The sequence below is a fragment of the Hemicordylus capensis genome, chromosome 1, assembly GCF_027244095.1.
Source record: "Hemicordylus capensis ecotype Gifberg chromosome 1, rHemCap1.1.pri, whole genome shotgun sequence".
Lineage (NCBI taxonomy): Eukaryota > Metazoa > Chordata > Lepidosauria > Squamata > Cordylidae > Hemicordylus > Hemicordylus capensis.
Window position 1 is genome coordinate 225,713,936 of NC_069657.1, and position 144,179 is coordinate 225,858,114.

The following is a 144,179-nucleotide window of genomic DNA, read 5'->3' on the forward strand; positions in this document are numbered from 1 at the left end:
ACAGGCCTCCTTTAGACTACAACTCCCATAATCCCCAGCCACAGTGGCCAATAGCCAGGGATTATGGGCATTGTAGGCCAACATCTGCAGGAGGGCCGAAGTTGAGCAGGCCTGCTCTCAGTGAATACTGCAATGCACTCTATGTAGAACTGCTTTTGAATGTAGTTTGGAAACCCCAATTATTGCAAAATTCAGCAACCAGCTTGGTCTCCTTGGTAACTTGGAGAGACCATTTAACCTCTGATTTAAAAGCCAGTGCTGGCAATTACCTATAAAGCCCTAAATGGCTTAGGCCCAGGGTACTGAAGAGAATGCATTCTTCTGCATGAGTCCTATTGCTTATTGAGGTCATCTGGGGAAATCTGCCTACAGTTGCCACTGGCTCATCTGGTGGTAACTTGGGGTTGGCCTTCTCTACAGCTGCCCTGGGCTTTGGAACACACTTCCTGCTGGAGTCAGAAGTTAAATGTCTCTAGCTACTTTTAGGAAGGCTCTGAAAACACACCTTCTCAACCAGGCTTTTAGCTGAGATTTTATTGTTTTAATTGTTTTGTTTTGCTGTTATTGTTCTTTTTGCTGTAAACCACCATGCGGTTTTAAAATGATGGTATAGAAATGTAATAGTAAATAAATACATATATATTCTAAATTTATCAGATGTGTAATAACTGTAATTATAGTTGTAATTTTCATATGTATATAAATTGGCAGCCCTTTAAGGCTACATTTCGGTTACCAACAAGTCAAAACATTGAGACAACAGGCAGGATCCCAACTAAGTAAGTTATGACTAAACACCATTGAAATAAATGAGACATGACTACCTTAAGTTCTACAGAATCTCCTGCTTTTCCTTCTCTGTGCTCATGATGCCCCTTCGCTAGATATTCTGCAATTTGTTTGCTTGTGTTGTTCCTGGTCCCAAAAGACTTGATCATTCCTTCTCAGGACTTTGTCACGTCACTGGCTGCCCACAATCAAGTGAGAACTTATCCCGAACCCTGGGACCTCGAGATGAATGATGTGTTGTTTCCCAAGCAGGAGCATAGCTAGGGGCTCTGTTCACCCCTCTTCCTGGTGGCCCCTCAGAGGGAGATAGTGAGGGAGATAATGAAGAAAATAGGGAGGGGGGAACTGAGGGGCTGTCAGGAACCCATCTGCTCAGTTATAGTTACACCCCTGTTCCCAAGTTGGACTCTACCAAAAATTCTGGTTCATTAGCTTTAAGATGGCAATAAAAGGCCACTTATTCTAAAGGGTGGTCTGGAGCTTCCTGGCGAGTGATGTGTATAGCTCATGTGTATGGGAAACACCTATATCGGGCAGCAGCACTATAGGAAGAAGCTGAAAGGCATCATCTCATACTGTGCAGGAGATGGCAATGGTACCGTAAACCCCTCCTGTATTTTACTAAAGACAATCACAAGGCTCTCTGGTCGCCAGGAGTCGACACCTATTCGATGGCACACTTTACCTGTACACACACATACCCCTCTCACCCCACTGCTAGTACTTTGTGAAAGTATTTGTCCTTTCCTTGTCTTTCTTGAGCAATTCTGCTGCAGCCCTGCCACCGGCTGAGCTGAATTGCACTGCGAAAAGTTACCTTCAAGGCATAACAGCAGAATCCTGGGGAGGCCGAACTCTCGAGTTCCGCTGCATGGGCCCACTTCAGAGACGGCGGGGGCGTTATTTAGATGGCGGGGGCGCGCGGCAGAGGAGGACAGGATTACGCGCCCACTCCCCGAGCGCCGTTCCCAATCCCCAGCTTCAAGGCGGCCGGCTGAAGCTGCTGCTAATTGGCCAAAGGAAAGCCTCGGGTGATGATGAAGATCCCTCGGATCTTGGTTTGTTTAACTTCTCTACAGGGGAAAAAGCAGAGGAGCAGCATCGGTATCTGGGCGGCGGACTCCCCTCTGCCTCTGCCGCCGCCGCCTCCTACCTCCGCTCCCGCTGCAGGCGTTTGACGCAGCGTGTCTTTTTTCGCCCTCCTGACGGCCCAGATTGCTCAAAATCGCTCCCGACTGAGTGGCAGGGCAGGCAAGAGAGACGCAGCGAGAGAGGAGCCCTTCCTTCCTTCGCCGCCTCGAGAAGCTCAAACGCCGGGGGAAGACTGGAAAGGTCCGATTCTGGCAGATCGCTGGCGCCGAGCCGCTTCCAGGCTCTCGGTCTTTGCTCCTGGGTGTCCTCCGTGGCGGCGGGGCGTCTCGCCTTCCTTTGCCCGGAGCCCTCAACAAGCAAAGTGGTGGCCGTGCCGGTTCTGATTTGACCCACGCGCGCAGTGCAGGGCGCGCCAATGGCAAACCGGATGCCTCCCGTCCTGGGATTCCTTGCCGTGAGTGGCTGCTTCCTGGCTATGGCACAGGTAGGGAGCGCCCAACCTCGCCTGCTTTTCCTCAGCACGGGCAGTGGCTAGCACGCTTGCCTGTCTGGAAGGGGGAAAGGACTCCGAAGAGAAGAAAACGCGCGATCTTAAGAGTTTCTAGCCATGCTTTCCAAAGGCAGCTGCTGCGCTGCGGTGTTTGCTATGTCTCGAAACAAAAAGTTTTCCAGACTCGGGCAATCACTCCCCTTTAAAATGCCTAAGATCTGGCCTTCTACAATCCAGAGGTGACATGGGCGGGGTGTGTGTGTGAATTCTATTGAGACAGGGGAAAAAACCCTACCATTCTTCTTAATCGCCTTTGACGGGGACTTTGAATTTCTTGATAGCTGTATCAAGCTGGTTAATAAAAGTTTCTGGATTGAGACATCGTCAGGGGCCTTCATAAAATGCCTTAATGAAACGCTAGGGGGTGCTCGCAACCACATGAATTAAATGGCATGTGTTTTAATTTCAGGATGGATGGCCATTGGGAATCCATCAGTTTCAACCAATTAGCTACTTTTTGTAAATTGAATGTGATCAGTAAATGCATCTAATCTGCGTGACGTCATGCGCGGGGGGGGGGCATGGCTCAGGCTCCAGAAGAGCCCCAAGTGAACTTCCCCCCGCCTACGCCTGGGCTCTGGAGAGCTCCGAGCGAGCTCTACCCTCTCCTTTTCAGGCAGCATTTGCTGCCTGATAGCATGTATTTCTCTTTCTTTCCCTCCAGCAAGGGAGAGAAAGGGAAATTGCTGTCAGGCAGCAAGCGCTGCCTGAAAAAGGCATGGGAGAACTCGCTTGGGGCTCTCCAGAGCCCAGGCGTGGGCGGGGGGAGTTCTCTCAGGGATCTTCCGGAGCCCGAGTCATGCTCCCCTGCGGGCCTTGGCGGGTCTTTTCATTTCAGAGAGGAGAGCTGGTCTTGTGGTAGCATCTATGACTTGTCCCCATAGCTAAGCAGGATCCACCCTGGTTGCATATGGATGGGAGACCTGATGTGTAAGATATTGCCCTCAGGGGATGGAGCTGCTCTGGGAAGAGCAGAAGGTTCCAAGTTCCCTTCCTGGCTTCTCCAAGATAGGGCTGAGAGATTCCTGCCTGCAACCTTGGAGAAGCCGCTGCCAGTCTGTGAAAACAATACTGAGCTAGATGGACCAATGGTCTGACTCAGTATATAGCAGCTTCCTATGTTCCTCTTGGCAGCCCAGGTTCTTTCAACCCATTCACACAGTGGTGGCTCTGCCCCTGTCTCCAGTCTAAGGATACCAGTTGCAGGAGAGCAACAGCAGGAAAGACGGCATGCCTCTTGCCTATGGGCTCCTGTTTTGAAACAGGATGCTGGACTAGATAGGCCATGGTCTGATCCAGCAAGGTTGCTCTTATGTTCTTATGGGCATTTTTTGCACCGCAGGATTTACCTCGAGTTTACTGCAAGGCTTTACTGCAAATTCAAAGTTGCCCCCCCAAACCAACACAAAAACTGGATTTTTAACCCCGCTATAAATTGGGATACACTCTAACGTGCAATGAAAACCTCCAATCATATGTGAAATGCTCCCTGATAGCTCTCATTCTGGAGGAATTGTGAGCTAATAGCTCTGTCTGAAAAATGTCTTAGGGTTAAGGGGAGATCCAGATCCCCTCTATTCCGTAGCATTTGTAGCTTGTCACACATTAGCCTTATGTTCTGGCTGCTGTTGTCAACTCTTCCTGTCTTCCGATTCAAGGCTGATTTAAGTGTAAAAGGGAAACTCCCACACCCCTTCATTCCATCAGAAGAGTTGCTTGTCTTCCTTTCTGTTGGAATGGTGGAAGCTTTTATGTGGTACACGTTGCATCCTGCGCTTTGACCATTAAACATTTCTTTTCAAATTTATTTATTTATTTAAAATATTCATTTATATAAAAGGTCTCATTTTCACACTTTTCTAGCAATTGGGTTATCTTCCATGAGGTGTGTGCCAAATTTCAATTTTCCATCTATTGTGAAAGTGTCCTGATAATATTGATATAAACTAATAAGTACAGCTTGAATCTTGCAAGTATGAACATGTTCTTGAGTAATAACAGAATTTGCCCAGCCGCTTCCATACCAATCTGAGGCTTCTTTGGAATTATCACAACCCATCGTTCTGACCCACGTGTGGTTTGGCTTGCACAGGGTAACTGGTTTCTGACTACTGTTTTGAGGGCAGCTTCTTGTCTGAAGTTTCAAGGCAGAGAGGTAAAATGTCAGCATCGAACTCCTTTAGTACAGTAGTTGGAATGTGCTGAACGACTCAACTTTTTTAATGTTATAGAAATACCATAACAATGTTGATAGCTCTGTGTGTGTGTGTGTGTGTGTGCGCGCGCGCAGAGGCGTAACGATAGGGGGGGCAGGGGGGCACGTGCCCCCGGCACCATCTTTGCAGGTCATGTGGGGGGCGACGCCATGACCCCCGCCAATCCCAAAATATATATATATATATATATTTTAAAAAATTTAAAATAAAAATTTCTCCGGCTCAGCAGCAGCAGTCAAGGGAGCGCGTCGGCGCCCCCTCCCACACGAGCGGTCCCTTCCGCACGGTGCCTGCGCCCCCCCCATTGCTACTGGCCTGGCTTGGCGGTGGGCGCCGCGGCGGGCGCCTAGTTTAATGCTCACTGTCGACGGAACTTATCGGCAGGCCAGAAAGAGGCCCTCTAGTGGCTTTCGGGGGGGGGGGGAGCGCGCTCTTTGCCCGAGGTGGATTATTCCTTTTCCTGCAGCTGCACTTATCGGTGTGTTTCCGGCTCTTTGGATGAGAAGCGCTGCGTGGTGTTGCTGAGAGGAGAAGAGTCCCAAGGGCCTGACAGGCGAGGCTAGAGATGAAGCAGAGGCGGATGCTGTAGCAGAGCCCAGCCTGCGAAGGTGGGGGAGGGAGGGGGGCTTCATGCTCGGAGACGGACTTGCTGACCTGCTGCTTGGCCAGCCTCCCGCCCCGAACCCCCTGCTGTGGCTGTGAAGATGGGTGGCCCCGCTCCTTCGCATAAGTAGTTGTCGGTGGCGCTGCATTGTCTGCCCGCCCGCCTGCCGTCCCCCTTCCCGGGCTGCAGGTGAGGCTGCTCCATTGTGCAGCTGGAGCACCTGAACCTGCTGCTGTTTGTCTCCCACGCCCTCCCCTGGCCGCCACCCTTTGGGCTGTTGCGTTGTTGGGCACATTACGAATGCTCCAGTGCACTTTGCGGCCGCTGCTGCCGCCTGCTTCCTTGGGTTTTATGGGGGACGCAGCCCCTCACCTCCCTCAGCCTGGCCCGCTGCGGCTGCAGATGCCTTGATTGTGTGCCTCGCCTGCGTTGCGTGCTATTATCTAAGCAGGGGTTTTCGGCGCGACGGGGAAGTCGCACCGAGCTGAGCAGAGCAAGATCCATAACCTGGTGTGTGTGTGTGGGGGGGCGCGCGGATTATGTATATATACATCCTAGTCTCCCTTTTATGCCCAGAGGGCTGTGGAAAAAGTGTCGGGCCCGAGCCTTAGGAGCACTACCTGCCTTCGCTTCAATCCCACCCTCACATTTTCCAGCCTCAATATGGCTTTCCATTGAGGAGCTGCAGTATGACTGAAGTGGGCAAAGGGGGTGGGGGAGACAGAAGCTCGGAGCGGGTGGCAGTAGGGTGAGGACCCAGCGCGTTAGGGAGCTTTGGGTGTGTGTGTACTCCTGTAGTGTGTGTGTACAGCTATTGGTGAATGCCAGGCAGAGCAGGACGTAGAAGAGAGTTTTAAAACTGATTAGGCACTCTCTAGGTTCTTCCTTCTTGGCTCTGCACTGCAATAACTGCTCCCAGAAGTCTCGAGGCACTCTTTTGCGCCTCCCCCTTGCCGTTCTCATTGGCGGGTAAATGGAGTGACCCAGGGGCTTGGGTTTCCAGCGGCAGAAAAGGCTCGAAATTGCTATTGGTGTGGAATGTTGCAGCCAGGTTGCTATAGGTGACTAACCTTCCCCAGTTTGGCTTTCTGAAATGGCTCCATTGAGCTCCCTCCTTCTCTCTAACTCGCTCTCTCTTTCCCAAGTCTCCTCCACTTCCCTCCTTCTCATTCTCTCGCTCTCTCTTTCCCGTCTCCTCCACTTCCCTCCTTCTCTCTGTCTCACTCTCTTGCTCTCTCTTTCCCAAGTCTCCTCCACTTCCCCCTCTCACTCTCTCACTCTCTCTTTCCCGTCTCCTCCATTTCCCTCCTTCTCTCTATCTTGCGCCCTGCACGCTCACTCTCTTTCCCAAGCCTCCTCCTCCATTCCCCTCTTTGAAATGTTAAGTCTTCAACTATAATTAAAGAGCACGAGCATAGATTTATTGTGGTACTGTGAATCTGAATGCACCATTTTCAGGATAAACTCATGATGAACTGTTGATCTAGCTTCCTATGTAAGAGACAGAGGTGCCATCATCATATAAGTCTGTTTTCCTACTGGAAAATGACCAAAATACAGTTCTACGTTGCTTAGAATTGAAATTCCATTTCTCCATGGAATTTCAGCTGTGACCAGATAAAAACTGCCAACAAATGTGATAAGGAAAGTCTAATATGCTTATTAATCATGTTTATAGCTCCTCATTTTCTGATATATTAGTTCAAATTCCCTTTTGGGGAAAAAATCACTGGTAGGCTAGGTACATTGAATAGAGTTTCTATTGTTGTTCCCAGTTTGCATTAATTAAAAACTGACTGACTGTGATGAGTTTTCAATAAATCAAATAACAGATATTTGGGAAACTGTACAATGATGGCAAGTTTTGCAAAACAGAATGCTTGAAATAGCTCTTTACTTTCTACCCCATATAGAGATTTATTTGTCAAATTCTCAAAGGATGTATTTGCATTTGCTCACCCTATTGATACCCTTGTTCTTGTATGTGCTGGACCTCCCATTCTGACTCAGTCACCTTTTTTATTGGTACTAATTCCCACATGTTTGCCATACTAGGAGAGCTTTGTAAAGGCCTGGAAAGGACTCCAAATCTTAATGAGATGCCTATTTATAGTTTGTGCTTGGCAGCCTACAGAAAGAGGGAGGCTTCCAAAGAATGGTTAGAAGTTTATTTATTTATTTATTTATTTATTTATACATTTATATCCCGCTCTTTCTCCAAGGAGCCCAGAGCAGTGTACTACATATTTGAGTTTCTTCTCACAACAACCCTGTGAAGTTGAAGTGATTGGAGTTGTAAAGAGACTTTGAAAAAAGCAGTTCACCTTGCAGAGGCTGATTGAATGTGTTGCTGAAATGTTCTTTCATTACCAGTCCAAGTTGGTGGATCCTCTAAAGAACAGCAGCTTCCTTGATTCTCTGCTTGTGACTAGTGAATTCATTAGTTCTCCTTAGCCAAATAATCATCAGGTGAACTTTAGAGTGAAGAACGAGTCAGCTCATTCTGAAATTACACTTCAGCGTAGGGCACTCATAGCTAATTTGTATTCAGTGGCCTCGGTGAGTCCTAAGCAACAGATAAGTGATGACACTCCAACACTGAATCAAAATCTTTCTTAATTTTCACAACTCCCTGGCCCCTTCACAATGGAAGTTGCATCTCAGAAACAGAATGGCACTTAGCAGAAAGGGCCAAGGTAATCTCTACTCATGATTGGGCAGTTGTGATATATTTTCCCTTCTAGAATGTCTTAAGCAGCTGATTTCTTCTTAATGCTAATTTTAACTCTGTAGAAGATGAGTGGAGATTGTTTAAGACTACAATCCTATGCATACACTTGTATTTTTTGTATTTTTGTATTTTTGTATCTTTGAGCTAATATTATGGTAAAAGACAAGTTTTCAGAAAGATGCATGTCAGATATTTGGACGGGGGGGGCGTGGGCGTAGGGGGGCGCAATTTCAGTGCTTGCCCTAGGCGCCATTTTCCCTAGTTACGCCTCTGTGTGTGTGTAGGGAGGTGGAGGCATCTTTCAGTGTACCCATATATATACAGTTTGAATTCTGCAAACAGATAAATGTTTCTGGTTGTCACTGAAAATATCCTGTCCGCCCCCCTTGAAGAGAACGGAAGGGATTCTTGAAGGGAACTGAAGAAGTAAGGAAAACTGATGTTTTGGAAGGAGAACCAAACACACTCTTCCATCAGGCTTTTAGTTGAAAATGCTGCTTCATGTTGGCTGTTTTAATATTCTGTTAGTTTTAAACTGTAATTTAAAAAGAAGATGTAAATGTCTCTGAACCTTTCAGAAAACCTGTATATAAAGGAGGAAGTCTCAGACCCCTTTGCCATTTCTGACTTACATTCCTGGCTACCAATGCAAATCCATCCTATTTCAGTGTGACCCTTGATTCAAATCTGTCCCATTCCGTGCATGGAAAAGTCCAGTTTTATTTGCTGATGTTGAAAATGGCTAGTAATTTGAGGTGGCTTTCCAGAACTGGCCCAGACTCTCTACCCCACAACACCTGAGGTGGTTCAGTAGCTGCCACCCCAGCCTTTCATAACCACTTCCCAATCAGCATGCACAGTGGATGCACTGCCCCATCAGCATCCATTCTTCCCCTCCAACCCCAGCTCTTTTCCATCTTCCCGGTGGTATGCCACTAAGCACACTGCTTTTCTTCCCCACCCCTCCCAGCAGGGCTTCTTGCTCCCTTTAGCTCCTGTGTGCTATGGTTCTTGCCCCCCCCCCATCCCAGCCCACCCTGGCTGGGTTCCCTCCCTCTTACCTTACTTGTGGCACATTAATGATGATGGCACCACTGCTGCTCTCCAGTATTCTCTCTAATTTTTTTTCATCTGTGTGCGGAATAACTTTTGTTCTGGGCGGCAGTGTCAAAGCATTGTGTGCGCATGTATATTCAGAGTGGGGCCTTCCTGATTCAGTCGGAGCGGGATCTAAAATTAACTGAGCAGACTTCAAAGAACTTGTGTGCGCATGCACGTGCACATGCTTTAGAGGGAAGACTGCTGCTCTCCCCCTTCCCCTCTGCTTCACAAACTTCACAAGCCAGAGGGGATGACAGCTGAAGGAAGCAGGGAGGAGAGGGAACAGCCCTCTACTCTAATCTCCTACTCTTCACTTTTACGCTACTCTAAACCACAGTTCTTCAATCTTTCTTCCCCTCTGGCTTTTGAAAATGCCAGAGGCAGGAGCGGGGAGCTGCATAGCTGCCGCTAGGTATGGTCTGAGGGAGGTAGTCCATCAATGGAGGCAACCAGAAGCAGCAGGCCGGTAGAGGTCGCCAGCCGGCGATCTCCCCCGCTGAGAGGGCTGCTTCACCAAACCTCGTTAGCAGACTGACCAGCTGGCCGTGTGGTGTTCATTTCTCATGTTGGTAAAGCCCATGAAAAGCCAGCATTGTCTACAAGATTAAGTTGCAGTCTTCAGTTGCAAATAGGTGGTTTAAGTTGCATAAGGAACCTGTGTGCAGCCTCTCCTTCCCTGTGCTTGGTGCACCAGTGTCATGCCATGTATTGCCCTGCCCAGTAGGGATGTGAGGTCGAGCGAGTTCACCATCAAACCGGGCCTGTTGGATGGCACGTCCTCGAACCAAGTAATGCCCCAACTTCAAGCCAAACTCCCCAGGCCGGCTCAGGGGTTCTAAATGTATGTGTGTGTGTGTGTGTGTGTGTGTGTGTGTGTGTGTGTGTGTGTGTGTGTATATACATACACGACTGGGTCATGACCCTCAGTGTGACCCAGGCACGCAAATGGCCAGTGCGCATGCATGGGAGCCTTCAAAATGGCCACCGCAAGCAGGCAGAGGGCCAAAAAGGCCTGTAAACAGGTCAACCGGCCCAAAGAAGACCAGTGGGGGAGGCTGGTGGGGGGAGAGGAATCTTTGATGACCTCCCTCATCAGCCACATGGCAGCACCCCCAGAGGCCACCAGACCCAGCCAGTTTATTCATATTCTCTCTTTCTCTTACACACACACACACACACATACACACACACACTTAGAACTTCTTCAAGCTGGGTCCGAACTGATTTGGCCTCAAGCCGAACTGGGGCCCGGCTTGATATGTATGGAACCAAGCTGGGCCTGGTTCAGTTTGAGTCCAGTTCGATTTGAACTGGGCTTCCCGATTCTGTGCACACACCCCCTACTGCATAGCCTTCTAAGAGGGGGCCTCTCCATGCTTCCTATTTAGGCATCCAACAGATTGCTCCTCCTTCCAAGCTGTTGGCTAATCGCAGTAGAAGTAGGAGCAAAGCCACTTGAAGGGGGCCAAAGTGAGCTACTGAGTGTGCAAAGATGAGGTTGGAAGGCATGTTCATTTAGACGGAATTGGCTTGCAGGGATGCGACTTGCTTGGCATAATAGTAGTGTCTTGCACATGGAGGCCAACTGATGGTGGAGGGGAGGCTGCACTGGTTTCTTAGGCCCCTCTGTATATTGCTCCACTCACTCAGGGTGAAGAATTGCAACAAGAAAGGGAGAGATTCTCTTCTGCTTTCTAAAGTGTTTATTTTGTTTATTCTTTGTTTGTTAGCTTGAAAGCTGCACTGGGCATATTTTATTGAAGGAAAGCATATATAGATAATTAAAACAAACAATATTCACAAGTTGCACATTCCAGGATAAAATATATTCTTAGTACAATGTGTGTAAACACCCACATGGTACATGTGGAACATTACTTAATGTGGATCTTAAGTACGTACCCTCCTTAAATTCTTTTAACACTCTCACTTATCCATAACTGGAGTGGTTAAAGGCTTATGAATGGGTGGTTCTTCCACGTGCTTTTAATAGATGTTTAAGGATAAAGCAGCAGCTCTAATCCTGGTTACATACTGAATATGAAACCAAGGCAGTTATTCTAAATTAGTCATTGCAGAATACAAGGGTGATCTTGTGTATGCATCAGTGCTAGCTCAAGCTTTTAAAAACCATTCAGTTGACTTTTTTTGTCTTGAGGATTTTTTATTAGCAGATGCATCTCTCTTGCAGCAATTGTGGTGAAATTAATAGGTTGGTTCATGCATGTAAATAAAAATATTCAGTCTTTTTGCCCCCTATTCAGATTGCTTTATGATATGTGCTTAAACATGAGAATTTCATTGCAATGTGAGTCAGTATTGGGCCCCTTTCTCTCCTCCATCTAATCGGATAGCTTCAGGTATTTCAGATGTGCATCAGCAGTCTTCGCTTCGCATTGATTTTGCCAGCAGAAGGGGCAGAGGAGGTCTTTGCTGGCCTGGGGAGATCAGTTGAGTTAACTGTGTTTTCAGAGAGCAGCTCAGGACTGGGTAAGCAATAGGTCAGGAAGTTCAGCTGCACAGGGTCTTCCCAGTGCTGCGTGAAACCTGGCTCCATTAGGTATCTTTTTAAAAGCAGCATTCTAAAAGTAATTGCTCACATTAGAGGCCCCAGCAGAGATTGCAGTCAATACAGCCATGACCTGTAAATATAATTAAGCAAACAACACTCTGAACCCATAAACAATGGCACGCCAGATTCATCCCTTCCAAAGCCACCTGCTGATTCACACTTGTAGCTATATTGCATCGCACAATATCATTTATTTATTTAACATATTTCTGTACCACCCAAAACCTGCGTCTCTGGGCAGTTTACATTAAACACAATTAAAATCATTTAAACCCCAATATTAAAAGTATTAACTATACATTTAATTAAAAGCCTGGGTGAATAAATGTGTCTTCAGTGCCTTTTTAGAAAGTTGCCAGAGATAGGGAAGCTCTTATTTCAACAGGGAGCGCATTCCAGAGTCCAGGGGCAGCAACAGAGAAGGCCTGTCCCTGGGTAGCTGTCAGACGAGTTGGTGGCAGCCGCAGACGAACCTCTCCCAGTGATCTTTAATGGGCAATGGGGCTCACGGTGAAGATGACGTTCTCTTAAATACCTGGGGCCTAAGCTGTTTAGGGCTTTATAGCTAACTAGTGGTTTTGTAGCCCGTTGGTTAACGGGCGCTAGTGGAGCTCTGCGCTCCAGACTTTCGCCGCCATTCCCTCTCCCGCCACCCCCCGGCGCCCGGGGCTCCGGCCGGGCCCGCCACTCACCGCCGCCCGCGGCTCCGGCTGGGCCCGCCACCCATCGCGGCTCTGGCCTGGGCCACCGCTGCCCGGGCCCACCGCCGCATTGTTTTGTCTGCCGCCTCGTCCGGCGGCCAGAAGCGGCCGCCCCGAAGAAGCCGGGTAAGCGGCGGCACGGCCAGGCCTCGGCCATGGCTCTGCTGCCTCCTTGGCCGCGCCGCCTCCTCTGGCCTAGGCGGCGGCTTTGCCGCCGCCTCGGCCAGTGTCCCCCGCCGCCGCTTACCCAGCTTCTTCGGGGCGGCCGCTTCTGGCCGCCCAAGATGGCCGCCGGGTGCTGGCGGTCCTGCCTCCCTGGCTCCTTCTGGCCATGCGCTTCGCGCATGCCCAGAAGAGGCCAGGGAGGCACGGACACACGCTTGGTGTCCGTCCACGGACGGACACCAAGCCTTTTATTAGAGAGGATAACCAGCACCTTGTATTTTGCCCAGAAATGTATCAGCCAGTGTAGCTTTTCAACACAGGAGTAACGTGGCCTCTCCTAGATGTCCCAGAGACCAACCTGGCTGCCGCATTCTGGACCAACTGCAGTTTCCAGACCACATACAAAGGTCATCTGATTTTGACATTCAGTAAGGTCATTTGGCCAACGAAGGAGTTGCTGGGAGGAAGGCAGGCACGCTCTCACCTTCCCTCCAGATGATCTGCTGCAGTCTTTGGGCCGTTCAGCTCGAACACAGCCCAGCCTCCAGATATTGTCAGTGCATGGTGCATTGGAGGATTTCTTCTTGCCTGGCTCTGTGTCTGCTTGAGCTGCCTGCATGCCCTCTTACCTCTGTAAAAGCCCAGGGGGAAATCCCAGACTACCTGGCAGGGCAGTGCCGGGACTGGCCTCAGTTTGGGCGCTTCACACGAGCAGCCCCACTAGGGCTGTGCAAGCCTTGGTAGGTCTGCTTGTGTGAACAGCCTTAGTATCTCACAGCTGAACATGTGAACTGCCTCTATGGAGAATGGCTGTCTTAGAGGTCTTGTTAAAACTCTGTTGGTGGTGCTTGATCTTTGATGCCTGACACAACCAGGTCATCACTTGATGCTGCAGTAACTGAGAGTGGCTTTGGCTGTTATGAGAAAGAAGGAAAGGACAGCTAATAGAAGTGCCTTTCACTGACTGTCACCTGCTTTTCTGTAATGTTTGAAGTAGAAGCTGTAATGTAGAGGAAGTGCATCTTCCCTCACTCTGCTCAGATGTGCATGCTCTCCTGTGACCCTGCATTTGAAAAGGAGGAAGGAGATGTGTGTACTCACTTGGGACTTTCATGGCAAGCAATGGAACAAGAAGATACAACTCACTTGTACTCCCTTCACCCGCCCCACTAGTTTTGAAAAAGTTTCTGTAAGTGATGAACACGCATGCCCTTTGTGGTACTGTATAGTTGCCAGGAAACTGTGTGCGCGCGCCTGTTTGCACAAAATAGCAAAAGTAGTCACTCAGGTACATTGTAAAGCATCTTTATCCTGTCTTTTTGCCACAGTTGCTTTTTTGGGTCTCAGGTGGCTTAACAAGAACAAAACACATACAGAAACAACCAAAACCACAACAATATCAAAAGACAACCCCAGAACTAAGAACCCCCAAACCCCATAGCAACAATCCAAAGAGAAAAGACAGACCTCCAGAAATGCCCCTTCTGTTTCCAAGGCATTTCCTGTTGCCTGGATTGATCACCTGAAAAGAAACGACACTAATAATTGATCACTACCCGTTTCCTTCAGAGGGATGAGTCTTCCATCTCCTTTTGATAAGATGTTAACAAAGTACTCTTCTTTCCTGTAATGATTTATTATGATAAAAATGGGACAGGCAGGTTTCTCTGTTCATTATCGAAGAAGCATGCTTTCACTGAGCAATAAGGAATCCCTCAACTTATATAAGCAACATCCCCTTTTGTTGAGAGGTAATAAACCTTCAGGACTACAGTTTAGTTATGATCAAAGGACAGAAGTGGGAATCACATTTGTCCTTGCCATGAGCTTTTTCTTGCACTTTCCTTCTCTTGTTGACAGCCCATCCCACGCAAAGATAATTGGAATGCACTTGGCTTCTTCAAAAGCTCATTTGGGTTAAATTGATATCTCCTCATGGGTCATTTGAAGCAAGCCAGTTCCAAGAAGCAATTGGATAATCCACATGCTAATCTCTGCTTCTCACAGGAACTTCTTGCCTCTCCTAGGCAAAACACTGCCCCTTCTCTGCAGTCTGGGGTTTATAATATTCACCAAGCTAAACAGGGTTATTGAAAAGATCATGGTGGTAATGTGTGTGAAGTGCCTCAGTATTCAATATGCTGAAGGTTGTATGTGTTGGAAATTCTCTGTGGTGAGAGACTCCCTTTCTCATTATAGCAGAGTGCACAGAGGCACAACACAGCGGTAGTTTAGTTAGGCATGCGTGTATGCTGAGAGTAAAGTAACTTGGAGCCAATTCATAGTTTCAAGTCAATATAAAAGGCATTTATTAAGGAACTCCATTCTAGATAGGAAAGTGAGGAGTTAGGATCTCTAATCTATCTAGCTGGATGCAGATGGATTCTGCATCTTCTCTGCACATATGGTGCAGGGAGAGAGGCTTGCCATGTTGCAAGGTAGAAGGGCAGGTAGGGAAGAGAGGAGAGGAAGGAAGTTAGTCCCTGAGATTAGCAATCTACATATCAAAGGGATAGTATCAGAGCAGTGGAGAAGGGATGACCAATGTCTTAAACCTCTAGCCCTCTGACTCACTAGTCTGTCCTCCACTGTCTGAGACGAGACAGTGCAAAGTCCTTTAACTTCCAACACCCCCTCTCGATGTCTCGTAACTCAGTTCACAAGATTCATTTTCTCTCTCAGCTTTTCGAAGCAGGGTCTTGGTAGTGGCTTAGTGAGTATGTCTGCAAGCATTTCATTTGTTGGGCAGTAGATCAGCTTGATTAGTCCATCCTCCTGCAGACTTCTCACTACATGGTACTTCACATCAATATGTTTGGTACGCCCCTTTACATCTTCTTGTTTGGAGAGTTGAATGCAGCTTTGGTTGTCTTCATACACTGGAATGGGCTGTGGTACATCTGTACCTATGTCCTTCAGTAGTTGACACAGCCATCGTATCTCGTGACAGCCCTGTGCAGCTGATACATATTCTGCTTCAGTGGTTGATGATGCCACTATGTCTTGCTTTGTGCTTGACCAGCTTATGGCTCCATCTCCATAGAAAATTATGTGACCGCTTGTGGATTTCCTTTCTGTTCGGTCTCCACCCCAGTCTGCATCTACGTATGCTTCTAGTTTTGGTTGACTGTTAGCTGGCAGCTTGAGCTTAAAGTGTGCAGTACCCTTTAGGTACCTAACAAGTCTCTTAATTGCATTCCAGTCCTTGACTGTTGGTGATGCAGTCTTTCTGCAAAGTAAGCCAACTGCTGTACTACTATCTGGCCTAGTGAGTGTACTAATGTATAAAAGCTTACCCAATGCTTCACGATATCTGTGGTTGTCAGATAGTGGCTCAGTTTGATCTTCTTGCGTTGTGTATTTCACTTCCATTGGAGTTGGTGTAGGATTCTCATTTTCCAGTCTGAGCAGGTTTATCAAGTCTTTAATTTTCTGTTCTTGGTTGATGAGGAAACTTCCATCTTTCTCTCTTTGTACTTGAATGCCCAAGTAGTGTGCAATGTTGCCAAGTTGCTTGACTTCCACATCTCTGTTCAGATGATTCATTATTTCCTTGCTGTCATCTGGATTTTCATAGGCAAGAATCAAATCATCAACGTACGCCAAAATGTAGGTCCACTTGCCATCTATGCACCTCGTGTATAGACAGGGATCCACGTTGCTTCTTTTGAAGTTTGCTTGAAGCAGCATATCATTTAGTTTTATGTTCCATGCACTGGCAGCCTGTTTTAAACCATAAATGCTCTTTTGCAGTTTGCATACATAGTCCTCTTTGCCTTTCTCTAAGAAACCTGGTTGTTGTTGCATGTAAATATCCTCTTCTAGTTCACCATGCAAGAATGCAGTTTTCACATCTAGGTGTTCAACATGCATTCCTTTGCTAGCAGCAATACTTAAGAGTCCTTACTGTGGTATGTTTAACCACTGGTGCAAAGGTTTCATCATAATCTTCTCCATATTTCTGTGAATATCCTTTTGCTACTAATCTGGCTTTGTAGCGCTGAATCTCACCATCAGCATCATGTTTGAGTTTGAAAACCCATTTGCAGCCTATAACTTTCCTTCCTTGAGGTAACTTAGTAAGAGTCCAGGTTTTGTTTTTCTGTAGAGCCTCAAGCTCTTCAGTTGCAGCTTGTTTCCACTTCTGGACTTCTGGTAGCTGGGATATTTCCTCCCATGATGAAGGTTTTGGTTGTTCTGCTGTTCTTGTGAGGTAGGACAGTCTCGGAGCTGGAACACCTCTGTTTGAGCGCATTGATCGCCTCACCTCACCCTCTGTGGTCTCTTCCATTATCTCAGGTGTGCCTGGTGGATCGCTGGGGGTCTCTGTGTCGAGTGTGGTTGGATCTGGATCTGCTGTCTCCTCCTCCTCAATTCGTCTGAGATCAGGAAGCATAATCCAGTCATCAGGGTGTTTGGTCTGGTTGCTTGCTTCGGTGTAGGCCCCCTCTGAAGGTGTAGCTCTTTCATTCTCATAAAAATACACCGCTCTGCTTATGGTTATCTTGTTGGTGTCAGGATCCAGAGTTCTGTAGCCTTTGGATTGTGCTGAGTAGCCTACAAAAATCCCTTTTGTGGCCCTAGCCCCTAACTTAGACCTTTTTTCCTTTGGGATGTATGAGTAAGCCATGCTTCCAAAGACACGCAGATGCGTTATGGACAGCTTATGACCATGCCAAAGTTAATATGGTGTTGTTCCTATAGGCTTTGTGTGTATTCTGTTTTGTATGTATGCAGCAGTCATGATGCCTTCTCCCCAGAATTCCTGTGGGAGGTGTGCATCAGCAAGCATGCATCTTACCATGTCCAGTAGACTTCTGGTTTCTGACACTTCATTCTGTGATGCGTTGGAAGCTACTGTGGTTTGATGCACGATTCCATGTTCTCTCAGGAACTGCTGTGTGGCGCTGGACATATATTCTCCTCCATTGTCTGTGCACAGGATCTTTGGCTTCCAGCCAAATTTGTTGCTTGCCATGGCCACATATTCCTGGAGTTTCTCGAGCTTCTGTGATTTCTCCTTTAGTAGAAATACACACGTGTATCGTGATAAGTCATCTGTTATTGTTAGAAAATATTTTTGATTACCTACAGGTGAAACTCGGAAAATTAGAATATCGTGCAAAAGTCCATTAATTTCAGTAATGCAAATTAAAAGGTGAAACTGATATATGAGACAGACGCATTACATGCAAAGTGAGATAAGTCAAGCCTTAATTTGTTATAATTGTGATGATCATGGCGTACAGCTCATGAAAACCCCAAATCCACAATCCTAGAAAATTAGAATATTACATGGAACCAAGAAGACAAGGATTGTAGAATAGAACAATATCGGACCTCTGAAAAGTATACAGTGTACTGTGCTTGATTGGCCAGCAAACTCGCCTGACCTGACCCCATAGAGAATCTATGGGGCATTGCCAAGAGAAGGATGAGAGACATGAGACCAAACAATGCAGAAGATCTGAAGGCCGCTAATGAAGCATCCTGGTCTTCCATAACACCTCATCAGTGCCACAGGCTGATAGCATCCATGCCACGCCGCATTGAGGCAGTAATTGCTGCAAAAGGGGCCCAAACCAAGTACTGAATACATATGCATGCTTATACTTTTCAGAGGTGCGATATTGTTCTATTCTACAATCCTTGTCTTCTTGGTTCCATGTAATATTCTAATTTTCTGGGATTGTGGATTTGGGGTTTTCATGAGCTGTACACCATGATCACCACAATTATAACAAATTAAGGCTTGACTTATCTTGCTTTGCATGTAATGCGTCTGTCTCATATATCAGTTTCACCTTTTAATTTGCATTACTGAAATTAATGGACTTTTGCACGATATTCTAATTTTCCGAGTTTCACCTGTATGGTTGCTGGTAGTGGTCCAGATATATCGCTGTGGATCAGCTCTAGGGGTCTTCCGGTCTTCCTTTCACTCTGCTTAGGAAATGGCTTGTTAACTGCTTTGGACTCAAGACAACAAACACAGTTAGTTACAATGTCACATGGTACAAAATCAATGCCATTAGCTAATCCCTTTTCCTTCATGTTCTGGATTGACTCATAGCTCCTGTGTCCTAGGCGTCTATGCCACAGTTGCAAGCAGTTTTCATGCAGGCATGACTTAGCAAGGTTCACTTCATTGGGCTGGTATGCCTCAGGTTTAGACTGGGCTGGTCTTTCTCTGTCTGTAGATTGCTCCTCCACACGATAAAGACCTTTGGATTTAGAGCCTACGAGGCAAACCTCTCCATTCTGGGTAACAACACATTGTCCATTTTTAATATACAGTTCACAGCCTTGTTTCTCTAGAGCCCCTGGTGGCGCAGTGGTAAAACTGCCACCCTGTAACCAGAAGGTTACAAGTCCGATCCTGACCAGGGGCTCAAGGTTGACTCAGCCTTCCATCCTTCCAGGGTCGGTAAAATGAGTACCCAGAATGTTGGGAGCAATATGCTAAATCATTGTAAACCGCTTAGAGAGCTCCGGCTATAAAGCGGTATATAAATGTAAATGCTATTGCTAGCTTGGATATTGAAATCAAGGAGCTTGAGAAGTCAAGGATATACAAAACATCTTTAAGAAAAAATGGTTTAACAGATCCATCCAGCAATTTGCAATACAAAATTCCTTTGCCTTTCTTCTTGGCTTTAATTGTAGTATTATTGCCCAAATAAACAGTCTCTTCAGGAATATCAAACAGTTCAGTATAGAAACCCAGATTATTTGAAATATGAACAGAAGAACCAGAATAAAAAATGAACTTTTCATCGCTTTGCATCAAGTTAACATTAAAATTCCTGTTTGAATATCTTTCTGTATGCTTAAAATCCTGATTCAGATTCTCCTTAGTAAAATCGGTCCTTCTTGTCTGATTCTTGGGATAGTTCACCATGATAAAAATAGTCATCTTTGGTGGGCTCTGCAGGGTCTCCATATGTCCAGGAATCCCCCCCATGTACCCAGGAATGTCCTCAAAAGGACCCAATACCCCCCAAACCCACAGGAAAGTCAATTTAAAAAAAAAAGAAATTAACCACAATATGGCTCCTCCTAGGCTCCTGCAGACAAAATGGTTCCAGTCCTCTAGGAACTATGGTTAAAACCACGTGGGTTTTAACTTTTTCGTATCCATAGATACTGGAAACAGGTGTTTATTATACACCCCATGGATACATGGAACTGTGAATAGCAATTCCACTGTATCTCATTTAATCAAACTTGAATTATAACCTTTCATTGATTCCTACACATTGATCCCAATCATAACCCATAATAACTGACATTAAAATCATTAAAATAATGATGCATAAAAATGATATCTTTTCATCAAATATTTTCATAAAGTTTATGAATTCATAAGAATTCAGTCCTATGATAATTTTTTTTAAAAAGTCCAAATGAATATTTCTTCCAAGGTTCCCAGTTGGTGTGATCAAGGTTGATGTCCTTAAAAAAACTCCATGGATATTTTCTTAAAGATCTGCAAGTTGATGCAAGCTGTTCCAGAAAGAGGCTTAGTAGTTCTTCACAACATGCCAGATACAGTTCAGCTATTACTCAGGCTTCTTCAGTGGCATTAATCCAAAAATTATTTACCTTAACCCTCCATACAGTCTGTATGACTTCAGTGTAGCTTATACAGTCTGTATAATGAATATAAATATAGAGAAAGTCAACCAGAAGAGTATCTTAAAAATATATCTCAAGTATAATACTATTGAATACTCTATAGAAACACAAATTACTACACCCCTTGAAATTTGTAATCATTAAGCCCTTCAACAGCTCACCCCATGGTAACTATCATCAATAAAGATAAAAACTCAATGTATGGATCTCAAATATTACTTATATACTTTCCTCTTTTACTTAGAATCCCATGCCTCACAGATATATTCCCAATGGGGCATTCTTACTCACTGTGTATAAGCAATGATCTGATGCTATAGCTCAAAATAAAAGCATCCTTCCCTCTTACCATTTTATCCCTTCTGACTCCCAACATTTAAGTACTGTTGTATCAGGGCAGTTTCCATTCGAGTAATTGCAACAGCTTTAAATTGTAAACTATAATTCCATTAGACATACTAATTCTGAAATTACTTACCCTAAGGCTTAAAAACCTTAGGGTAAGGTTTTTCACTTTCCAATTATTATATTTACATATTTCACTTTCCAGCTATTATATTTATGTGTATCACCATCTTAACACTTCAATAGGGACCAAGTGTATAATTCATAATCCAGTTGTACAAATCACATGCCCCATAATCCAATGAATCAGTATACAATTCTATCTTTGTCCAATAATCGAAACAATGGCCAGAAAAATAAATCAACCTCCAACAAACCAGTTCACCTCCTCATTCAACCCAAAAGGTGTCCATATTTTGAATGTGTGCTGTGGATCCAAAAAATGTTCCTGGCATGCTAATAAATTGTAGATCCTCCACTTTATGGTTCAAGTCAACAAAATGTTTAACCATTTTATTACAATGTTTATGTTCAATAATCCTTGTTTTTATATTCCTGGTTGTCATCCCCACATACAACAGTGCACACAGGCACCAAATGACATAAATCACTCCCTTCATATTACAATTGAAGAAGTCCCCTTGAGATATTCCTGGCGATTCAGAGGATTCCTAATTTTTTATCACAGTTGTGGCAAAGTGTATAATTGCCACAAGGAAAAACCCCTTTTAGGGTTTTTGAATCTTAAATAGGTTTTAATCAATCCATTAAAGAAAACAAATGGCATTTTCCTGTATTCTGTCAACTCTTACTGTGAGCTTTTGAATGCAATATGAAGTTTATCATTCAGGATTTGTGAAATACAAAGTATGGTCCAGCTGGAACCACATGAATACATTGTGATGTGCTCCCCATGTCCCTGGGAGGTGAGAAGTCTCAAGGATAATGCTACTTGGTGTTTGGCTTCATCTGAATGAGAGATCACTGGAGTCTTTTTTTAAAAAACCCTATATTACTAGCAGACCCAGCGCATAGCATCTGCGCCACTAGTTTGTCACCGCACTTTCCTTCCTCTGCTGGTGCCTGCCTCCTCTCACCTTTCCCTCCCACCCGCAGCGCTTTCCTTCCCCGCCGGGTGCCCAACCAGGCTCCTCTCGGCAGCACGGCTCCTGTTCTCGCCTTTCCCTCCCTGCCTGCCAGCCCAGCAGCACTTTCCTTCCCCGCCAGGCGCTGCGTGGCTCTGCCGCTCACCCAGATGGGCTCCTCTTGGCAGCGCAGCTCCACCACCCGCCTCCTCTCAACTTTCCATCCTCACCCGCCAGCAGTGTTTTCCTTTCCCCCTCACTTTCTCCCCCCTCCTCCCGGTGGCCAGGCCAGGGCCCTCCTCCTCCTCAGCCCAATGGCCGCTTCGCCCTTCGGCCGTCCGCTTCCTCCTAACCCTCGCCACCTGCCCTAACCCCCTCACCATGGACCCCGCAACCTTCTGGGCCAGTTTGCTTGTCCCCCTGCCTCTCCGCAAGAGTTCCTTGTGAAAGTTCAGCGGCTCTCATGAGTTTTCCCTGACGCATTCCCCTTCATCCACGCATGGACCGTCTTAGTGAAATAAATATATAGAAGATAGATATAGAGAGCCAGCGTGGTGTAGTGGTTAGAGTGCTGGACTAGGATAGGGGAGACCCGAGTTCAACTCCCCATTCAGCCATGATACTAGCTGGGTGACTCTGGGCCAGTCACTTCTCTCTCAGCCTAACCTACTTCACAGGGTTGTTGTGAAAGAGAAACTTAAGTATGTAGTACACCGCTCTGGGCTCCTTGGAGGAAGAGCGAGATATAAATGTAATAATAATAATAATAATAATAATAATAATAATATAGAAGATTCAATTTTCCCCGTGTTATAACAAAGTCATCACAACAAAGAGTGTGGGGGGTATGAGACAAAACCAGAAACAGAAAAGAAGGGAAGGGGGAGAATGATATATTGATTTGAAAGAAACAGAGGAAATTATGCAAATAACTCTAAATAATCCTTCCAAATCCTGGTATGGGAGTCTTCTTTCAACATATGACAATAAGTTGTCATTTCAGAAGTAGCCAGATTAGAGAGGTCTTCTATCCACTGAGGAACTGAGGGGCTGAAATGGTCTTTCCATCACTGTACAATAATACAATCTATCTATGTGGTCGCTAAGAGTCAACACCAACTTGACGGCACTTAATCAATCAATCACAGCAATACACCTGACGAGAAGCAGTGCACATGGGAGAGCCATGATCTGCTATCCCAGGAGAAGTTCCAGGCAAATAACTAAGAAGGATTCTTGTCACAAAATTGAAAATTGGAATTCAAACTAGGTTGTTGCAGTCAATCATATTTTGCCAAATGATGTGATTGCACATCTTGCCAAATGATGTGATAAATGTACAGGTTCCAATAGGTACAGAAGATCAGTTTCTGTTGGATGAGCCTCAGTTTAAAATCTAGTGTAGGGGAATTTATGTTTGCTAGAGCATTGTTCCACTGGGCTGGAAGGATCTGGGTTTCCAACCTTTCATTCCACCTAGCATGTAGGAATGATAACTCATACTTATGTGACATGTACCAGCAGTATATGTTGGGTTTAGGCAGGTCAGCAGTGCAAATAATATGTTCTAAAACTGTAGGTACCTCAAAAGGACTTAGAGCAGGGTGCCCAAATCTGGGAGTTATAAGTATGTTTCAGTTGCAGGTATTGTCATTGAGCTGTCTGGAGCAGATCATACTGTATGCACAATAGGGATTTGTATGAAACAGATTTTGTGTTTTGTTTCGAGTTCAACACAAAATACAGATGTTTCATTTAATGTTTCATTAAAACAACTGGTCCAATCAGTTGTTTCGGCCATAGGGAACAATGGAAAAACCCGAAACACTCAATTGTTTCCTATGGGTAGCTCCTAGGGACACCAAAGTGGGTTGGGTGGTAGGGCATGATGGGTGCTCCCTTGCCAGCCAGCCCACAAAACAAATGGGCAAGCGGTTGATTTTTAACAATTTTTAAACCATTTCTCAAAACCCCATAAGAATCCTATGGGGGTTTTGGGGGAGAAGTTTAAAATTTGTTAAAATCACCCACTTACCCATTTCTTTTATGGGTTGGCTGGTAGGTAGCACCCTTTATGTCCTACCACAAACCTACTTTGGTGTCCTTAAAAGCTACCCATGGGGAACAATGGGGTGTTTTGAGTTTCCCCATTGTTCCCTGTGGCTGGAACAAGCTGCACTTATAGAGTGCACATGCAGGTTTTGCCACAGCACCACCCTTACTTAGCAGCAAGCATAGCTGTAAGCTCAACTAGAGCAATTTCAGCCACATTTTGACGGAGTACACTTTGCAATGCAGATTGCAGAACAGACCAGAGCAGTGAGTGAAGCACAAGTTAGTCTCACAACCAGACATGGAACTCATCACAGCAGTCACCAAAAATATTACACAGAGAGAGCTGCCACTGTCCATTTCTCGCCACAACACTATCTCACAAACAGACCAAACCACAACTCAAGGAAGACAGGCACTCAAATTCTGCCCTTGTCAATCCAAGATCCTATTGCTTATCTCGTAGGAAGGAATTTAAGAACCACTGAGACATTCAGTCTGTATTAGCAACTGAAGATAATGTATTTTACACTGAAACTGTTTTGCTTTTAACTTGTAACATCTGGTGAATGATATTTTCTTTTTTGTGCAAATAAAGAAGTCTTGGTAGAGAACTGTTTGGAACTTAATATGAGCATAGCATCACCATCTTATCAACTTGTTCATTAATGTGGATAGCCTGCTTGGAATCCTGAATATAAGGAATAAAGTTAGGTGACCGAGTTTGTTCTGTTATGCTAAGAGTTTGCTTGCACGCTCACCATGCTCCCAATACCTTTGTTTAGTGCAGGTTAGGGCCCATTCTGCCTTGGTGTCATAATATTTGTTCAATTCAAATTTAGCATGCATGATATTATGATAGATTGATGGAGATGGATTAGAAGCATAGTGAGTTAGAAGTTTCTTCACAACTCTATTTCCCACCAAGATCTATTTTAGTACCTTTTCTTATTGGATGCAAAGTATATAATACATCCCCGAATGAAAGCCTTATAAGTATTCCATGCAATGGCTTCTGTAGGAGAGGAAACTATATTCAGTTGAAAACATTCCTTCAGTACCATTTCCACTTGAGTTTTAAAACTTGGGTTTTAAGAGAAGTGTTGGGTCATCTCAAAAGTGCCATCTCAAAGGTCTGAGATAGGATGGGTCTAATTATTTTATTTATTTAACAAATTTCTATACCTATATAGAAATTTCTATATAGGTATACTTGTATAGAAAAATTTCTATACCTATATAGAAAAATTTATATATAACTTGGAGATTTAAAGATACTGGAGAATGGTCTGAAATGGTCATAGCATCAATATTGCTAGAGATGACAGAAGGGACTAATGAAGTTGAAATTAAAAAAATAGTCCAGTCTAAAATGCCTCCCACCCACCAAATGCCCAGAAAAAGTCCAAAACAGTCCCCAAAATCATGGATTTGTCCCCCCCTTATTTTTTGCTGAAATGAGCCACAAAATGGCTCCCCATGGCCAAAATGGTGGCTGGAAGGGACCTCCTCAGTCACTTCCAGCCCTCTAGGAACCATGGATATGTGGGTTTTAATGCTTTCGTATCCGCGGATATTGAAATTTGGTGTCAATTAGACTCCCGTGAATACGCAAAACTGCAGATATAGAATTCGCGTATAATGAGGTTCTCCTGTATTATACAAAGAGAGGTCTAACAGAGTTTCTCAGCCTTCAGTAGAAGTTTGGCGGGAAGAATCCAGAGTAAGCAGAAAACTTTCTGCCTCTGCAGCATTGTTGAAGGAATGAAAATGGCCTTCATGGAGTGCACAGAAAATAGCAAGGAATTGAATGAAGAACTGAATATTATGGGCTCTGGCTGACGGGTCTGTGAAAAGGATTTATGATGCTAAGTCACATTCTTGGAATAGTCTGGGAAAACCATGACATGTATGTATCTATTTGTTTATTTCGGCCAGCATAAATACAAAAAAGAAACAACAACAACATCAAAATACATAAAACATTAATACCTTCAAATACTGAATACATGACTAATTTCATTCAAATGAAACTGGTTAATCTGAAATGCACAGCCCGGCATCTCGTGCCTCAATCACTCTAAACTGAATCTTGCTTGCTATGAAAAAAGTTTTTGCTACCCTCCTGTAAACGTACTCTGACTTAGCAGTAAGCAGAAAAAGGACCTTGTCCCCATCAGAAGGGCAATTAGAATTGTAATGAATTAATAGAGGGGAGAGAAGCTTTCCCCTTAATTCAGTATAAAATCTACATTTCAGCATCAGATGTTCCATAGTCTCCACTTCACCGTTCTGGCAGGGGCATAATCTTTGATCATAGGGCACCTTCCCGAAGCGTCCTTCCAATACCGCCGTATGAAGGGCATTAAGTCTAGCTCTTGACAGAGCCCTGCGATGATCTCCGTTGGAGATCCTAAGTAAATATTCAGCAGGGGAATAACTATTGATTTGATCTCCTAGGAATAGGCCAGAGCCTATTTGGGCAACATCCCCCTGATTCGTCATATCCCAAATACGTTGAGTTATGGCCATTTTGGCCTTGCTGTGTTCTAATCAGGGGCAGGGAAAAACCAAAGGACGCTAACATTACATTAATATCATTTTTCCAGCGGGTCATAAAGCCATCTTCCAATATCAAAGGAGCAATGCCCGTAGGGTAAAAAATCAGATTAAGCCAATAAGAGAAAACCATTTTCCAGAGTCTTGCTTCTACAGGTGGCCATCCGATCTTGAGTCTAATAGCAGCATTTGAAACTGAGCACGGTAGTCTAAGAAGAGACCTAATAAACTTAGATTGAACTGTCTCTAACTTCGGATAATTAGTTTTGTTCCCTAGCATGCCTCCCACTAGGAGCAAGGCAAGAGCTTTGGCCTTGAAAAGTTCTAAAGGTACTTGCAACGAATGGGCTTGTTTCTTTATGTGCAAGGAGCAAATTGCTGAGGCGGCTTTCTGGGCGTTGGCAATAACATAATCCCTATGTGCTGTAGTGCTTCTATTGGACTGTAACACAACTCCAAGATATTTAAATTGTCTGGTCTGCTCTAAAGTATGCCCATTAAGTATCCACGTAAGCGTCCTAGGTCTAGCCAGAAAGACCATGATTTTGGTTTTATCATAATTCAAAGACAATTCGTGGTCATTGCAAAAATTGGCCAGCTCTTTCAAAATTTGCTTAAGTCCAACCCTTGTCCTAGAAATCAATGCATCAGCAGCAGCGTACAATAGCACATTAATATGTTTTTGAGCTAATTTGGGTGGGTGAAAGTCCAATTTCCTCATACGTTCCACGAGGGGGTTAATATAAAAATTAAATAATGCCGGGGCCAAAATACACCCTTGCCTTACACCAGTCCTGGTTGGAATTGGATTAGTCGCCTGGCCTTTCCTGTTTAGCCTGACTTTGAGGGTGGTGTTCTCATGTCATTTAACCATCAGCAGGAGAAGTCTCCTGTTGATATTTGTTTGGGCGAGCCTCTCCCATAATTTGCTCCTAGAAATCTGATCAAATGCTTGTTTGAAGTCAATAAAAGCAGTATAGAGTGCCCCTGGGGATTTCCCTGCGTATTTTTCAGTGAGATGTTGAAGGACAATTATCGAGTCCGTGGTGGATCTACCTGCCCTGAACCCACTTTGCTTGTCAGCCAGGGTTTGATTGACATCAAGCCATTCTGTGAAGTGCCCCAGTAGGTGCTTGGCATACAGCTTTCCAATGACACTCAGTAAGCTAATAGGATGAAAATTAGCTGGTTGATCTTTGGGACCCTTCTTATAAATAGGAATAACAATGGCAAGTCCCCAATTGTCAGGGATCTGAGCTGTTCGATCGACAAAAGAAAAAAGGGCTGCCAGGACTGGTATCCACCAATCACTGTTTTCCTTTAAACACTCTATGGTGATATAATCTGAACCTGGGGCTGTCCCAGATTTAGACTGGTTCAAGAGGGAGGCTATTTCGGCTTCTGAAACAGGCGGCCAGTGAGGAACGCTCTCTAAGTCGCCTGTTACTTCATAGGAATTTCCACAAGCTGCATATAGCTTAGTAAAATGTTGTTCCCAAACCCGTGCAGGGATTTGGGAATCCACTCTAGGGATATCCTTGCCCAGATATCTGGCAATTAAATGCCAGAACAGTGAATGATTCTTTAATTGGGCAGCTGAAATCAGTCGTGCCCAATCTGCTGCATCTGCTTCAACTTTTTTCCGCTTAATTAATCTTTTATATTCCCTCTTAAGTTGTATAAGAACGCCACTTATAAGCTGATTGGGAGTCGTCCGATATTTATTATATTCTAAATACAGCTTATTTTTTAAATTTTGGCATTCTTCATCAAACCAAGGTTTATGAATAGAGGGATGTGTGTCCAAATTGGCCTTAGGAGGATAACAAAGATTATTGCTCAGAATACCGATTATCTGGTAAAAGGCACTTTTTACATCAGTTCCCTTCAAAATTTGTTCCTTCAAGTTCAATAAAGTATCAGTATTTAAAAATTCTGTGACCCGCTCCCTCACTACTGGGGACCACCTCACTCTGGCAGGGAGTACCTCTAGGGACTCATCATTAAACTCAGTGAAGGAATATCTTTGGATCTCTGTCTGAGCCCTCAAAGTTAATTCAAGGGGTAAATGATCGCTATCTGGTCTAGATGCGACTATGAAAGTTTCAATCAAACTTATCAGTTCAACGCTGAGCCACAGATAATCAATAGTTGAAGCCCCCGCAGCTGACCAGAAAGTATACTCCGCCGGATAATCACCCCTAATCGTGCCATTTATGATATAGAAATTTTGGGTGTACATTGTCTGTAGCATTTTCAAACCGGCATAGGAGGACACCCCATCCTTAAAGGAACGTTTCATAAATCCTTCAGGAGGATCTATTATAGCAGGGTAGAGATGGAATTTGATATATAAGCTGTTATCATCATGTTCAATCCGGGCATTAAAATCTCCAGCAACTATTAATGGAACGCCTGGAAATTGCCTGCGAAGATCCTCTAGCAGGAGGTCTAAGTCCTCCCATGTTTGATTTATTATTTCTTTTTGGCATGCGGGGGGGGGGGATATACACATTTACCAAAATAAAACTTAAGGATTCAACCTGTATGTTAACAACCAGAGCCAGGTTGCTCTTCGTTAACAACTTTCTGGCTTGGATCGCCAGAGACAGTGAAACAAGGACCCCCAGGCCGCCTGAGGGCCTGCCCCTCAAGTCCCCCCCCCCCCCCCGAGCTGAGTGAGATTCCCTCCAAGATGCTTCAAGTGCATAAACCTGGAAGCCCTCCAGAGTAAATTCCTCAGTCATCCAGGTTTCCTGGCATAGTAATATATCAAAGTTATTTACATAATTGATGATTTAAGGATCTGACAATTTAGATTACAATCCTGCAACATTCCAAATTACAATTCGCAAGGCATTGGTTGCTGGAGCATTGAGTCAATTTCCAGTACTGGATGAGCTGCCAAAGAATCCTGTACAGAAGTAACACTGAGAGCAGAACCCAGACCTTTAACTAGGGTAGCATCTAAGGATGCTGCTTCAGAGAGGGTAAATTGCTGATGAACGGTGCCCAGTGCTGTACTTTCCAAAGATTCTATAGTTTGTTGAATATTTATGGATGGATAGGTAGCCCCTGGAACTGTGCTTCTTGAAGGGCTAGCCTTTACAATTAAGCCCGACGGATGGATATTCTTAGTTTCCTACTCTGTCTTAGATGATTCTGAGGGTGTGATGACTAATTCCTGAGTAAAGACGCAACCGTTCAAGTTAGTCTCCACTGGAGTTTGAGAGGTCTCTAAAAGATGGTTCACAGAGTTATCGGTATTTGGTTCAAGAAAAGAGAAAAAGGCAGCAAAGTGGGAATCAGATGCCAAACCTGCCCATTTAACGGATGGCGGGCAATTAGTAATCAATGGAACAGCTACAGCTGGAGTGTTATTCATATCATGGCCAACAGGGGCGACCTCACTGAATGTCTGAATGCTATCTAAAATGATAAGGTCCTTATCCCCTGCTTTCCTGGGATGGGGGCCCTTAACTTTAAGTTGTTGTACTCTGTCACCTCTCTTCAGGTGACAGAGTACAACAACTTAAAGTTAAGGACCCCCATTGTAGCCAAGTTATCTGCTAAAGCCACGAGTTTGCAAGCCATAAGTAGTGGATCATCAGTCTGAGATAAATGACCTTCTATCTCTGCTTTATTATTTTGGGCCGAGGGTAGAATTGACAGAGGTGGTGTCAATGGCGCCTGGTCTTCTTGCTTGGGAGAGCTGCACTCTCCCACTTGGGAGGAAGATGATGAAATAAATCTTCCTGATCTTCTTTGGAGCTTTGTCTGATGAGTGGACAGGGCGCCAAAAGCCACTTGCTGATATCTTTGCGCAGCAGGGCCTTGAAAACAGTGCAGTCTAGAATTCTGGCTCTCACAGAGTGGATTAATTATCTCATTAACAAACCATCTTTGTGGCACAATATCAAACTTGGCCAAATATGCTTTTCTTCTAATCAACCGCAAAGGGACTGTAGAGGACGCAAAAGTGAATAATATTCTACTATATGTGCTAAAGGGCTGGAGATGTTCGTATTTCAAGAGCTCCTTGCGATGAATCTGAGAATCAGTTAATTGTTGTAAGGATTGCAATATCTTAGCTTTGTAAGTCCACTTATCAAAATTACATGGTAACTGGCCAATCATAAGACAAACACAATTCGGACCAAGTCTATATCTGACTTTCTTAGGCAAGCAATGAGTTAAAGGAGGAGGTGTCTTGAGTATTCTAGGCTCTCCATTTTTACTAACTGCCTTAGATCTATAGCCATCATTAGGCAGCCTCCGTTGCAACAAATCCCTTGAGATAACATCCATTCTAGATTCTAAACGTGAAGCCATCAAAATTATATAATGCAGTGTGGCTGCAGTAAGAGAGCAAAAGCGTGAAAGAAGAAAGTTCTGGTCAGGTAATTGTCCCTTAGTTTGTGTTTCAGGGAGAGTTTCCTCAAGCAAATGTATTACCTCTTCTTGCTGTTCCTCCTGCAATTCCTCCTGGTCAGGCAGTAAATCAAAACGATTATAAAGAGGTAGCGTTGGTGTGTCCTTGGAAGGGATTAAGAAGGCATCCAGTTTCTGTTGTTTAGAGGAGCATTCCACAGACTGCTCTGGAGGAGAGGAAGGAGAGTGAGCTGCTCGCGTTCTTTTCTTCTTAGTCATTATAACTTAAAGTCAGCAAAACTTTTACAGGGAGGGAGGCAAGTTACAATCTATCTTCCAGCCCAGAGATAAAATGCCAATAAAAAAGAAACAGAAGGTAAAAAAGTTCAAGATAGAGGAAGCCGGCGGAGCTTAATGAAAACACATCCACGCCAGTAGTAAGCTTCACCGGAAGCTGATATTGCATAGAGACATTGGACCAAATGAAATTCAGTGTGTGAATTACCCATGACATGAGAACCATTTTCTCCCCAGTGAAGCTCTTTCTTTTTCAATATGCTCTCCGAAGAATATTATTTGATAGGAAACTTCAGGAATTTCACAATAAATGCCCAGGGCCACCCTCCCTCATGGGGTAGTTCGATGGGGGCTCTGTGAGCTCTTTGATCACTGGAGACTTAAGGTTTGTGTGTGTTTTTAAAAACTAGATTTATTTACATATCTATAAATAGATTATCAGGCTGAGGGAGGCCAGCGGTGGCCCGGGTTCTGCTGCTGCTGTGCCCCCTAGCCCCGCCCCTGCATCGACATCAGACACAGGGAGTGTTTAGCCATGCCCCCGCATCTGACATCAGATGTGGGGGCGTGGTTTAGCTCCCAAATGGGGCCGTGGGAAGCTAGATTGGCCAGCACTGTGTTTGCAGCATGGCTGGAGTGACTCTCCCTGCCTTTAGAAGCTATAGGCATGAAACTTGGTGGGTGGCCTTGAACTACTGTAGTCGCTCTCTCTCAGCCTAAGGCTTCTTATAGGGTTGTTGTGAGGCTGCAGTGTACATCACCATGAATTCCTTGGAAGAAAGTGGGATAAAAATGTAGTAAATAAATATATTTATTAAGATTAAGGCAGACCCTAATGGCATGTTGCACTAATTTATCAATTACCCATGTGGAGCAGATAATATAAAATTGCTGCACAAAGAAATGTTATCTGAATAAAGGTCTTAGGAAAGCAAGTTTTTCATTTATTTCTTTATTCTTAACTGTTTTGTTGGAACATAGGAACATTTGTCTCAATTTAAAAAAACAACAACACTCACACAAAGCAGAGATTTCTAGCAACTTCACCATGGCTATATTCCAGGTAATTATAACTTAGAAATGTGATGAATTCTCTCTCCCAAATGAAATGCTGGTGTTGATTGCTAACACTAGAATTATTTCTGTGTGGATTTTTCTTTGCCAGGTTGACTTGGATTATACCATTACAATGGAGGATCAGATTTATCTTCTCCTGGAAGCCAAAGAAAAATGTGAGCTAAATATAACATCTCAGCTACAAGAAGGAGGTGAAGTATTTTGAGTTATCTCTCCCCCACCCTTATTCTGTCCAGCATTTCTAAAATATGTTATGTATTATTTGTTTAGGGAATCTCACCTCATATGTATTATTTGTTTAGGGAAGTAGATAGTTAAATCTATTCTCACGACCTTTAAAGTGGTAACAGCATTATTTAAATAAGTCAATGAAACATTTTCTCCTCTCTTTGGAGTTGTTCTTTTAGGAAAAATATCTATCTGGCTAATTAAAAATAATATTGTATTTTTTAAGCCTGCAAAGTCCTCTATTGGGTGTAATTTTGTACCTTAAAATCAAGATTAATCGTATAAACACCACTTATCCATCATATCACACACACACACACACACAACCATAACTTCAGATATATGGCCATGGTTTCATATGGGAGAAGATGACCCTTCAAGTACTGTGGTCCCAAATTGTTAAGGACTTTACAGGTAGCGACTACTGTATTTACCTAAACCCAAGACTAGGTTCTTCCCAAGTTATTTGATGTTAGAAATCAGGAAATAATCTTAAATTCAGAGGCCTCTTCCTTTTGGGTAAGTATAGGTTTAGCCTGCATTTAATCTCTGGGTTTGTTTTTTTAAGGGGCTCATGTTAAATCCAGAATCATCTTGTATACAGGTAAATATGGTATCATCTTGAATTGTGCTTGGAAATAAATCATAAGCCAATGCAGATAACAGAGAAGGAGTTTTACATATTTACATATTTTTTACATATATTCACAAGCCTGGATGTGACCAAGACATGGGTGACAATGCCCAAAACCTCCTGACAATATTTCCCAGAGGATTCATGTAGATGCGAAATAGGAAGGGGCAGAGAATATAACACTGACAGGCCTCAGAAGATAATGGACGTGCAGGCATACAGTTCACCCTCCAAACCACCTTCTGGGACCTGTCCTCCAGGAAGGAGTAGAACCATCAGAGCATCATGTCATCCAACCCAGGAACATGGTAGGAGTTGATTTACTCTGACTTCCCCACCCCCCTTCTGGATTGGGAGAGACACTTGAACTGCAGCTGGCTTTTTTCGACCTCCCTTTTGACTGCTCCCCGTTGCTTTGCTGTCCTTAATTGCTATAACATTTTGCACCTGGGCCAGACTGTCTTGTAGGGTGGGTGAGAGCCACACCTTTTGGACGTTTAAAACTTTTGGCCCTTGGAAAGGTTAGCAATGCTGGTGGCACAGCTGCCTGCATGGATCTCTGGTGGGCTTTGGTGGGGGGCATTTGGGGTGGGACTGAGGGCTGGGCAGAATTTGTAATGGCAGATTGGTCCAAAATTGTCAGAGGCATTTCCTTTGCAACAGCACCACGCCGGGGTGGCTGGTGCTTGGAGGATGGGAAGGTAGGACCTGCCCACCTCCCCTTAAGGGAAACCCTTTGCCCCCCACTGCCCTTGGTTGTGCACCAAAGCAATTCAGTGCACATCCCTAGTTTAGAGTTAGCTCTGCTGACGATTCTGTTGATGCCTTTGTACAAACTTGGAATAGCGGACTCATTAGAGCAGTAGACACAATCACTCCTAAGCGTCTTCTCCGACTGCTCCAAAATTGGCTCCATGGTATTACGAAGAATTACAGGAACTGAAGCAGCAAGGTAGACAACTAGCGCACAAGTCAAGGAAGACTTGACTTGAATCCGACAGATTACAACATGGAGCACATCTGAAGATTGCTCTTATTGCTAAGGCAATAAGTGCAGCAAAGAAGCGGTTCTTTTCTGCCTGCATTGTGTTTGCAAGTTGACATCTGGGGGAGTTGTCTAGGGTTGTGAGAGGGCTAGTACATGCCCCCTGTCCGCTGAATTTGAACCTGGAACACACTATGACGTTTTAAATGACTTGTTTGCAGATAAAATATCTTGCATTTGGGCCGAACTGGATCCCACATTTATTGCAGAGTCTACTATGGAGGTATCTATATAATCCTCATGTGGAATTAGATTACATCACTTTCAGTTTGTGACTCCTGAGAATGTTGACAAGCTGCTTTGGACTGTACACCCCACCACCTGTTCTCTTGACCCTTGCACAACTTGGCTTATTTCATCTGGCAATTGTACTATCACAGAGAGTCTAGCAAATATTGTAAATGATTTTCTGAGGGAGCGCAAGATGCCTCCTTGCCGTAAGGAGGTTATAATTAGATCATACTTGAAGAAATCTGCATTCGATCCCTCAGAGTTAGCCAATTATAGACAGGTCTCCAATCTTTTGTGGTTGGGCAAGGTTGTCAGGAGTGGATGGTGGCCTCTCAGCTTCAGGCAGTCTTGGAGGAGACAGATTATCTAGACCTGTTTCAAACTGGCTTTTGAGCAGGCTATGGGGTTTAGTGGTGTGCACGGACCGGTCCGGAGCCATACAAAAGGCCTCCAGACCGGTCCGGAATTCAGTCAGTCCAGCGGTTCGGCGGGGGAGAGTGTCACTTTAAGGGCGGGGGGTAGTACTTACCCCCCCCACCGCTCTTCCCCCTCCGGCGCTCGTCTTTAAGCAAATGTTTTTGGGGCGGCAGGGTTCCTCCCTGCTGCCCCAACCCCCATCATTGGCTGAAAACTCAGAAGCAAGTAGACGCTGGCACCATGCATATGCTCGTCACAGCGCACGTACGCCTCTTGCTGCTGCTGGTGCATACGCGCTGCATACGTCACACACAAATGTGTGACGTATGCGGCGCACGCGCGCCAGCAGCAACAACAGGTGCATGCGTGGCGCCAGCGTCTACTTGCTTCTGAATTTTCAGGTAACGATGGGGGTAGGGGCGGCAGGGAGAAACCCTGCCGCCCCAAAAACGTTTGCTTAAAGATGAGTGCTGGAGGGGGAAGAGCGGCGGGAGGGGTAAGTACTACCCCCCCACACCCTTAAAGTGACATCCCCCCAGTGCTGGACCACGCTTCCATGGTTCCATGCACATCCATAATGGGGTTGGGACTGCCTTAGTTAGCCTGATGGATGATCTCCAGTTAGGTATTGAGTGTGGCATTTAGGAGTATGACTCTGCTGATCTTCTGGATCTCTCAGCAACTTTTGATACTATCGACCATGGTATCCCTCTGAGTCGCCTGAGAGAGTTGGGATTGGGTGGCATTGTTTTATAGTGGTTCCCTTCCTTCTGCTAGGGTGGATTCCAGATGGCATTGCTTGGAGTGACTGTTGCTTTGCAAAGCAAGAGTTATTGTATGGAGTTCCACAAGGTTCCGTACTATCTTTTTAATATCTTCATGAAACCATTGGGAGAGATCATCAGGAGATTTAGTGCAGGGTGTTATCAAGATGCCAATGAAATCCAAATCTATTTTTCGATATCAGTCTCATCAGGAAATGGCATAACATCCCATAATGCCTGGCTGGAGGTGGTAATGGGCTGGATGAAGGATAACAAACGAAAGTTGAATCCTAATAAGACAAAGGTACTGATTGCAAGGGGTCAGGAATTGAGAGATGGTTTAGATCTGCTTGTTTTGGATGGGGTTACACTCCCCCAGAAAGAATAAGTATGTAGCCTTGGAATGTTCCTGAATCAAAAACTCACTCTGGTTTCTCAGTGGTCAGGAGGACTTTTTATCAGCTACACCCATTTCTGAAGGCAAACAACCTTAAAACAGTGGTACATATGCTGGTAACCTCCAGACTTGACTGCTGTAATGCACGCTATGTGGGGTTGCCTTTGTACGTAGCCCAGAAACTGCCATTAGTGCAGAATGCAGCCACCAGGTTGGTCTCTGGGACAACCTGAAGAGACCATATAAGAGACATATTAGCACTGGCTGCTAATATGTTTCTGAGCAAAATACAAAGTGCTGGTTATTACCTATAAAGCCCTTAATGGCTTGGGTCCAGGGTATTTAAGAGAGCATCTTCTCTGTCACGAACCCTGATGCCTGTTAAGATCATCTGGGGAGGTCCAGTTACAGTTGACACCAGCTTGTTCTTCTCCCTGGCTACTCCAGGTAAGGGCTTTGGAATGTTGTCCCTGTCAAAATGAGAACTTGTCCATCTCTGGCTTCCTTTAAGAAGACCCTCAAGATGCACCTGCTTTCTCAGGCTTTTAGTTAAAAATAATTTTAAACTGTTTTAAATGCTTTTATTCTGTAAAGCTGTTTTAATTGCTCTTCTGTTTTTGTTTTTATTTTTTTTAAAAAACACCTATGTACACTGCCAGAGGATACATGTATCAGGTGGTACATAAATATGATAGATAGATAAATAGGAAGTGGCTTTATACTGAGTCAGACTCTTGGTCCATCAGTAATGTCTGCACTGACTGGCAGCGGCTCTTCAAGGATCCAGGCTGGAGCCTCTCCCAGACCTACCTGGTGATGCCAGGGATTGAAACTGGGACCATCAGCATGCAAGCATGCAGATGCTCTTCCACTGAGCTATAGCCCCATCCTCTAAGGCAGGGATGTCAAACTGTGGCCCTTCTGCAGATGTTGGCCTACAACTCCCATCATCCCTGTCTATTGGCCACTGTGGCTGGGGATTATGGGAGTTGTAGTCCAAAAACAGCTGGAGGGCCACAGTTTGACATCCCTGCTCTAAGGGGAACACCTCACAGTGTTCACATGTAATCACCCATCCAAATGCAAACCATGGTAACCCTGTGTAGCAAAAGAGGATAATTCATGCTCGGTACCACAAGACCAGCGCTCCTGTCTAAACCCAGCGAGGCAATTTAGAAGGACACCATGGCTGTCTCAAAAGCTGCCAATGTCACACATTCTCCTGGTACATTTCCTGGCATAGCCATACACCAGTTGTTGAAAGCAGTGGGACCCAAATTCAAAGAAACGCCTCCCATTAGCAACAACTGGTGAGGTAAATTAAAAACATAAGAAAAATAACATTTTAGTAGAAATGTTTCTGAATCACTTTTCATCCTACACATTCCATTTCCAAACAGTGTCAAATATTTTCCATTTTACTTTGCAATTACTGCAGTAAAACACCAGAGAAGAAGAAGGCAGGGCGGGGGAGGCTGGTTCCCTGAACTCTCCTTGTCAAGTTTATATATTAGACATACTGTATTTACCTGAATCAAAGACAACTCAAAGTCGATCCGCTTTAAAAGTAGAGGTTAAATACGGGTTATACCTGCACTTACTTGAAAGGAACAGGGCTCTGAATTTAAGATGACCTCCTGATTTCTAATTAAAAACTTGGTGGAGGGTGGGGACCTTGTCTTGGATTCAGGTAAATACAGTATGGTGTGTATGCCTGTTTTCTACTACAGCATCCCTCTGGAGAGATCAGAATGCAATTGGTGTTCTGTTTTCAGAGAGTAAGACACGTGGAACTGGTAAAGTGGATACAATTTGCTGGGCCAAAGCTTAGATCCCGTTTGTTCTGTACCAAGCCCATATCCAGAAATGGCAGAGAAATCTTAGTAACAGTCATCTGCTTAAAGTCATTTAATATATGAAAAAATAAAATTAAAAGTGCTAAATGCTCATTTACTTGTTAGTCATCCAGTGCCTTTTGCACACGTTGGCCAAGACACAGAGGCTGTTCTCACATCCAGCCTAACCCTACCTGGGGCAGCCCTATGCCATGTCATCCTAGGACTATACAAAGGAGGGGGAATAACCCATTCAAGCCTCATGTAGTCCCGCCCACACACCTTCTGGATGGCTCCGAGGATGAGGTAGATAGAATCCAAATATATTTAGTTTTTCCTAAGTAGAAAATGCTCTGTCACCATTATGATGACCTTGGAATAATCTGGGGGAAATGATTTTAAAAGCATTATATATTTTTAAATAGGATTTGTATATCAAACCATTTCTGCTCTTTCATAGCCGCTTTTTAAAGCTTCTTCACGTTTTGTTTTTCTGCAGAAGGCAACTGCTTGCCAGAATGGGATGGCCTAATCTGCTGGCCCCGGGGGTCAGCAGGCAAAATGTTGGCTGTACCATGCCCTCCTTATATATACGACTTTAATCATAAAGGTACAAACTCTGTCCTTCTAATTGGATTTTGTGTACACAAAACCTAAGCAAGGTGAAGTGGCATTAGGCTAATGAGAGCATCATTTCTTTCTTGCAGGAATGGCTTTCAGACACTGTAGCTCGAATGGATCGTGGGTCTTTGTGCAGGGCGTCAACCGAACCTGGTATAATTACTCAGAATGCCTGCACTTTCTGCAAGCAGAAATCAGCCCGGGAAAGGTATGTGTTCATTCTCCAGGGAAGGAGTGAAGACGAAGGAGGCTGTGTGGCAAGAACAGTTGCTTCTGCACTTTAGTGCTGTTGAGTCATTACTCTTCTGCAGTTGGCTGGAAGTGGCATCACCAACATAATAGTAGTCCCACATGGCACTTTCTGTATACCAGGTATTCTCATCTTTGGGTCCCGATATATTATTGGTCCCTTGGCCTGGGGATTATGCGAGCTGCGGTCCAATAACATCTGGGGACCCAATGTTGAGAATCTTTGCTGTATACCTATCCCAATGGCAAAGGCAAACGTGGCCAGTGGGCAACATCCAAAATAAGTTAGTTATGACTAAGTCCCCTTGATATTAATGGGATATAGGTTAGTAATGATGAACTTGTCTCATTGATTTCATTGTGCTTAGACATGTGCTTTAACATGTGCTTCAATGTGCTTTAACTAGTTTGGATGTTGCCCAGGGTCTTTGCTTAGTAGTAGTAAGTTTATTACGGTCTTAGACCAAATATATATTTAAGAATAGAACATTTATAGTTTACAAAATATTCAAGATGCTAATGCAATCTCTACAAAGTTTGGTTGCAACAAAACAAAACTTGGTCACATTAACAGAGATAAGTTTAAAATTCAACAGCAGCAATTCCAAGTAGAATTGATACGTATGGTCAGGATAATACTTTAAGAGAGGAGCAATGAATTTAATATGGGCATCCCTATAAAATTGACAATAAAGAATAACATGAGCAACTGACTCTATATCCCCCGAACCACAAGGGCACCAATGCAATGCATACAGTACTCGTTTATATTTCTCGTCCAAAACTGCAGAAGGAAGGGCATTCAAATGAGCAAGGGTCAGTGTTCTCCTGAACTTAGGTAAAAATATATGATCTAAATATTCAGTGGGTTTATGACTGAAATTTTTGAAGCCTATATACATTCCCCTTGGTAGTCGTGCACACTCCTCCTGGAGGTCTATGTCCAATAGTCGTTGTCTGACAAAACATATTGCCTGATCTAAACCCCGACCAATAAGGTTTTCTTGGGTTGTGCCCAGATGATGTAGTTTCATTTTCAGGGCTATTTCCCTTTTAGATGTAAAGCTGTCGATTAGCACTAGAGGCGTGAGCCCAACTGGAAAGAAAACCAAATACAGCCAGAATTTGATTATACAGAACCAGATTTTCATTTTCAAGGTGGTAACCCCAATCTCTCTACGGAGAGCCGCATTAGTTACGCCTCTGGGGGTTTGAAGAATGGCCCTTAGGAATTTTGTTTGAACTGTTTCTAGTACTGTAAATTTATCAAAAGGTCCAATTTGCACACCATCAAGAATTTGAGGGTATATTTTGGCCTTCAATAATTTGACAGCTGCTGGGACAAAAAGAGTGGCTCTCAAAAAGTAAAAGGATTTAATCATGTTTGCCATCTGCTGGGAACTGTGAGAAACAAAGCTAAGACGAGCTTTCTGGGATCCACTGGAATGGAATACAACCCCTAGATATTTAAAAACCTTGACCTGCTCAATATTATGTCCATTTATGGACCATTTATGGAGTTTGGGGCGTTTTGCAAAAACCATCACCTTAGTCTTGGCATAGTTTATCTCCAAGGCCTCCTTCAAAGTAAAAAGGCTCAAGGAAGTTAAGGCACGACTTAGCCCTATCTTGGTTTGAGATAATAGGACAATATCGTCAGCGTAAAGCAATAATGCCTATTCGCAAGTTTAGGGGGATGAAGAGCAAGATCATTCAGATGTGTAACTATTGAATTGATATAAAAATTAAACAGGGCAGGGATGAGAATGCAACCTTGCCGTACTCCTCTATAAGTAGCTATCTCGGCAGAGAGATGCCCTTTCCTACTACACCGCACTCTGAGGCGGGTGTTCCAATGAAGATTGTAAATTAGTAAAAGTAAACATGGATCTATGGATGACTCCTTTAACTTTGTCCAAAGTCTGTCTCTGGAGATAGAGTCAAAGGCTCCTTTAAAATCTATAAATGCAGCATACAGAGAGGACTTGGGCAGAGAGGAGTATTTCTCAGCCAAGTATTGTAAAATAAATACTGGCTGTGTTGTAGAATAGCCTTCTTGAAATCCTGCCTGTTCGGTGGTTAAGATGCCCTGAGAATCCAGCCATTGCTGTAGTTTCCCCAGGAGATGTCTGGCACAGCGTTTACTAACAGCACTAAGAAGACTAATCGGGAGATAGTTATTAGGATCCTCCCTTGATCTTTTATTATAAATTGGCACTATTACCGAAACACCCCAATCCTCAGGAATTTTTGTAGTAATATCTATAAAAGTAAAAAGGGAAGCAAGAAGAGGAGCCCACAATCAAGGTTGTTGCGAATAATTTCTGTTGTAATACAATCAGTTCCAGAAGCCTTACCTGTCTTGCATTTTTAACCAAAGTTTCAACTTCTGAGACAGTAACTGGGTTCCAGGGTGTTTGCTTATGCGATAGGAAGTATGCCACTCTGAGATTACCATGTCCTGAGGAATTTTCAGCTTTTGGTGATTCTCCAGAACAAGGAAAACCTCCAGTGTCACTGCGGAGGATGGGGGGCATTCAGAAGAAATGCTGACCACCCAAAAACAATAAATAGAAGTGACACTTAGATAGCCTTCCCTCATACAAAATGTGAGAACACATTCATAGAAACTGTGTGGGATTACACAGCCGTCACACTGATCACACAGAGTGCTCTTTCCAAGCATATATAACAGTGAGAGGGTTTCTACAAAGCTGACATTAAGAACATAAGAATAGCCCTGCTGGATCAGGCCCAAGGCAGCCCATCTAGTCCAGCATCCTGCTTCATACATTGGCCCACCAGATGCCTCTTGGGAGCCCACAGGCAAGAGGTATGTGCATGCCCTCTCTCCTGCTGTTGCTCCCCTGCAACTGGTATTGAGAGGCATCATGCCTCTGAGGCTGGAGATGGCCCACAGCCACCCGACCACCACTGATAGATCTGTCCACCATGAATTTGTCTAAGCCCCTTTTAAAGCCATCCAAGCTGGTGGCCATCACCACATTTTATTTTACATTATTTTATTTCACCACAGCATTTTTTAGAGTTGTGGACTGAGTCTGTAAATCACAAGTAGAGCAGTCAAATTAGTTCCTTAATGACTTCTTGACCAGTTATTTAGAACTTGTTGGTTTTTAAGATGAAATAAATTGCCTGTTAATCCAAGGCTGTAAGTTGTGCATGCAACTGAACATTCTTAAACAAATGTAGAATTTTGTTGTTGCTTCCTCCAGATGGCATTTTTTGAACGCCTCTATATTATGTACACAGTTGGATACTCCATTTCCTTCAGCTCTCTGGCAGTGGCTATTTTCATCATTGGCTACTTCAGGTGAGTGATTAACGTCTTTGGAATCTGACAGCTCCCTTTTGACTTTTTAGCCATTCCTTACATGAGATAATATCTGCAATTCATGCAGCCTCCCCACTCTGCTCCCCTGCTAATTTTCTTTCTGGTGGCAAATGGTTGTAGATTTCAAAAGCTATATATGGACTGTAAATTTGTATCTACACAAAATACCATGTGGGCAAATGCATGCATATAATGCATACCTCCGCAGCCTTGGGAAGCTGCAATTTTGAGCAAAGCAGGCGAGCGGGTCGATGGGGGGGTACATAATTCTTTACCTCCTGGCCACTTCTCTGCATTTATGATAGACAGGCATATAAAATTCTAAAGTGGGGGGAGATGCTTGAGGGAAATTTTGATGAGAAAAAACAACAGGTGGGGAAAGAATCAATTAGCCCCATCTCCTCACTGCTTCTCTGCTCAAAATTGCCACATCCCAACCTTGTTTTTCATTAAAAAAAAAAAAAAAAAGGTTGTTGGGGCTTTGCTACACATAAGTGGGTATAAAATTTAGTTTATCTCTTTGTTACAATGCCTAGAATGCCGTATTGCTTCTGCGAGTTCATATCCAGCGGACTTGTACAGGGTTGTGAGGGGACTAGTAGCTGCTCCCCCTCCCTTGAACCAGAATTTGGAGTCATCAGTTACCCACTGTGATGTGTTTAAAGAGTTTTTCGCAGATAAAATCTCTTGGATTCGAACCGACCTAGATGGAGACTCCACAATTAATTTGATGTCTGAACTGGAGGTGCCCAACAACTCCTCTTATGTGATTCGACTGGATCGGTTTCAATTTGTGACTCCTGAGGATGTGGACAAGCTGCTTGGAGCTGTGAGGCCTACCACTTGTTCTCTTGACCCTTGTCCAACATGGTGTGTTCTATCTAACAGGGAGGCTGTTGTAGACAGCCTGGTGGAAATCATAAATGCTTCTCTGAGGGAGGGGAGGATGCCTCCTTGTCTTAAGGAGGCAATCATTAGACCTCTTCTAAAGAAGCCTGCATTAGATCCCTCAGAGTTGAGAAATTATAGGCCTGTTTTCAACCTCCCATGGCTGGGCAAGGTAATTGAGAGGATGGTGGCCTCTCAGCTCCAGGCAGTCTTGGAGGAAACTGATTATCTAGACCCATTTCAAACTGGTTTTCGAGAGGGCTATGGGGTGGAGACTGCATTGGTCGGCCTGATGGATGATCTCCAATTGGGAATTGACAGAGGAAGTGTGACTCTGTTGGTCCTTTTGGCTCTCTCAGCGGCTTTTGATACTATCGACCATAGTATCCTCTTGGAACTTCTGAGGAAGTTGTGGGAGAGAGGCACTGTTTTACAGTGGTTCCACTCCTACCTCTTGGATAGATTCCAGATGGTGTCAATTGGAGATTGTTGCTCTTCGAAAACGTAGCTTAAGTATGGTGTCCCTCCGTACTTTCTCCAATGCCTTTTAACATCTACATGAAACCGCTGGGAGAGATCATCAGGGGATTTGGAGGTGGGTGTTACCAGTATGCTGATGACACCCAGATGATCACCCATGTCAACTTCTTCAGGAGCTGGCATATCCTCCCTACAGGTGAAACTCAGAAAATTAGAATATCGTGCAAAAGTCAATTAATTTCAGTAATGCAAATTAAAAGGTGAAACTGATATATGAGACAGACGCATTACATGCAAAGCGAGATAAGTCAAGCCTTAATTTGTTATAATTGTGATGATCATGGCGTACAGCTCATGAAAACCCCAAATCCACAATCCCAGAAAATTAGAATATTACATGGAACCAAGAAGACAAGGATTGTAGAATAGAACAATATCGGACCTCCGAAAAGTATACAGTGTACTATGCTTGATTGGCCAGCAAACTCGCCTGACCTGACCCCATAGAGAATCTATGGGGCATTGCCAAGAGAAGGATGAGAGACATGAGACCAAACAATGCAGAATTGCTGAAGGCCGCTAATGAAGCATCCTGGTCTTCCATAATACCTCATCAGTGCCACAGGCTGATAGCATCCATGCCACGCCGCATTGAGGCAGTAATTGCTGCAAAAGGGGCCCAAACCAAGTACTGAATACATATGCATGCTTATAATTTCAGAGGTCCGATATTATTCTATAGTATTAATGCAACAGTTTAATAGCCACATGATGTGATGGCTACTAGCCTAGATGGCTACTGTGTTAAGACAAATTCATGGAGGATAGGTTATTAGTCATGGTAGCTTAATGGAACCTCCATATTCACAGGCAGTATATCAGATATTGCGGACAAACAATAGGGGAGGACTATTCGGAAGTAAACTTCTCTGAAGCCTCAAGTCTCATTCAGTAGTTCTCTTCATATGTTCTTATGTACTCTTTAATGGGTTTTTTCCACCCCACAGGAGACTCCACTGCACCCGAAATTACATACATCTGCATCTGTTTGTCTCTTTCATGCTCAGAGCTACCAGCATCTTTATCAAAGACAAAGTAGTTTATACTCACATTGGAGTGAAAGAGCTTGATTCGCTGGTGATGGGTGACTTACGAAATATTGTAGTGGCTCCAGTCACGGACAAGTCCCAGTACGTAAGTACTTCTCCTCTTACTCCCTTCTGCTCTTGCTTCTCCATCCTGCATTGTTGGATTAATATTCTCTTACCCAGTTAATATATGAGGGTATTTTGACACAAGTGGGGTCAGTGACCCAGCTGGCAGAACCACATGATTAAAAGAAGGAAGCCATTTTCTATCTCCAGAATTCCCCCAGCATCCAAGTCTCCCGATTCAATGAGAGTGCCTGACCCATGTTCGTTTCAGGTTGGTCAAAGTTCAGTGTTAGACCCAGAATCATGTTGCCTTTCAGTTGACTCAGAATGGACCAAGGTCACTGCCCCCATATATACGCAGAGGAAATTCTGTATAAATGGCTTCTACCTAAGTTCTGGTCATACTACTATTTGGACTAACTCAATTGCAAGGTTGCTCCTATTTGAGTCAATTCAGCTCCAGAAAAACTGAGAATACTCTGCAATTAACTATTCTTTTCAGGATGGCCAGTCAGTTCAAAATATTGGGACAGCTACTTTGTTTCTGATAACTGACATATTTTATGTAGGACTGCTGCTGGAATTCACACAGGGCTGATTCTGATGGCAGAATAGGGGGTCCACTTGGGCTGGCTAGTGTATGAAATTACAGGCTACCAAGGATGCAGCAGCAGTGATGATGATGTTGACAGAGAGTAAACTTTACCCCTTTTCCAGTAAAAGTTTTCAAGTTGCCCCCACGAAAACCTTCAACTTTCAAATGCATACATAGGGACTGTCTAGGGAGCAACTTGAATTCTCTTATTGGCCCAGCGCTTTTTTCTATCATCATCATCATCATCATCATCATCATCATCATCATCGCTTCACTGCACCAGGCCTATTTTTATACACAAATCTGTGCATAAAAATTGTCCCATCAGTGATATTGACAGTGGTGTCAGGCCAGCGAGAGTATTCAAGTTGCTTCCTAGAACTTCTCCATTTATGAGTGGCACCATCTTAAACTCATAGAGGCCCTTCTGCAGAGCAACATGAATGCTCCCGTATCAAAGATGGCACCCAGCAGGGCTAAGTGAACACACCAGCTCCAGTGCAGCTTCCCACTCAGGTATTCAACTCCTGAGAGAGAAACTGCAGCCTATGTGAAACCTCTCAGGGAATTGTTCTGGGAGGTTTTGTACATCCTTATCTGTTCTAGTAATAATGTTCTTTATTACACAAAGAACAGCTGTTTGTTGTTTCTGCTTACTTATGCAAGACACAGGAATGGAAATATATTTGGTGATCACTACTAGTAGTTGCACATTTTGTGAAGTAAATCCATTCATTTTATTTATTTATTATTTCTCTGTGTAAACTGCCCTGAACCATTTTTGGAAGGGTGGTATAGAAATCAAATAAGTAAGTATCATGTTCACTGCTGGTATGCCAGCCTTATACCAGTGTTTCCTGCATGACTGTGTGAACAACAAACATATGTCTGTAATTGTACATCTGGGATCCTTGGCTGAACTGCCAGCTCCAAGATAAGTATTTGGGTGTTTAAGGAAACATGTCAATAATTCATACTGAATGTATCACTACAGGAAACAACAGTGCTACAATCACATGCACACTTATTTGGGAGTAAGCTTATTTGGGAGTAAGCCTCATTTAATGCAGGGGAACTTGTGAATAAACATGCCTAAGATTACCCAGAAAGCTGTTCCATAAGGTATGGAGCTGGTCTACAGGTAGCTGGCAGTAATTTTGTGGAAAGCCCTTTCATACTCTGTGTCCTTCTGTCAGACAGCTGTTATTCTTACAGGCACTAAGTATCAAACTAATATGGAAGGAAAAACTACAAGAACATTAAAACGTATTGAGCACTTTTGACACAGAGCATGACGGCTTTGATGCCTCATTATGTCTGTGATAAAGCCCTTGGAGATGCAAGACAAGGGGAAGCCTGCAAGTATATTATTTAATGATTTCCCTAACTCTAACAAAGGTTGCCTTATTTTGGATTGATTGACAGGTGGGATGCAAGATTACTGTGGTGATGTTTATTTACTTCTTGGCGACCAACTACTACTGGATCCTGGTTGAAGGCCTCTATCTACACAGCTTAATATTTGTGGCTTTCTTTTCGGATACCAAGTACCTGTGGGGTTTTATCTTAATAGGCTGGGGTAAGGTACATTGTCTTTTTTTCCAAGTATGTCATTGTATTTAAAGCTAGATTAGTGATGTCATTTCTAAAGTTGATTCATCTGCAGTTCCGTCATCGACTTTCCCTTTTGTTTTGTTATTGATTTTATAAATCCTAAAGTTGGAAGGTGTGTATATATAAATTTGGAAATATCTTTTCCATTTAGGTCCATTAAATAGCATTTAGTTTATCTGTTTACAGGCTACATGAGATCTCGACAGGAAATCTTATGTAACTTTAATTAAAAGTTTATTCAGCAACAACTCCATTTTCTCCTTTCCCTCCTTTTTCCTTTCTCACTCCTCCCCCACACTCTCTATGGGATCCCCCCTGGGACAAATGTCTAAATAAACAAACTGCAAAAGATCACTGGATAGAATACAACACATCCCTCCCCTTTATAACAACCAAAAATTGTTGATTTAAATTCTAGTGACAAAGTCTTGAAGTCTTTTAGGTGGTCTTCTGTCATATACACTTTTCCTAAGTCCTGGGTTCTCTGGCACAGGAGCTGTTTGGTGTTCTGGTACCAAGGATTGTTCATCACTTTCCTCAGCCTCACTTGCAAGGTCAAAACTGGATGCATGATCAAATTCCTCTTCAGTTCCTCTCTTGAAATCAGACTCCCCTCCCTCTTGTCTCATGGTATGCATGCTGAAAAGCCTTGAACTTCCCATTTGTTTCCATCATCCAATAGGACAGAATCTCCTCTGATTTCAGTTATTTGTTTTGGTCCAGATTATAAGGAACATCCCTTTCTCACATTATAAGGCAGCTGTACTTGAACAATTTCCCTCACCTGAAATGTTTGCTGTTTTTCACCCCATTTCTGATCTACATACAATTTATATTTTTGTTGCTTCTCCCTTACCCGATCATGAATCTCTGCATCCTCAGGGTGACGTGGCACAGAAACAACAATATCAGTTGTTGCCATTGGGTAAGTTTGGTGATAGCTCTGCATCCTCTTGGGAGTTCAAAAGATGATTTTCCTGTAGTAGAATGAGGAGTAGTACAATAAGCAAACAGAGATTCAGGGATTGCCTCTTTCCATGGTTGTTGCATAGTGGCCAGTTGTAAACTTTCTTTCACGAATCTGTTCATTCTTTCCACTAATCCATTCTCTCGAGGATGGTGCAAGATTACTAGAAAGAAAACAGTAATCTTGTATATTCCATGGATCTGGATCTGTCGCATTCATAATGAATGGGTTCCGTGCCTGCACAGGGACCTCATGGATAGATGGACTAGCTCTCGCTAAAAGGGGAAACTTCCCCCTCAGCCCACTACCACCCTCCCTGCTGCAGCCCCATTGGCTGCACGGTGTTTTAAAGGTAAAGAGGAGGGATTTCCCCCTCACCCCCCCTCCCCGCATCTGCCACTGTGCGGGCTTTTCGGACCTTATTCCGCTGCGTACAGTGGCAGTTTTTAAGGAGGAAAAAGGGGGGCTCTCTCCCTCCACCCCTACGCTTGCTGCAGTGGCAGGAGTAGCAAATTCTTGGCTGCCTACAGGCGGCAAGAGGCTTAATCAGTCTCTGGCTGTTCTACATACTGAAACTGGCTTAATAATCATTTCCTCTCCCGAGGAGGTCCTTGTCAGAACTCTATGGCTCCCTATCAGCATTCCCACCAAGCTACAATACCCAGCAATCTTTGTATGAAGCTCTATCAGTTAAACTGGTATTAAACCAGCTTGTTGTGTGGATATATCCTTAAATATATCTTTTACCATTCCCAGCTGATTTTATCCCAGTTATCTGTTGAAAGGGCTGGGTGCCAATGAAAAAGCCTCTCCTCATTGGGTGGGGTAGGGCAGGGATTAGGCTTTGTTTTTCAGATTTCTTCCCTCTGGTATCTTAAAGCATGTGTGACATGATATCTTAAACTTGTGGTAATTGTTGACAGTTAACTACCTGCCTATTTTGCTTTAAATTTTGGGAAGGCACATCATGACAATTCTAAAAAAAAGATCCTTGAGTTAGAGACTACTTGTGAATAGCAATAAAAATATACTCCATTGTGCTGTAACAGCTCTCTGGCCTCATTCTCAGTGAGGTGGTAAACCTTTGCCTGGACTGTGCAACTACAGGCTGCAGATGAGGGCCACGTGATAGAATGCTCCCTCACAAAATACAAACAAAATCCTACTGACTGAAAGCTAGTATGTCAGGGAAAAGACTGGGTTGGAGACCCTTTCCTGGACATTTAGTTTTCTATGTGCAGGGTATCTTTTGTGTGTGGACATTCTACCATGTGAGTCCTCATCTGCAGATTAATGGGTATATTTCAGATACAGTTGGTAGTCTCTAGTGAGAACTACATATCTGGTCTGCTGCCTATCAGTATCGCCCAACTTTCTTAAGTAAAACTTTGCCCTACCAGGGAAGCATTTCTGTAATTCGCTAGAAGAAACTTTGTTTAATCTTTGCCTGCCTTTAGATTTTAGATTAAGATTTAGATCATAGATTTTCTAATAGTAGATTTAGCATCTCTTAAGGAGTGAAATTGATCTCCATACCTTCCTTGAAATAACTGAGAAACTCTAGCTTTAGCTGCGTAATTGGAGTTTGTCAATATACATCATCAGCTGAGGTCCAAGGTGTGCAGTGAAACCTCCCTCTTATCACACAAAGTAGCAGTGCAGCAGAGATGTCCTGTCCTGAGAGCCTCATTAGCTAGACTGCTCATAAAATACAGTCGAGCTGTACTTGCTATACTATTCACATCTACGCGGCAATACTCAACAGCCGCAAACTCCAATTATGCAGCTAAAGCTAGAGCTTCTCAGTTACGGAGATCAATTTCACTCCTTTAAGAGATGCTAAATCTACTATTAGCAAATCTACAATCTAAATCTTAATCTAAAATCTAAATCTACATTAAATAAAACCCCAGGTGGTATATAGATGTGAGAGAGGATTAGTCTTGTATTGGTTTTAATGGTTTTTACTGTTCAACTGATTTTAAGGTTTTAAATGTGATTTAAAAAACAACACATTTTATTGTATTTTGCAAACCGCCTTGGGATGCCTTATGAAAGGCAGTATAAAATTGAACAATAAATAAATAATGGATGTATATTAAAATAATGAGGCTTGTGGAGATCAGTATTTCTCATCATAGGTAGGCTCTCTTCCCAGCAGGGAAATGCTGTACTCATGATTGGTATGAGAAGTAGGCTTTCAGTTGGTATTGTATCCATACAGGTGAAACTCGAAAAATTAGAATATCGTGCAAAAGTTCATTAATTTCAGTAATGCAAATTAAAAGGTAAAACTGATATATGAGATAGACGCATTACATGCAAAGCGAGATAAGTCAAGCCTTAATTTGTTATAATTTTGACGATCATGGCATACAGCTCATGAGAACCCCAAATCCACAATCCCAGAAAATTAGAATATTGTGAAAAGGTTCAACAGTCTAGGCTCCAGGTATCCCACTCCAATCAGCTAATCAATCCATAACACCTGCAAAGGGTTCCTGAGCCTTTAAATGGTCTCTCAGTCTGGTTCATTAGGAATCACAATCATGGGAAAGACTGCTGACTTGACAGTTGTGCAGAAAACCATCATTGACACCCTCCATAAGGAGGGAAAGCCTCAAAAGGTAATTGCAAAAGAAGTTGGATGTTCCCAAAGTGCTGTATCAAAGCACATTAATAGAAAGTTATGTGGAAGGAAAAAGTGTGGAAGAAAAAGGTGCACAAGCAGCAGGGATGACCGCAGCCTGGAGAGGATTGTCAGGAAAAGGCCATTCAAAAGTGTTGCGGACTTTCACAAGGAGTGGACTGAGGCTGGAGTTAGTGCATCAAGAGCCACCACACACAGACGGATCCTGGACATGGGCTTCAAATGTCGTATTCCTCTTGTCAAGCTGCTCCAGAACAACAAACAACGTCAGAAGCGTCTTACCTGGGCTCAAGAAAAAAAGAACTGGTCTGTTGCTCAGTGGTCCAAAGTCCTCTTTTCTGATGAGAGCAACTTTTGCATCTCATTTGGAAACCAAGGACCCAGAGTCTGGAGGAAGAATGGAGAGGCACACAATGCAAGATGCTTGAAGTCCAGTGTGAAGTTTCCACAGTCTGTGTTGATTTGGGGAGCCATGTCATCTGCTGGTGTTGGTCCACTGTGCTTCATTAAGTCCAGGGTCAACGCAGCCGTCTATCAGGAGATTTTGGAGCACTTCATGCTTCCTTCTGCAGACGAGCTGTATGGGGATGTTGACTTCATTTTCCAGCAGGACTTGGCACCTGCCCACACTGCCAAAAGTACCAAAACCTGGTTCAATGACCATGGGATTACTGTGCTTGATTGGCCAGCAAACTCGCCTGACCTGAACCCCATAGAGAATCTATGGGGCATTGCCAAGAGAAGGATGAGAGACATGAGACCAAACAATGCAGAAGAGCTGAAGGCCGCTATTGAAGCATTCTGGTCTTCCATAACACCTCAGCAGTGCCACAGGCTGATAGCATCCATGCCACGCCGCATTTCCAGAGGACTGGAAAGCCCCCAATGTAATTCCAGTTTTCAAAAAGAAGTCTAAGGGGGATCTGGGAAATTACAGGCTGGTCAGCTTAACTTTGGTGCCAGGTAAATTGATAGAAAGCATACTTAAGGACAAAATTGTTAAACATATAGAAGAAAAGGCCTTGCTGAAAGAGAACCAGCATGGCTTCTGCAAGGGCAAGTCTTGCCTCACTAACTTTTTGAAGTTCTTTGAGAGTGTCAGCAGCCATGTAGCTAAAGGTGATCTGGTTGACATAGTATACTTGGACTTCCAAAAAGCATTTGACAGAGTTTCCCAAAAAGGGCTCTTGAGTAAACTTAGCAGTTATGGGATAAGGGGGCAGGTTCATGTGTGGATCGGTAACTGATTGAAGGACAGGAAACAGAGGGTAGAAATAAATGGACAGTTATCACAATGGAGGTAGGTAGGAATGGGATCTGTACTGGGACCAGTGCTCTTTAACTTGTTCATAAATGATCTAGATGTTGGGGTAAGCAGCAAAATGGCCATATTTGCAGATGACACTAAACTGTTTTAGGGCAGTGAAATCCATAACAGATTGTGAGGAGCTGCAATAGGATATCTCCAAACTGGGGGAGTGGGCGACAAAATGGCAAATGTAAGAAAGTGTAAAGTGATGCATATTGGGGCAAAAACTCCCAACTTCACATATACACTGATGGGATCTGTGCTGTCAGTGACTGAACAAGAGAGAGATGGGTGTCCCACAAGGCAATAACAGCCTCCCTAAGCCAATTCCTTAATCAGCAATTCAGGCACATAGACTTGGAATATTTTCACTTCTTTCCCAGCCACCCAGAATCCAGGCATGTCTTGCTCTCCTTCTCTCAAGCCTCTCTTCCACTTCAACTTGTGCAAATGCAGGGGGCGCGATCTCCTCCATAAACTATTTGAGTCTTCAGAGATTGCACAGCATGGCCTCTGCTTCCAGAAAAAATAACATTCCTCCTACTGAAGCTGACCTTGCTGATAAGGCCTCCTTGACAAAGAACTCAGACCTCAATAAACATCCCATTAGCATCCTCTCCAAGTTTCAGCAGATTTTCCTCCAAGGAGCTCAGGAGCTCAGCACTACATATTTAAGTTTCTCTTTCACAACAACCCTGTGAAGTAGGTTAGGCTGAGAGAGAAGTGACTGGCCCAGAGTCACCCAGCAAGTCTCCTGGCTGAATGGGGATTTGAACTCAGGTCTCCCCAGTCCTAGTCCAGCACTCTAGCCACTACACCACGCTGGCTCTTCTCATATGCTCATATGCTGGTAACCTCTAGGCTTGACTACTGTAATGCACTCTATGTGGGGCTGCCTTTGTATGTAGTTTGGAAACTACAGTTGGTTCAGAATGCGGCAGCCAGATTGGTCTCTGGGTTTACCTGAAGTGACCATATAACACTGATTCTAAAAGAACTGCACTGGCTGCTGATATGTTTCCGAACGAAATACAAAGTGCTGGTTGTTGCCTATAAAGCCCTTAATGGCTTAGATCCAGGGTACTTGAGAGCGCCTTCTCTGTCGAGAGCTTGTCTCCTTTTAAGAACATCTGGAGAGGACTGGTTACAGTTGCCACTGACTCGTGTGGTGGCAACTCAGGACCAGGCCTTTTCTGTGGCTGCCCCAGGACTTTGGAACGCTCTCCCTGCTGAAAAAAGAGCATCTCCTTCTCTGTTTGCCTTTAGGAGGACCCTGAAGACGTACCTATTTTCCCAGGCTTTTAACTGAAATTTAAATTTTAATGTTTTTTTATCTATTGTGATTTGTATCTGTTTTTATGAATTTTAAATATTTTATATTTTATATTATCTTTTACTCTGTTCACTGCCTAAAGATTTCTATATTAGGCTGTATAGAAATTCAATAAATAATAAAATAAATAAATAAATGTTTATTTATTTATTTTTCTATCTATCTATCTATCTATCTATCTATCTATCTATGAGAAATATTCCACCCATACTACAACCTCCCTATACGTAGCTTTTATAGATCTCAAGGCTGCATTTGATTCCATTTCTACTCTGCTCTATGCAGACAATGCACCAGCGACTCTCTCTAGGACTCCCATAGGTCTTCCTTCCTTCCTTCCTTCCTTAGAAGAGCTCTGAGGGTTGCCCGACACTGTAAGGAAGACCAGTTGGAAATCAACTGTCACAAAACCAAATTCATGGTCTTTGCTAAGAGACCCAAGACACATTCCTGGCGTATAAATGGGCACAAAATCAAGCAGTTTCTCATGGTCTTCCCTGCCTCTGGCACCAGAAAAGCTCATGGCTCTCATGTTGCCCAGAACGCACAGAGGAGTGCCGCTGCCATCCTACAATCCTAAAATCAAAAGGAGGCTACTACATATCCGCAGCCCCTATATTGTTTGAAGCCAAGCTGCTGGTGCAACTCCTTTATGGTGCTCAACTGGGCCCTTTTTCCAATTTTGCCCCACTGGAGCTTGTCCAATCCAAATTCCTAAGAACAGTTCTCCAAGTTCCATGGTGTATCTTTAATGCTAGCCTACCTCTAGAGGCAGGTCTGGTGAAAGTGGAGGCCAGAGTTTGGATGACCATAGTCAACTACTGGATAAGATTATCCCTCATCTCACTGGGTCTAACCCCCCTAACACTACAGGACAACTACCAGTCCACTTGGAAACCGACACTTCTGACGAAAATGTCATCTCTGAGACTTTCCCCTCCCCTCTTACTTTCCATGGGCTAGGAACAGGCAGAATCACTCATCAAAGAATGCATAATGGACATAGAGCGCCAAACTGATTTAGGCAGGGCCATCAATGAAAGACTAAGATACATTTCATCTCCCGCTGTATATGTCATGCAGCTTGAAGCCTCAAAACACAGAAGGGCCTTCATCCTGGCCCACTGTGGTGCCCTTCCTTCGGCTGTGCTAGAAGGCAGATACAGAAAGACTCTTTTCTCGGAACGCCTGTGCCCCTGCGATTCTGGACAAGTTGAAACAATAGAGCATGTCCTCCTCTACTGCCCATTCTACAGGTACTCTTGTATCCCCCTCAACATTCTGCTATTGAGCAAGTCCCCAGGTTGCTCAAGCCAACTCTACGCCTCTCTCCTGCTCTCTGACTCCAACCCTGTTAGCATACATAATGTTGTCCAGTTCTGCGCAACAGCATGTAAAATCTGTCAGGTCCTCCCTGGCAGAAGATCTAAGCAGGCCCAACACAGTGCATGGTCTCACAGTTTAGTTTTAGCATTTATATAGCATTTTATAGTTTTACAGCTTCACAGACTGATTTTAAGACTAAAGATGTCCAGATTTTATGACTTTAACCACTTAAAGCTTTTATATAGTCTCACCCATTTTACCCTTTTATACAAATTCTCTCCATTTTAATTGCCTAATAGTCTAACAGTAGCTGTATAACAGTGTAAATCTTTTAGCCTTTATACTCATAGTTCTGGAGATAGCCTGTTTTAATGTTGTTTTAATGAGGCTCTAATGTAATCTACTTTATGCTGGTCAAAGACCACAATAAAGATTTATCGATTGATAGATATATATTTCATATGTTTACAGATCTTTCTATATAGATTTGTAATGACTTTACCTTTACCCTGGAGATAATATTCTTTAAATTATCATTATCTTTAAATTATCTATATCTATATCTTTCTTTCTTTCTTTCTTTCTTTATATTTATATATATTTATATTTATATATTTATATATTTATATTTATATTTTTTCTGTCTGGATTTATACAGATTTTATTCAGATCACTTTTATGATCATATGTTACCTAGCTTTCATTAAGTGAGAATACAGACTGTGGTCCCAGATTGTTGAGATATTTATATTTTGGATTAAAACTAATATAGATAAAGGTATAAAACATATATCTGGTGGGGGTTTTTTGGTGTGTGCGGGGGGGCTCTTTTTGCTCACCAGTGTAGTTTGTAATGATGTCATCCATCCCAATTCAAGATGGTGGATGTGTGAACATTTGATGCACAAGTGATAGGAGCCAGCGTGGTGTAGTGGCTAGAGTGCTGGACTAGAACCGGGGAGACCCGAATTCAAATCCCCATTCAGCCATGAAACTAGCTGGGTGACTCTGGGCCAGTCACTTCTCTCTCAGCCTAACCTACTTCACAGGGTTGTTGTTAGGAGAAACCTAAGTATGTAGTACACCGCTCGGGGCTCCTTGGAGGAAGAGCGGGATATAAAATGTAAAACAAACAAACAAATAAATAAAAATAAAAGTGGGCTAACTCATGAACCACCTAACTGATTTGAACCAAGTATGGAACAGTTGTAGGGACACATAGGGACACCTCAACAGCATAGTTTGTGATACTGTCATCCACCCCATTCAAGATGATGGACTCATATACATTTGAGGCATAACTGGGCTAACTTATGAGCCGCCTAACTGATTTGAACCAAATTTGCTACAACTGTAGGGACACATAGGGACTGTTCAAGGGCATGGTTTGTAATGACGTCATCCACCCGAATTCAACATGGAGGATTCGTGAACACTTGAGGCACAAGGGGGAACCGATTTGAACAAAATTTGGTACAGTTGTAGGGACACCTAAAAGGCATAATTTGTTATTATGTCATCCACTCCAATTCAAGATGGTGGATGTGGGAATGTTTGAAGTGCAAGTGGGCTAATATGTGAACCACCTAACTGATTTGGACCAAATTTCCTACAGCTGTAGGGACACATAGGGACACTTCAGTGGCATAGTTTTTGATGATGTCATGCACTCCCAATTCAAGATGGTCGACACCTAAATGTTAGAGATGCAAGTGGGCAAACTACTGGACTGTCTAACTGATAGGAAGAAAATTTGTTACAGTTGTAAGGAAACATAGGGACACCTCAAACACATAGTTTGTGATAATGTCATCGACCTCAATTCAAGATGGTGGATGTGTGAACATTTAAGGCTGAAGAAGTGGGCTGACTTGTGAAGATAGTAATTACCAATTAAGATTATAGTTAAAGGAAAGTAGGCAGATTAGTTCCTACCAGAACAACTGTTTAATCTTATCTGATGTTTGTGTGACTGGTGTGTTTGACCTCAACGCTTTATATTATTCAGTATTTTATGGAATTTTGTATCTTTTAAAAAATAACATATAGACTTTTAAAAAAACAACAACTTTGTAGGGATCAATGGACTGCTCATCACTGACTGTGTATTATTACCTTTAGTATCATCAGAAAGTCCAGAATGTTCCTGGAAAATGCCCATATTTTTGGATCATAATATCCAAAATTCGTTCAACCACAGATTGGCATACTGGACAAACTGCATACATTTACCATATTCTGGTTACACAAAATGTTTTGGGATCTCACTCTCCCTACAGAATTGTTGCCCTAGAGACCTACTTTACTGGATTGTTGTGAGGAAAAATGAGGGATGAGACGTTGTAAATAATAATACAATCTAGGCACCAATTGCTTACTTACGATACTCAGTTGACTTTATCATATCGAATTCAGATGGGATAAATCAATGCACTTTTATCTGAATCATTAATCTCTACTAGATCAGATATCAAACCATATTACACAGAATAGTTTTCTCCTCAACCAGTAGTGTAACTAATGAGAAAATTTTAGAGTTAGACCTTTTAGATGTGAGTTCAAATTCTTGCACAGCATCGGACTCAGTGGACAAATTACTATCTCCAGCCTCACTTTCCTAAACCGGGGGATGGAGAGTTACCTTATGGATTTGTGGTGAAGTCAAGTGAAATAAACTCTCTGCACATACTTTTGCAAATGATTATTTGCACAGTGCTGTTTAATATTTCCTAAATTGTGCAGCAGTTAAAAAAAAGTAGAGCTATATACCATTTCAACTATTCCTATTCTCCTTTGAAAGTAGGAGTGTACTCTCAGATAAAAAATTGTCTCATTAAAGAGGTTCTTGCTGTTGTGTGAGGTGGGGGGGTGAACTACTGCAGGTGTTCAGGTGTAGTGACAACTTTGGCCCAAGGCTCAGGGGCAACCCAGGTGAAGCCCACCCGAGTGGCCCCCATCACCCGCCCAGGCACTCTCCTGGACAGGTGATGGGGAGCAGGTGCCTGTCCTGCTTGCCAGGAGGGTGGCTGGGCGGGCAATGGGGATAGACATGTTGCTACCCTTGCTAGCCAGCTTTGGGTCCTAACTGGGTGCTCAGCTACCTCTAATGGGTGGGCTTGCCATGTGTGAACGAATAGTAATTGGTTTGTTCTCCTTTTCACACACGGACTTGGGGCTTGACTTCAGGTGCCACTTATTTTCAGACTGTAAGTGCCAATCACTTTGGACATTGACCCAAGTGAGCACAACCCAAACTGCTTGAGTTGGCCTTTGTTGCCAAGCTGAACGTCATTCCTTTTTGTGCTTGTCACTTCCAGGTGCTTTTGTTCTTTTCCTCTCCATGAGAAGAAATAGATTCTAAATTATCTTTTTGTTCCTCAAGGAAATCTGTTTTAACAGTTTGCAAATGTCATCTCCCCCCCCCCCATATCTATAGGATTTCCAGCTATCTTTGTAGTGGCCTGGGCAGTGGTCAGAGTGACCGTAGCAGATGCAAGGTAAGCAGAAATGGCGATAAGAGTTTGCTTGATATTTCTTTTTGATGGCTGGGCTGTTGGGCAGGGAGCAATCCAGTGGGCAACTGAATTGCTGCTATTTGAGGAACAATTGAATAGAATTCAAGGGAGACCACAGCTTAATGTTAGAGCACATCCTTTGCACAAAGAAGGTCCCAGGAAAAGTCCCTGGCATCTCCAGGTAGGGCTAAGAAAGTTTCCTTTCCCTAAACCTGGAGAGCTCCTACCAATCAGCATAGACAGTACTGAGCTCCATGGACCAATGGTCTGACACAGTTTAAGGCAACTTCACGTGAGCAAGTGCCCATTGGCATAAACAAGAAGGTAGCTATTTGGAGAGAAGTTGCAATGAAAATTTCTGATGAAATTAATACGAAAAATGTACAGTTATCTGTACATCTTTCTTTCACAGTGCTGTTCTAGTTTACATATATAGGCCTCAGACTGAATGTTACTATGGGCCTAGAAGGTATTTTGGTTCTGGAGACAAAATAATCTAAATGCACACAAACCATTTGTCATAGGGCACTATGTGCCATTGTGCAACTTCACTGAATAGGGCTTGTGAATGTCCCAGTGGATTGTGCCTGTGAGTCAGATTTGTTTGTGCTCCACTATGTCACCTCAATATATGATTATTTCATTTAGAGCAGTGCAGATTCCCCCACCCCACCCCCGGCTTAGATGTGTATATGACTTTCCAAAGTTCTGGACCAATTTTTGAGCTTCTGTAGCCTCCTACAGATGTTATAAAATGGAGGCTATACTCAAGTACAGCCTCTGAAATAGAGGCAAAAGTCCCACCTGGCATGCCAATCGCTCTCCCATGTTCAGTAGGCATCTCACAGCCTTCATCTGAAGCTGCAAGTATTTTAAAGGGTGATTCCGTGAGTGGGAGACTTGGGTGCAGGTGCCTCCTGCTCATGGAACCATCCTCCAACATGCTTACAGCCTCTACTGCTTCAGACGGAGGCACCCACCCTACATGGAAGAGGGATTGACAGCTGGACGGGACTGCTGCCTGTTTTTTTTTGAGGCTGTACTTGAGTACAGCTTCCATTTTATAATGTCTGCAGGAGGCTTTTGTCTCCTGCATTTGCTTGGTTTGCATTGTCTTGGCCTTCAGAGCATGCGATCATTGATCTGTCTTTCATGGTACTAGAAAGAGAGATACTTTAATACCCCAGATCTACCCAAATATCTGAGCCCTGTACACTCTGTCACAAATGTCTTTCAGAAAAATGCCCTGGAACCACTGACTTTGGGACAAGAATTAAGCATGCCTAATAAGGTTTTTCTGTTGAGATCAATTGTACTTAGAAGTGTATAACTTTGGTTGTACTATGCCCCAGATCTTTCTTCTTCTTCTTCTTTTTTAAAAGAATGTTTTTCACATAGAAGACAAATTAACATCCAGATCATCAAATGTTGGAAGGAAGCGATTGGAACTGCCTAAGGAACAAATGTGCACTTTGTGATCTGCTGGAAATTTGACAAATATATTATAAAAAATGACAACAGTTAGATCAGATCCCCTTGTAATTTCCATATTTTATTTCTCACTTAAAAAAAAAAAAAAGACAGTTGAGACTGTGAAGGTGATGAATTCTTGTTCACATACCAGACCCCTTCCTTGCTCAGCCTTCCCAGGGAGCTGCTGTCTGCACCTAGCTCTTCTTATCTATCAGCTGCAGAAAGAAACCTGAGGACAAATGGCCAAGCATGAATACCCGGTCTCCTGCTGATGAGACAAAGGCCTCACCCTGCCATGTCTTCATTTGCTTCCCCTTCCCCTTCCTCCTCTCTGTCCGTTACCACCAAGAGAAGGTAGTCATTGGAAAGGGAACCCCTACCCACTTTTAGCATTCCTCCCCTCCTGTCCAGGTTTGCCTCTCTCTCTTTTATTTTATTGGGAAGGCTCCTCTTTTTCTGGGATGAATTGTTGTGTGACCAGTAGAAATTCTGTAGGTGAGGCTTTCCCTGGCATTCACACGTCTTGGCCTGGTTGCTGGTGAGGCAAGTCTGCAGAATCTCTGACTGCTCCAAGGAAGCAAGTTGATCTGACAGAGTCCCTGTTGGAGATGGAATTCCAGTGCACTGACTGTTTGCACCGATTATCCTTATGACCACTAGGGGCATTTAGGAGTAGAGGTAGCTAATGAGGGTCTCCTTACCTGTCCCTGCTTGCCTCTACCCTATGAGCCCTGCTTTGACTCCTCAGGTACTTCCTGTAGTGAGTCAGTACTCTTCTTTTCCTCCTAAAGAGAAGATGGAAACATCTCTCTCTCTCCCCCTCCCTATTCATTATGTAGCCTTTAGATAGTATTAAGTTCTTTCCTGTCTCAGTGTACTTCACCAATAAATCAATTTAGTTTAGACTCTACAAATGATCTCTATTTGTGTTCTTGAAACAGCTGCAACAACTAAACTCCACACTCTGTAACTGGAGTGGTAGTTTCCTTTGGTAGTTTCCAGGAGCTGCGGGGATGGGTGGTGTGTGGAGGCCTCTTCCAGAGTTGGCTGGGCTGGCAGTGGCCTGGTCTGGGCCTTTTTTGGCTGAGTTTGGGGCTCTGTGCATGTGTGTGGAAACCATTTTTGTGACCTCTGCACATGCACAGAGGCTATTTGCATGACCACCTCACCCACTGTGGCTGCCACCCCGCTCCCCTGTTCTTCATTTTCCTTGCAGTCTTTCACTGATAGAGCAGAAACTATTTACCAGAGACTGTTTACCAAGACCTTTGCTCCTTAGCTCACCCCTCTTATTCTCTTTGGCGCATGTACATGTCAGAGTCAGGTCAAGACAAGGTTTTTGAGGTCTTTTCTCTCCATTTGCTTCCACACACACAAATGAAACACCAACAACAGCTTTTGGGAAGGATGTTAGGGACAGTTGCTCTCTCTGCCCAGCAAAAATATAAGAGTGTCACCATTTTCAACAGGTGCTTCTTGCTCAGTTAGCAAGGCTTGCCTGACTGTCTTGATGTATTAATAGCAATGTCCATGTCTCCTCCCACTTAGTACAGTATATCTATCCCTTCTTCTCTCATGGGATATGTCTCAGTGAGTCATTAGAAGAAAAATCAGAAGGAAAGAGGTTATGAACTTCCTTGTCAGTAATTATAGTTCTCCTTGCAGTTACTGTGACCCAAAGGTGAATTAGAAGGAATACATTTGCTAGAAAATGCAACCTTAAACAAATAATTACCAATTAGACAACTCAGCTGTACAAGTGCAGTGCCTTAGCTCTAATGAATAGCACCAATCAACTACTAAAAAGGAGGTGACACATCCCCAGTTTCTACTTCATTAGATGAAGGAAACGGTGCATTTCCTCACTGAGCTTCTCTATCATCTATGTTTTAATTGCTGAGGTTTAAACTAAATGTCATTTACTAAAAAAATATTCCAGGCTCTCTGATTGCTCTGAAACTTTCAGCTAATATTAGCCACCAGTCACAATATTCACTGTCTGTGCTGTTGGCTATGTACTGTATTTGAAAGAAAAGGCCATTCGCAGCACTGTATAAGCATATTCAGTCTAACAAAGGCACAGTCTTAGGACAAAGCGGGAGTAAAAAAGGAAGTCGATTATTCTGGTGCAGCTGCACTGGTCATTTGTTATCTTCTAGGTCCAGTTCAAGGTTCTGGATCTTGCTTTCAACAGCCTAAATAGTAGCCCTGTGTACCACCAGAAATATCAGCTCAAATCTGATCCTATCCACAACACAAAAACAAACAAAAACCAAACCAAACCGGGGAGGCAGGCATGGCCTCTCCAACATCATAAGATTTGGGTCAGAATTGAACTGATATTTTACTAATAATTCTATCAAAAATCCTCCCCCGCCACCCTGCAGCCTTTGAAATTTATAGACTTTGTGCTGCTGCTCGGGGAAAAGCAAAAATCACACAGCCAGGAAGAGCAGCCATCAGGCCAGTGGCAGCAATGGAGGCCAATACAGGAGGAGCAGCGCGGCCTGTAGAAATGAATGATGGCTGGTGGTAGCAATGGAGCCAGCAAGAAAGGCCTCCCAGGGTGGTAGTGGCTCAGAATGGTGGCAGTGAATCTTTAAACTGTAAAGCTTAAGGGTAGGGGGGTGATTTCTGATAGACATGTCATAAATATTTATTCTATGTTTTATTATTTATTTAGCATATGTGTATAAAGCCCACTACCAAAGTCTCTAGGCGGTTTTCAGCAATAAAACCAAGAAATTTTAACAATTAAAGCATAAAAAATCAAATCAAAATACCCATTAAAACTACCAACTAGCTAAAAAGCTTGGCTGAAGAGATGCGTCTTCAGTTGTTTCCTAACAGCCAACAGGGATGGAGCAGCTCTGATCTCAGCAGGAGGTACATTCCACAGCCCTAGGGCAGCTGGAGAGAAGGCATGCCTTTGAGTCACTACCAGACGAGCTGGTGATACCCTCAGATAAACCTCCTCTGAAGATCTTAATAGGTGGTGGGTTCATAACGAAGAAGGCATTCCCTTAAATACCCTGGGCCCAAGCCATTAAGGGTTGTATAGGTAATAACCAGCACTTTGTAGTTTCCCTGGAAACCTATTGGTAGCCAGTATAAACTGGAGTAAAATGGTCGTCCCAGAGACCAGTCAGGACGTCCCAGAGACCAGTCTGGCAGCAGCATTCTGCACCAATTGTACTTGGTGGACTGTGTACAAAGGCAGCCCCACATAGAGTGCATTGCAGTAGTCAAGCCTGGAGGTTACCAGCATGTGCACCACTGTCACTTCTAGGAAAGTGCACAGTTGGCGAACCAGCTGAAGCTGACAGAAAGCACTCCTGACCACTGCCTCCACCTGAGGTATCAGAGAAAGGGCTGGGTCCAGAAGTACTCCCAAACTGTAAACCTGTTCCTTCCAAGGGAGTGTAACCCCATCCAGAACAAGCAAATCTATCCCATTTCTGGAACTGCGGCTTCCTACAATGAGCACCTGAATCCTGTTGGGATTCAGTCTGTTTGTTATCCCTTATCCAGCCCGTTACTGCCTCGAGAAAGGCATTTAGGGAAGTTATGCCATTGCCTGATTAAGCTGACACGGAGAAGTAGATTTGAGTGTCATCAGCATACTGATAACACCCTGTACCAAATCCCCTGATGCTCTTTCCCAGTAGTTTCATGTAGATGTTAAAAAGCACTGGAGATAGAATGAAGCCCTGAGGGATACCATACAAAAGCTCTCGCTTCGTAGAGCAGCAGTCTTCTGAAATCTGCCCAAGAGGTATGAGCGTAACCACTGCAAAGCAGTGCCCCCTATGCCCAGTCTCCTCAAGCGATCAAGAAGGATACCATGGTCGAGAGTATCGAAAGCCTCTGAGAGATCCAAAAGTACCAATACAGTCACACTCCCTCTGTCAATTCCCCTTTGGAGATCATACATCAAGCTGACCAAGGTAGTCTTCACCCCATAACCTGCTCAAAATCCAGTTTGAAATGGGTCTAGATAATCTGTTTCATCCAAGACTGCCGGGAGTTGAGAGGCCACCACCTTCTCAATTATCTTGGCTAACCATGGGAGATTTGAGACAGGCCTCTAATTGCCTAACTCTGAGGGATCAAGTGTAGGGTTCTTAAAAAGAGGTCTAATAATTGCCTCCTTTAAACAAAGAGGCATCCTACCTTCCTTCAGAGAAGCATTTATGATCTTAACCAGGCCCTCTCTAACAATCTCCCTGCTTGATGTTATAAGCCAGGTCGAAGAGTCAAGAGAGCAGGTGGTAGGACGCATAATTCCAAGCAGCTTGTTCATGTCCTCAGGAGTCACAAACGGAAACTGATCCAATTTAACCACACAAGAGGAGTTGCTAGATACCCCTGCTAAAGACTCTGTACCAACAGTGGACTCAGTGGTGGATTAACAGAGAGGCAGAGTAGGCATTTGCCTACGGCGGCAAAATTTGAGGAGTAGCAAATTTTGCCCGGCCTCAAATTTTGCTGCCCCTCTCTGTGGGCAGTGGTGGTGGAGTGGGCGAGGAGAAAGTTTCCCCTTTTACCTTATTTAAAAAAAGGCAAACCTTTTTTGTTTAAGGTAAAAGGGCAGCAAAAGCCTTTTTGCCTATCGGTGGCAAAAAGCTTAATCCACCCTTAAGAACATAAGAACAGCCCTGCTGGATCAGGCCCAAGGCCCATCTAGTCCAGCATCCTGTTTCGCACAGTGGCCCACCAGATGCCGCTGGAAGCCACAGACAGGAGTTGAGGGCGTGCCCTCTCACCTGCCATTACTCCCCTGCAACTGGTACTCAGAGGCATCCTGCCTTTGAGGCTGGAGGTGGCCCACAGCCCTCCGACTAGTAGCCATTGATAGACCTCTCCTCCATGAAGTCATCCAAACCCCTCTTAAAGCCATCCAGGTTGTTGGCTGTCACCACATCCTGTGGCAGAGAGTTCCACAAGTGGATCACGCGTTGTGTGAAAAAGTACTTCCGTTTGTTGGTCCTAGACCTCCTGGCAATCAGTTTCATGGAGTGACACCTGGTTCTAGTGTTGTGTGAGAGGGAAAAGAATTTCTCTCTCTCCACTTTCTCCACACCATGCATGATTTTATAGACCTCTATCATGTCTCCCTGCAGTCGTCTTTTTTCTAAACTAAAAAGCCCCAGGTGTTGTACTCTTGCCTCATAAGGAAGGTGCTCTCGGCCCCTAATCATCTTGGTTGCCCTTGAATGGAATCCAGGTCAGCACGGATACAAGAGATTTTGTCCACAAAAAAATCATTAAAAGCTTCACAGCAGTTAACTGATGGCTCCAAAGCTGAGTGGAAGGGGCCTGAATAAGTCCCCTCACTCCCCTCTACAGTTCCACTGGACATGAACCTGAGGGCTCAATATGCACAGCAAAGAATCGCTTCTTTGCCACACGTATTGCCAGAGCACAGATTTTCAATTGTGCTCTGTTCTATAATCTGTAATCTGCAAATCAAAATAAATTTAATTTAATGAAACGTTATATATGTTTAATTCCACACCGATAGGAGGGGGTTCAGCTGGGGTTCTGACTATCGAGGGCCCTATCCTATCAGCTGCAATCCTATCGGTTGCAGAATTACTGCTGATAGTACCAACACGGGGACTACAGATATACCTCGTTACTCTCGCGGGTTCAGAGTAATGAGGCAGTATGCCTATGGGAAATTGGGGTCAAGTTCCAGAACTGTCAAAAAAAAGGCTTAAAAAAACAGCAGAAGGGGTGGGGGGAGAGGGAGAGGAAATCATTGAAATTATTTACTGTATTGTGCTCCGCAGGGTCTACATGTGCCCAGGAATGCCCCCCCAAACCGTGAAAAAACATGGAAAAATGCTTTAAAAGAAGAAAAAAAGAGCCACAAAATGCCTCCTCCTTACAAAATAGCAGCTGGAAGTGATCTCGCAGTCATTTCCAGTCCTCTAGGAACTGCGGATATGTGGGTTTTAACCCTTTCATATCTGCAGATAATAAAATCAGGTGTCAATTAAACACCCACCAATACACGGAACCATGAATAGCAGTTCCATGTATAATGAGGTTTGCCTGTAAAATCCAATATGCCTGTCAGATCTATCTAATTGCACAGGCCTACTAAACAGTCATGAGTCCTAAATACCTCAGAGAGCATCTTCTCCCTTATGTATGTACTTCCTTGCTCATTAATTCCTTTGGTGAGGCTTTGCTTTCTATTTCTTATTTATTTATTTATGTCTTTGTAAACTGCTTTGGAAACTTTCGTTGAAAAGCGGTATATAACTATTTGTTGTATTGCATTGTATTCCTTCATGAACTGTGGTTAGTTTTGAGCAGGTACAGATTATTAAACTTCTCTGTTTGGGGCACCTACCCTGCTGAATGCCTTTCCCCAGGGGATTAGACTGGTGTCTCCTTACATCATTTTTTGTAACCAGATGAGAATTCAAAACTTGCCAAGGCATTTGCTAGAGCTGGCTGAGACTCCTGCTTCTTGTTTATGCCACTGGATTTGATTTTAGAGGGCTGGTGTTTGATTGCTTGGCGGAATTTTACTTGTAATCATTTCAGATATTTTTGAATATCTCTTTGGGCACTCAACTCCTGGGGAAAGCAACGACGTTTTGATAAATGAATGCATAAAAGCTGCTATCCATGTCCTATATTTATGTTTGCCAGCCCAGCCCTGCAAACCAAATTCTTTCTCTTTTTGCCAGTGAAATGTCCTTCGAATATGTCTCTTGCTCATCTTATAAAACAATACGACTATTGTATTCTGTCAGTCTGTGGTAGAATCTAACAAAACATTAGCCCCATGCTCTTATTGTCTAATGCCTCTCTTCATCTATCCAAAGGTCAGAAACTTAGTACAAATGCAGAGAAACGGTGGAGGGGTGAATTACAAAACATACCGCTGCCTCCTTCCACTCTAGTCAACTAAGCGGTGTGTTTCCTCCGCCCACCCACTCTTTCTTTTTCCTCACTAATGTTCCATAGAATACTCTTGTCTGACTGTAACTGAGCACATGTGAATCTCATGTTATCACGTAAAAGACTACAGGGTATTTTTCACACAGCAGGCTTTAACATGAGTTTACTCCGAGGCTTTGCTGCGAGTTCAAAGTTGGCTCAAAACACCAATTCAAAAAGTGGATTTCCCGCCGCCCTGGATATAAATCACTCTGTACTCTAACGTGCAATGAAAAACCTGAATCATGTGTGAAGTGCTCTCGATAGCTCTCAGGGACTTCGGGGTAAATCTGGCCGATATGTGAACGCACACTCTCCATTCTGGAAAAGCGGCTAAAAGCCCTGTGTGAAAAACTCCCAGATAGGGACTGGCATGACTGAATGTTCTGTATTTTATTTTATTTTATTTTAAAAAAACCTTTTCTGTGATAGAAGAAAATATGCATGTTGCAGAGATGAGAATATGTGAGGAATCCAATCTTCTTTTGAAGGCAGTTCATTACTCTTCTATTTCTGTGCATATATTATTCTGGCCGCCGTGGTAGCGTACATAAAAAATGTGAAATTAATTGTAGAAAACACTCCTTGCGTTATTCCCAGCAGGAAGGAATCTGGCTTCTTAGGAAATGTCATTTTAAATATTTTCTTTAACTCATTATATATCATGTCCCAAAAGGCCTTAACCTTCCTATAAGTCCACCACATATGAAAAAAAGGTCCTTCAGAGAATTCACATTTCCAACATTTGTTTGAAACATTTTTATACATTTATGCCAGTTTTTTTGGTGTCAAGTACCACCTATACATCATTTTATAATAATTTTCTTTTAGAACATAACAGGCAGTGAACTTTAAATCAGTTTCCCATAATTTTTCCCAGGCTGCCATTTCTATGTTGCACCCCACATCTTGAGCCCATTTTACCATAGCAGTTTTGACCACTTCGTCTCTTGTCTCCTCCAAAAGCAAGAGCTTATACATTTTAGAAACTAATTTTTCATCATTTTCACACAGCAACTTCTCAAATCTCGACAGAGAAAAGGTTTTCCTCATGTGTTTTTTTGAGAGCACTGGACCTTAGCACTCCTAATCTTTGGGTCTCAAATAATCTGCCTCGAATGACCATGAGGATGGCAGTTAATGCTTTTGTGAAGTTCATTTGCTGCTACTCCCAAACATTTGTGTTGGGTTATTAGTGGTGAAGGAAATCTTTTTAAAAGACTAAAACTGGAGGCATATGAGTTTAGAGTGTATTGTATTCTCTAAAATGAATCTGACCCAGCTCAGCCACAAAATAAAATAATATATAACTATTTATTCCTGCTTCATTTTGTTGATGCAGAAATGTTCTTGATTTCACAGATGTTGGGAGCTCAGTGCTGGAGACATCAAATGGATTTACCAAGCTCCAATTTTAGCAGCTATTGGGGTAAGTTTCACACATATAAATTTCATAAACACCTATTGTATATTCTGTCAAGGCCCAGCCACAGATATGAGAGGTGATAGGGTGACATCTTTTAGACTATCTTAGGATAGTCTTTTAGGACTGCCTCAGGATAGGAAGTAAAATAGTCCATTATATTGCTACTTGTGCAAAATAGGGAGATGTTTTCTGCAAATACCTGGGGTTTGAGGGCTAGGATGGTTTAGGCAGGAAAAGCAAATTTCCCTTTTCCTGTATGCCATGGTCCCGATCGGAATAGTCTCCCCCTCCTCCATTTTTTAAGAAAAAAGAAGCTCTCCCCCATTCAGTATGACTCTGAAGCATGCATTTCCTTGCATGTCTGGTTTGTCCCTAAGAATAGGCACACAGGTATGTATTGGCACGCAAAGAGTACGTGTTAAACGTGATTTATTAAGTGAGCATTCAAACATTGGTATGGACTCTGATGCCGAGATTACCTATTGTGTGGCCAAATTTTGTGCCGCTGCTTGTAACATCAGGAAACAAATGGTTAATCCTTGTGTTATGTAAGGTACATGTGTTTTTCTGGTGGTGGGTTGGTAAAAAGTAAAAGTGTGCCAACAAGTCGATTTTGACTCCTGGTGCCCACAGACCCCTATGGTTTTCTTTGGTAGAATACAGGAGGGGTTTACCATTGCCTCCTCCTGCGCAGTATGAGATGATGCCTTTCAGCATCTTCCTATATCGCTGCTGCCCAATAAAGTACCAGCAGGGATTTGAACTGCAACCTTCTGCTTGTTAGTCAAGCGTTTCCCCGCTGCACCACTTAAGGTGGCTCGGTGGGCTGGTAGTTTTGTATTATTCAGTATTATTCATTATTATTTACTATTGGATTATTTTAAGTGATGTTGCCTGCAACTATTGATTATTGTAATTGCCTGCTGGTTGTGGACCATAATGAATGAATGAATGAATGAATGAATGAATGTTTCATTGGTATGGTGACAGGAATATTTATGTAATGAAGAAAGATACAAAATAGAGGTGATATTTGTGGGTAGGGAGACAGAACGTGCTAACATCAATTGCTTTTTAAGAACTACTGTACATTTGTGCAAAATTTTAAATGTGGGAAGTGGCCTCTTCCTTTTAGTTTAAACAAGAAAAAGGGCAATAATAGTGAAACAAATTATTCCATGATACCTGCAACCTAATTTCTAATGGCACAAGTCTGACTAGAAGTTGTGCCATCTGTTCCAGATTCCGGCAGCACAACTGTATGCATTTTTACTCTTAAATCTCAATTATGTGCTTCCTGGTAGACATTTAATTTAATTTAATTTAATTTAATTTAATTTATTTATTTGGTTGATTGATTGATTGATTGATATACTGCCCTTCCAAAATGGCTCAGGGCAGTTTACAGCACATGCTTAAGATTGTAGCCCAGATGTGTGAGAATATACTGAAGATGTTGAATGGAATAGGAAAAGTACCATGCATATTCTCAGGAGTATTTTTAGCCTACTCTCCTGTAGGCTTATGAGATCACATAGCATTCTGTGTGTGTGTCCATCCATATGTCAACTTCGCAATGCCTGGACCAGTATGAACCAAATCGGGTACAATTGTAGGGACACATAGGTACACCTCAACGGCTAGTTTGTGATGAGGTAATTCACTCCAATTCAAGATGGTGGGCATGTAAACTTTTGAGACGCAAGTGGGCTAACTTGTGAACCGCCTAACCAGTTTGAACCAAATTTGCTACAGCTGTAGGGACATATAGAGATGCCTCAGTGGCATAGTTTGTGGTGATGTCATCCACCCTGATTCAAGATGGTGGACATGTAAATGTCTGAGGCACAAGTGGGCCAACTCTAAGTGATTTGAACCAGATTTGGTACAGTTGTAGTGAGTGACACACAGGGACACCTCAATGGCATTGTTTGTGATGATGTCATCCACCCTAATTCAAGATGGTGGATGCATAAATGTTTGAGGCACAAGTGAGCTAACTTGTGGACTGTGTAACCGATTTGAACCAAATTTGGTACAGTTGTACTGAGTGACCCATAGGAACACCTAAGTGGCATGGTTTGTGATGATGTCATCTACCCCAATTTAATATGGCGGATGCATAAATGTTTGAGGGGCAAGTTGGCTAACTTGTGAACTGCCTAACCAATCTGGACCACATTTATTCCAGTTGTAGGGATAGTGAAGGAAAGTAAGCAGATTAGTTCTTACTAGAACAACTTGTTCTTATGTTCCAGGAGTGATCCCTGGCACAAATTAAGCCCTGTTCAGTGATCAATCATGTCCTACTAGTTATACAGTACTTTGCATTTTAGAAGGTACCTCTTCACTATGCTTTTTCACTAAAGTGGAAAAAAAAGATTTTTTTTTTTGTAAATATGAAGAATGCAGTCTGTTCTACTGTATATGTCTAAAAGACATATTTTACCTGAGCCATTTTGCCATATGTGTCTTTTCTGAACCCTCTGTTCTTTCCCCTTCGTGTCTCTGGCATGGATGCATTGAGTGAGTAGGACAAGTTTTCTCTTCACTTCTTTATTCTATAGATTCTATGGAGGTTTTCACATTGAGGCTGCACAGCCACCTGTCAGGGATGCTGTAGCATTGAACAGAAAGTTGAAGATCTCCCAGGCCCCTTTCAGCTCTAATATTCAATTGTTCCCTAGCTGCAAAATGAGACAGATTGTGATGAACGAGCGATTGTGTTTGTGTTCTGCCATAAATGTATTGATTTGCTTGGTCGGTGGCTGTGTATGTAATACATTCTTTGCCACAGAATACCTCACAGCCTTGGACTAGTTGTCTCTCATGCTCAGTGTTTCCCATGTGTTAAATGGGAAAAATGATTTCTGTAGTGCTGCTTACACACTTAATTGCATAACAATAAATTGTGCAGAATAGCTTGCGGGGTGGATCTCCCTCGCTTGGGGGAGAGAAAGGAAAATACATTACACAGCAAGCAAACACCAGCTGGGAATGATCTCTGGAGAGCTCATTCACACACAAGGGGCTGTTGATATTCATCAAGCCCTTTTAATGACCCCCTGCTAACTGGGCAAAGAGGCACCTTTTAAATATGGTGATTCTATTTATTTAGCAGGGGGAGACTAACTGGCCCTATCCACCCCCAGCACATTACCTCCAGTCACTGTTGCTGGTGTCTGTCTTGTGTTTTTTTTTAGTTTGTGAGCCCTTTGGGGACAGGGAGCCATTTTATTTATTATTTCTCTATGTAAACCACTTTGGAAACTTTTGTTGAAAAGCGGTATTTGTTGTTGTTAATTACAAGCTTCAGTCAAACTGCTGTGTTTCAGAGACTGTGCTAGCTGCCATTTTATTCCTCCTTGGCCTGCTTTTTTGATGGGATTGATGACTTCCAAAATCAAAGGACTGGGAGGGACACCTGGAGACCATGTGATATAATAACTAGCTGGGCCAGGTGCAGAGCATTTGCCCCTCTAGTTTGGCCCAGCCATTTTCTCCTGCTTGCCACCGCCACTGTTGTTTTCTCGCCGGCCACCCACCAGCTCTCAACTTCCTACCCACCCGCCTGCCAACCGCCTCTGGCAGGCCCACCACCACCTCCTCCAGTTGGCTGTCTGTCTCCTCAGCTCCACCCGCCGGCGTGGCTCTGCTAGCCGGCCTCCTCCTCCCGCCGGTGCAGCTTTGCCCACTGGCCAGCCGCCGCCTCCTGCTGGCACGGCTTTGCCCACCAGTGCAGCTCCACTGGCTGGCTGCCTCCTCCCGCTGGCACAGCTCTACCAGCAAGTGCAGCTCCACCAGCCGCCATGGCTGTTTTCTCCTCCGTCCCCATCACTTATCCCCCGGCAGCTGTTTGCAGACTCTTGCGAGAGCTGCCACACATGGGATTAGTGACGGGTACGTTTAAGAGAATTATATATAAAGAAGATGATGATAATGATAATGATAATAAATAAATAAATGTTATTTGTTAGCCGTGCCATAACAAATTGTTCTCTGGGCAACTCACAATACAACATTAAGACATGAAATAGAAATATACAACATATTAAATCATAACAGAACAAAAGGGGAAAAAGAAAACAGAAAACAGAATAGGAGGCAATTTTAAAACTCTTTAAAAATCAGTTAAAAAGCAAATTTAAAAACCAAAATTTAAAAGGCCTGAGTGAACAAAAAGGTATTTACCTGGCATGTAAAAGAATAAAGCAATGAGGCCAGGTGAACCTCAGTAGGGAGGCTATTCCCACTGTTCGGTCCAATCCTGGACCAACTCCTCCCCCCCCCACACATGTGCAGCAGCCTCCAAAATGGCCACTGTGAGGGGGAAAGGGCCAAAGAACGCCTGAACCGGGCGATTTTTGGCATAAGGAAGGTCACCGAAGGGAGGGGAAACCTCCATGGAGCCTCCCGTGGCATCGGAGAAGCGCTCCAGAGGGGGTAAGTACTACCATTTATTTATTTTTACAAAATGATTGTGACATCCCCCTCCCGACCAGGTGGTTTGATGGGGGGAAAAACTGAACTGACCTAGTCTGGTTCAGGTCCAGTTCAGACTCGAACCGTACCAGGCCAGCTGGTTTTGTGCACATCGTTGTTTGTCCCAGTTAACCCCTGCTAACTGGGCAAAGAAGCACCTTTTTAACATGGTGATTCTCTTTATTTAGTAGGGGGAGAGTAACTGGCCCTGTCCACCCCCAGCACAGTACTTCCAGTGACTGTTGCTGGTGTCTACGTTGCATTTCTTTTTAGATTGTGAGCCTTTTGGGGACAGGGAGCCATCTTATTTATTTATTATTTCTCTATGTAAACCACTTTGGAAACTTTTGTTGAAAAGCGGTATATAAATATTTATTGTTATTGTTGTCAATAGCCTTTCCTTGCAAATATATCAGTTGCAAGGAATGTCTGAGACATGCTGTGAGAAACAGCAGGCCGGGGTTTTTCATCTTCACTAAGTTAGTTCTGGAGGAAGAGTTGAGTTCGTTTGAAGCTACAGACCTTCCTTGCAAGCAGGAGTGCTACATGGGGGTGGAGGGAGCAGTCCCTGATGTTTTCTTCTCTGCTTCATGTGGGAGTGCCATGGTGATTCTTATCCCACACCCATGGCAGTGAATGTTTGAGTTTAATATATTCAGCTTATTCCTTGTGCAACCCTGCAGAATGGTGGTCTCATTTGTTGCTTCGCATCAGTCCTCTGTGGAGCAAGAGATGGCATTTTAAGTTCAAGAGCTACATGCTGTTTGCTGCTTTTTATTTCTGAGCACAAGCAGCATCTATGACCAAGAGCGCTAATGCAATTGCCTATTCTTCTTTGGAGGTTCCTGGAATATTTCAAGGTCAGCTTCCATGCTCCCTTGAAAAGCATCAGGTAAAAAAAGCTAAAATATTTTGAAAGTACATAACACCATTAAAACAATTCGTAAACTTCTATGTCTTAGGGCAAACTGCTATAACTTTAAGAAACAAAAGTGCCTTAAGAAGTGTGTTTATGGGCAATACACAGTGCTCGAAGCTCTATTTTGCATGCCCTGGTATGAATCCTGTACTTACATAAGCCCTGTTCAGGTGCTCAAAACTGGCCATACATGTACTTAGGTACAGTGTCCCTGAAAGCCCCAGCATGCTGATCAGAGGAAGAATCTCTCCATGTGTACACTTGTCTCTCAGCAGACAAAATGATGTAACCGTGGACAGCAGGGGGCAGGGCTTCAGAATGGAAGAGCGAAGAAAGTGTGGGACTTGCAAGCAAGTACAGCATCTCCAGTTTTGATAACACCTAAATGGGACTATAATCATTGGCGATTATCCAGACTAACACAGCGCTGGTGCAGCGATGACTCTTGCACACTATGGGAGAGGGGCAATGTTAACCTATAATCTCCACTTCCCACTGAAACAGATCATGACTTCCAAAAATATGTCCCTAAGGGTTGTGCAGCCCTCAGTGACACATTTTCAGGAGTCACAGTCAGCTCCAGAGGTCAGGATCTTTCTTTGTAGCACACATAATGTTAATTGGACCAACATTTCATTTGTTGGCCCACACTTCAGTCCTTTCTACAACACTAGCCCTTTAGTGTTCCTGAGCCATTTCTTTTCCACAATCAGCTGGAAGCAGAATTAAAACGGTGTTTTGACATGACCATCAATAAAATCCTGTCATGCCCACTCCTATGGGGCAAAGGCAAGAGTAGGCACTGGGCAGGCATTACTAATCTAGGATTGCAGCCTTACATTAAGAACCTAGGTGTGTTAAACTGGAAGTAAGTCCCTTTGAGCTCAGTCATATTTATTCCCTTAAAAATGCACTTAGTGGCTGTGCTGCTCCCAGACGTGTGTGTGTTGATGTTTTCATTACTCATGTCCTGACTCACTTTTAGGCTTGGCTCAGGCCTTCATGTATACACTTGTAGGGCACCTGCAGGGAGGTTTTACCTTCCTGGGGGAATCGGCAGCAGTGGTATGGTGGTGTCTCTATCATCTCCTCCATGAGCAGGTCTCTACCACCTCCAGGCAGGTGGGCCCCTTCTTTCTCTCCCCCAAAAGGGAATGAAGCAGCTGTGACAGCTCTCCCCCAAGCAGCTATTGATACTGCCATATCCTCCCATTTGCTGAGGGAGCGCGGAGAATCTTCCACCACTTAGGGACTTGTTAGCCAAGGCTCCTTTTCCTCTCCCCTTCAGCCAGTGGGCTTCCTCCTGGAGGCAGTTGCATCATCCCAGTGGTCTTTGGGAAGATGCCCACTGACTGATGGCGAGTGGGGAGAAGGCAATGGCAGCATGGGTCTCTCAGCTGAGAAACCCCATCTGAGCCTCAAGGATTTACCAAGAGCTCTTTGTTCGCCCCCAGGCCAGTGACTAACCTGGCCAACCCCAGAAGCTGGCTCTGTTTATTTCCTCTGTGTAGCTATAGCAGTCCCACCATGTGCTCCTTTTTGTTTTATGTTTCAGTAACACACTTGTCTTTTATTGAGAGCAGTGATTTGTTATTAGTAAGAGGCTGTAGTGGAGAGGCAAGAGGAGGGTGCTCACAGCTGCTGAACACATCCAGGGCCAGGCGCTCAAGAGTGAACAGCTGTCTCTCCAAAGCAAAGTGCATGAGAGAGCAGAAAAGTGGTCCTGGCCTCCTGGGTACTCAAGAATGGGGAGCCGTGAGTCCCACAGCTGCAGATCAGGGCACCACCAGTCCTCTCCTATAAGTCAGGCTCTCCTATAAGTTGTTCCAGCGCGTGCAACTCCATGGACAAGATGCAGCTCTCTAAGGGGCTTCTTTCTTTCCCCTTTCTTTTTGTTTGCCAGGCAACAGACTGAGGGTACAGCTGTCCCACTGCTCAATGAGGGGAAAAAGAGAACTGAAAGGTGGTCCTTGCTCCTCCCACCTCAAGCAACTTTCTGCCCCTTTGCCCTGGTTTCTGCCATTGCGCACCGCCCCCACACGACACTCACCAAGACAAAGGCATGGACCGGGATAGGTGCTCAGCAGGCATACGGGCACTGGTCTGAGATCCCCACCAAGGGTAACAAGTACACAAGCGAGGCAACACTGAGTCCAGCAGGTCAAGGTCACACCAGAGATCGGCAGGTACTGAGGGCAAGGCAGGAGCAAAGTCAAGCAGGCTGAGGTCGCAGCAGTTAGAGCTAGGAATCCAAGAACAGGCTCAGCAACCGGTCTACAGGAGCTCTGCGCGAGCTGTTGCTCCAACAAAGGGCTGGAGCAAACTGCCGGGTTTCACACTATAGCCCAGGTTTGGATGGAGAGAACTTCTCCCACAAGAGCAGGACTTGGAGGATTTAAAGGGGTCTCACCTGCTGTCTATAGTCACCTGGCAGGACTAGGCTGCCTCAGTTTCACCCTCAGATTCTGAGTCTAAGAGCAGCACAGCGTCTTCAGGCCATGGCAAGGAGGGTTTGGGTTCCTGCACCCCGTCTCCTTCCTCATCGGTGGACTCTTCCAGGGAGAGTCATGGCAATGGGTCATGACATATTGTTGCTGCTCTAAGCAGGGGAGGGAAGCTTTTTTGGGGGTGGGGGGAATATCCTAAGGGCTTCTCTACATATCACTATTTTTGCACATAGGAATACTTTTAATTTAAAAAAGGAACCAGACAAGGTATGGGAGAGTTGGGGCAGAGAAAGAAATTGGGTCTTTACTAGCAGGCTCAACAGACACTCCTCCATCAAGTGAACCAACAGGGCTGTCAGTTTGCACTTTATGGTGGATTAACGTAGTAGCAAATGTAGCATTTGCTACAGGCCCCGCGTTTTCGAGGGCCCCGCACGCCCGGCTTCCAAATGGGAATTAAAGTTAAAACTTTACCTGTTTTATTTGGTCCATGTTAGATAAAATATCCCTTTTCTGCTAAATGTGCCTTTTAAGAGAAGGCCTAGCACAGCATTTGTCCAGTGACTGTTGCTGGTGCCTAACACATTTTTCTTTTTCGAGTGTGAGACCTTTGGAGACAGAGAATAATCTATCCACTCTTTATTTTTCTATGTAAACCACTTTGAGAATTTTGATTGAAAAATGGTATATAAATGTTCACTGTTGTTGTAGTAAGTGTGAGTTTGTGGCTTGGTCTCCCATACTCCAAAATATAGCAAATGAAAAAATTGAATTACTTTACTATGCAAGTAAATAATTTATGTTTTAATATTTATGTGCATTAAAAATTTTTTAGGGTCCCTTTATAACATATGCTGCAGGCCCTGCACTAGCTTAATCTGGCCCTGTCTGCACTGGGCAAGTGGTTTCCTGCAGTTGGGCTGCAAGTCAGAAATATAAGCACAAAGCAGGTCTCCCAAAAGATGAGGACAACAGGGAAAGCCCTGGACTGCAACCATGTGGCCGTGATATAAGCTAGATTCAAAGAAAAGCCGAGTAAGCAAATGAAATCAGTTCTGGAGAAAAGTGTTAGTGTGGAAGTAACTTTTGTCTTTAAAGCTGCACAGCTTTAAAGCTGCACTGTCTTGCTCACAGCTTGGTTTCTTTTCATAAGAAATGGAAAGAAACTGTTTGTCAAAGTGGGCATGTAGTGCCACCAGTCCTATAACAGATATACACATCCTGTGCTGGACTGCTGAGTCGAGTGGCAGTCACAGCAAAAGAAGCCCAGTAGGACCTCAGCATTTGCCCTTTTTAATGTTCTGTATGCAGGGATGAGTCACCTTAAGTGGCACAACAGGGAAATGCTTGACTAACAAGCAGAAGGTTGCCGGTTCAAATCCCTGCTGGTACTATACCGGGCAGCAGCGATATAGGAAGGTGCTGAAAGGCATCAACTCATACTGCACAGGAGGAGGCAATGGTAAACCCCTCCTGTATTCTACCAAAAGAAAACCTCTGCTGGTGCTCTGTGGGCATCAGGAGTTGAAATCGACTTGACGACACACTTTACCTTTATCCAGGGATGGCTTTTCCATTAGGCAAGGTGAGGCAGTGACCTCAGGCAGTATATACACCATGGGATGGTGAGTGGGGACACCCAGTCCCACCCCTGGAATTGTTCACTGGCCTGGGGCTGTTGCCCCTGCCTCAGCACCACCTCCTCCACTGCCACCGCTACCTTTTCCTGGCCCCCTCACTGCTCCACCCCTGCCCTACAGCCTGGACGCCACACTCTTCCCCTTCACTTCTGGGTTGCTGCTGTGGAACCTTTTCTGCCTGCTATGATGTTGTACAAGCCCCAGCACATTCCCTCTCCCTCCTCTCCAGCACCAACAAGTGGAGTGCTGTAAGGGGAGGGAGAGAGAATGCAGCCCTGGTGGGTGAAGCAGCCAATGGCAAGAGGGCAGCCAGGGAAGAAGCTGCCACTGTTGCTGGAGGCAGACTCCACACACTGCCTCACCACTGATTGCAAAGCTAGGGAGCTAGGGGGTGGGATCTGCGAGGAAGTGGGTTGGAGTTGGCTCTGGAAGCAGGTCTGCTCTGGGGCAGGGTGGGGAGGCGCCTGGCTGCCATTGCCTCAGGTGCCTAACCCCATCAAGCCATACAACTGAGTGCCTGTAACCTAACATCAGAAGGCTAGATGATCATTCTGCGGGGTTAAGGTTCCTGTCCATCATCCTATCACTTTTCCAGATTCCTGCCTATAGACCTGAGCAGAGCAATAAGACAGCTTGTGGTGTTAACTGACCTGCCTTTACAGAGATCAATAGGTAAAATTGTATCCTGTTGACCATGACAGACTTTTCTGCATTCTTCTGTATTAGTGAGTTGCCAGGCGAGACTGAATCTTATTAGTGACGAGTCTGAGAGGAGAGCTGGCCTTGTGGTACCAAGCATGAATTGTCCCATTTGCTAAACAGGGTCTGCCCTGGTTTTCATTTGAATGGGAGACCACAAGTGAGCACTGTAAGATATTCCCCTCAGGGAAAGGGGCTGCTCTGAGGAGAGCATCGGCATGCTTGCATGCAGAAGGCTCCAAGTTTCCACCCTGGCATCTTCAGGTAGGGCTGAGAGCCTCCTGCCTGCAATCCTGGAGAAACCACTGCCAGTCTGTGTAGACAATACTACGTTAGATGGTTCAATGGTCTGACTCAGCATATAGCAGCTTCCTATGTCCCTATCAGTTCCTCTCTCTCTCTCTTATCTTCGCCCCCACACCTTCCAAAGTTAAATAATCTACTTGCCATCAACATTTCTGTCTTTTCTGGCATAATCTTCACTTGGCTCACTTGCACTAATTCCCTGGCCATCATACCATCTGGAGAAATTTGCTTTACTCCAATTTTTTGCATGACCTTATCCACCAGCCCAGTGTGTATACACACAGATAACAAAAATGGAATGGAGCATGTTGGTTAAAGGATTAGAATAAAATAGTGTGGCATTTGAATATGGAAGATGACGTGACTTCTAGCACAATGGACTGAGTGCATATTTAGAGTGAATTCCACCAGAGAAATCATCTGGCTTGAGATTTTAAATTGTAAAGTTTCTTCACAGTTTTATGTATATGCCTTTCCACTTGGATACAATATTTGTTGTTATGGAGGGCCAAGCTGGACTTGACAGCAGCACCCATTTTAGTTTATTTGTGAGTTGGTTTAAATTGTTCACATGTAAAATGGGGAATAATGGTTTGATTGTAATATCAGAAGGACATGGAGATGAGAGGGACTGAACTTGCTCTTGCCTTCCCTTCCCTCAGTTCCTTGCCCCAGGCACTTTTCTCCCTGCCCAGTTGACTTTCAGTATGGGTGCCAGATTGGAGGGGGAAAGAGTCTGGCTGACCAACTGAAGGGATCCCATTCACAGTTCCTCTCCCCTGTGGGTTGCATTTGAGCCCCACCTTTGCTTTTTATGTGAGCAAGGCAGACACATAATCACTGTGGCTGCCCCCATTGTTCTAGTTTGGCCCTGAATTCAGTGGAATCACACACTCCACCCCTAACGTGACACATCAACCCAGCTCTCATGATGGCTATAAAGGCCTGGTCCATAGGAAATTGATAAAATAAACCTTTCACACAACTGTTTGTCAAGCCCAGGTTAATTGGAATGGACTGATAGGCAAAGTTAAACAAGCATGATAGTGCTGCAAGCTGGGAGGTGTAGAACCCACTTCTAAATCTGGAATGGCTTGACAGTAGCTCTCTTGGCAGGGAGAACTTGCCTTCAGCTCCGGTCATTAAAGAGGTGTTGAAAGATGCCCTCAGATGTTCCAGTTATAGAGAAATGTAGCCGGCCAGGCCATGTTACTAGATTAGAATAGTGAAATGACACAACTCTGTAAACTGCTTTACAGTTAAACTTTGTTCTGTTCCTGAATACTGTACGGGTTCTGGCAACAAAAATCTGGGAGACAAATGCTGTTGGCTATGATACACGGAAGCAATACAGGTAAGTCATCTTCACTAAATTTAGCTACAGTTTTCTATTTGCTCAAACAACTAAGCAACTTTGAGAAAATGGTGGTCATTTCTGAGTATGTGGAGGATGATTACCTATTTATTACCTATGTAGGAAGCATTCATAATGAAAACACTGGTACAAAATATTTTGTATGTACCAAAAAAATGTATATTTTTGTACCCCCCAAAATTGGTACATACAAAAGAAGTATGTTACAATACTTTAATTTATATTATAAAATAATGTATTTGCTAATTAATTTCAGCATTCCCAGAGGTACCCAGCCCGAAGGAACTGTAGCCCTCAGACACTACTGGTTATTAGGAGACACCATTTGCTTTCCTCCAACTTGTGCAATTAAAAACAAAATCACAAAAAGCTCCTGGCCCAAGCAGAAGAGTAATTCTTCAGTAATTCTCACTTTTTGCTTCCGGTGTGAAAAAAGCCAGCATTGGTTATCATTCAGTTTTACTTGCCTGCTTGCCAGTTTGTAACCCAGATGCATAGACCTTTCAAAACTCCAGCTGAGTGCAGGAAACAAGGCAGCCACGACACTACTCACTTGTTTCCTCCCTGGTCATATCACCTGCACATCATTTGTAGTGTGGTAATCCTGGCGTCCTGTTTGGCACATCAGGTAAGGCCGAGGAGGTGATGCTAGGACTGGGAAGGGAATGGACAGTAAGTGTCATGACTACCTTATCTCACACATCAGAAGACTGAAAGGTCCAAGTCTGGTTAGAAGATGGCAGTCTTATTCCGTATCCCAATCTCACGTAAAAATCAAGCCTTACCATAATGGGGATGACTGGATATTCAGGTAAGCTGAAAAGCTGAACCTGTTTTGGGAATGACTAGATCAGCGCTCTTTAAAATCTGCAGCTAAAATAGTTGTACTGTGGGGTTGTACATTCATGCAGGTTTATTGAGATTATGTGGCTGGTCCCCATTCACTCATTTATGATGTTAAGGTTTCCATGAATGTCAGCTAAGAGTGTCCTTGTGTGTTCTCAATTGAGTCATAATTCTAATTGAGAGAGACTATAATAACTGCAGAGTCCCAGCCTGTAATGCAATTCATTCTCCTGGTCTGGAGGACGAACATGTATTGTTTCTTCATCACAACAGTAATTATCTTGTAGTGCCTCTGGCAATGTGTGCTGGGTTATTCAAAACCTCTTCTTGGATATTGGAAATGATTATCACAAAGAAGAAAAATCAATAATGCCTTTGTATGACAAAGACTTCAAATCAGTGAAAACAGCTCATTTCTCAAAGGCCCTGCTTTACCCACAATAATTGTTTAATACTTCCCCCATGCCTTTCTCCCTCCTGCCTTTCCTTTTGTTTAGGGATGTGCAATTCAATTTGCCCATGAATCGATTTGGGCTGATTTGGGGCGATTAAATTATTCTACCCCGAATTGAATCACCCTGAAAACAAAGGGCCAGATTTGGGTAGAATAGAATCACCTCTGATTTGACCTGAATTGATTCGAGTGATTCAGACATCATTTTGAGGCCTGTTTTGCTGGACAAACAGGCCTCAAAATAGTGCTTCTTTCTGGGGAGAGCTGGTCTACCAATTAAGATCAGCAGGTAGGCCAACCCTCCACTCTGGACTTAGTGTGTCAGCCTGCCTCGGAGAGCTGGTCTACCCACTGATCCCAATTGGTAGATCACCTCTCCCTGGGGGAAAAGCACCATTTTGAGGGCTGTTTGTCCAGCAAAACGGGCCTCAAAATGGCATCTGAATCACTCGAATTGATTTGGTCAAACGGGGTTAATCGTCAAGGCAGCAGGCCAAGCCAGCTGCTTTCGATGAATCAATTTAGGGGTCTGTGATTTGATTCGAGGTTGAATCGAATCACAGATTTTGATTTGTGAACACCCCTACTTTTGTTGTCTCTTTCCTCTTCAGCCAGTTCAGAGTTTAGATAGACAAGGGTGCTAGATTGGCCATTCCTTTGACTGGGTTCTGTGACTACTTTTGAGGTCATGACCACCTCTCATTAGTGGTAAAGATGCAAGCTACTCCAAACACTATGAATATTAATACTATTTATTACTTTAGAATTTAGATATAGCCTCTCTGCCAATAACAGCCCCAAAGCTGTTAACCACAGCTGCAATCAAAACAGATAACGGATAACACATAATCATAACAGTGAGACTAAAAGAACAAATTGAGTGAAAATAACAATAATCACAGAGCAACAAGCAGCTACAAAATAAATTAGTGCTCACATGTTCCATGGCATTAGAAATGTGGAACCTGATCCAATGTGGAGCGGCCAGAGCAGAAACTGGCCTGTTCCTCTCTAAGAATGGAGTCCTGTTTAGCCCAATCAATAAGTCTATGGCACAAGTGCCTTGCGTACAATTTACGAATTATGCACAATAGACTTATTGGGTGTAACTGGAGAGATTAAATATAGATATAAAAATTCTCTCTCTCTCTCTCTCTCTCTCTCTCTCTCTCTCTCTCTCTCTATATATATATATATATATATAGAGAGAGAGAGAGAGAGAGAGAGAGAGAGAGAGAATGAGAATATATATATATTCGATTAGAATGCTGTCCGCCCTAAAAAATCAGTACAATAATGGCCGTGTTCTAATCCTCAGGAATACGTCTCACCCTATCAATATAAGTGAAGAGTTTGGTTAAAACAGGGGCCCACCAATCTATTGCCGCCTTCAAAAGCTCCCCTGGCATCATATCCTTACTGGAAACCTTGCCTGATGGTAACTGGGATATCAAACTAATGATTTCTTGAACCGAGACCGGAGTGCAGTGGGGGAGGCAGTCTAGATGATATATACAAGGAGAGAGCCCAGGCAAATCAGCCCTGTATAGTACCCTAAAATGGGCTGTCCAGGTATCTGCGGTAATATGGCCTCCCAAACTAGGAGAGGCCCCCTTGAGACTACCTGACACAATTCTCCAAAACAATCTAGTATCTTTCAGCCTGGCTGCAGTGAGGAGCCGTTCCCAGGCTTCCTTCATCGCTGCATTCTTTTTTTGCCTAATTAACCACTTATATTTCCTCTTCAGCACCAAAGTTTCTTGAGCCAAATCATTATTTGGATTAGACCTAAGAAGACTGAATTTGATGACCAATGTTCTTTTAGCTGTTATGCAGTCTTGATCAAACCAGCTGGCAGACCTATTCCTCTTACATGTGCCTCTTTTAGCCAACTGTCTCAGGCATCGCTGTATTTTCTGAATAATATTGCAAAAGGGAACATGTATGTCTATATTCGGAGGGTCTCCTAAGACAGAAAAACGGAGTGAAGAGATTGCCTAAAAGATCGCTAATTTGGTGCCCTAAATCTAGGGATCATCTAACCCTGATATACTGTGAGCCCCGAAATAAAGTGGCCAGTGGGGGCTTCACCACAGCTCTCTCTCTCCTTCCGGCAGGCCTAGCGTGAGGGTTAATGGAGGCTTTTCACTCTCAATGCACCCTTCTATTCTGAATTGATTCAACCAGTAAAGGACCAGCCTCGAAACATAAACATAATCCAACACACTCGCTCTCAGTCCTGACCAGCGTTGAATTCACCCTCCAAATCCTCTGCCGTTGACCCATTTAATCCAAACAGATCTAGGGCAAACATTGTTCATGCCAATAATAAGCCTGCTAAATTACAGCCCAGGTCTTTAGAGTGTCGCTGAGGCAAGGTTTTGGAACATCTCTTTCTGGGGGATGACTTTGAGAAAGTGAATAAAGATAGCTATCACTAGACCCCAACCTGGCATTAAAATCACCCCCCACTATACAAGAAGCATTTGGAAATTGGGCCTGTAGCAAAGCCAAATAATCTCTAAGGCCCATCCAAATCCCTTTAAGATTAATAGACCGCTTCTGGGGCGGAATGTACACATTTACAACCATGATAACAAATTCTTTCATTTTGAGTAAGATGGTTTTGGCATAATGCAAATACGGGGCCAGCTCCTCCACGATAGCTTGTAATCGAATAGAAATTAACAACCCTAAGGACCCCTCCCCCCTTGGTCTACCATAGGCCAACCCTGGAGAAGCTGCAGGCCCATAGAACAAGTAGCCTTCCAGGGATAATGGTGATATCAGCAACCTTACTTCTCTTCAGTGGAGAGAAATATTTTCAATTTCTGGATTTTTAAAACAAGAAATACAGCTGGCACTCGTTATTCTAAGGGTTCCATTCTCACCTATAGCCTGCGTATAACAAGGTCCACCTGTACTTGTTTGGGAATTTTCAAAATCTTCCAGATCCATATTCATTGAATTTGTCCCAGTTTGTCCCCATCTTGGGACAAAAATCCCAGTCAAATTTTTATGAATTTTTAAAATCCCTGATAACTGGCCAAAGAGGTGTCTTTTAAAGTGGTGGCCTTCTTATATTTATCAGGGAGAGAGCAATTGTTCTTATTCTTCCCAGCATAACATCTAAATAGCTGTTTGCTGGTGTCTTCTTTATGTCTCATTTTTAGATTGTAAGCCCCTTTGGTGCAGGGAACCATCTTCTTATTCTTTTTTCTTTGCAAACTGCTTTGATAACTTTATTTTCTTGTTAAAAAGCAGTATGTAAATAATAAATATATTTCGCAGGGGAGAGAGCAATGGTCTTTGTCCAGCCCAGCATAGTGTCTCTCCCAGTGGCTGTTTGCTGGTTTCTCATTTTGTGATTTTTCTCAAAAAAACATTTTTGAGATTTTTCTCAGAAAATCATTTTTGAGGGTTTTTTTTTAAATTGAGTCCCTTTGGGACAGAGAATCATTTTCTTATTAAATATTAATAAGAAACTATGAAGAAATAACAGGGCATTATTGTTGCAGTGATTTGGCAGCATCATGTGTGTCCCTACCCCTTACAATAACTCTCTAATAAGGTCTTTCAGAACTGACACCTGTTCTGTCTTGATTTTTAAAATCCCTCACCGATATAGGTTTCCACTGCAAAACTACACAGTACACATGATGTAGATAATTACATAATATATACACCTGTTCCAGGAAAATTCACTTTGCTTTCATTGTCTGAGGGTCTAAGTCTCTTGAATTCATCACAGTCATGTTGAATGCAGGCCGTACATCAAAAGACCACCCCTGCGGCAGGGTGGGGTGGGGGGAAGCCCTCAGGGAGCAGTAGGGTAAATCTACCAAAACGGTCATCTCCATCATCCCTTCAAAAACACACACAAACACAACCCAAAACCCATTTCAGTTGAATTAAGATACCAAATCAAATCCAAAGCCATGCAAAAGACATACAACTAGCCGACCCCGCACAGAGCATCTGTGCGCTCTTTGGGGCCGGCGGTTACCTCTCCCCCCCGCTTCTGCCCCAGTCTCTGCTTCCAGGCCCAGCCGCCTCTCCTCCCCACTGCCACTTCTGCCCAACCCCCACTTTCTTCCCCCCCCTCCTGGGCCTTGCCTCTGCGGCCAGGCTGGGCCTGCCGCCGCCTCTGGCCTCCATGGCCAGGCTACCGCTGCGGCAACCAATCCTCCTGGGTGCGCCTCAGCCAATCAGGCACGTCTGCCGCCCAGCCAATCAGCTGGGCGCTGGGACGCACATTCCAAGGCACACCCAGGAGAATTATTTTCATACACACACACACACACACACACACACACACACACTAGCTGACCCTGCACAGAGCATCTGTGCGCTCTTTGGGGCCGGCGGTTACCTCTTCCCGCCCTCTCCTCCCCACTACCACTTCTGCTCCCCCCTGCCACTTTCTTTCCCCCCACCTGGGCCTTGCCTCCGTGGCCAGGCCGGGTCCGCCACCTCTGGCCTCCATAGCCGGGCCACGGCGGCAACCAATCCTCCTGGGTGCGCCTGAGCCAATCACACGCGTCCACCGCCCAGCCAATCAGCTGGGCGCTGGGACGCACATTCCATGGCACACCCAGGAGAATTATATAGAGAGACATACAATTAGTCTTCTATCTCTGTGGCTCAGGACCAATCAATACAGGATATAATTCCCATTATTAGGGCTGACAGGTTTGTTTTTAACTGAGTAAACAGCTGGACTGAGGCTCCCCACAGATTGGGGCCATGGTGGAAGAAAGGTAGGGAGGCACATGTGCTATTTAACAAGGGGGAAAACTTCCCTGACTGACACCAATTGAAGCTCCCCCCACCCCGTTAAATAGCATGCACAGTAACATGCCATCAGGACCATGGCAGGGGACAGAGTTAAAGTCCCCTTACTTCCCATTGCAGTCCTGGCCTGTGGCAGCCCCTGATCTAGCTGCTGTTTTCAAAATAAGCCCATCAGCCCTAATATCAGGTTTCACATCACATGTAGTTTGACCTCCAGAGTGCCCCAGCTCCAACCAGCTTGCCCTCCTGTTACCTTGTTTATGGTAGGCTCCCTGTTTCCTTCCTTATCAGCTTCGAGCTCTTAGTGCTTATGTTTCTCAGTTCTCCGCCTTTGACTATGATCTCTTCCCTCATCTGCACTTACTCAATTTGCTCAACTCTACATGAGCTTTCTATCTTTTCCACCATGATAGACATCTCAGTGTCATCCCCCTTATGCCTAAAACATTTTGGCTTCCTTTAAATTCATCAACGCATCAGTCTTTCACTTCTCTTCTTCCCTGTACATGTCATGTAGATTAGATGCCCACTGGGTAGCAGACAATGTCTGGAAACCTGTGCACAGTTAGGCTGCTTTAATCCTGTTGCATCCAAAGGAATTTAAGAAATATAGCTGTGCACAGGATTGTAGCCCATTTCACTTTTACCTCCTGTACAGCACCTAGCAGATTGTTGGACTTATATAAGTAGATGGTGATGATGACAGCAATGACAACTTTTCTTTTTTCTTTGTTTTAGAAAACTAGCAAAATCCACCTTGGTTCTGATCTTTGTCTTTGGAGTCCATTACATTGTCTTTGTATGCCTGCCTCACACATTCACTGGGTTGGGCTGGGAGATCCGAATGCACTGTGAGCTTTTCTTCAACTCATTCCAGGTATGGTGATAGTATTCTATGGTCTTTCTAAGCCGTCTGTTCTGCAAGGGAGAGAGGCAGGCACATAGCTAGAGGAGAGTGGGCTTGTGTTTGCCTCTCTCCCCAGGTTCCTTGCATGAACCCGGCACACCCCCTGTATGTGATGTCAGATGCAGTGGCTCATGGCCGGTACCCAGAAGGTTGGCCCTCTGGAGGTTATTTCCCAGCTGGCTTGTTGTGAGAATGAAGGGAGAGAATGAAGAAAACACCCAGCCAACAATAAAGCCGGATAGGAATGAGGTCAGCCAGAGCTCAGGGGGTGGGGAGCTTGGGTGTCTTTTGGGTTTCAGCTATGGCTCAGCCCCTGGAGAGAGGTGGCCCGCTTTCAATGGGTTTTTGTCTATATAGTCTGGCTGGTGATAGGGGAAAATAAACATAAATTGACTGATAACTATGGCAATAAACCCTTTGTCCTAAGCTTCTGGAATGTGCAAGGTGTGGGGATCACTGGTCATCCAAGGAATGGGGAGTAGAAATCACCCAATGGGAGACCATGGGGAGAAGCTGTGTACAAATGCCCAAGTTTGCAGTTGTGCTCCCCCCCTGCTCCTGCTTGAAGGCAGGGCTGGCATCATAGGGCAGCACCCTCAGGGAGCTGCCATAGGTTTGACACGCTAACAAGGCCCACTGCTATGACCCCCAAGAGGATTGGGCCCAGCCAGCAATTGGCAGCCACCTATTGGGTAGATTCTCCTCTGCTTATCTGGATGGGTGACATTATTCTGCCTCTTCTCTCCTCAAAATTAAGCAGATGAGAAGCTGTATTTCCTCCTCCTCCTCCTCCTCCTCCTCCTCCTCCTCCTCCTCCTCCTCCTCACCAAAAAGCAGACACTAAACATCCAGCACTGCTGGAACAGAGGGCTATTCAGCATCCTAACTACTGTATGATCAAGTACTGTGGTGCCCTTTGCATGCTTTTCCAACTGTGTGACAGTCACTTATTTGCCACTGGCTCCCATGGCTCAGAAAATCTTTCAGTGCCCCAACCATGTGGGAAGTGGCTGATCTGCACCCTGGCAGGATGCTGATTCCATGGGGAAAATCGGACCCCCATGCTTGAGTCACTGAAATATTCTTCCATTGTTTCAGGAGCCACGCACAGATAACTGGCTCCCATGCACCTGGGAAGATATGCAAAGGGCACCTTAGTGGCCCTTCGCTTGTTGTGTTAATTGCTTAATGGCCAAGGGGCACAGGGAAGCTGCCATGTGGTACTGAAAAATGCTTACACACAGTATGAAATTCTTGAATCAATGTCATGGTACTGAAGCCAGATCTCTTTTAACTATGATTATTATACTTCCTCAGGGTTTCTTTGTCTCCATCATCTATTGTTACTGCAATGGCGAGGTAAGCTAAGAGCTCAGACATGGATGCACTAGATGTCTCTCTCTCTGTACAATGGTGTATTTGTGAGGATGTGTGAGATTTTTAGAACTTGTGTTACTTGTCTTTAGCTTTATGGAAAGGTTGAGCTCTATAGCTCAACCAACAAATATAGCCTTGGCAGTAATATATCTTGGTGTGCTTCTTGATAGCTAGACCTCTGTTTTGTAAAAGTGAATACAATGACTGTGCTAGGAGCTTCAGTCTCAAAAACAGTGTCACAAAACGCAGGATAAAATGAACGGAGTTGGTAATATAATCAGCCCAAAATTGCTAAGTGATATTTGTGAGTTCTCTTTAATGTAGAGCAACATGATGGGTACAACAGCCCACATTCCCGGCAGTGTTACATAGGCTTTCACAGGGAACCAGGAGATTAGCTGCACTGAAGGCTTACTGCACAGCCCAGCACCCAGGGAAGGAGATGAGGAAGTGATTTTTGCTTCTTTCCCTTCTGCAAAAGCTCTGTTTTCTGCCAGGAATATGTCCTTGAAGGTCCCACAGCCCCCAGGAACATATTTCTACAAGCTAACAGGGCATTGGCGAGGAGGAGGAGAGAAGTGTAAATCACTTCCCCCACCCCCTGCCTGTGCACTGCACTGTAAGGGAAGTCTGCAGCACAGCTAATCAGCCAGCTCCCTGTGAGGGTGGAACTCTTGCTTCCCACCTTATAAGACTGCAGAGAACGTGGGGCAATATTCTATATACAGAAAGAAATCTGTATATAATATGTAACTTGTTAGGCAAGCGGATTCCTCCGCAAGCATGAAAAACAGATAAAATAGGATGAGATCAGTTGTATTTGGTCTTGATGTTTATGTAGTCAACACTATCAATTACAGTATAAGGCTACAAACTTCTGCCTGCTTAGTTGGAATAAGTCTCAGTAAAACAAATGGGCATCACTTCTGTGTAAATGTGTCTCTGGGATGTAGCTGTGCTGAGCACTATGGCTTACTAGGAAGTAAAACTGATTAGAAACCAAAAGTGGGGGGGGGGGAAGAAAGGATGTGCTCATGATCCCAAGGGAGTAAAACTTAAATAGCAGGGAAAGATGTTGTATACTGATGAATTCTCTGTTCAATCTCTATGACCTTTGTTTTCCTTGGCAAAGCTTTTTAATTACTATTTTTTAACATGTTGTTCCTTATGTAAGTTATGCACATTGGGCAAAGTCGCATAATCTCTTCTTCGTTTTTATGAGTGCCTAATTTATTTTGTTTTTGCTAGTCATGGGGAGGGGCAGGAAACTATAGGAGCCGCTGAAACCCTGCCCCTCCCACTTGGAAATCTTGTCCAGTCCCCCTCTTGCTTCTGAGAAGTCAGTGGGCATTCCCCAATAATTTTAAGTAGCCTTGCATCCTTAAAGGCTAGGGGAAAAAACTTGCTTTCTAATAATTAAAAAAAAAGCAAGCAAGCTGAGATCCCCAGAAAGCTAAATTCTGCATCTAATATCACATCCTGTGCTTGCTCTGCTCAGGCTTTCTGAATGTTAAGTGTTGATGAAAATAAAATGAGTGTTTAAAAATCAGGGGTACACAGCTCAAATGCCCCAGTGGGCCAGAACCAACCACGACTTAGCATGCAGGGGCTGAGGTCAATTTTCAGTGCATTATGATATTAAAATTATTAAAAATATTAATGGAAGCAATTATTAGTTATTTATGGATCTTTCCCCCTGTCAAGGGAACTACAGTTTTAACCAACGAGAGTGCCCATAAAATAGGCCCTATCCCAGCTCAGTCAGTAGGGCACCTGGAGTGCATGCCAGCCCCAAATAAATGCCAAGTCCTTTCCTCCTCTTCCTCAATCACAATTGCTTTTAAGCTCCAATCCTAGGCATGCAGTCCAAGAGCCCTTTTATTGTATTTTTAAATTTATACCCCGCCTTTCATTAAGAAAATCCCAAGGCGGCTTACAATAAAATTTAAAAACAAGATTACAAAAAAGACACATTAAAACATTGAACTAAAAATATATATAAACAAATCTGATTTAAAATTTTTTAAAACACAAGCATAAAAACAGTACAAAATACAAGAAGCAGCAGTGGAGACAATCATATAAAAGCCTGGGTAAAAAGCCATGATTTGACATGCTTTCTAAAAACTGTGATGGAGACTGAGGAGCGGATACCCACTGGGAGAGCATTCTAGAGCCTGGGGGCAGCAACAGAGAAGGCCCTGTCCTGAGTGCACAACAACCTAGCCTCCCTCATAGTTGGCACCCAGAGCAGAGCCCCCTCAGATGACCTTGTCAAGCAGGCAGCAACCCTTGGGAGCAGGCGATCCCTCAGGTATCCCAGGCCCAAACTGTTAAGGGCTTTAAAGGTCAAAACCAGCACCTTGAATTGGACCCGGAAATGAACTGGCAGCCAGTGCAACTCTTTCAGAATGGGTGTGATGTGCTCCCACAGGGCAGCTCCAGATAATACCCTAGCTGCCACGTTTTGCACTAGCTGTAGTTTCCGGATATTCTTCAAGGGCAGCCCCATGTAGAGCGCGTTGTAGTAATCCAGCTGTGTCATGACTAAGGCATGGGTAACTGTGGCCAGATCTGCCTTCTCAAGAAAGGGACACAGCTGGTGCACTTGCCAAAGCCGTGGCCACCACCTCCACCTGAGCTTCCCAAAGCAGAGCTGGGTCCAGTAGTACCTCCAAGCTGTGTACTTGCTCCTGCAAGGGAGTGCGACTCCATCCAGAACTGGTAAAATCTCCTCATCCCGATTGGCTCTCCTACTGACCAACAGTACCTCCGTCTTGTCTGGATTCAATTTCAGTTTATTAGCCCACATCCAACCCATCACGACCTCCAGATCCCGATTAAGGACATCCACCGCCTCCCTAGGATCAGGTGACAAGGAGAGATAGAGCTGAGTGTCATCTGCATATTGCTGACAACTCAGTCCAAGTCCCCAGATGACCTCTCCGAGCAGTTTCATGTAGATGTTAAACAGCATGGGGGGCAAGACAGAACCCTGTGGGACCCCATAGGCCAATAGCCACAGAGCCAAGCAGTAGTCCCCCAGCACCACCTTCTGGACCCTCCCCCCAAGAAAGGACCGGAACCACTGCAACACAGTACCTCTGATTCCCTTACTTGAGAGGTGGCCCAGAAGGATACCATGGCTGATGGTATCGAAAGCCGCCGAGAGGTCCAGTAGAACCAACAGGGATGCACTCCCCCTGTCTAGTTCCCAGCGTAAGTCATCCACTAGAGCAGGGTTTCTCAACGTGTGGGTCCCCAGATGTTATTGGACTTCAGCTCCCATAATCCCCTGCCCCAGTGGCCTTTGGTTGGGAATTATGGGAGTTGAAGTCCAATTATATCTGGGGACCCACACGTTGAGAATCCCTGCACTAGAGCGACCAAGACAGTCTCAGTCTCATATCCGGGGCAGAAGCCAGATTGAAAAGGGTCCAGATAATCCGTATCATCCAAGACCATCTGCAGCTGGCATGCCACTACACACTCTATCACCCTGCCCAAAAAGGGCAGGTTAGAGACCAGTCTATACCGTGTTTCCCTGAAAATAAGACAGTGTCTTATATTAATTTTAGCCCCCCAAAATGCACTAGGGCAATTAGCGGTACATCAGAAATTACTGCTAGGTCTTACTTTCAGGGTAGTTCTTACTTTCGGGGAAACAGGGTAGTTGTCCGGGTTGGAGGGATCAAGGGAGGGCTTTTAAAATAATGGTCTTACCACCGCCTCCTTGAGTCACAATGGCATCATGCCCTCCCTTAATGAGGCATTAATAATCACCTCCAACCATCTACCTGTACCCTCCCTGGCAGCTTTTATTAGCCATGAAGGGCAAGGGTCAAGACCCTTGATCCAAGGGTCAAGGATCCTTCATGGATCCTGCTGTTTATGGTTCCTACTCCTACATTGGGGCCAGCAAAAAAGTTCCTGCAGGCCAGATCTGACCCCTGGGCCTTATGTTGTGCAGGCCTGGTTTAAATGGTGTTCTACTCAAAGTAAGGATAACACAGAAGTACCAGATGGTGAGACTCTTGGGACTTCAAAAGTTGCACTTTGACTGAATCCTGGCTGGGATCCACACACACCCCAAATTAAAGAAAAGTACACAAGTGCATGGGGAGTCGTATGTTGTTCCAGTGTCAGCCACTTATAAGATGCCACGCCAGAGGTCCCTCAGACCTTGAGAAGGCTTGTGTTGGAGGGACTGCTGCTGGAAGGGGAGAGCTGAACATGCACTGGTTTCTTTGGATGATCCCAGCAAATGTTTATAATCATCTGCCTTGTGAAATACTTCCATGGAATGTGGTGGCATTTCTTGTAGCACAACCGCAGTCCTGTCTAAGAAACTGAAATTTATTCACAAAAAGGCTGACTGTCTTGCCTGGCCAGCCTTATGCCTACAAAAGGGGGATTTGGCAGGCAATGACGACTTCTATTAGAAGTGAGTGTCATGATCTCTTTTGTGATTTACGTGTGTTAGCTCCCATGGTGGTAGAGATGGAGTTGAAAAATATGCAGAGAGTTGCTTCTGCTGACATCCTGTCACAGCACTTCTGCGTCCTGTGTTGCTCTCTGACCTTCCACTGCATATTCTATTACTCCCTCCATCATTTATTCTGCTTTATTCTCCCACTCATATGCCACAACTGCCACTTATTTACCATGAAAACTTCTGCTGCAGAGTAGGCACAACTTCAGATTTAATATATCCAGGGACAGCTTCATTCCAAGTGGATATTAATTCAGCTTTCTTCTAAACTTGGCCTAAGGCTCCCTTCTTGGCTTCTGATCTGGCATTTTTTGTTTTGTTTTTTGTTTTTGTTTTTTGTTTTTCATGCCTCTAGGTGCAGACTGAAATCAAGAAGACATGGGCCAGATGGAACCTAGTGATGGACTGGGAAAGGAGACCTCCTTGTGGGAGTTACCGCTATGGCTCTGTCCTCACTAATGTGACCCACAGCACCAGCAGCCAGTCTCAGATGGTAGCCAGTTCCCGCATGCTCACGATTTCCAGCAGGGCCTGCAAAAATGTCACAAGGCAGAATGACACCTATATAAACTTGCCTGGTTATGTGAGGAGCAAGTCTGAACAGGACTGCATACCCCACTGGGTTCATGAGGAAGTCGACGAAGGCGAAGAAGAGAAACTGGATGGCATTTCTCTCAAAGGGTCCTTTCGGTTTCAGGACAATCACACGGGTCCACGTAAGGAGGAGGCAAGTAGGGCGGAAGTAGAGGAAGTGCTTTAACAAGCTGGGGAGAAACACATCTCACACAAAACGGGTAGAATCACTTTCTCCTTGGGCAGCTAAGCTCCACATCAGAGGGCAAAAGTACACGTTATGGGAAGCACATGATTGGCAGTTTCAGACTTGTTTTTCCCCTCCTCAGTGACAATGGGAGCTTCACTCTTACAGCAGCTGGGGGGCTTCTCTGTACTGGAGCTGTGGCCAGGGGTTAAATCCCCCATCCTTGATGGTGCAGTTCTGATCCAGATCCTTGGGATGGGGGATTTAACCCTTGGCCACAACTACCTATCCCCAGCTCATCATTTTCTGAATACATTATGCCCCTGTGTTAGCAAAAGGGACATAATATCAAAGGAATAAATTCAGAATGCAATGGAATTTTGGCAGCATTCTTTAAAAAAATAATAATGTTAAATGGGGGCGGGGCGGGGGAGGGAACATAGCTCAATATAAAAAGCCCAAATAATATAAAACTATTTTCATTAAGCTTATCCCACAAATATAATTGCAAATGCTTACTTTTACTGGGTTCAAGCCCTTTCCACCTCAAAATAGGTATTAACCCCTATTCATGTGCATATCCTTTCCCAAATATTAAAAACCCTGCCAGCATCTAATAAAAACATGTTCATGACCACAATCTTCTTTTCCTCAACTGTTAACCTGAATTACAATCTTTTCCAGTATTGCAAAGTCACATTTTTTCCAATCACATTTGTATGTCAGGTTACTTTGTGGGGATGTGCAGAACCGGTTCGCTCTCAAACCAGGGCAGTTCAAGTGGTTCGAACGTGAACTGGACCACCCTTCAGGAATGGGGCCCAGTCTGAGACCGAACCAAAGCAAACTGAATTGGCAACGAGAGGGGTGAGGGTGGCACCAGCTGGGCAGGGGGAGGTGAGAGGCATCTTTCAAAGTAAATGAGAAGATCCTTACCAGGATCAGCAGCAGCGCTCCCCCCGCCCCCAGTAGTCCGTGCCACCACCACGTGGGCTGTTGGGGTGTGTGTGTGTGCCACAGCACTACTTTAGGTGGCTTTGGTATCCAGAAAGACCTCCTTATTTACTTTGAAAGATACCTCTTGCCCGCCTCGCCCCCGCTGTCGCACTCATCCCTCTCGCTGCTGAACCAGTTTGACTGAACTGGTTTGCGGACCTGCAGTTCGGTCTGAATTCTGACTGAACCATGAAAAATGGCCCACCCCACCCTGCCCCCCTAGTACTTTGGTCTTTCCACAGTTTGGTCATCCAAATTCTTGCAGCCACTGAGAGAAAGATACAGTATCAAATAAATGGTAGTGATCCTTTTCACCAGCCTTTGAATATTTTTCAGCAAGCTCTCCTCAGCTTTCAAAGCTAATCTATACACTGTGATCTTCTTTGTTACAGTGGCTAAGGAAACTTGGGTGCAGCGAATAATCTAGAATAATAGCATTTTAGAATAATAAAGATTATTATTCAGAATAAAAGCACTTCCAGACTAACTGCACCAGTACCTTTGAGAAGGGGTGATTTTTGACAACCTCCCCTTACCCAGGAAGCCCCCTGTGCTACCCAAAAATATGTCTCTGAGGGCTGTGTAGCCCTTCCCCAGTGCACCAGTTAGTTTTTGACGTGCCTTTATTTGATCCTGTCACTGCACCAGCACTTCCTTAGTCAGGATGTTAGCCATGGAGTGCTTAATTTTAGGGTGCCAAGGATAGTGGCTTCCTTGAAGGATGTAATTGCTTCCCAGGCTCCTTAGGTCTGATTGTGCCAAGAGAGGTGAAGCCATTGATTAACAGATTTGCTCTGAAGCGGCAATGCAATTGTCCCCCACATTTCTCCTGGTGCTAGAGCAAGGCTATACTAGCATAACCTGGCTGCCTAGCTCTCCTTTCCTGTGGTGTGACAGGTTCCTTGTGAAGGCAGATGTCTCCTGTTCCAGGAGTGAATCACTGCTGCAGTTACTGCAGAAACAAGGCCCACACAGCTCGAAAGACCCACATCCTTTACTATTTGACCTGGCTAGCAAAACACTGGCAGGCAAGGTTGTGTGGTGGTACGTAACATTTGTGCAGTAGCGCAAGAGCGCTGTTGCACAAGTGCAAACATTGCATAGAGTTGTGCAACGAGGCATAAATATATAATAAACCCTGGAGCTGTTTGTTTTTGTTTTCTCAGCAGTAAGGTAACTGCTCAGCCAGTTCTGTTTTCATAATATTTCAGTGCTAGCTCAATTGTAATACCCATAAGTGGAAGATGTGAAAGAATTCATTCACAGCAGCCTGGGGTTTCCTCAGACTGCCTTGGCACTGTGTTACATGCAACATGCATCATGGTGCCTTCATGTAACTTGTTGGCTGTGGCGTTGGCACATGGCCCCTTGTTGCTGAACAGCTTTTTATCTTAAATTGGAGGCCTCCTTTCCTGTCCCTTGGAAAATCAACCTGGTATTCCCTTGGACTTGTAAGTAATGCTTCAGCAAGGAGTAGTTTCTCCTATCCATCCTGAATCTACTCTGCATTCTAGTGTTATGAGGAACAGGGGAGTGGAAAAATATATATCTTTTCCCGCTCGTTCCTCACCATTAATCATTTTATAAAGCTATCCAAGTATATTAATAGCACAAGAATGTACATTCCACCTTTTCTCCCATACGAGAGGGTAGGCCTCCCCTAAGGTGGTGGTAATCTGAAGGAATAGTTTTCCCTTAAGAATTATTGTTTTTGTTCATGCAGATAACATACATTAAAATAGGATTAAACAATAATCAGATGACTGCCCTAAACAGTAATAATTTCATAGCAAGGTACAGTCTGACTTATCAAAGTTAATTATGTTGGTTCACACACACTACAATGTCCCTTCCCATTTTGATTTAACAAAAGGAGAGTATTTGGAGGATAACTCATTTGCATCCAGTCATTTCCTCCTCCTTCCCAGCAGTTTCCTGAATCATAGGTCTATTCATTCATAAACAGTTTTGTGTCTGTTCAGTCTCCCTCTGGTTTATAGCTACACATCTGTATCTTGCATATATACATGTCTGCATTATGTATATACATATCTATTTCCAGATATGTATAAACACATCTACATGTTTGTATCTTGTGTAGTCCCTGCAACAGAAGAATGAGGACAAAGTAGGTTTCATAGGTGTGCAAAGAAAACCAGGCCAGGATTTGCACGGTATAAAAAATTACCTTTAAGTAATTCAAAAGTTCACAAATCCTCAGCTTAGCCCCTTGCAAATTAGATATCAACAATATCAATATTGAAAAGGCTGGTTCATACAATTGCAGCAATGTCCAGTAAATGAAAATTGGATGTCTAGGTGGTGCGTGCACTCCTGCAGAGTGTGTCATGTGAATGAAGAATTTTTCACCAACCAGATTTGCAACACACAATTAAACCAAGATAATTAATGTTAAATTCAGCTTTTCAATGTCAATTTCATGTTGGTTTTTTGCAGTGCAAATCTGGGTTTAGTGAAAAACTCTGAGTTCACACAGCACACTCCACCAATAAATGTCATTAGTTATTTTTATATCTAAATCTTTGATTGCTTTATTTTTCCCGCTTGGATTGAAAGGAAACATCCTTATGCATGGTACAAGGTACTTCAGAGAACGTTCATCACCAACTTCAAGTCTATCCTGGCTGCCAAAAGAAGACAGCCTAATACAACCAGAAGAAGCAACAGTGGCAAGAACAGAGCATTATGTTCCAGGATCCCTCAGTAATGTGTGACTCAGCCTTGAATGACCCTTTTTGGGGGAGAGTAGAAGATTCCATGGTGCCAATAATGTGTGTCTACCATTACTCACACAAGGAGCCTTGAACAGGCAACTATTGAAAGGACTTTTGTTGTAAAATATAGTTAAGTGATTTTTTTTTTTAAAGCAAAGCACAAATATTGGGGGGTGGGGACATGGGCTAGCATTTTTCAAGAGCATCATGTAGAACATTTGGAAGCATGAGCCACCATCTATATATATATATATATTCTGTGTATTGCTATTGAAAAAAATAAGGATATGCCTGAGAGCTGAATGAGAAGTTTGTCAGTAGACCATGTCTGGGAATCCAAGTGGCTACCAAAGAGGTAAAAATGGGGGAGGGTGTGCTTTAGAAAAGAAAGCAGCATGTGTGGGGGGAGGTGCTTAGCCCTTTCCCTGCCACTTTCCCCTTTCCCTGCCACTTCTCTCTTTCACCCTCCCCCTGACACTTTTCTCCTAGCCAGGTTTTTCAGAGGAAGGAGTACAGGGCAGATGCAGTGCAGGGAAAGAGTTAAGCACCCCTCTGCCACCTGCCACTTCTGGATCTGGATCTGTGAATAAACACTTCACCCTGGCTGAAATAATGGGATTTTAAAAGTGCTTGACTTTGGCTGGATTGTGTCGCTAAACAATTTTGATGTTGCTAAACAATTTTATTCCCTGCTGGGTGTCTGAAGTTTGTGTGTGTGTGCGTCCACGCATGCATGCCTATAATATGCTGTTGTCTGCATTTTCCATGAGAGAGATTTATTTTATGCTTGACGAAATATATGAAGATGAATGTCAATTGATGCTGGCAGCCATATTGCTGTTGATAAGCGTATTTAAATGATTAATGCTTGTGAAGTGACATGTGAAATACATTAAATATTTTTTGGTTCTTTTTGTCACCTTCGCTTTTTAAAAAAAATCACAGTGGTGTATGTGCTGTGACCGCGAGGTGGGCAGTCCCTGGCTCAAATATTATGGCCACTATGAACTCGCTAGGCAGTCTTTGCAACCCCTCTCCCCACTTCCACATTAATCTGCAGTTAAAACATAAGAACAACCCTGCTGGATCAGGCCCAAGGCCCGTCTAGTCCAGTATCCTGTTTCACATAGTGGCCCACCAGATGCCACTGGGAAGCCCACAGGCAGGGGGTGAGGGCTGGATGCCTCTGAGGCTGGAGCTGGCCTATAGCCCTCAGACTAGTAGCCGTTGATAGATCTCTCCTCCATGAAGTCATCCAGACTCCTCTTAAAGCTATCCAGGTTGTTGGCTGTCACCACATCTTGTGGCAGAGAATTCCACATGTTGATTAGGCATTGTATGAAAAAGTACTTTGTTTTTTAGTCCTAAATTTCTTGGCAATCAGTTTCATGGGATAGCCTGTGGTTCTAGTGTTATGTGAGAGGGGGGAAAACTTATCTCTATTAACTTTCTCCACACCATACATGATTTTTTAGACCTCTAGCATGTTTCCCCACAGTCGTCTTTTTTCTAAACTAAATAGCCCCAGGTGTTGTAGCCTTGCCTCATAAGGAAGATGCTCTAGGCCCTTGATCATCTTGGTTGCCCTCTTCTGCACCCATTTAGCTTTTCTACAACCTCCATATCCTCCTTAATAATCCCTTTCACTCCGTTGTCTGATGGTCCAAACTGACAGGTTTCCAGCTTCTGATGTATTTAAAGAAGTTTTTGTTATTCCCCTTGATACTTCTAACTAAATGTTCCTCAAACTCTCTTTTTGCCTCCCTTATTGTGTCATCTTGCATTTCTTTTGCCAGAGTTTGTGTTCCTTTCTGTTCTCTTCATTTGGGCAGGCCTTCCAATTTCTGAAGGAAGTCTCCCCCTTTATAGCTTCCTTGACTTTATTCATTCATTCATTCATTCATTCATTCATTTCTTACACTTTTATACTGTCCCACACTCGTGTCTCTGGGCGGTTCACAACAAAATAAAATAAAAATATAATAAAATATAATAAAACAGTTAAAAACACATATAAAAACACATAAAAACAATTAAAAACTAACAATTTAAAAATCAATCACAGAATAAAAAACCTATACATTATTAAGAAGCTGAAAAAGCCTGAGTAAAAAAATGGGTTTTTAAATATATATTTTTAAATTGTTAGAGATGAATCTTTACCTGTTAGCATGCTGGCATCCTCCCAAGATTCAGAGATGAATCTTTACCTGTTAGCCATGCTGGCATCCTCCTGATCTTGATGGTACCTTTCCTCCTTTCTGGCATACATTCTAACTGGGCTTCTAGTATTGTGGTTTTGAGTAAACCCAAGGCATTCTGGAGCGAAGCGACTCTCCTGATTTTCCCTTTCAGTTTTCTTTTCACCAAACTCCTCAGTTTAGAGAAGTTTCCTCTTCTGAAATTCAGAGTGTCTGTGTTAGACTTCCTTGGTGATTCTCTCCCCACATGTATGCTGAATTTGATCGCACTTTGATCACTGTTCCCTAAAGGGTTGATGACACTAACATCACGCACCGTCCTGGGTGCCACTCAGGATTAAGTCCAAGGTCACCTTCTGTCTGGTTGGTTCCATGACCAACTGTTCTAGAGCACAGTCATTTAGCGTATCTAGAAATTTGACCTCTTTGTCATGACCTGACTGTGAATTTACCCAGTCTATGTGTGGGTAATTGAAGTCACTCATTATTACAGTCCTGCCTCTCCTTGATGCCTCCCTGATTTCCTCCTGCAACTCCCAGTCACTGTCGGCGTTTTGATCCGGAGGGCAATAGCACATCCCCATTTGCTTTCAGGCCTTGTATTGTCACCCACAGGGATTCTTTGGAGGACTCTGGTCGTCCTAGGTTTGCTAGCTTGTTAGATTCTATCCCTGCTTTAACATACAGTGCTACTTAACCTCCAAGGCGCCCCTCCCTGTCCTTTTTATAGAGTTTATATCCAGGGATAACAGTGTTCCACTGGTTCTCACTGTTCCACCATGTTTCTGTTATGCCCACTATATCTATTTCTGTGTTAGCAACCAAGCACTCCAGCTCACCCATCTTGGCTTGGAGGCTTCTGGACTGGCATATAAGCACCTATACGCTGAATCTCTTACCGGGTGTATGCTCTCTTCCTTTTGGCTCTTTGATCTCTTTGACGGGCTAGCACATCCATTTGTATGCTCTTTATGTGGTTCTACTCTGTCCCCTTCTGTTTTATTGGAATCTTTTACACCCTCGCACCTTAAGGGATGGCATTTGCCAAACCAGATACTGCCCAGCTCCTGTCGGCTATTCATTTTGAAAGCTGCTCTGCGACCTTTTTGATTTTAAGCGCCGGCATTCTGGTTCCATCTTGGTTCAAGAGCAGCCCGTCCCTTTTGTACAGGCTTTGCTTGCCCTAAAATGTATCCCGGTGCCTAACAAATCTAAACCCCTCCTCCCAGCACCAACGTCTCAAACACCCATTGAGACTGCTCAGTTCTGCCTGTCTTGCTGACCCTGTGTGTGAAACAGGTAGCATTTCTGAGAATGCTACCTTGGGGGTCCTGGACTTCAATATGCTACCTATCAGCCTAAATTTGGCTTTCTGGATCTCCTGACTACATTTCCCAACATCATTGATGCCAACATGTACCACGACAGCTGTCTCCTCCCCAGCACTGCCAAACAACCTATCTAGACACTGCATGATGTCTGAAACCTTTGCACCAGGCAGGCAAGTCACCATGCAGTCTACACGTGGGTCACAGACATGGGCGGAACTGGGTTGGGGCAGCCAGGGCACGCACCCTAGGTGCCACCGGGGGGGCACCACACCAGTTCCTGCCACCCCCACCCGATTGCCCACCTGCCCAGCCCCAGGGCCCCTTAGCCACTTGCCATCCTGCTTGCCTTCTGCAAGGCCTAGGATCGGGCCGCCGGCGGGGCCTGCAAACTGCAGAGCAGCTCTTCTCTCCCCACCAATCAGCTGATCGGCAGGTGGGCAGGGCTTATAGAGAGGCCTCCCTGAAGCCTGAACTCGGCAGGCCCCAAGGAAGCCAGGAAGAAGAATGCAAGCAGAGTTCTCTGCAGCAGCAGACCCTCTGCCCAGACCATCCAGCACAGTTTTTGCCAGGTAGACTGTGAATTCCTTTTTGTGGTCCCCCCCCCCGATATATAGGGATCTGCTTGCCATAGGGCTTTGATGGGTGGGGGGGGAGACTGAGAAGTCTGAATATTTAATTTAAAGCAGGAAACTTTGCTGGCTTAAAAAATACTATCTAAAAAGCCCTATAAGTGGCTTGTTTCATGGAAGAAAATTACAAAAACTTCTGGAACAATATTATATTCATTCATTTATTCATAAATGCACTTATGTTCAAGTTGTTTTGTAACCCAGAAGGTCTGAGTGAGAACTGTGAAGCATGTGTTGTGCTTTTGTTTTATTTTATTTTTCTGATGTGTGAACTGCTCTCCAATAACTCACAGTACTTCAGGGTACATCTGGCCAACATGTGAATGCAGCTCCTCCATTCCAGAGGAGATGTGTGTTATAGGGCTTTAAAAGCCCCGTGTGAAAAACCTGGAATCAAACTTTACTGAATTTGTTCAGAATTCTGAGAAAACAAACATAGGCTCACCCTGCATGGTTGAAAGTCTCCTTTGCTAATCTGCAGCGAGGGGGCCATTTTAATAATTAGTGTTTCTAGTGTGTTCTAGGCATTAAAAGTAGCACAAATATATAGTACTCAATGTATATCACTATATATTGTGAAGTGTGCGTGTGTGTATTCAGTGAAATGTATTTCCAGGCAGCATACTTATTTTGAAATATCAGACTTAAATTCTTGGGGGCCTGGGGTGTGTAGAGCCCCTGGACTTTGAGGGGCTGGTGGCCCATTTTAAAATCTCATCTCTGGGCCCATTCCAACCTTGCTATGCCCCTGGTGGAATAGATACATATGTATTTATCACTACACATGGGTTTCTGCACAACACCTGCACAGAAGAAACTCCCATGTAGAAAATGTGTCTCTTGTAAATTGACCCTGAATTTTCCATCCATGACTGGGATATCTGAGAGTTACAGTCAATAATAAAAGAACAGCACACTGCTTGTGACAGGAAGGGGCAAATTACAATGATTTCTTAGTCGGGCAGGGGCTGGTTTTGGCCCTGGCAGAACTTGGCTGTCTGCTCCTGTTGCAAATGCCTCTGTCTAGTGTGGCAAACTAATGTATCCTCCTCCCTCCTGGTGTCAAAGTAAGCACTAGTGTGGTGAATGCACATATACCCCATCATGAGCCAACAGTCATCACAAGACAAAGGCTGGCAGGAATCATTCACTGGTTTATAGACACACACACACACCACCACCACCACCACCACCACCTTCTTCTTCTTCCCCTATTTTGCTAGTGGCTATTTGGGCAGGTGATCCTTTAGTCTAGGACAAAGTCATGTTTTTTTAAAAGCATGATATGAGACAGAGAAAATGACACTTGGAATCCTCGCATAACTCCTGACTGTTGTTCTAAGTCTTTTACAGAGATGGCTCATGTTTTCAGCTTTTGATCAACAACCATGTCTAGATGGTACAGTGTTCCTTTTAACAGGGATTTCAAGATATTGTTGACTACAAGTCCCATCATTCCTGTTTGGACAAGGGTGCAATTTCAGTGCTTGCCCTAGGCGCTATTTTCCCTAGATACGCCTCTGGTCACAGACCCATCTCTCTATTTCCCTAATGATTGAATCACCCACTACTAGGAGGCCCCCCAACCCCCGGAGGAGTATCCTCTGTGCAAAAAGATATGGGCTCATCATCCACAGAAGGGGTTCCTTCTAAAGGAGCATTTCCCTCTTCCTCATACTGATGTCCTTCCCCAAGACCTTCATTCTTCCTGACAGCTATCATCCTTGGAGTGGAATGCCTCTACCACATCCCTGAAAGTCTCGTCCACATGCCTCTCTGTCTCTCTGAGCTTCTCCAGATCTGCCCCCTTGGTCTTGAGGGAACAAACTTGTTTCCTGAGAGCCAGGAGCTCCTTGCACGAAGCACACACCATGACTTCTGCCCATGGAGCAAATAGTCATACATGCGACGCTCTGTGCAATTCACTGGGAAGTGACCCTTCCCCTGCTGGCTTTCTATCTTCATAACTGGTTTTGTTGGCTGTTTAGAGTATTTAGAGATTGTTCATTAGAAAGTTAGGCCTTAGCTGTATTGGTCAGCTATTGAACAGTTTAAGCTTCTTTCCCTAAGCATATGAAGGAGGGAGTAGTACTTACCTTATCTTATGATCAAGGGTACTTGTTTCAGCACCCACCCATCCCCGGCACACTTCCCCGCTAAACCCCACACAAAACTCCAGTGCCCTGTTTGCTAACCCTGTTCACTAAGTTCTCTGGCCTTTGCCTCTTATATAGAGAGTAGGCTTCTAACTGAAACAGGAATGTGGCCTGTCCTGCCACTGTGACTCACCGCAGCCCTAGCTGACTCCTCCCTTTGTCCCTCTCCAGGCAGAAAGAAACAACAACTAAATGCCCCAGAGCCCCCAAAGCAAGCCCTAGCAAATGCTAGCCCCCTGGCAAAAAACCAAACACAGACACACACACTGGGACTTCTCCCTTAAAGAGTGACCAGCCCCTCAAAATCTCCCCTCCTCCTGTTAGTTTGAAGAAAAAAGGGTGGTTGTTGTTTTGTGTAGAAAAGCTTGCTTACCTCCCTGAATCTGTTTGTGTTCTTTCCAAAGTAGGCTTCAAACGGAAACAATTATACTGGCTTTCCTTCCTGGGCTGTATAGGAAAGCCTATACTGTCTTTCCTTTCAGGGCTGTTGAAAGAGAATGTGTCCTGCCACAATAATGTATGCTAAATGCTTTGGATATTCAGAAAGGGCTCTACAAAGGCTAAATATTATCATCTTATTCTCAATTATTCCTGTCGGCTGTTTTGCTTCTCGCTGGCTTCTGCCTCTGTGGTTCAGTGCCGCTCTCTGCAGACGTTATAATTCCTCCATGCCAATTATCTTCCCCACCAAAGTCCAACAATGCGTGCAATACAATTCAAGAGCTTTGCACTGGAGCTTCTAGCACTAAGGTTACAGTCTGAAGCATTCTTATGTGGAAGTGCATCCCATTGACTCTCACCTGATTAAGCTGGCCTGTAAATCTTGTCGACAAAGGGAAAAATAAGGCAGCAAAACATGTCCTTTTCCTCTCAGCTCTATGCAGTATTACACATGGGGCTAGCTGGGAGTTTAATGCAGATTTAACAAGTGCCATATTATAAGCAAACTCTGATTATAATTCAGACAGTAGCAGGGGAACAGGCAGGCATGTAGCCCAACCCTAGCAGGCATGTCTACTCAGAACTGAACCCCACAGGGTTCAGGGGTCTACTTGATGCGCAGCAGTAGGTGGGAGGAAGAAGGCCTGCACATTTGCAGGGAGTCTTCAGTGCCAGTTCAGCACTTTTCTGGTTGCAGGAATGTGTTCCCGAGGGCTGTGTGACAGTCCAGAATGTTGTCCTGCAAGCAGAAAGGTCATTTGAAAGAGCCATTGTGGTGTAGTGGCTAGAGTGCTGGATTAGGACCGGGGAGACCCGAGTTCAAATCCCCATTCAGCCATGATACTAGCTGGGTGACTCTGGGCCAGTCCCTTCTCTCTCAGCCTAACCTACTTCACAGGGTTGTTGTGAGGAGGAACCTAAGTATGTAGTACACCGCTCTGGGCTCCTTGGAGGAAGAGCGGGATATAACATGTAAAGTTCAGCAAGGGGTGTGCAAAATGGACTGTCCCTCTATTCCTCTGTACCCATTCAGCTGCACAAAAAGCCTTTGCTGCAGTAACCCTGAAGGCTCCCTATAAACATGCAGCCCTTTGTTTGTTTGTTTGTTTGTTTGTTTAAAACATTTATACCCCGCCCCTCCAGTACATTACTACTTGGGGCAGCTCCCAACATTTATAAAGCCCTTCTTCTCATCACCTACTGTTGTGCAGCCTGTGGGCCAGTGGTACGTACTCCCAAGAACGTGTGCATCAGATTGTAGGTTTAAGTTAAGCTCTCAGTTTCAACCTCCCATTTTCCTAATGAGAAAATGAGATTTCCCCCCATATCACTTACTAGGGAGTAAGCCTCATTGAATACCATGGGACTCATTTCTAGCAGAGGAGTGTCCTATCAGAGCTCTTTCACAGGCCAGAGCAGATCTTTCCATTCCAGTCTCCTACCCTGTCTTCTCCAGATCGAAGTCCAAGCTAGGAGACCTAGCAGTACTGCATGGCTAGCCTGTTTGACCTTGTATGCAGAGCTCTTAAGAAATCTTTAGAAAATCAAAAATCTCTCTAATTATCTCATTTGGATCCCCCCAACCCAACCTGTTGGTACCTCTTAGTTGTTGTTTCCAAGCCTGTGGAAAGAGCAGGAATTGATCCAAGGTGGTATTGGCGCCTGGGTTGCTGAGCCTTCTTAGTCCCGCACTACCCTCGCTTGATACTTCTCATTCTTAAACACTAAACTATGATGAACAAAATCTTGGCTAGTCTAGGATTTCTTCAAAGGATGCCATTCTTTGAATGCAGCTCAACAGTATAAAGGAACTAGCCTGTATAGGATTTCTACTGGACTGTCACTCTGTGATAGAGGCCTCAGGCATGTGCATTGTATCAGGGGCCTGGTGCTACACTTTGGCTTTGCCCCCAGTCTAACTCTAGTAGCTCCTGGCACAATGATAATCCCTCAGCAGGTAGAACTAGCATTGGAGCCTGCAACTTGGACTCACATCAGCCTCTCCCAGACTTTTGTCTATACAGTTTGCTGAAAGGGCAAATTGAAATCTGATTCGGAGTCTACTAACAGGACCAAGTAGACTGTGACAGAGGGCTGCTGCTCATCCAGTAATTCCAAGGGAAATAAGATGCATGATGTGATGTCATCACACTCAGCCTTCCCTTGCCCCCAAAGTGGCAGCCATGACACATGGTAGAAATTGTGAAATACTGAGCATGGTGACACCTTCATTCCAGAGAGTGAAATAAAAATAAAATTTTGTTTGTACTAAGAAAGTTGAACAAAGATGAGGCCAGGAAGTGATGTAATGCTGGCTGTATTCCAATTTACTGCCCCAACCTGATCTTCAGTAGAGGAGTAAGACCATAAGGCCTGCCTTGCTAGATGAGGTTAAAGGTCCATCTATTCCAGCTATGGCCAGCTACTTGTCCCCAGGAAGCTAACAAGAAGAGCAAGGTGGAAATAGCCACCTGCTCTGGTTTATCCCCTGCATCTGGACTGGGAAAGGTAAGGCAAATGCCTGCCATGAGAATTGCCTGCCTGCCTATTCTGCTCACATCCCATGAAAAACATGAATTATCTTTGGCTGATTTATCCATCCAGCTATTAAACATGTTGAAGTGACACCTCAGGTTGCAGATCTGAGTTGCAATTAAGTGGGTGACAGAATGTCAGTGATTATTTTGGAGAAGCAGTGTGAATAAGGAAGCTCAGCAAAAATTAAAAGAATATGAAAGTGTGTGTGATTTTGTGTGTAGACACTGAAGGGTAGGTAACACTCATGCCCAAATAAAATCAATAAACAATGCCAAAAGGTGGAGGCCTGCAGTCCTACTGGATAATGTAGTACAAAGGTTCCAGTTGAAAAAATTCTCTTTAAAAATAAATCAGTCAGAGACAATTAGAGGGAGGGAAACTTTCCATCTTAATATGTGTATAATAAGAATTCCAGTAAATGAAGGTTACTTCTTTCCTAAAAGTCACAGGCACTTGACTGTCAAAGCTAGAGATATTGGCAAAGCTCTCCTGAGAGAAACCCATAGATGAGTTCCAGGGGCTTGTTAAAACCTGCCTCTAAGAATAAGTAAACTTTGCAAGCCTGTGAAATATTCGTTGACTCAGATTAAAATATGAGTTCCCTCACTCACGGAACTCCATGGCTCCATTACATCAAGTTTAGACACTGCTGGAGGGCCGGGGTGGGGTGGGGGGAATCAAGGCTGTAAGAGGAAAGCCAATCCTCCATGGAATACTCATGAGTTTAGACACTGCTGGAGGGCCGGGGTGGGGTGGGGGGAATCAAGGCTGTAAGAGGAAAGCCAATCCTCCATGGAATACTCATGAGTTTAGACACTGCTGGAGGGCCGGGGTGGGGTGGGGGGAATCAAGGCTGTAAGAGGAAAGCCAATCCTCCATGGAATACTCATGAGTTTAGACACTGCTGGAGGGCTGGGGTGGGATGGGGGGAATCAAGGCTGTAAGAGGAAAGCCAATCCTCCATGGAATACTCATGAAGGTTAGTTTTCTTCCCCAACCCTTGGTTTTTGGCCCCGTGGCATCTGAATTTAGCCCTAATTTAATGTAATGGAGGTTTTACATTAAATTGGGGTGAATGGGGGCTCTTTCATGAGCTGCCTCCTGGAAAACTGGGGGAGGAGATCGAAGGGTGGGAAGACCCCACCATGAGGGTTTTCCAAGTGGGTTGGCTTCCCTACACCCTGTTTTCCAGGGGGGAGCCAAAGAAATGGAGCTAAGTAACAGAGACATTCCCCTTCTGTTTAGCTCTGAAGCTTCTTTGAAAATGGGAGATGGGGATGGAAAACAAACCCTCTCCCCATTGCTGGACCTTCAGAGATTGTCTTTTGCTCTCCCCCCACCACCATTTTTCAGAGAGCGTCCCTTTAAAATAAGCCCACTTGCTAAGCAAGGAGGAGGTTAGGGAAGAGAGCTCATCTTGTGGTAGCAAGCATGACTTGTCCCCTTAAGCTAAGCAGGGTCCACCCTGCTTGCATATGAAAGGGAGACTAGAAGTGTGAGCACTACTACTGGCCCTATCCAACACTACTGGCCCTATCTGACCCCAGCACAGCATTCCTCTAGTGGCTGTTGCTGATATCTGCCTTATGTTTCTTTTTAGATTGTGAGCCCTTTGTGGACAGGGGACCATCTTCTTGATGTATTATTTATTTTTCTATGTAAACTGCTTTGAGAACTTTGGTTGACAAGCAGTATATAAATATTCTACTACTACTACTACTACTACTAGATAATTATATATTAACTAGTATTTTTCAGCCCGTTAAAATAACGGGCGCTAGTCTCCGCACTCAACCGATCTGTGCCGCCGCTGCCTCTGCTGGACCCGCCGCTGCCTCTGTCCTCCTGGCTGGGTGGAGAGTTCTGCCGCCGCCGCCAAGAGTGCCACCCGCTGACGCCGCCTTTGGCCTTCTGGGCGGGCGGAGAGTTCCGCCGCCGCAGCCAAGAGTGCCTCCTGCCGACCCGCTGGACCTGCCGCCGCCGCCTCTGTCCTTTTCGGCGGGCGGGCCAGACCTGCTGCCGTTTCTCCCTTCCCCTTCCCGCGGCCGTTTCTCCCCTCCCCGCGGACCCCCAACGCCTCAATGATGATGAACCGGACCCCGCTGCCCCTTCTGCCCTCCCGGTCCCCTCGCAGCCACCTCTGCCCTCCCGGTCCCCCAGCTGCCGCCTCTGCCCTCCATGTAGCCCGTTCTTCGGCCGCCTCTGCCCTCCTCAACATGGCCACCGTCTCTCTGCAGCTGTATCTTTCTCAGACATTCTGGGCATGCGCTCCGCGCATGCCCAGAACAGCCAAGAAAGACACGGGCAGACATGGGATTACACCTAAGCATTTTATTAGAGAGGATTATATATAATAATTAATAATTATATAATTATATAACCGCCCAGAGATGTAAGTTTTGGGCGGTATAAAAATATGTTAATAAACAAACAAATAAATAAATAAATAAAGCACTCTTCAACCAAAGTTCTCAAAGTGTTTACACAGAAAAATAAATAAATAAATAAATAATAAATCAATAACTCACCAGCTTACAGAAACAGCTCTGGTGGGACTGAAGTGCACAATTTTGAAACTTCTCATGGACTTGCAGGCCTGCCTCCTAGAAATCAACCTACACTCTATTGTGCCATGCATTCCTCACATGCAAACCTCCAAGTTCAAAACTTATAACTCCTCACCAAAAGAATAGGTTGGGGTACTGCTTCTCAGTTCTATAGGCAGCCTTTCTACTACTGGGCTATAGTGGGCTGACTGATTGCCCATTGTATGTTGGAAGTAGTAGGGAATGGGTTAAGTCAGGGATCCTCAACATTGGGCCCCCAGATGTTCTTGGACTTCAACTCCCATAATCCCCAGGCCCAGTGGCCTTTGGCTGGGGATTATGGGAGTTGAAGTCCAAGAACATCTGGGGGCCCAACATTGAGGATCCTGGGGTTAAGTGACACCAGCTCACTGTTCTTGACAATTCTGCATGCTGATTGTTGAGTGTGCATGAACTGATTATTGCGGCTTGGTTCAAATTCAGACCGAATTAGAACTGATCCGGTTCAGTCAAACCAACTGGCCAATCTGGTCCGGTCCACTTGATCGAACCAGCTCAACCCAGTCTGACTGTTCGAGGGTCTATGCTTGTAAAGGAGAATTCTGCCTTTAAAAGGCTTCTAAGGGAGGCCGGGTGGTGGGGGGCAGTGAGAGGGCACCTTCAAAATGAGGTGCTTACCAATTCTCTGACATGTGGTGGTGTGGTTCCAGCCTCTGTGGATGCGCAGAGGCCATTTGTGTTGTCTCCATGGATCGCTGCTGGAGAATTGGTAAGCACCTACTTTTAAAGGTCCCCTCTCGCTGTCCCTCTAGCCTCACTTAGAAGCCGTTTAAAGGCGGGATTCCCCTTTGCTTGTAAAATCCTCACTGGATTCCTCTTTACAACCATAGCCCCACAGATCAGTCCAGAAAAGACAGGGTTCGGTTGCAGTCCGGGCTCGGTCCGATTTGATCGCAGACCAAACTGCCTCTCCTGGAGGCTGGTTTGGTTCAATCGCAAACCGGTTCATGCACACCCCTATTGATTGATTCATTCTGTGCACAACTGATGTTCTCAGACAGTTTATTGGTATGTGACAACATAGTTCTTGGGTTCTCTGTAGACGTCCCTGTCATTGCTGCTATAATGTTAGCCTAATATTAAGGCTGCACTTTAGACTATGCTGCTACGGGAACATAGGATCAGCACTAGTAAGACCTAAAGGTCATCCAGATGACCCAAATCCCTGGTGGCTAGGAAGGGCTGGGGGGGCGGGAGGCATGAGTATAACTGCCTTCCCCCACATGATCTCCTGGAGCCATTTGCCACACTGTGCCGCCATGCAAACTATTGCTGCTGGAGCAAGCCGCAGCGTTCTAGAGGCCGGGGGAATGCTGCCGGCCTCCATAAATCCCACGGAGAAGTGCAGTGCATTGAGGGATTTCCCCTCAAGCCGGGCGCTCTAGGCGCCTGGCTCTGTGTCTGCTCGGGCTGCAGGCAGCCCAATCAGATCCATGACTGGGATCCCTGGGTAATAGCCCAGGGGGAATTCCTGGGCTACCCAGCAGGGCAGCATCAGGACTGGCCATGATCCCAGTGCTTCACAGGCGCAGTCTGACCCCGGCAAGGCTGCACAGAGCAGCCTCCTAGTGTAGTAGCTGCCATTTTAATTGGACCATGGGACTGCCATGCCTATAATGACTAACTGCAGTTGGGCTGGATCTCCTGTTTTTGAACTCCATGTGTATGAAATCCTAAGCAAACAGTAACATATATTAGAGATGGGTGAACCTTCCATAGCTCAGTTTGGACGTGGGTTTGGCTAACCCAGTCATCTTCCTAAAAGGTTTGAAAACAACACAGTTATTTCTGTGCCTAATTAGGTGCCATTTCAGACCTCATCTGACTCTTATGCCATCAAAATGTAGTTCAGACTCCTTGGTAAATTTACATTTCCCAGGGCCCCTGCTACATGGGTTGCTGCTGTCAGAGCAGTGGCCTACCCACATGCATCAAGGAAGGAAGGAAAGATCTATTTGCTGCTGCCACAACAGCCAAGCAGAGTGGCGAGGGAGGGGTGTGAGTGAAAAGGCTGAGGAGGGAGGGAATTAGGAGTGCAATTTGAGCTGGAGAGGAAGTATGGAGCCATAATGCTTACCTTGTAGTGAAGGCAAGCATTGCGAGTCATTGAGATTTGTATTCTGAGTCAGGGAATTTATGAACTTCAGCAACATCTATGACACCCATGTAAACAGCAAATTTTTATTTTATTTGTTTTTACACTTATATCCCGCTCTTCCTCCGAGAGCTCAGTGGGCATGGTTATTTTTTATCCTCACAACAACCCTGTGAGGTAGGTTAGGCTGAGAGATACATGACTGGCCCAGAGCTATCCAGTGAGTTTCATGGCTGAATGGGGATGTGAACTCTGGTCTTCCTGGTCCTAGTTCAACACTCTAACCACTATACCAGGGCTGCACAACTCAAATGCCCTGGAGGGCTGGAACCATCCACAACTTGGTGTACAGGGGCCGAGGTCAATTTTTAGCACAGTATTGCATTAAAATTAAAAATATTATTATTAGTTACTTGTGGATCTATTCCGCCTATCAATGGACCCCTAGTTTCAACCAAGGATAGAAGCCAGAGAAAAGGTCCTGTCACTGCTCAATCAGTGGGGCCCCTAGAGTGCATGCCAGCCCCAAACAAATGCCAAGTCCTCTCCTCTCCCTAAATTGTTGTTGCTTTCAGGCTGCAATGCTAGGCATGCTTACATGGGAGTAAGCCTCACTGGGCACACCAATGGAGCATATTTCTGAGAAAGCATGCACGGGATGGTGCTATAAGGCAGTTTCCAGCTCCTGTATTGCTGCAGGATACCTGGAGGGCAGTAAAATAGTCCCTGCGGGCCGAATCCGGCCCCCGGGCCTTATGTTGTGCAGGCCTGCACTATGCTATGCTGGCTCCAGACTAACAAATAAGATTGTACTGCAATGCAGGTTTTTGGAAGAGAGTAAAAGTTTGGGTAATGACAATGGGATCAAAATAATGCTGTTATAGTTATTACCATAATTAATTGGGTTTGTAGAACTCTTAACACACCAAGTTTGTGCAACCTATGACTGCCTTATTCTTAACTAACTGCAGGACTGGGAGCTTTATTTGCATAGTTTCTATTTTACACTGAAAATGGGGCAATATAGCTTGTCAAGAGGCACCCAGTCCATGACTGTACACTGGCTCCCTCAAAATCCCAAGCCGAAAGACAATATTCAAGGTGGCTCTAACCCCTCTCTAATTGAGCATTGTCTGCATCTTCCATATCTTCCTTATTTATTTGCTGCTGTCCTTTATCTGTAAAAAATATCCTCTTATGAATTGTATCTCATCCCACTGTCCCTGAGCAATATTTTCCTACTTTACTAGCACAAACAAGTTGTTGTTATTCTTAACACTTCAGGGCCAATGAAGCTTCAGGAAAACTCCAAACCTTCCTTCTAATCTAGTTTGACAGCCGAGCTGTCAGCTATGCACTCATGGCAGAATGTGTAGTAATGATGGCGGTGTGAGAACAAGAGGGAAAGGAGCTCCATCTTTAAGAGACCTGAGGCAGGCAGAAGGTAAATTGGCCAGAGAAAACAGCTAGGAAGGCTGCTGCTTGACTTAGAAGTGCACAGAATGTTATATCAATTTTTTGGCTTAAAAAGAATGACATGAGGCTGTCATTCTTCACACGAGCAGCCAAGCTCAGGCTTGGGTAGCCCGGCTTGAGCTTGGCTGCCTACCTGTATGAAGCACCGGGATCATGACTTATCCTGGCGCTGCCTCAGCCCCAAGCCCGGGAATTTACTCCAGGCTTTAAGGGTACCAGCATGGCCTTAACAGGGTTGTGTGTGTGTTCAAGAGCGCCCGGCTTAGGGAGGATCTGGCATGGTGCATTGAGGGATGCTGGAGGACTTCCTCTTCCGGCTCCCTGCTTTTCTGCTTGCCACGGCATCACTCGTGTGCTGCAGAGAGTGGCAGAGCGAACTGGGGAGGGTGGTCGCGTGTGGTAGTGGTGTGAATGGTGTGGTAGTGGTGTGCATGCCGGTTCGAATGTGCGGGGGGGGGGATAACTTCCAGGATTGGGGAGGGTGCACTTCCACCACTGCCGTGTTTCCCCCACTGGCGCTGCTTTTTAAAATGGTCTGGCGGGGCAGCAGAGTACCTCTTGCTGCCCCGTCGCCTCCTCGGACTGGAAGTAACTTGACGTAATAATAATATTAATAATAATAATTCGATTTCTATACTGCCCTTCCAAAAATGGCTCAGGACGGTTTACAAAGAGAAATAACAAGCAAATAAGATGGCTCCCTGTCCCCAAAGGGCTCACATTCTAAAAAGAAACTTAAGACACACACCAGCAACAGTCACTGGAAGTATTGTGCTGGGGGTGGAAAGGGCCAGTTACTCTCCCCCTGCTAAATAAGGAGAATCACCACGGTAAAAGGTGCCTCTTTGCCCATTTAGCAGGGGGAGTACACAGCAAACGTGCTCTTGTTGGGTACTTCCAGTCCCTTCTGGTCCAAGGAGGCAATGGGGCGGCAAGGAGGTACTCTGCCACCCCGCCAGACCATTTTAAAAAGCAGTGCCAGTGGGGGAAACATGGTGGGGGGAGAAGTGCACCCTCCCCAATCCTTAAAGTTACCCCCCTGCCTTTGAACAGCCCGAACCACCAGTCTTTCAAGCCTGTTCGGGGGCCCGTAAAGGGGCCTCCAAACAGGTTCATGTACATCCCTAGTGTGCGGGGAGGCAAGCAGGAGCCTGCCTCCCCGCCCGCCCTCCCTGGAGAAGTCATGTGCATCACCTCAACATCTTAACTTACATTTTATTATTACAGTCCATGACCAAGAAAACAAGAAATAAAAAACAATACAATACAGTAAAAATATACAAAATCCAAGGAGTAAATTAGGACCTCAGCATCTTAAATCTATTCTTGACATGGCCCATCTCCTGTGAGTTTAGTTTTTCTTCTTTGGATACAGGAGAGTATAATTCTCAGCTTCTCAAGGTTGCTGGAATAACAGTGAGTTTTTGTGGTCCCTCCCTTTTGGGTAATTTTGTGGTAACATACATTATCATGAGGTGAACTTTTAAAAAAGGTTTATTTTTTAGTTCTGACTAAACTAAAGGTAAAGTATGCCATCGAGTCAGTGTCGACTCCTGGCAACCATAGAGCTATGGTAGGATACAGGAGGGGTTTACCATTGCCATCTCCCACGCAGTATGAGATGATCTTTCAACATCTTCCTATATTGCTGCTGTCTGATAGTCTGGGAAACATGCCAGAAGGGATTCGAACCGGCAACCTCTGGCTTGCAATTCAAGTTATTTCCCCACTGTGCCGTTAGGTGGCTTGTGACTACACTAGACATAAGCAAAACATAGTTATTAGATTTTGTTTATGTGACTAAACTAGACATAAGCAAAATCTAATAATTATGTTGTAGATACATAAATGACATTTATCACAAATAAGCCAAAAAAGTTAAACAAAAAAAAAAGCATACAATCAATGATATATACAGAACAAAACAACTTTATTCCTAGAATGGAACCAGGGCATTTCTGTATGTCAATGCAGGAAAATATTCCTTGAAGTGTTTTCACCATCACTTATATTCCAGATTCAGTTCGTCATTCCTTCTTTCTGTCCCTTGCTTAAATCTTATCAAATGAGTTAAATGCCTCTGGCCTACAGGATGAAGAAAATTACTCAAAGTAGTCCTATTTAAATTAAAGGGATAAGTTCAGCATTGCCTAAGTTGTCTTTTTAAGTTCAGTGGGACTAGTTTGAGTAATTTTCCTCATGTCAGCCAATATCAATAATATATCTATGTTCACCTTAATCATTTCTCAATAAACAATGTTTCCTTTTCTTCTTGGAAGTAATATAACATTTTGCTGTAATGTTTTAATCACCAGCTCTCTGTTTACATGTCTTACAGATTTCTAATATAACTCAACAAGATAATCAAAAATTATATGGTAGGATTTGTCCCATTGTTCTCTTAATTATAACTATTAGTGAAACCCATGCAGAGCATCTGTACTTGATTGCTCCCCTCACCTCCTGCCACAGGCTCCTCACCTCAGAAATCTCTCCACCCTCACCTGTGCCGTGTTCCTGGTCCTCCTTCTCCATCCCATTGCTTCCACCCACCTCACCCTTCTTGGTCGCAGCTACAGCATTGCCGGCACTGATTGGCCAGGCCGCAGCCCCCAACCCAAGAGACCTCCCCACCCTCACAAGAGCCCCACTCCTGCTCCTCCCCACACTCCTCCCCACAGGAGCAGCAGCAACAGTTGATTGGGCCCTTTTTTGCTGCTGCCACTGCTACTCATTGCCTTCAGGCTGCTGACAGTCCCAGCCCCATCTCTCGTCCTTCCTTCTTTCTCTATTCCCCTCCCTTATTTTTCCCCCTCTTTCTCTCTCCTCCGCTCGCTCCCCCCTTCTGTCTTTCTTATCCTCCCTTCTTTTTCTCTCTCTCCTCCTCTTTCTGGAGTTAACAGATTTTGTTCATCTTGTTTCCTCATCTAATTCTCACAGTGGCAACCTCCTTCTCCTGAAAAGACCCTTTCCTCCCTCATGACCCCTCTCTTCACAGACCTCTGCCCTCTATCCTTTTATATATGGGCTAGAAGCCCAGCAGAGGAGAGGGAGAGGTCCATCTGCTTCCCACCCAGTGCTGCCTGGGGTGCAGAGGCGTAACTAGGGAAAACGGCGCCCGGGGCAAGCACTGAAATTGCGCCCCCCCCGCCGCCGCCCCAGCATACATCTGACTGACACACATGTTGTTTTTGAGAAAACAACTCCCATGCTACTGTAGATATGGAGAGGAGAGCTGGTCTTGTGGTAGCAAGCATGACTTGTCCCCATAGCTAAGCAGGGTCTGCCCTGGTTGCATACAAATGGGAGACTTGATGTGTGAGCACTGTAAGATATTCCCCTCAGGGGATGGAGCCGCTCTGGGAAGAGGAGAAGGATCCAAGTCCCCTGCCTGGCAGCATCTCCAAGATAGGGCTGAGAGAGATTCCTGCCTGCAAACTTGGAGAAGCTGCTGCCAGTCTATGAAGACAATACTGATCTAGATAGACCAATAGTCTGACTCAGTATATGGCAGCTTCCTATGTTTGTAAAGCTAAATGTACCTCTACACAGAAAAAAATGGAATGGATGCAGAAGTTATTGCATTCTGCAAAGTAAAAGGAGCTTGTTTGTTTTCCCAGCATAAGATCTGCACCACAGACCCAAAGTTTTCAATTCTCTTATCGGTACAGGAAATATAACTATTGATGTTTCTATAAACTGAGTGAAGGGCTCATAATGTGCACCTAGCAAGTTTCTTCAGCACCATAGGCAGACATGTAAACAGAAAACAGTGAAGGAGTCCACCACAGATTTAGAAATTCCACACTTTGGGGGATTTTTTTAAAAAATTCATTTTTCTTTATTCCATCAAATCCTCAATGTATTTGGTTTGATAGCTTCTTGGGGGGTATTCAGGCAATTGCTTCATTTACTTTGCTTCAGAACAGCAGGCCTTCACCAACTATGCCCTTAGGTTGCCAAAACGAGCCAAAGGCACCTACACTTATACTTGCAAACCAAGTTCTCCCAGCATGAAATTTTAATTCTTAGCGCCAATTTGTATAAAGGGTTTCTTTTTCCAAAGTCAATGTTTTCCAATGTTTTCCCAAAGTCAGTGGGATTCAAAGGTGATACATACTGACTACCACAAGCCCCTGAACTAAACAGATTTTTTTTAAATCCAAGCATCCATAGTTCAGCCCGACATCCACACTGCCCTACACAGGTTCCTACTTACAGAATTTTAAAGTATGTGAAGTGACTTGAAAACCTTTCCATCCTTACAATCTACCTAGGCAGATATTATTACTATTTTACAAACAGAGAACTGAAAGGAGGAGTGGGGAACTTGAATGCTAGTCATTGAACTAGTGAACGGTGGGAGGGAGGACGTCTTACCCCCGGGGGGGGGGCTTGCTCTTTGGTCGGCTGCTGCGACGGAAGCCCAGTCCGGCCCATCGCGTCACCCACCTTGGGCTGCTGGAGGCTCCTTTTCGCTTACAGGATCCCCAGATAGCGGGGTGAGGGAAGCGGAGGGAAAATGTCCCGGGTTGCCGGAGCACCAAACTCCCCTCAGCAGCAGCACACCAAGGAGGCAGCCATATTGCCAAGGCCCACAATGCATCGCGACGACGGGCCGTTGGCTGGCTCATGCTGAGTCAAATGCATTCGGTACAAGCATACTCAAGGAAGGAGGCGGGGGAAGCAGAGCAGGGAGTGACTCGGTTGCCTTGACAACCACCTGAGCTTTCCCTTGAGGATATGCAACGTGTGGGAAGGAAACGGAGGGAGAGGAGCGGGAGGGGGGGGGAACCACAAACCACTACAACCCCCAACATCACACACAAATAAACCCAAAAGCCGGACTGCAAGTTTAGCAAAGGAAAAGGGAGCCTGGAAGCGGCGGCGGCGGCAGCAGCACCACGAGCCACCACGCTCCCCTGGTGCTGGCTTAGCTTTCCCAAGGATATCCCCCCCTCCACACACACACACGCACACACACGTCCACACTGCCCCCCTCAAGGAAATCTATCTCTCTGTATATCTGTGTCATAAGGGCAAACGGGCACCTCGTTTTCGTCCGTGCCCATGATCGTGTCGCTGGAAACCTACACAGGAGTTGACCGTGTCTTTTTCGCCCTCCTTCCCGCCTCCCTCCCAATCCCAAGCACTTTTCAAGATTTATTATATAAAAATAATTCTTCCGCCATTCTCACACGAGCGCGCGCGCACACACACACGCAGAATCACAGGCGAGCAAAGGAACTTTATACTCTGCTTCAAATACACGTGATACAAAGACTTTGCCAAGAGGGACAACATTCTCTCCTGAGGATTCCCGCCCAATGGGGCACCACGCGCTGCAATGCCAAAGGAGAGAAGGGGAGCCTCGCCCGGCCCGCGCACGGCACGCACTTACTTGCAGACTTCGCTTGGCTTTGCGGGGGGACTCCTGAAGAAGGAGGTGCGGGCAAGGACAGCAAGGACCGACCCTTGCCTTGCCTCAAAAATGGTGATCAGAAAGTGCGGCACTGGTGGGCGTGGGCTTCCTTCCGCCTTCTGCTGCTGCGAACGGGAGGGCGGGAGCGGTGGGCAGGGCGAGAGGGAAGGCAGAGGGAGACAGGCGAAGGCGAACAACCCCCATCCAGCCGCGCAGAGCCGCCCGGCTGCGGCGCCCTCCCTTTCCCCTGCTTCCTGCTGCTCGCGGCCTCTGCCCGCTGGGTTTCTCTGGTGTGGACGATTGGCCGCTCAGTCGGTCTGTGTGGCGGCGGCGGCGGCAAAAAAAAAATTTCGGCGGCAAAAAAAACAACAATCCAGAATTTTTCGGGGATTGACGGGGGCACTTTTTGGCGCCCCCCAGTGAGTGGTGCCCGGGGCACGTGCCCCCCCTGCCCCCCTATCGTTACGCCTCTGCTAGGGTGAGAGACCAGGTGGGTCCTGGGGGGTCCTTCTGCTGTTGCCTGCCTGCTCCTGCTTCCCCTGTGGGGTTGCTGCCCCTAGGTAACATCTGTGGTGAGTGTGTGCAGGACTGGGACCAGCCCCTAAGTGATTCACTTGTTCCTCGGGTCACCTGCTTAGCTTTGGGCTTTATAGGAACGCTACTTGTGGCAGCGGGTCCACCACTGGTGGGGTCGCCCCTTTGGGAGAGAATGAGGGCGAGGGCTAGAGGACTTCTGTTTAATCAGTTTTTAGCTGTTTGGGAATTGGGTTGAAGTTGCTGCAATGTGTTTGGGTTTGTCTGGAGATGGGGAGATGGGAGGCACCTTCGTTGACTATGGGGCAGCTATCCTGGTGGTGGTGAGGAATAGAAGAAGAAACGTTGGCAGGGCAGCAGGCCATTCCAAGGGGAAGGGTAAAAACTACTTCCCACCTCCGCAGGGGCGAGGGGCCTATTAGAATGGTCCGCCTGAAGAGCTTATTGGATCCAGTAGGATTCCAAGAAGGCTTGGAGGGATTCAGTGTTGGCTTTGCCAGTGATTCTGTTGATGCTCTGGTTGAGAATTGGAACAACTTGCTCACCAGGGCAGTAGATACGATTGTTCCCAAGCGTCCCCTCCAACCTGCTTCAAAATTGGCCCCTTGGTATATGGAAGATAAACAGGGGCTGAAGCGGCAAGGCAGGCAACTGGAGCGCAAGTGGAGAAAGACTCGACTCGAATCCGACAGATTACAACGTAGAGCACATTTAAAGATCTATGCTCAGGCGATACGTGCGGCAAAGAAGCAGTTCTTTTCTGCCCATATTGCCTCTGGGAGTTCACGCCCAGCAGAGTTGTTCAGGGGATTAGTATTAGTTCAGGGGGTTAGTATTAGTGTGAGGGGATTAGTGTCCCCCCCCCCGAACCAGAATTTGGAGCCATCAGTTACCCACTGTGATGTGTTTAAAGAGCTTTTCGCAGATAAAATCTCTCAGATTCGGGCTGACGTGGATGGAGACTCCACAATTAATTTGATGTCTGAACTGGAGGTGTCCAACAACTCCTCTTATGTGATTCGACTGGATCAGTTTCAGTTTGTGACTCCTGAGGATGTGGACAAGCTGCTTGGAGCGGTGAGGCCTACCACTTGTTCTCTTGACCCTTGTCCAACATGGCTTGTTCTATCTAGCAGGGAGGTTGTTGTTAACAGCCTGGTAGAAATCATAAATGCTTCTCTGAGGGAGGGCAGGATGCCTCCTTGTCTTAAGGAGGCAATTATTAGACCTCTTCTAAAGAAGCCTGCATTAGATCCCTCAGAGTTGAGCAATTATATACCTGTTTTCAACCTCCCATGGCTGGGCAAGGTAATTGAGAGGTTGGTGGCCTCTCAGCTCCAGGCGGTCTTGGAAGAAACTGATTATCTAGACCCATTTCAAACTGGTTTTTTGGGAGGGCTATGGGGTGAAGACTGCCTTGGTTGGCTTGATGGATGATCTCCAATTGGGAATTGACAGAGGAAGTGTGACTCTGTTGGTCCTTTTGGATCTCTCAGCGACTCAATGCTATCAACCATAGTATCCTTCTGGAACGTCTGAGAGTGTTGTGGGAGAGAGGCACTGTTTTACAGTGGTTCCGCCCCTACCTCTCGGACAGATTTCAGATGGTGTTGATTGGAGATTGTTGCTCTTCAGAATCTGAGCTTAAGTATGGTGTCCCTCAAGGCTCCATATTTTCTCCAATGCTTTTTAACATCTACATGAAACTGCTGGTAGAGATCATCAGGGAATTTGGAGATGGGTGTTACCAGTACGCTGATGACACCCAGATGATCACCCATGTCAAATTCTTCAGGAGCTGGCATATCCTCTCTAAATGCCTGCCTGGAAGCAGTAATGGGTTGGATGAGGGAGAATAAACTGAAGCTGAATCCAGATAAGACGGAAGTACTTATTGGGCGGGGTCTGAACTCCAGAGACGATCTTGATTTACCTGTTCTAGATGGTGTCACAGTTCCGCAAAAGGAACAGGTTCGCAGTCTGGGAGTACTTCTGGATCCACACCTCTCCTTGGTTTCTCAGGTTGAGGCGGTGGCCAGGGGTGCTTTCTATCAGCTTCGTCTGATATGCCAGCTGCGACCGTTTCTCGAGATCAATGACCTCAAAACAGTGGTACATCTGTTGGTAACCTCCAGACTTGACTTTTGTAATGCGCTCTACATGGGGCTGCCTTTGTACATAGTCCAGAAACTTGTTGGTTCAGAATGCGGCAGACAGGTTGGTCTCTGGGTCATCTTGGAGAGACCACATTACTCCTTTGCTGATGGAGCTACACTGGCTGCCAATTGGTTTCTGAGCAAAATACAAAATGCTCCTAAACGGCTTAGGCCCTGGGTATTTAAGAGAGCGTTTTCTTCACTATGAGCCCCACCGCCCATTGAAGTCATCTGAGGAGGTCCGTCTCCAGTTACCTCCAACTCGTCTGGTGGCTATACACAGAGACGGGCATTCTCAGTTACTGCCCCGAGATTGTGGAATGTGCTCGCTGTTGAAATACGATCCTCCCCATCTCTGGCAATTTTTAAAAAACATCTGAAAACCCGTCTTTTCACCTAAGCTTTCCCAGCTTTTTAAAATTGTCTGTTTTAATTTTATGATTGATTTTAAATTGTTGAATTGTTTTAACTTTTTATATGTGTTTTAATTGTGTTATGTTGACCGCCCAGAGACAAAGGTTTGGGCGGTATAGAAGTTTGATAGATAGATTCTTCTCTCCTCTACAATCAAGCACATCTTCCGACTAGTAACAGTTGCATTCCAACTGACCTTGACCATCACAGGCTCCTCTTCCCTATCTAGTTATAGAATCCCCACTGCCCAATCACCACGGTGCTTCTGCTCTGTTACCTCCAATCGGTAAAGCACTGTGTGGGCGGAGCTTGCCACATACATCCTTAGCCTTTTATATATATTGATTATTTCCTTTCCTTTAAAAACCACTGGTTTTATCCAGACTGTACACTAACAAAGTGTACAGACTAACAAAGCATACACACAGCAACACCAATTATGTATTACCAGGGAGGGACAATTTTCATTGATCTGTAGCTAAATGTGACTCCTGAAAATATGTCATTGAGAACTGCATGGCCTTAAGGGACATATATTCAGGAGTCACAGTCAGCTACAGAGGCATTTGTTGCATTTGCGCTTTGTTAGTCTGGAAGTCAGCCATTTGGATAAGTTCATCACATATGGAAGTACTCTGTCAGCGCTTCTAGCATTTATCGACTGACATGCTCTGCAGGGCTACTCAATGGAATGTCTACATCAATTGACTCTGCAACTTTCAAGGACAGATTCCTGGAGTCAAAAACTCTATCTGGAGGGAGGAGAGAACAGCAAAAATTGTGGCACCCCGGTGCCCACTCAGACTGCGGGGAAATACTATAGAGCAGTTAAGCTTGGGTCCTTTTGCCTCTCTGCAGGGTTACATCTGTTGATATAGCTCTGTGGAGAAGGTCAGCCACTATCTTGTTTGACATACAGCTATCTTCACTTAACTGGTATATTATATCAACAGTGTAACACTGTCACCTTTGCACTTTCCTTGTGGACTGCTCAGGAGTATCCAGCTTGCTGATCGTGGAAGTAGGATGTTGGTTTGGACTAGATGGAATTTGGATCTGATCCAGCAGGGTTCTTATGGGTCCCTACTGTACAAGCCAGGGTTGTGATGTACACATGCAGACTCTCCATATACACTATTTCTGTGCTGATAATAGCTCATGTTCATGACAAAACAATCTGAAAACATCCAATAAGAATGATGCGTTTTGGTGGGTGAGTATTATATAAGCAGTTCCCCAGAGCACGCTCTGTACTGAACAGCAATGAAGGTCACTCTGATGTGAGTTGGGTTGCTGCTTTTTCTGGTTAAGTGTTACCATACTCAAAGGAAGAGAAAGTGATAGGATTAACTGAGGGCACAAGTGAGCCTTTTCAGCTTTCCATACAAGCTGAGTGATAACACTTTAGATGGTTAAGAGCATCTTGTTTTGTTGCTGACTGAGCCCTTATCTGGTCCCTGACAAGTGGAGGGCCAGAGTGAAATTAACCTCTGAATGTTCATAGGCAAATATATAAACCATCTTTTTAAGAGGCTCATTTGTTATGTTTCAGTCTAACCATAAGAAAGCAAGCAGAAATGCAAGTACACAATCTGCTGTTCACAGGAGATGTCCTCTTGATTATGTGTAATCACCCCTAAACAATAACGGGGAAAGGTTGGAAGAATAAAATTTTCAATTCTGTTCCCAAGTGCATTTGGACTGCTGCTGGTTTTGCAGGTCAAAGCCGGTGCATTCAGATGAGTTTTGCCACAGGTGAGGCTGACCATAATAAAGTTGGTTATTAAAAACAATAAGGACCCCAAGTACATTTGTGGATGATTCACCATGAGAGGGTGTTGGATGGTTTTAACTGTTCCAAATTGCTTATATGCCTAGTTATTCCTGGAATTGTTTGTGCGCACAGAGAGGCAGAACAGTTTAGACCTTTTCTCTGCAGTGCATCGACAGCTACCTATACTCCTCATAAGAACATCAGAAGGGCCCTGTTAGGTCACACTGAGGCCTATCATCAGGTATAGCATTCTATTTCTCACAGTGGCCAACCAAATGCCTCTAGGAAGCCCACAAATGGGGTATGAAGGCAATTGCCCTCCTTAACGGACCCTGAAATGGGGAGGCTCGAGCCCCTCCTTAGACTGGCTGGGCTTAGACCTCCCGAGATGATCAGGCTACCACTGAAGTCAAGGTTGATTAATAAAGGACAGATAGAGGTGGAGCCTATTCTCTAGGACCCAGCAGACAAATTCAGAGCCTTGCTCAATGTGTTTTGACAGCAGAGCTGAGCTGAGGAGAGTTAATATGTGTGTGTGGTGGTGGGGGGAGAAAGAATGTGTTAAAATTGTGTGAAAAAGAGGGAGAATTGAAATTCAGAGTCGAGAGGCTAAATTCTGAACAATGAGCTTGTAGTTCATTTATTAAAGGTAAAATTGCCATCGAGTTGATTTCGACTCCTGGCGCCCACAGAGCCCTGTGGTTTTCTTTGGGTTTACCAAGGGTTTACCATTGCCATCTCCTGCTCAGTCTGAGATGATGCCTTTCAGCATCTTCCTATATCGCTGCTGCCTGATATAGGTGTTTCCCATAGTCTGCGAAACATACCAGTGGGGATTTGAACCGGCAACCTTCTGCTTGTTAGCCAAGCATTTCATATCTCTATCTCTAGCTATCTCCTATCCTATCCTATCCCACACAACACCAAGGGGAACAGAGGAAATATGCTTATTACTACTAAAACAAAAGATGGGCCACTATTGCTTGTACTGCCATGTAATATTGTGGTGTACTCAGCAGCTCAGCTACACGAGTTTCTTGAGAAATTAGAGTGTTTAGATGTGTCCAATTAGAATATTATTTATTTAAAACATGAATACTCTGCCCTTCATCCCCAAAGGGCCTCAAAGTATTTAACATTAGTTAAAAGTACTATAAAACAGCATTAATAGTTAAATACTTAGAACAGTGGAGCAGCACAGAAGAAGATTAAAAATCAAAGACAATAGATTAAATTAGGTTAAAAATACAAACCTCAAACAGGTGATCTAACAGGTGATCCTCTTGATCCTTGCCCGACATGGCTTATACTATCTAGCAGGGAGGCTGTTTTAGAGGGCCTGGTAGAGATTATAAATGCTTCTCTGAGGGGAGGGGAGGATGCCTCCTTGTCTTAAGGAGACAATAATTAGACCGTTTCTGAAGAAGTCTGCCTTGGATCCCGCAGAGTTAAGCAATTACAGGCTGGTCTCAAACCTTCCATGGCTGGGCAAGGTGACTGAGAAAGTGGTGGGCTCCCAGCTCTAGGTGATCTTGGAGGAAACCAATTATCTAGACCCATTTCAAACTGGCTTTGGGGAGGGCTATGGGGTGGAGCCTGCCTTGGTTGACCTGATGGATGATCTCCAATTGGGAATTGACAGAGGGAGTGTGACTCTGTTGGTCCTTTTGATCTCCGGCTGGCTTTCAATACTATTGACCATAGTACCCTACTGGAACGTCTGAGGGATTGGGGGTGAGAGGCACTGCTTTGCAGTGGTTCCGCTCCTACCTCACGGGCAGATTCCAGATGGTGTCTCTTGGAGACTGTTGTTCTTCAAGATCTAAACTTTCCTATGGTGTCCCTCAGGGCTCCCTATTGTCTACTATGTTGTTTAACATCTACATGAAACCGCTGGGAGAGATCATCAGGAGATTTGGTTCAGGGTGTTATCAAGATGCTGACGACACCCAAATCTATTTCTCCATGTCAACATCATTGGGTGAAGACATAACCTCCCTAAATATTATAAGCCCCTTTAATGACCCCTGCTAACTGGGCAAAGAGGCACCTTTTAATGTGGTGATTCCAGATGTGTAACTGGGGGCGGGGGCAGGCAGGGCACGTGGCCTGGGTGTCACTTGGTGGGAGGTGCCAAAAAGTGCCATGACCCCCCCCGCCCCGCCTCACCCTACCCCACAAAATTTTTTTTCTTCAGGGTGGCAGCAGGGCAGCAGTCCCCACGAGTGCGCGGTGGCACCCCCTCCCCCACAAGCGCTCCCGGTGCCCCCCCGCAATCGCTCAGTTCCAGCTGGCAGGATGACTGGGTGCCCTTGCTGCCTTCGGCATTGGGCACACGGACCTCTTCCTGGGCTGGCACTCGACTCCCCGCCCACCCACTGAGTCGCTCATGCGCGAGTCCAGCTGCTCTCGTCGCCTTGCACGCATGTGCATTTGTCTGAGGCGATGACTAGAGAGCGAGCATTTGTGTTTGTGCTTGCTGCTGCTGCTGCTGGCTGGGGCTCCTGCGCAGGACAAGGAAGAAGGAGACGAAACCAGCAAACAACATTATCATCATCGCTAACTCAATAAAGTGTTCACAGTGGACAAGGTGTGTGGGTTTCCCCCCCAATGATTATAATATCTTTATTTAAAATTATACTGGGGCGGCGTGGTGGGCAGTGGGCTTGCAACTGGCTTCAAGTTCTTCTTGGCTGGGTAGGTGGCGGTGTGGCCAGTGGGGCAGGGGTGGCCTCCCAGTCCCACCCTGAGATGGAAGAGGCGGTGGCGGTGTGCCTGTCCTGCCCTTTCCTCCCCCCCGCCTCTTCGTCGCCTGGGCAGCAGCAGAACAGGCAGAGAGCGTCCGCCCTCCCCTCCTCTGGCTGCCCTTTCCCTTGGGCTGTGGTGGCGCTGCACGTCCTTTCAAACCATCTGACCACCTTCGTGTGCCTGTGCCCCTGGCTGGTGGCTGCAATGGCAGGTCATGGTTTGTGTGATTTGTTTCTCCCTCCCCTCCTCCAACCAAGTGATGAGAGAGAGCCCCTGCAGCAGGAGGCAGCCGCCCGCCTGCTGCTGCCGCGCAGCCGAGGCAACTCAGGGATGTCTGGTGGCCGTGTGTGTGTATGAGAGCAGCAAGGTAGTAGCCCGCCCCCCACCCTATTCTTCCTCACTGTACCCTGGCCATGGCGGATAACGAGAGCAGAGAGCCTCTGAGCCGAGCGACGCCAAGGCCCTGCCGTCTGGCCCGGGCATTGTTTCCCAACTGCGCAGGTGCCTCGAACTGCGCAGGCGCACCTGTGCAGTTGGGGAACAATGCCCAGGCCAGACGGCAGGGCCTCGGCGTTGCTCGGCTCAGAGGCTCTCTGTTCTTGTTATCTGCCGGGAACAGGGTACAGTGAGGAAGGATAGGGCGGGGGGCAGGCTACTACCTTGCTGCTCTCATACACACACACACGGCATCCAGACATCCCTGAGTCGCCTTGGCTGCATGGCACAAGCAGGCGGGCGGCTGCCTTCTGCTGCAGGGGCTCTCTCTCGTCACTTGGTTGGAGGAGGGGAGGGAGACAACAAGACAACAAATCACACAAACCAACAACCTTCCTTCCTTCCTTCCCACACACACCCTGCCCTGAGCGCTGCTGCTGTTTACAATTCCCCATGAAGTTTACTTGAAGTTCATTTAAGCATTTCCCTGGATAGTCAAAATATTATTTATTATTATTATTTATTTATTTACACAGTCAGACAAGTGTTATTGACTGGTTTGTTTTATCCAGACATTGAGTCCTTCCCAAGGACCTGGGATGCCAGAAGTTTATTGTCAATGTTGTTGCTGTTGTTATAGATATCGTTGCAGAATATAGGCTGCTCCCAGTAAAGTTGCTTTTTGTAACTGGCTGATGGTGATTTCTGTGGCCCCTATGGTGTTGAGGTGCTCTTCAAGGTCTTTTGGGACTGCACCCAGGGCGCCAATTACCTCTGGGATTATTTTGGTCTTCTTCTGCCACAGCCTTTCAATTTCAATTTGTAGATCTTTGAATTTTGTTATTTCTTCTATTTCTTTTTCTTCTATTCTGCTATCCCCTGGTATTGCTATGTCAGTTATTTTAACTTGTTTTTCTTTCTTCTCGACTACAGTTATATCTGGTGTATTGTGTGGCAGATGTTTGTCTATTTGTAGTCAGAAGTCCCATAATATTTTTACATCTTCATTTTCTTCAACTTTTTCAATTTGATGGTCCCACCAAAGTTTGGCTACAGGTAGCTTGTCTTTTTTGCAGATGTTCCAGTGTATCATCCCTGCTACCTTGTCATGCCTTTGTTTGTAGTCAGCCTGTGTGATCTTTTTACAACAGCTGATTAGGTGGTCCACGGTTTCATCTGCTTCTTGCTGTTTGTTGTTGACTTTTCTACTTTTGCTCTTATTACATTTGTTCTTAGTGCCTGTTCTTGTGCAGCCAGCATCAAACTCTCTGTTAGCAACCCATGGGGGTGGTTGGCACCCTCTTTGCACTAGACCACCACTCATTCTGGGCCACCCCAGCACCCCACAAGTGGCTTTAAGGTTTTTCTCCATAGGGAATAATCGAGGTTTCAGCAGCCCCATAACTGCACTTGGGGGGTGCTGGGGTGGCCCAGAGCGAGGGTGCCAACCACCTCCATGGGTTGCTAACCCATGGGGTACTGGGTTTTGTTGTTTCTGAAGTGTTCTGAGTGTAGATTCTTTGGTAGCATATAAGATTTTCAATGACAAACTATGAATCCACTCTCATTGCTAACCTTAAAGACACATAAGCTTCAAAAATCACTTAAAAATCAGCCCTTTGCCCAATTCCTTTCAAATAATTCTTATAGCTACCTGGCCCCCCTTGGGCACTACCACCCACCACACTCTGCTCTTGGACACCCCTTTCCCCCTGATGTGAACTATACATTTGCTGACACCTCCATGCTTCTTTATGGAGAAAAACCTTAAAGTCGCATAAACTTCAAAAATCACCCACCAGACTCCACTCTAGGACACCCCTTTCTCCCCGACATGAAGCTATACATTAGCTGCAATCCTTATTATTCACTATGAGGAATTCCAAAATAATTTTAAAATTCACCAATAATCAGAGGAGTGTCCGATTGCCTTGGAACTTTGTGGATAGTAGGCACCCCTGGTTGCCTACCACCTACCCCACTTTTGTGCCCCTCGGTGCTCCACAATAGGGGATATGGGCTGGTTCGGGTCCTATTATACTCTATGAGAAAAAGAATTAAAAATATTTCAAATATTCATAAAAAATCATAGGGGTGTCTGACAGCTTCGGGGTTTGCATGGTTGTTGGCACCCATGGGTTGTTGGCACCCATTGTTGGCACCCAATAAGGAATAATGGGCTGGTTGGAGTCCCATTATATCCTATGAGAAAAAATAAAAATAATTTTCAAAAATTCATAAAAAATCGTACGAGTGTCCGATTGCTTTGGGGTTTGGGTGGCAGGTACCCCTGGGTGCCAGCTACCATCCTACCAATTTTTGGGTGTCCAAACCAGTTCAAACCAGTTCAAATTCAAACCGAACCAGGGGGAGGTTCGAGCAAAACCAAAACTGAACCACCCCCTCCTGGTTCGAACCTGGTTCGAATTAGAACCGAACCGGGCAAACCGGTTTTGTGCACATCCCTAGTTCTTCCAGCTCAACTCCTGTGAATACTTTATTTCTTATTATGTATCTTCTCTGGTCTGCTAGCCTTTGTTCTGTTATTTCTGTATCTGGATGCTTCTCTTTCCAAATTTGGTACATTCTTTTAAAATAACCTCTTCTAGTTGGACCAGACTTGTAATAGCAGATCATTATTTCCTTGTTGGCATTTTTCGTATATTTTTTTCAGTTAAGCAATGTTTCTTCCAGTAACCTTGCAGTCTCCAGCCCTGGTTGCTCAACTGAAGATCCTGAGTCCTGTAGCCCACTTGCTACCAGATGTCCAGGGACTCTAGCACCTGGCGCGGTCCTTGTTGACCCAGGCCACGACCGATCTGGTATAGATTTATTAAAGTTACATCTCACCATATTGTTGATGGGAGAGGCACTCTTTGTCTGGCTCCTCTGGTGAGACCTGTCCAGTATGGTTGGACCTCTGGCATAGCTCTCACTTTCCTTAGAGCACACAAGCCCCACAACCACGCCAAGGTAGTGCCTCACTGGGGGGTGTTGTTGTTGTTGTTATTATTATTTTATTAGATTTCTATACTGCTCTTCCAAAAATGGCTCAGGGCAGTTTACACAGAAAAATAATAAATAAATAAGATGGCTAAATAAAGAGAATAACCATGTTAAAAGGTCCCTCTTTGCGAAGTTAGCAGGGGATTCATCAGTGAATTTTCCACTGATCCCAAAAAATGATACCCAGTGATTACATTTATTAAAGTCCCTCAACCACAGATCACAATTTTCAATTCATTTTATGTTCCCCTGTTACTTGACACTGTATTGCATGCCTTTTCACGTCACAGTTCACACTGTGCATTTTGTAAGTGAGGAGGGATTGGGAATATTAAATTCACTGAACTGACTTGGAAAGCTTCATAAATGAATTCAGTTTCTGAGCCCCAGCTAATTAAACTATTAACTGATGTGAGATCATTTGTAATGAGAGAGACCTCAATGAAACTGGGAACTATACTGCATTCAATACATGGGACAGGATTTCTTACACTATGTGTGAGTAATTTGGATTTTTGCCCATTTTAATGTCAAAAACTGAGGGGCAATGATACAGCTAACCTCATGGCTTGAGTGGACCTGAATGTTGATCTGTTATGATACAGTAATGTAGGCCTGAGATCTACCATGAAGTTGCCATCTCACAGTCATAATTCTGGTGTTTGGGCCACAAGCCCTGGAGGGACTTCTAAAGAGTGAATGAGCTCACTGGCCACACACATCAGGTGCTTCAGCTAGGACAGTTGCCACCTCTCTGCAACATGTTTGCATCCAGGCATAGAAAAGTTGGTTTTAGCTTTGTGGAGCCAGCATGGTGTAGTGGTTAGAGTGCTGGAGTAGGACCTGGGAGACCTGAGTTCAAATCCCCATTCAGCCATGAGACTTGCTGGGTGACTCTGGGCCAGTCACTTCTCTCTCAGCCTAACCTACTTCACAGGGTTGTTGTCAGGAGAAACTTAAGTATGTAGTACACTGCTCTGGGCTCCTTGGAGGAAGAGCGGGATATAAATGATAAAATAAAATAAAATAATTCCTCTTAGATTCATATTTTTTGCTGATCTTGTAGCAAGCATGAATTGTCCCCTTTACTAAGCAGAGTCCACTCTGGTTTGCATTTCAACGGGAGATATGATGTGAGCATTGTAAGATATTCCTCTCGGGATGGGGCTGTTCTCTGGGAAGAGGATTAGCATGCAGAAGGTTCCAGGGCAGGTGCCCTCCCTGGCATCTCCAGGGAAATACAAGGGAAGATACTTCATTAAGTGCATAACTCTCTTAATTAAATAAATTGGGCTTAAAAGTGCTAGACAAAGGCTGCATTGCATTCTTTTTTGGAGTTTTATTTGGGCCTTTGGAGGAGTTCTGGGTGTTGCAAATTGTACCACCCTATTTGGGGCACAGAGGTTTTGCAATCAACTCCTCAGAATCTGCAATGTTGTGACACAGATCTGACATGAATAACAAATAAAACATATTTCCAAAGGTTTTAAGAGAGACTTAGTTGTACTTTGAACATTCACCATGTCTTATCTTTGGCAAAGATAAATTGCAAGTGCAAGCATAGCTGAATAAATTGTTTGAAGACCTTACAGCAAAGCAGCTTTAACCAGGACCTGAGAAGGTTTTGTCAGGTAAAACAGGAGGATGTTGGTCTCAAAAGGAAATCAGACGTTACAGTTCCATAAGGTCTAACATTTATCGTGTCAATCGAACTAAAATAGATGCAAATAGTGCCTTCTTGATAGGAAGAGAGCAGGCGTAAACCAGGGGGTTAATGAGCGTGAGTTATATTTTCTGCATTTTTGGTTATTTATTGCATTATGGGTAATTTTTATAATTTTTGAGGTAATATTATGGTAAAATAAAAGTTTGCGTGTCAGATGTTGGGGTGGGGGGGGGGGCGCAATTTCAGTGCTTGCCCTAGGTGCCGTTTTCCCTAGTTACGCCTCTGGGTGATTCTCTTTATTTAGCAGGGGGATAGTAACTGGCCCTATCCACCCCCAGCACAGTAACTCCGGTGACTGTTGCTGGTGTTTATTTTATGTTTCCTCTTAGACTGTGAGCCCTTTTGGGACAGGGAGCCATCTTATTTATTTATTATTTCTCTGTAAACCGCCCTGAGCCATTTTTGGAAGGGCGGTATAGAAATCAAATGAATGAATGGATGGATGGATAAATAATATTGGTTTTCAATGTTTTCAATGATTTTGATTGTTAATTGATTTGATGTTTTAAAGGATTTTAATTGTAAACCACCCAGAGACGCAAGTTTTGGGCAGTATATAAATATTCTAAATAAATAAATAAAAGATTTGTACATATAAAGATATCTGAGTCAGCATTTCAAAAACCGATACCATAATAAAAAAGGATCTTATCTTGAGTCAGCATTTGTGGGGGTGGGGCATCATGAAGAAGGGCCTCCAAGATAGATGTTTGCATCCAGGCACATTCCCATAATGATGACAAATATTTATATAGTTAGGGCTGGATATGGCCAGTTGCTCTCCCTCTGTTATGCTAAATAAAGAGAATAACCACCTTTAAAAGGTGCCTCTTTGCTCAGTTAGCAGGGGAAATATATAAATGTTATTCCATCTCTAGCTATTGAAGTAGTCCCTGTCTCCAGAATAACACTTCAAACACAACCAGGATATCAACATGTAATCCTCTACTACCCTTTCTCATTATTTCTTGTATTTTCTCAGGATTTTCCTCTGCTCAGGGCCTGTTCACTGTTTAACTGGGATAGTGTGATCACTATTTCCATGGTTAATGGAAATCTAGGTAACTTCTGGGTAACTTCTGGGTTATATCTGGGTAATTTCTGTGTAAAGATGACTCCACTGGAGTTTAGGCAGTTTCACTCACTCATCCCTGCTCTGGTGTGGGTCTGGTAGTTGTTGCCACCACCACTCAGCTTCCAGAGAGAACTCAAGTCTGGGCTGAATTAACCTTTGGCAGGTCCCCTCCATCCTTGTGGAGTGGGAGCCGGGCTTGATCCCCCCTTTAAATAATCAATCAATCAATCAGTCAGCTTTATGACAGTCAAAGACCAGCATAGGTAAATACATACAACTATCAGTGAATATAAAAATGTCTAAGAAGTATAACATATTTAAAATAAGCTATAAGATATGCTAAAGGGTAAAAGCGGGAGAGCTAAAAGAATAAGGGAAGACAACTGATAAGACTAATAAATCTGATAAAACAACTAACTGATATAAGTAATTTAGTGCAATCCATATATAAAATTGGTCTATACCACTCTAACGGGATGACTAGTAAAAAGGAGATAAAACATAGTTAAACATATAAGTACATATTAATGCTATTAATTGTTATTGTTTGTTAACCTGGTCTGTGACCTCAATAAACATACTACTACTATAAGTACATATATAACTATAAGTTAAAAGTAACTAAGATAGTAAAAGTATTTTTTAAAAAAACATGTTAGAATAAATTGGTCAGTAGCTAAAATCATGGGTTATGGGCTGGCAGTCAGGGTCTGATGGATCTTGCACGCAGCCGTGCAGAACCTAGCAACATTGTACGTGAAGGTTTGCTTTTCATCTGAGAGCAGCATCTTACTGTAGGACTGGACCGGCTGGGGGTGTTGCGAAGTATGAGCTTCTCCTGGCTATCTTTATATAACGGACAAGACAAGAGTACGTGTTCAGTGGTTTCCACCTCCCCAGAGGCACAGGGGCAAAGCCTTTCTGTAAATGGGATCTTCCTGTATTTACCTTCCAAAACATGACAGCGGGCAAGGGTGAACGCCCTTCTATGGCTTGGTATTTCCAGCTGAATAAAATATGGGGGGGGGATACCATGAAACTAGAGCTGTCCGAGGCCTGATATCCAGGAACCATCCTTAGCTCCACCTGGCATTCCGTATCCAGGATCCTCTGATGGCCGTTTTTGCCTTGTTACTGCCCATAGCAAGGAGGTGAAATGGGGAGAAGCCCAATAGTGCCACCTTATTGTTGGAGATGAACTTCCAGTGCATCGACCTTTTGCACCAACTGTCCTAATGACCACTAGGGGCATTGGGAGTAGAGACGGTGAGTAAGGGTCTCCCTATCTGTCCCTACTCTATGACCCCTGAACTGACTCTGCAGCACTTCCTGTGCTGAGTCACAATCCTTCCTTTCCTCCTAGAGAGCAGATGGGAACATCTCTCTCTCTCTCTCCTTACCTATCCACTATGTAGTCCTTTAGAGTAGATATAGGCCTTTCCTATCTAAGTGTATTTAACCAATAAATGTTTAGTGTTTAGTCATACAAGGATCTCCATGTGTTTTCTCTAAATAGCTGCAATATCCAAACCATCCTCTGCTACCTACTCTGTAACTGGAGTGTGTGCTCATTCCTTAGTGCTCTGCTGTTTTACCTATTGTGGGTAAAAATCAACAACCTCTAACACTTATTAATGACTGCCCCATGAGGATTGGAAATTGTCCTGCAGCATTAATGGGGCCAGGCCCTGTGGGCAAAGAGCTAGTTTGAGCCAGTGATTGAGAGTGGTCATCCAAACACCTTTTAAGTATATTTTCCTTTTAAGTAGCTCAACCAAATGGTCAGCTCGTGGGGAGTAGTAACTCCAGAGTCTCTGAGCATGCACACACAAAAGGCGAAATAGTTCTCTCTAAAAGATTACTTTATTAAACTATGGTAACCAAGGTGTAGAGGGGAATAGGTAGGCAGTGGTAAAATAAAACAGAAGTCATTTCTAGCTCCTAACACATTCTACAGTCTAAGCAAAGCACTTACATATCTTGGTGATGGGTGGTTCTGCAAATAGATGGAAAGTAGCTGACACATTTATACAAGGAACACACAACTTTTAAAGAGTTTCTTAGGTAAACACCTGGAGGGGCACTGCGCACCTTCCACCAATAGGAAGAGGAGAGCTGGTCTTGTGGTACCAAGCATGACTTGTCCCCTTACCTAAGCAGGGTCTGCCCTGGTTGCATCTGAATGGGAGACTTGATGTGTGAGCATTGCAAGATATTCCCCTGCTCCCCTCAGGGGATGAAGCCGCTCTGGGAAGAGCAGAAGGTTTCAAGTTCCCTCCCTGGCTTCTCCAAGATAGGGCTGAGAGAGATTCCTGCCTGCAACCTTGGAGAAGCCGCTGCCAGTCTGTGAAGACAATATTGAGCTAGATAGACCAATGGTCTGACTCAGTATATGGCAGTTTCCTATGTTCCTAATAAGAAGTAGGCCATGATGGCTCAGGTTGACAGCTCCTTAGCCAATGAGAGGATGAGACACCCTGGTGGGCAGAGATTTACCTGGATGATGTATAATTTGTTGTGTTTATGTTTGATCTATGTTCGTAATAAAGCTGTTCATTTTTTAAAAAGCGGATCAGTATTTAGATCAAAGAACTTACTAAAGTTAAATAGGATATGGAGCACGGTGGGGGGGGCACACTGAAGAGTGCAGGTGCTGCTCATGCTCCCAGCACCTGATTCCCAGGGGCCAAGATGGAGAGACAGGATAGAGTCAGGAAAGGTGAGGATCGTTCTCTCTGGTTATAACCTCCGTTGCTGTGAGGTTGCTTAGTTACTTCGCAGGGGGACAGGACAGGCCTGTCACACACACTCTCACACTGCAGATCTGTCTTTAGTAAGTGTGTGTATGTGCATGTGATGTGTTTGAGTAAACCAAAGTAACTCCATTTTACATAGAATACCAAAGCATCTCCAAGTTTGCTTAGAAAACCTAATTCTAACTTAAAGTAAGCCCAGCTCAGGCCAGCTCAAGGACATGGCCTCACATGATTATCTCTCTCCACTAAATTGTAACTAAAGAAACTTGGTTCTCACCGTTCTTTGCTGAGAAGTTAATAAAACAGGATGTAACCAAATAAGGAGTGATCACCAGATGAACAATGAATCATTCGCATGCGTACTAGATACTTAGTCCACCATTTTACTGCCACGTATACTATGTCAGCATCATTCAGATTGTCTGTATAAATGTAAGATGCACCTATAACCAAATTGGTATTCAATGTGGAGCGTGAGCCCCATTGTCTACCTGCTTCTGCAGAGCATTAAACCAAGCCTCTAATTGATTCCCACTGTGTCTGTTTGATTGGCTTAAGGCGGACCCAGGGACGAACTGAATTCACATCACATGCAGGTGTGTTTGTGTGTGCATGCAGGTGGCTATTTGAATCATGTGCATCTGGTGTCATTTCCATTTGCCTCATCACAATCTCTCAGGTCAACTAAAAGATCAACTGAAAGTAGGATCAACCCTAAACCTTTGAATATTTTTCCTGTTTGCCAAGTTCTCTCCCCAGCGGTATAGCTATAATTGAGTGGATGGGTTCAAAGAATCTGGGGGCCCCAGCTCCTGAGGCCCTCCTAGCTCCACCCCTCCCTGTTTCCAAGGGGCCGCCGGGGAGAGGGGTGAACACAACCCCCTCTCCCCTAGCTACACCCCTGTCTCTCCCCCTCCTTATTTGGCTAGGGCAGCAGCAGCTGCTGCTGCCCTCTGCTGGAATAGGAAAGGGAGGCTATTTGAACTCACCACTACTTTCTTTCCAGTTCACCGTGTTAGCATGCTGGAGAGGGAAGGTCCAGTGGCAACTGGGGAATATAGTTTCCCCAAAGCCTGCTACCACTCTTCTCCTAAGAGACTCGAAAGAGTTTGATTCCATTCACTGTGTGACATGAAGAACAAGGTCTTGTGTCCAAAATTCCTTACAGAAGATGGACAGAATCATTCTCTCTCCCTGTAGTTCTCCCTGAACTACAGCTTTGTTTGTAATGGCTGAAGGCTGTGAATATAGATTTTTCATTTCGCTCTCTACCAGAGGGAGTTTCTGTCTGAGGAACTGAGACTAGCAATGCATCATGAATCACATCTTTTAAGATTCTGTGCAATTTAGTTCTTCTGTTCATAATGGATCCAGAGCTAAGTTGAATACCACACAGCAAATACCTTCAATTCTGATATGACAGCTTATGGCTGTATTGGGAATGAGGGAAGAAAAAACAGCTATGGCTCAACATTCCTCTGAACCCCATGAGGAAAATGTAGCACAGGAGTAACCGGCAGGACGTTTTCCGCACAGCAGGCTTTACCATTAGTTTACTGTGAGGCTTTACTGTGAGTCTTAAGTTGCCACAAAAAACCATCTCAAAAAGTGGATTTTTTTTACCCTGCATATAAATCGGGCTACACTGTAACGCACAATTAAAAACCCAAATCGTGTGCTCCCAATAGCTCACAGGGACTTAGGTGTAAATCTGGCCGATATGTGAACACACACGCTCTGTTCCAGAGGAGATGTGAGCTAAGCCCTGTGTGAAAAACACCCAGGTTTTAAACCAACTTAAAGTAGGAGTCCAAAAGTGTATACAGGAGCAGAACACTTACTGGGGTGGTGGAGGTTATGGGAATTTGGGGGGATTAACAGCTACTGTAAAAAGAATCAGAACAATAAAGACAATACAACAAAAAGTGTGTGTGTGTGTGTGTGTGTGTGTGTGTGTGTGTGTGTGTGTGTGTGTCTCCAAAGACAGCCACTAGATGGAGACATATTTGTGACTCTCATATCCCTTCTTTCTTCCATCATGGCATTCAAGGCAATGTCCATGGGGTTCCCAGGCAGTCACCAGTAGGGGTGTGCACATAACCGCCTGGCTCGTTTTGGTTCGAGTTCAAACCAGACTCGAACCAGACTGGGTCAGTTTGGTTTTGCCCCCCCACCATCAAACCCGCCCCCATTGGTTCAGTTCGGGGGGGGGGATTGTCAAATTTTTATTTTTTTAAAAAATATTTTTTTCTTTCAACTTACCCCCTCTAGGGGGCTTTTCAGAGGTGCCAGGGGGTCCATAGAGGTTCCCTCTCCCCCTGCTGGCCTTCCTTAATGCAAAAATCACCCAGTTTGAGTGGTCTTCGGCCCTTTCCAGGCCCATTTCCTGGCACAGTGGCCATTTTGGAAACTGCGGTGCATGTGCAGCGGAACCTTGCATGGCTTAGGTCATGACCTGGCCATGCAGGGTCCCACTGTGCATGTGTGGCGGCCTCCAAAATGGCCACTGCACTGGGAAATAGGCCCAGAAAGGGCCGAAGACCACGCAAATGGGTAACCTTTGCATTAAGGAAGGCCAGCGGGGGGAGGGGGAACCTCTGAGGACCCCCTGCCACCTCAGAGAAGCCCCCCAGAGGGGGTAAGTTAAAAGAAAAAAGAATTCCCTTTTCCCCCTTGCTATTTTTGCATTAAGGAAGGCCAGTGGGGGGAGGGAAACCTCCGCAGACCCCCCTTGCCACCTCAGAGAAGCCCCCCTGGAGGGGGTAAGTTAAAAGGGGGAAAATTAAAATGGCTCAACGAACCCCGGAACAAGGGAGTGGGTGTTTGGTCTGGAGTCGAGCTGAACCAGGGGTGGTTCGGCTTGACCCTGAACCTTCAAACCAAATTTGCTTGATATCAAACTGGGTCAGATTCAGACTTGTTTACACACCCCTAAAATCTATCATACAATACACCAACAGAGTAAATGTTTTATGGTAGTGTTGTGAACCAAGCCTGATTTGAAATTTGGCTTGTTTCACCAGTGTCAGAAAGTGACCAGTTCTTTATACAGTGACCATGTGCAGTCTGGGCATGAAAGCAGAAAGAAGACCAAAACACTACAAATAATTCAATGGGCTTTATTGAGTATAAAAGAGCAACAGCATCAACCTAACTGAGCAGAAAACAAAACTATCTATCAGAACTACCAATAATATTTCAGTTATAGCTAGTAATAGCACCAACAACCCAGTGTTCCTATCACATGTGTGTGGATGCATATAAGGTCAGTATTAAATCTTCCTAAAACCTAACACAATTCAGATATAGATGGAAAGAGGGAGGCGGGAAGTAAGGGAGGCACAGGATTGGGATGGTTGGGAATCAGGAGTTAGTAGAGGGAGGAGGAAGGGGGAAAGGGAAGTGGAAACCAAGGCTTCAGAAGTAGGGATGTGCAAAAAATTTCGGGCACAGATCGATCTGTGCCCGAAATGAGCAATTTCGGGTGATTCGGGGCCGAACCAAATCACCCCTGATGTCCCCCGATATTTTTCGGGGCCGAGCCGAATCACCCGAATTTCGGGGCCGAAAAAATTGGGTGATTCGGCTCATGGCCGATTTTGGGAGATTTTTTGAAGTTTTAGTGACTTTGGGGCAGTTTGGGGGCATAGAATGGGATCTGGGCAAAAAGAGTGGGGTGGGGTGGTAGGCCTAATGGGTGCAGGCTACCACCCCAATTTCAGGGGGATTGGGCAAAGGGGTGATTTTTGGGGAATTTCTGAAGTTTTTGTGTCTTGGGGGCAGTTTGGGGCAGTTTGGGGCAGAATTCACACCTCAGAAAATAAGGGAATAACATCCCTTCAGAAAAACTTCTGAGGTGTGAATTCTCATTCAATGATAGCAAATGAGATTTTTTTTCAATTAAAGAACTCTCATGACCCCACTTTCACTTTTTTCACACTCTCACTTACTATGAATATTGAATGAATCAATCTACCACACTGCACTTTATGAAGAAAAACCTCAGAAAATCAACAAAATCCGGCCCTCTGGCCAATCACTCTAAAATTGGGGACGGGTGGTAGCCTCCACCCATTAGGCACTATCTACCAGCCCACCCCACTCTTTTGGGGCAGATCCACTTTCTGCCCCAATCTGCCCCAAAGACACAAAAACTTCAAAAATTCCCAAAAAATCAACCCTTTGTCCAATCCCCCTTAAATTGGGGTGGTAGCCTCCACCCATTAGACACTACCACCCCACCCCACTCTTCTTCCTCAGGCCCCACTTTCTGCCCCAATATGCCCCAAACTGCCCCAAAGACATGAAAACTTCAAAATTTTCCCAAAATATCAGCCCTCTGCCCAATCCCCCTGAAATTGGGGTGTTAGCACTACCACTCCACCCCACCCTTTTGGGGCAGATACACTTTCTGCCCCCAAACTGCCCCAAAGTCACTAAAACTTCAAATATTTCCCCAAAATCAGCCCTTTGCCCAATCCCCCTGAAATTGGGGTGGTAGCTTCCACCCATTGGGCACTACCACCCCACCCCAAAATTTTGCCCCTGGGCCCTTCCCCCCCAAATCGATTCAGATTCGGATTCGGGTTAAATCCAAATCCGAACCGAATCAAGGGTGATTCGGGTGGCCCATATTCGGGCACAAAACAGAACAGGGGTGATTCGGTTCGGGTCCCGAACTGTATCACCGAAAATCCAAATTGCACACCCCTATTCAGAAGCAGCATATTACCAGGGTCCGACGTGGGACAACAAGTGTACACCACTTGGATACGAGGCTTGGGAACAATGAGGCTTCAGATGGAAAAAGCTGGTGCTGGATTTCACAGAGTTAGCCCTTGATTCTTTGCCCCAGGGCAAGAATAATTGAGCAGTCTCTTGTTTGCAGGTTTCAGGCCTCTGTTAGTTCCACAGCTAGACAGCAGGCACTTGGGATGCACACATGAGCAAAGATCTGCTGGTTAGGCAAAGCCTGCTGACTCTCTGTCCGGTGGGCTCCCTTCTTATAGTTGTTCCATCATTTGATCTCCATAGAGTGTATTCAAAATATCATCATCCTTCCTGGATCACAAAAGGTGTCATTTACTGTTACTCTCTAGATCCTGTCGTCTAATTATTGATATTAAGTCAGTCCAGGGTAAACAGGATCTGGGTTCCATCTCCTATTAACTGTTGTTGGGAAGAATATTGTTCTATTGACATTCCCAAAGCAAATCTGCATCTCTGAGTTTGCAAATGGGCACCTTCTCTTGTCCCCAGACTTTCTGGTGCCTGTTCTTCAAGAATGTTAAAAGTCAAAGGTGTTAGGAAAGAAGAATCAAGGCTATATGTGTGAGACAGCAATTAAAACATTTTCTTTTGTGTACATCTACCTAGGGTGTAATTCTAAAGACAGCAAGAGGATATCAACAATGCTTCTTATTCTACATTGCAAATATCTCCTCAGAGAAAAGACAAGATTACCCCCTGTCTTTTCAAGGCAATTCACTGGATAGCAAAGCAATAACCAATGACTATTGTAAACTTTCTGAAAGGGGAAATGCAAGCTCAGCTCCTAGCTTCCCCCAGAGACATTACCTGAGAGCAAGTTCCAGACAATTTTAGGAGCTTAATCATTTCACTCCATTGAATTCCTGTTGCAAGGAATTCAGTGGTGCTGACAAAGATACAGATCTCAGCCCGGCCTGCAGGACTATAAGTTCTGGTCCAACATGATCTGGACAACAACATATCCAAATTGCTAGTGTGTGTAAATCTTCCTAACATGCATCTGTAAAGGCATCCCACAGTGATAACATGTGGATATATTTGAGACAGGAAAGCAAGCCTGGCCATTGTGTCTCTTGATTACACATTTCACAAACATTGAGAAACAATGCTGGATTGCCCCTACCTTCACAAAGTAATTACCATCTGTCCCAAAGGCAAGTCATGAGACCTGGGTGTCATATCCTGGTCAGTTCATCTGAGTTCAGGGATCAATTGACTTCTTAATAAAGTGGAATCAGACACAGGCCTGGATTTCACATAATTTTGGGTTGCTAACTCTGGGTATAATGTGGTCATCAGGGTGGCCACAACAGTAGGATCTCAAGGGTAGAAATTACAGGCAGTTCTTAACAGCGGCAGCACAAAATTTCACAAGCTTGTGTGTGAGAGAAGATTTCTTGTCTGCAAGAAGAGAGACATAAAATTCATCAGTTCAGCCAGGATAATGTAATAACAAGGGAGTAATAAGACTATGTTGACTGTCAGTATAAAAGGAGCAATATACCAACATGTGGTGGGCAGATTCAACCTCACCTGAACCACAAGGGCAGATCCGACTGGCCAAGGAAATTTTCAGATATTTCCCATTAAAAACTGCCAATGGTAAGGCATCATATCTTATTCTAAAGAACACTCTCTGGTGGTTGGGTAGAGAGATTGACTGGCTGGTTCCCAGCTGAGATCACCAAGGCGCTTTCTTGTCATCTGTGGTCATTTTCAAACAGTGATCCAAGATCCTCTGTTTGAGGATCTCCTTGGCTTGATTATATCCTCATAATAACAGATGTTCTAAAGAGAAGCCAAGTGATGAGAGTTTTACCAGCAGTGCTTGAGTCCAGAAAGATTGAAACCTGTCAGCCAGTACAAGGGGAATCAGCCCCAGAGGGAGAAATTTGATCTTAAACTAATAGTTGAATATTGAAATCCATGCTTTGGATTCCACCCCCTGAAAACCCATTTCTAACCTTAGTGCAGCACTGAGGACTCTGAATATAGCTCTTATGAACTTAGATTGGACAATCTCCAGTGATCTATAGTTGGAATAGGAGCCCAGTTGTGCACCGTACAGAAGTTGGGCCAGTGGTTTGGCAATGAACAGCTTTAGTGCTCCAAGAATAACCTTTTCTCCTTTGGAGTGGAAAAATGCTGATGTGCTCCTTTGAGCCTGTTGGGCAGCGTAATCCACATGGGCTTCCCATGATCCTGTGGCATGAAAAAACACACCCAAGTATTTGAAACAGTTAACCTGTTCAATCTGATAACCCTCTATAAACCAATTAAATTTCTTAGGCTTCCTGGCAAAGACCATCACCTTAGATTTCTGAAAATAAATAACCAGGTGTTATCCTTACAGTAAATGGCCAAGAGCTTAAGAGCCCTCCTAAGACCTACTGGGGTTTGAGAGATAATAGCAGCAGCATCCATATACAGCAACATTGGCTTATTCACCCCTGCAATATTTGGCAGCTGTAACCCTGGGTCTGAGAGCTTTTTGGCTAAGATGTTTATATATAGGTTAAACAGAGAGGGTGCCAAAATGCACCCTTGTTTGACTCCTTTGCTGGAAGATATTTGGTGTGAAAGCAAGCCTTGGGGTTACATATCACCCTTCTCAGCCTTTTGGCTAAGATCGGGTGTTGTAAAAAAGGAATTAAATAGAGAAAGCAAGAGACAGCCAAATTCCACACACCTGCAAAGCGCTGAAGCTTGTATAGTAGCTTCGGCTTATGGTAACACCAGAACTACTCCTGTCCCTTCAGCTACACCTTTTCCAAAATCACTTTGCTTCAAGCAGAGCAGATTGCACAGAGCAGATTGCACTTCCCCTCTCCTCTCACAGGGAAGTTGAACATGTGTGCATTTAAGAGGTCAATGCATCTTGGTTTTCATAGGTCACTTGAGAATGTATTATGCAGTAGCACTTATGTTCATTGGCATCAACCAAAGATACCATGCCAGGTGCCAGAAAGAAAGAAATTTTTTAGTGCTTCATAGGAGTGCAATATCTCCTCCCAATCTCAGAAAATGACACATGCAATTGTGCACATCACAATGCCATATCTAGTAACACTGGCTGAAATACTGTGCAATGTTATACACATGGTGGGACATAGCATTTATGCAGTTATGCAGCACAAAAATTGTGCAAATAGAGTTGACTGTAGGCAGCCATTATATATAATGGTTGCACAGTTGCACACCTCTGTGCATCTTTTTGCATGCTCAGCTGTGCAAACATTATGCTCCACAGCATGTATAACAATGCACAGTATGTGCAACTTTAGTGTGAAACTCCAATTGGAAGCTACCTTTAGAAAGGTCAAGAATATCAGTGCATGTGTGCACACACACAAAGACCCCAAAATACTGGGAAGACCATTATCCATCTCTTCAAGGAAAAGACAGGAAGGGCTTAAAAATGAGATAATTTGCCAGCTCATTGAAGGATGGGTGTCTCGGGATGATCTGAATATGCAGCAAAAGAGGAACTCCAGGTGACTCCTGCTTCTTGCATTAGGTGTGATGTACCCACATCTTGGGTGCTTTCATCTCTCCTCTGGGGAAATGCATAGATTGCCCCTTCATGCAGGATGTGCAGAAATAGGAAGTAGAAGTAAGTAATACACATTTCCTCCACCACAAAGGCGGGTGGCAATAGGAGACGCCACAAGCCTCCCTCAGCACCTGACAAAGGACACAGTTGGGAACCATAACAGTGAAATAGGGTTTAAATCAGTTTAAGACTGTAGGTCGCAGATGTGTCCAAAGAGAGATTAGACTCTTTTACTTGCTTCTAGAAATTGCAAAACCCTTTCGACAGAGCTGCATTGACTCATTACTCCAAATTTATCTTAGTCGTGAAGCAGAGTTTTAGAGAAGCAACCAGCTTCCCCAGTTCATGGTGCTTTGATCCCTTAAATAAAGGTTTCTGCATTTCCTAGAATTGGTTGAATGCCACCCACACAACAGGAGAAATCGGCTGGCAGTTTGTAGCTGCACTTCATTTATTCCTTCAGCTCATGAACCAAGCAGTCAGTGGACATGGGAATGTGAAAATAAGATGAAGTCCAGCCTTTAAAATGTTTAGGAAACAAATAACCATTTTAAAAGAAAAAAGAAAAAAAAATTTGATTTAATAATAATAATAATAATAATAATAATAATAATAATAATGTTTCAAGGAGAAACTGCAAGAAATGTAGAAACACCAAATAAAGAAGAAACAGTGCAATTCTGGGGGAAATTATGGGACAATCCAATAGATTATAATAAAAAAGCAGGCTGGATGAAAGAGGTCAAAAAATGTAACCAACAAATGCAAGCTCTAATAATAACACCAGAATTAATAAGTGAAAGAGCAAAGAAAATTAAAAATTGGACTGCGCCAGGCGACGATGAACTGCATGGCTTTTGGCTTAAACACCTAACAAGCCTTCATAAACAACTATCAAAACAGTTCAATCACATTTTGCAAGGAGGTGATATTGAACAATGGCTAACAACTGGGAAAACTCATCTCATAATGAAAGACCCAGCAAAAGGTACAGTTCCAAGTAATTATAGACCAATAACCTGCCTGCCAACCATGTTCAAATTAACTGGAATAATAGCGGATGAAGCGATGCAACACATATTAACTAACAAACAGCTTCCAGTTGAACAGAAAGGAAATTGCCCGAACACCAGAGGCACAAAAGACCAGCTGCTGATTGACAAAATGATTTTAAGAAATTGCAAGAGAAGAAAAACAAATCTAAGTGTTGCATGGATTGACTACAAGAAAGCCTTCGATTCATTGCCTCACACATGGATATTAAAATGTTTAGAAACAACTGGGGTCAGCAAAAACATTCAGATATTTATGAAAAAAGCAATGAGCATGTGGAGTACACAGTTAACAATCAATGGCGAGACACTTGGACAGGTTAGCATTAGAAGAGGTATTTTCCAAGGGGACTCACTATCCCCTCTGTTGTTTGTAATCGCCATGACCCCACTTTCACAAATACTAAACAAAACAGGCCTCAGATTCCAAACATCTAAAACATCAAGTAAAATCAACCATCTGCTGTACATGGACGATCTGAAGTTGTTTGGAAAGTCCCAGTCAGAAATCGAATCACTGCTGAACACTGTCCATATATTCAGTAGCGATATAGAAATGGAGTTTGGAGTAGACAAGTGTGCTGCATTAATAATGAACAGAGGAAAAATAAGAAAAACAGAAGGAATAGAACTGCCCAATGGAAG

The 144,179-nt window shown here is 44.6% G+C and overlaps 1 protein-coding gene and 1 long non-coding RNA gene across 12 annotated transcripts; one reads left to right on the forward strand and one right to left on the reverse strand.

Annotated features, from left to right (window-relative positions):
• The first annotated feature begins 1,698 nt into the window (after nucleotides 1-1,698).
• PTH2R (parathyroid hormone 2 receptor) lies at nucleotides 1,699-97,549 on the forward strand. 11 transcript variants are annotated; one of them, XM_053283775.1, is made up of 15 exons: nucleotides 1,700-2,365; nucleotides 31,850-31,931; nucleotides 32,034-32,136; nucleotides 37,996-38,106; nucleotides 38,204-38,325; nucleotides 41,603-41,700; nucleotides 44,097-44,283; nucleotides 46,264-46,417; nucleotides 57,474-57,534; nucleotides 67,348-67,414; nucleotides 79,164-79,258; nucleotides 86,112-86,250; nucleotides 87,598-87,639; nucleotides 92,505-92,876; nucleotides 96,483-97,549. In XM_053283775.1, exons 2-15 carry the CDS (start codon nucleotides 31,917-31,919, stop codon nucleotides 96,570-96,572), a joined length of 1,656 nt encoding a protein of 551 aa, XP_053139750.1. In that variant the 5' UTR covers nucleotides 1,700-2,365; nucleotides 31,850-31,916; the 3' UTR covers nucleotides 96,573-97,549. The 11 variants fall into 11 exon arrangements, with proteins under 11 accessions (XP_053139748.1, XP_053139750.1, XP_053139749.1 ...); XM_053283774.1 differs by lacking the exon at nucleotides 1,700-2,365 and adding an exon at nucleotides 5,136-5,255; XM_053283776.1 differs by lacking the exons at nucleotides 1,700-2,365; nucleotides 31,850-31,931 and adding exons at nucleotides 5,241-5,255; nucleotides 32,886-33,115.
• On the reverse strand, nucleotides 71,358-84,627 carry LOC128339596 (uncharacterized). Its single transcript, XR_008313111.1, has 3 exons — nucleotides 84,266-84,627; nucleotides 74,863-79,933; nucleotides 71,358-72,611 (listed from the first exon to the last, which is right to left on the reverse strand). It is a non-coding gene; the product is annotated as an uncharacterized LOC128339596 (long non-coding RNA).
• Nucleotides 97,550-144,179: the final 46,630 nt, after the last annotated feature.

Coding starts and splice junctions, on each gene's coding strand:
- PTH2R (XM_053283771.1), top strand. CDS start 31,496: ATGGCTGGAGTGACTCTCCCTGCCTTTAGAAGCTATAGGCATGAAACT. Junction 67,415..79,163: donor CAATTTTAGCAGCTATTGGG/GTAAGTTTCACA, acceptor ACTGCTTTACAG/TTAAACTTTGTTCTGTTCCT. Junction 87,640..92,504: donor ATTGTTACTGCAATGGCGAG/GTAAGCTAAGAG, acceptor TCATGCCTCTAG/GTGCAGACTGAAATCAAGAA.